This window comes from Sturnira hondurensis, unplaced genomic scaffold (assembly GCF_014824575.4).
Source record: "Sturnira hondurensis isolate 20B ecotype Veracruz unplaced genomic scaffold, ASM1482457v3 Scaffold0006496, whole genome shotgun sequence".
Lineage (NCBI taxonomy): Eukaryota > Metazoa > Chordata > Mammalia > Chiroptera > Phyllostomidae > Sturnira > Sturnira hondurensis.
Window position 1 is genome coordinate 18254628 of NW_028079127.1, and position 121811 is coordinate 18376438.

A 121811-nucleotide genomic window follows, 5' to 3' on the forward strand; every position below is an offset into this window, starting at 1 on the left:
CAGGGGACCATGGATAGTTGGGGGCTGGACGCTGGCGAGAGCCCAGGAGGGGCTGCCTCAGCCTGGGGGCTTGGGCAGGATCTCCGCAGGGCCCCTTGTCCTGAATCAGGAGAGGTGGCCCAGGGTGGGAAAACCAGGCAGAGGGACAGTGGCCACCTCCGAGGCCTGGGGGCCAGGACCCTTTTGGGGTTTTCGAGGTTCAGGGGTGTGCACCAACATGTGAAGGGGAGAAACGGAGGTGGGATGGTAAGCCCAGTGAACCCCATCAGCTATGGGAGGAATCTGGCATTGAACCTGAATGCAACTAGAGAACCCAGGACCGTTTTCTGCAGGGGAAGGAAGTGCTGTGACTCATGCTTTTTAAAAGTTCCCAGCCCTGGATGGTCTGGCTCCGTGGACTGAGTGCCGGCCTGTGAACCAGAAGGTCGCTGGTTTGATTCCGTCAGGGCACATGTCTGGGTTGCAGGCCGGGTCCCCACTAGGGGGCGTGCAAGAGGCAACCACAAATTGCTGTTTCTCCCTCTTTCCCCCTTCTTTCCCCTCTCTAGAAATAAATGAAATCTTTAAAAAGAAAAGGAAAGGAAAGCTCCCAGGTGCCACGTAAGGTTGAGGCTGGGGCAGCTGCCAGGAGGAAGGTGGGATGAGTGGATGGATGGTCGCCGTGGAGGAGATGGTAAGTGGCCTGACTCGAGGCGCGTCCTCTAGGTAGAACTTCCAGGACTGGCTAAGAACTCCGGGTGAGGGCCGACAGCTGACTCCCATCGAGAGGCCCGAGCGCTGGGCGGGTGGTGGCAGGGGAGCGGCCAACCAGCTGCACCTGCATGGCCCCAGGTGGTGTTCGGCAGACAGTGCCGTGAAGCTGGACTGCGGACCCAGTCTGGGCGCGGCCGCAGGGGAGTGAAGGAACGAGGAATCGATGCGAGGCAGCGGGAGCGCACAGGGAGAGCTGTGCAGAGGCTGAGGGCGGGCAGCTGACAGCACCGGCCGCAGGCAGGGTGTCTGTGTTTCCACAGGGGTCAGGGACCCACAGAGAGGGGCCGAGCAGCAGCCAGGAGGGGACCAAGGAGAGCTTTTTTTTCCTTTTTAAAGGCATTAGTGTTAATGGTAACGTTTTATGAATTTCTGGTGTACATAATACTGTGTAACACACTCCACTTTGTGCCCCACACCTGAGGTCTGGGCCCTCCTGTCACCCTTATTTGACCCCTCACCTTCACCCTCTTTGCCCACCCCTACCCCCTGCCCTCCAGTAACCACACTGTCATCTAGTTTCTGTTACTTTACTCCTTGTGTGAGCGAGGTCACAGTCGGCTTCTCTGACCTCACTGGCCCCAATGCACTCAAGGTCCACCTTGCTGCAAACAGCCCTCCTTTTTTGTGGCCAAGTCATACTCCACTGCATACATGTGCCCCATCTTCACCCACTCACGCATCAAAGGACACTTGGGCTTGGTTACTTTTGAGGCGAGTGACAGATCCTGCTGCAGGCCACCGGGGCACCAGTGGGGCACCAGTGATGGAGAAAGAACAGGCAGCAGGAACGTGCAAGTGGCGATGGGCCGGGACTTGGGGGAAGGAGCCAGGTGAGGAGCACACGCCCTCCTGCTGTCCTGTGAGGACACTGTGGCGGGGCAGGCACAGGTGGCCGGCGGCTCCACTCTTTCAGGGAAGTGTGAGGCTGAGGCAGCAGCTGGGAAGGAAAGGGAAGTGGGCAGCTGTGGCGTGGCCCGGCCCTGGGGGCGTCGTGGGCATGGTGGGGACTGCAGGCGAGAACGGCAAGTGAACCCGGCCTGGGCTGCAGCAGTGACTCCTGTCAGAGCTCGAGTGGCTCTGGTGGCTGCTCGCTCCCGGGTGCAGCCGGCGTCATCCCGGCAGAGCAGGAGGCCTGCCATCCCACAGGATTTGAAGCTGTTGCCCGAGGGCCATTTTCACACACTTTCTCCATCTGTGACACAGACCAAACGTAAAGGGATGAAGAGAAGGACTTTCTGGTTCGGCAGTGAAAAACTGGAGGACGCACCCCTTAAACAAGAGTTTTTTTGCAGAACCATGCTTTCACTATAGATTAAAATTTAATATAATTTAACCCCCAAAGACACTCCTGGAGACTGTGTGGATACAACAGGGTTGGGGACAAGCGGGTGGCCGAGGTCACGCACACTCAGGCCTGAGCAGAGACCAGCTTGCTCATGCCGGAGAAGAAGGCTCGCTCCCTCTCGCTCATGGCTTCGAAGTGCAGTGGCCTCCGGCAGAAGTTGCACTCGGCTGAGGAATGCGGCTTCAGCTGCAGCCCCACGCGCTTCCACGTGGCCAGCAGGTTCTCTGTGAAGGCGAAGCAGCAAGAGATTAAAGGGAAAGTACATCCAAGAGGAATGAAAACGTCCACCCCAAACCTTGACCATCATTTCCCTAACAGTAAAAAAGGGCATGTTCTCAGTGGCCTGCGAACTGAAAGGTCTCTGGTTCGACTCCTGGTCAGGGCACATGGCTAGGTTGTGAGCCAGGTCCCCAGTGGGGAGTACTCAAAAGGCAACCACACAGTGATGTTTTTCTCCTTCTTTTTCTCCTTCCCTTCCCCATCTCTAAAATTAAATAAAGTCCTAAAGGAATAAAAGTGGGAACCCCAACATCTACCCACTGACGGGCATCAGAGCTGAGGAAGACTGGCACTGAGGGAGAAAGCATGGGTCCTGCTACAGCCTAGGTGGCCCCGGAGAGCATGGCTGTGAGTACCGCCAGACATGGGCCACGAGCCACATGCCACAGTCCCATGTTTGGCATAGCCGAGTCCAGATGGGGCTGGGGCCGGGGCTGCTAGCGCTGGGGGAAGACTGGGAGGGGCTGCTGATGACTGTGGGGTTTCTCCCTGGGCTGACGGAATGTCTACAACCAGGCAGTGGAGATGGTGTAGGCCTGGCGGACAGCAGCCCCCCACCGGCAGTTCATTGCCTGTGGTCAGCCATGGCCTAAAAGTATTAAATGGGAAACTCCAGAAATGAACAACTCCTAGGTCTCAAACCACACGGCCTCCACACAGGGTGCAGAGATCCCCACCCCAGCAGAAGGGCCGGGTGGGAGGCTGGTTCAGGGACCGCACACGGCAGGGGGAGAGAGGAGAGTGAAGTTGCACTCTGAGGCCACCCTCTGCTCCCCGGAGCGGCTGTCCCCGTGCGACAAGGGGCATCGGTGCAGTGAGTGGCACAGTAGGCTCCCGCAGGGCTTCTCCAGTGACCCTGCAGCCTCTGACGGTGAAGCCGTCACCGTCACCGAAGCGGCATTGAGTTGTGCAACCGGAGAACACTCCTGGTGACGGGACGGCTCTGCGGGGGGCTGCGGGCACTCACCCAGGAAGTAGTCCATCATCTGGGGGGTGTGGTGCGGGGTGGGGGCAATTCGCAGCAGCTCCTCCCCCCGGGGCACCGTTGGGTAATTGATGGCTTGGACGTAGATGTTGTGTCTGCTCATGAGCTCGTCACAGATTTCTGTGTTTTTAGCAGCATCTGCCACCTGGGTTTGAGGATGACAGAAGGTCAGGCCAGAGAAGGACAGACCGCCTCTGAGCAGAGTCTGGTGGACTGCGCGGTGAGGGGAGGGGCAGCTCTGGCCAGAGTGCACCAGCCTGGGGACAGGGGAGGAGGCGCTGCCCGAGCAGACACGGAGCCTGAGCCAGGAGAGATTTCCGGGGTCAGCTGCCCAGGCTCATGTGGGCATCGCAGGGGCACAGGGGCCGCAGCTGACACCAGCCAGCCTGGAGCCACGGGGATGGGGGGGCTGTCTGGCCGCTGAGTGAGAGTGGGACTGCTCCAAAATGACCACGTAGGGAGCCACACATGGAAGCGGGCCACGCACCCGCTTCCTCAGCTCTCCAGACACAGGCTCTGGAGAGAGGCCCCACGGTAGCCCGCTGGGCTTCCCCCCTGCCCGCCCCGTGCCTGGCCCGCGCGGCGCTCACCCGGATGGGGATGATGTGACTGGGGCAGTGCACCACGGGGAGGCCGGCGTCCATGAGCATCTGCCTCAGGAGCTTGACGTTGCGCTGGTGCTGGCGGCGCAGCGCCCGCCCCTCGGCGCTCTTGAGGGTCCGCACGGACTCCAGGGCCCCAGCCAGCAGCATGGGGGGCAGGGAGGTGGTGAAGATGAAGCCGGCTGCGTAGGAGCGCACGGTGTCGACTAGCCCGCTGGTGCTGGCGATGTAGCCGCCCACGCAGCCGAAGGCTTTGCCTGGGAGCAGAGCAGGCAGCGGCTCAGGACACAGCAGCCACTGAGCCCCTGCAGTGCCCCAGGGGCTCGGGGCACCTCCTTCTCTCTGTCTCCTTAATCCACCCTAAGACTGAAGGCGAGGGACGTCCCCCCATCTTGGAAAGGGAAAGACTGAGGAAGTTTGTGCAACGGTCTCGCCCAGAGCCCACGTCGAGCGGGCGTCTGGTCCCAGGAGCCTGAGCACCAGCGGCAGCCTCCCCACTCGGCTTGCAGCCCCGCCAGCGGCCCTGGCCTGGCCCTGAGTGTGCTGCTGTGTGCTCCTGGGACCCGCCTCTCCCTGCGAGTGTCACCCTGGGGCCCAGACTGTCACCAAGGGAGCCACTTAACTGTTTGGTGGGGCCCATGCTGTTTCCGGCTCGAGTAAACACAGAACTCCGACGAGTAGCACTTGCCAGACAAGCGCGAAGCCTCAGAACCCACTCAGGGGGGTTCAGGGCCAGCCTCGCTTTTCAGTCCTTAAGCCCCTTTTCAAATCTGTATCTCAGGTGTCAGGGCCGGGGACTCCAGAGCCTCTGAGACCACAGCACTGTGCTGTCATTGACCTTGCCGGGCCTTGTGCAGGGCTGGCCGGGAAATTCCTCGCCAGCCTCCTCTGTCCCTGACGGCCGTGCGTTGTTAGGGCCCACGTCACGAGAGCTCGTTGCAAGAAGACAGCTGGTGAGGCCCAGACCCGTGGACGAGGGCTTCCTCCCGGCAGGGACCCCGGCCCGGGTCCCCGGCCCTCCGGTCCACCCGCCCCTCGCCGGTGCTGAAGAGCGCTCTCTCCCGCCTGCCCTTCCTTCAGCAGCTGCCACACGGGTCTCCGACTGCCTGCCTAACTTGAAATCCCAAATATGTACTCTCTACATCTTCATCTCTTTCGGGTCCCCTAAGTCGAGAGAACGTGGACAGGAGCTGTCTCCACGTGACTCCTCCACCCTCCACAAAAGTGGAGGATAGTGCTATTGTCACTGCCCCTACGGAGCCTGCGTGCGGCAGACCAGGGAGCGGCCAGCCCAAGGTCACGGGCAAGTGAGTGTGGCGGGCAGCGCGGGCCCGAGCCCAGCCTAGGAGACCCTGCCTCTCAGTGACAAGGAGCTGCAGAGACACAAAGTGGCCGAGTGAGGAGACTGGTTCCCACACAGCACCGTTGGGGATGGGCCCCGAGGGCCGCAGGTGGCACTGCTGTCATGGGGGCTGTGGGACTCGCTTTGATTCTGGGAACCAAGCCTCCGGGGCTGCAGGGATTCTGGTAGGCTGAGCCACCCCCTCCGAGAACACAAACCCTTGCCCCAAACAAGGCCTGGGCTTGCTGTACCCTCACCTGGCCCCAGCTGGCCCCGCGCGTGTGTGGCCACACTGGGGCAGTGGAGTGCGTGTCCAGTGTGGACCGTGCAGAGGACACATACCGAGTGTTCCAGAAATGATGTCCATCTTCGGCATGACTCCGTCCCGATCGCCAATCCCACCGCCTCGGGCCCCGTACAGCCCCACGGCATGGACCTCGTCCACGAAGGTGATGGCGCCGAACTCATGGGCCACGTCACACAGCTCCTCCAGCGGGCACACCGCCCCTGAGGAGAGACACGGCCGCTCTGGAGGGCTGGGCGCCTGGCCAGTTTCCGCTCCAGGGAAAGCTCAACAGAAGGACTGATGCTCCAAGCCTTATTTTTCCTACTGGAGGGAAAAATGAACTTCCCCCAGTTTCTAGATGATCTTGGAGTCTCAGAGCCAAGTAGAAGCCAGAGTAGAAAACCTACCTTCACCCAAATCTATCAATGTCCACCAACTACAAAATCCTAGCAGACAATTAAAAGAAACTGCAAAAGCAAGAACACATTAGTAAAGAGTCTAAGCCCAGTGCTTCATTCCAGCTTTCAGCTGGCCTCCATCTGGACTCACCATCCATCGAGTGGACGGTTTCAAAGGCCACGATCTTGGGGACCTCGGGGTCGGACCTCTGCAGCAGCTCCCTGAGGTGGCCGACGTCGTTGTGGCGGAAGATGTACTTCGGCACGCGGCTGTTCCGGATGCCCTGGATCATGGAGGCGTGGTTCCCGGAGTCGGAGTAGATCTCACAGCCTGGAACGACAGCAGTGGTGTTTGCTGCCCTCGCGCCTCAGACAACCTGCTTCCTAGACAGTCGGGGACAATGGCCTCCACTGCCTTTGCCCCGTCGGGAAGGCCACTGCACTCCAGTTCCCTCCTGGCGGGGTGACCAGCAAGCAGGCCTGGGCCCTGCAGCAGGCTCTCCATCTGCTCTCTCTCCGTTTTTTTTCAAAGATTTTATTTATTTATTTTCAGAAAGGGGGAGGGAGAAAAAGAGAAAGAGAAACATCCATGTGTGATTGCCTCTTGCACGCCCCCTGCTGAGGACCCAGCCCACAACCCAGTCATGTGCCCTGACTGGGAATCGAACCAGTGACCCTTTAGTTTGCAGGCTGGCACTTAGTCCACAGCGCCACACCAGCCAGGGCTCCATCTGCTCTCAAATCTGGCTGCCTCACTCCAACTCAGCCAAAAGGCAAGCACAGGCTGTGAGAGGAGCTCTCCGTGAGACTCTCGTAAAGTAGATAGCACACTGAAAGCCACTGGGGTGAAACTTCTGAAGCAACCCTTCTCCGGTGTCACATCCCACTGGGCCCGAGGACGAGCAGGCAGCATGCACGTGCAGTTCAAGAACAACTGCTTCTAGACACACCTCTACCCTCACCGAGTATTTCTGGCAAGCCCTCTTCGTTGTCACTGTTCCTCTTACGTCACCCCTGTTCTCCAAGGGGGACCTAGTCCAAGACCCCCAGTAGATGCCTGACACAACCGCGGACAGTGCTGACCCTGCAGAGCGTTCTTCCTGCACGTACCCACCCACGAGGGGGTGGATTCACAAATCACGCCACCCCCCAGATGGAAGAGCCTTTCCTGCTGGGGATCTCCGCCAGCTCAGCACACAACTGTTTTTCTTCCGTTCAGAACTTTCACTTAAAGGAAGTGCCTACGGCTTCTCTGCGGCCTAGCTCAGGGCCAGCACCCCGCCCCTGACGCATGGCGCCATCCTCAGTAAGGGTGACTCGAGCACGAGCACCGGGACGTCTGCACAGGTGATCCGGTAACCAGCACAGTGACTGAGTGACTGGCAGGACCACAGCGGGGACTCGGGACATGGGGATGCATCGTGTCCCGTGTGAGTCGAAGTGGGACTTGGGAGAGTTCATCCCACAACTCACAACAGCGTGCAATTCAAAATGTGAGTATTTATTTCTGGCATTTCCCGTGTGACGTTCCTGGACCGCGGCTGACCACGGGCAGGAGAAACCAGGGGCCGCTGTCCCAGGCCCCCGGCGCAGGCCCCTTACCTGGCATCATCCTGGCCAGAGTGAAGAGGGTAGAGTCGTTGGCCACGAAGCAGGAGGAGAACAGGAGGGCCGCGTCCTTCCCGTGGAGGTCGGCTAGCTCCCGCTCCAGGTCCACGTGGAACTTGCTGGTCCCAGAAATGTTTCTAGTGCCGCCGGCTCCGGCGCCGTGCTGCTTCAAAGTGTCCCTGAGGCAAAGGCGGAGAGAAGACAGGCCTCATGCATGGTGTGAACACTGTGCAAACCACATCGCTGCTCCAGGATCCGGGAGACCAAGACTTTTGTGGGCCCAGGGGCTCGCTCGCTGCACAGTCTGCAGCCAGAACTGCCAACCACCTTCACCTTCAGAGAAGGGAGGGGGTCGCAACACAGGCAACGATGCTGCCAGGGGACGTGAAGTGCTCGTGTAACAGTGACTAGAGCACTCAGTACTAGCTGAGTTAATGTGCTCAGGTTTCTTTCCTCCGGCAAACACCCTCTCCACTAACATGGCATCAGTCTCCGGAGGGGCACCCTGAGTGGTGGCCACCCGAAGCCTCTGCCAACGAGCCACAGGATGTTGGGACAGATGCATCACTAAACCCTAGGCAGGGACCCCTTCTTCTTCAAGCCTCCTTGGAGAGTCTGGTGCCCCCCCCGCCCCCAAAGGGCACGAAGGAGGTGCCCCCCCCGCCAGTGTCGTTCCAAAGCAGCCTTCCCCCGGTGCTGCCCGGCCTGCGTTCCTCCACCTGCAGCCACAGTCGAGGCTGCCTGGTGTGAAAGGCTCACTTGCTCGTGCCCGAGTGGCGGGAAGTGGACACACAGGCGTGCGATGCACCCACAAACTTGAACCTTGGACCACCCCCGACTGCTTGCACATTAGGTTTCTTTAAAAGTCACCTGCAGCCATCTTTCCAGACTACAGACAGGACTTTGCTCTGGCTGCAGACACCCCCCCTGCCCCCCCCACACACACAGATCCAGCCCCTGCCCGTCCCCAGCATCCTGCCCAAAACCGCAGCAGGGCCTGAAAGCCGGGGGCCACTTACATGACCGCCCCGCACACCCGTGGGTGGCGGCTCATCCCCAGGTAGTCGTTGCTGCACCAGACCGACACCTGCTTTTTGCTGATGAGCGAGTCTGAGTAGTCGTCCGCCATGGGGAACAGGTGCGCCCTGCGGTTCACGGTTTTGAACACTCGATAGGTATGGTCATTTTTTTTTTCATCAATTTTCTTCTCAAAGAAACGATCATACTGAAAAGTGGAAACAGCTGAAAATGAAACAAAACACAGTACAGCCGGATAGTTAAGAGGCACATCTGGGCTTTGGCGAGAGACCTGGGTTCCCATCCCAGCTCATTTGTTTAGCAACTGGGAGATTCTGGGCACAGTTCCCGCACGTCCTCATCCTGAGACCAAGGATGTCAAGAGGTCACCGCAGTGCCAGTGTCCGTGGCAGGTGTGAAGGGAGAGGAGGCAGGGACCTGGCAGGGCTTGGGTTCAGTCTGCCCGGAGCACCTGCTGGCACCGAGCAAGGGGCGTGCCCTTTAACCCACATCCCTCAGGCGACCCTAATCTGACACTTAGGTTCTAAACTCTCTTCTCATCAGGCGGACAGCGGTGGAACTTACACTTCGGCAAGTTGTCCTGGAGCAGATGGGACACTCTTTCTGGTCTCTGCTTCCGCATGATGTCCTGGAAGTTCTTCAGCAAACCACTTGGCTCTCCGCCCTCGGTCTTCACACTGATCACGCTGGGGTTCGCTGAGGTCTGGGCACCCTCTGCAACCACAAGTAACGAGAGACAAAGGGGACCAGCATTCCCCTCTGAGTTCACAGCACCTCCCAGGCTCAATGGCACAAATGCTGGCCAAGCCCACCTCAGGGCCTCAGTCAGCTGCGCCCGAGGGTAGGAAGCACCGCTTCTTCCCTCTCAGTTACCGGGCGGCCAGAGTCGGGGTCTCCGCCAGCTTTAATGAACACTGACGTCCGCAGCTCCCCAGCGGGTTGGCAAGCCTTCCGCAGCCCAGCCCATCTCACTCCCAATCCTAATCTCAGTTTTCAACACAGAAAACAATTCCAGCCAAAGGCACCATTTCTGCTAGTGACGTTTTCCAGGGCCCCGGGTGTCCAGGGGGACAGTTGCACCACTCCATGCACAGCTGGGGAGTCCCGAGACTGTCACTCAGTGCAGGATACTGCCTTCTCCCTTCTGCCCCACCAGATGACGGGAGGGGTACAAAGGGGAGCTGGGACTGGCCTGGGCCCGAAGGGTGTTTTCAGAAACCAGGTGGTTACTGGAAAAGCTGGTCACAGCCTACACTCACAGCAGAGAAAGTCCCCGTTGCGCAATGCAGTCCTCCAAATGTCTGACGACCTGCCTCCTTGGCTCTCAAAGAGGAAGCTATTTACACAAACGCTACCCTAGTAATAGCCTATAAATACTCTGGGGTCCACAAGAGCCAAGAGGAAGTCTTCCAGCCCCGGGGCCCGGGCCGGCCGTTACCTTTCCTCCCGGCGCGCATCTCCTGCACATCTTCCTGCAGCTCAAGGCTGGCTTTGCGGACCACGCTGCTGCCCCTCTGGCTCATCTGGGCTGCCAGGAACGGGCATTTGCTGGCGGCACCCTGGCCCGTGGCTGCGGATGGGTGCCCAGCAGGGTGCTGCGTGCCATCTGGAGCCTGCTGGGATCCACCCGGGGCTGCCTGAGCCTCAGCACTTGCCGTTTTGTCTTCTGTGGGGTAAAGGAAGAACTGAAGCGCCCAGACCTGGCAGCGCACTGCCCAGAAAACCACCTGTTTCTCTCTCTGAAGGCCCCCAACTTGATACTTACTCCACCCACCATCCAGGCACAAATTTATTCAAATTTATTTTCATCAGGTTCTGCTAATGAAGCGGTTTGCTCCCTGCCTCGAGGAGCAACTGGTACAGTCCAGCTGCCTTTTCAGCACCTGGTATTTTTCACCCCCACACACGGCAGGTGGCATTTTCTCACTGCGGACAGCCCGGGGGTTCCTGAGCCTTTCGGACAGCCCGGGGGTTCCTGAGCCTTGCGGACAGCCCGGGGGTTCCTGAGCCTTGCGGACAGCCCGGGGGTTCCTGAGCTGGGGTACTTCCGTCAACCTCCCCCGAGGAGGCATGTTTTGTGAGATCATACCCCTGGGGGTAGCAGGAAGCGCTCCCGCAAATTTCTCCTCTGCTAAGAGTGTCCAGATTCTCTTTTGGTTTGTGGGAGTTTTTTAGATTTCAGTGTATTTTTAGAGAGAGGAAAAGGGAGGGAGAGAGATATCCACTGTTGCCTCTTGCATGCACCCCAACCGGGGACTAAATCTGTAACCCAGGCATGTGCCTGGACTGGGAATCGAACCCACAATGCCTAACCATCTGAGCTATACCGGTCAGGGCTCTAAACAGATTCTTGGCAAAGAAGCTTGCTGTTTCTTAACACATACACTGTTGGTTTTCTTCTTAACAAAAGGAATTGGGCCAAGGGTAAGGTTGTTGGATTGTTGTCTGAGAAAGTCCAAGTTGTGAGTGCGTCACAGACGCAACCTCACCTGTCGGTACTTCCTCGTCTCCGTGCACCAAGCCCGCTGATGCACCCTGTGGGCTTCCCGTGACACTGACTCTCTCCCCGTGAGCAAACTCACTCCTTCCTTTTAGAGAAGTCTTTCTTTTCATTTTGGAGCGGTCCTGTGAGTCACAGGCCAGCCCCTCCTACAACCTGGGTAACATGTCGCAATACACTTAAATTCCTCTGTCCTGGCCGGGTGACTCAGCTGGCTGGAGTGTCCTCCAAACATCAAAAGGTTGTGCATTTGATCCCCCATCAGGGCACGTATGGGAGGCAACAAGTGAATGCACAAGAAAGTGCAAAAACAATCAATGTTTCTCTCTCTCTCTCTCTCTCTCTCTCTCTCTCTCTCGTCAATAAAACATACCCTCAGGTGAGGATTAAAAACATTAACAAAGAAAAATAAAAACTTTGCTTTGACATTCACTTCACTCATTATACATAATACTCAATGGAGGAAGTCTAGAAAAAGAAAGAGTTCCATGATTAGAAATACAACCATGTCAAGCCTTGACCCAGTAGAGCTCAGTTGGTTAGAGCATCGTCCCAATACGCCACGGTTGTGGGTTCAATCCTTGGTCAGGGCACATACCAGAAGCAACCGATGATTGCATGAATAAGCGGAATGATGTTTCTCTCTCTCTTCCCCTCCCTCTTCCTCTCCAAAATCAATTCAGAAAAACCTAACGATTGCATACATTTGGGAATGTTATCTTTTTCCCCTATGTGCAAGTTTAAAAAGCGTTTTTCTTATTCAGCCGATGCATTTGTTTTCACCATAAACATCCGCCTAAGCCAGTCAGGCCGTGAGCGCCGCCTGTGACGGACACACAGCAGCCTGACCAGCAGACAAACCGCCGGTTACACAACTACTCCTCCAGGGTGAGGGGCATGCTCGTACAAGAGGGGTTTGATTGTTCAGCTAAAAATAACTCCTGAACAAATGTTAAGATAAAAAAAATCCTACAAAGGACGAAATCCTTTGTAAAGAAAAAGACTTTGCCTGCTCACATACCCACGCCCTGAGCGTAGCCTGTGAGGAGCAGCATTCTCTAGGATTAAGTGAGGTCTGAAAGCCGCACCTCTCCCAGCAGAGCCAGGCCAAACCAGAATCCAACTCTGATCTCTTCTTCACCACAAACAAAATGTAAAAATTGCACACAAAATAAAGACACCCGTGTTAGACAAACCTACTCTAACAAATTCTGTGTGATTCCACTCACACGAGGCTCTGGAGCAGTTGGATCCACAGGGACAGAAAGCAGCGCGGAGCCTGCCGAGGCTGGGGAGGGAACAGGGAGTTCGCGTTTAAGGGGACAGAGTCTTGGTCTGTCCCAGCTTGAAAAGAGCTCTGGAGATGAGGTGTGGGCGGTTGGGCAACACTGTGAATTACCTACTGCCTCTGAGCTGTGCACTTAAAAATAACTGATAACAGAATAGTTTTTAAAAAACTAAGAAAAATAAAAAATAAAAAAAGAACTTAAAAAATTATTGAGATGGTAGGTTTTGTTACATACATTTTACCACAAAAAAAAATTTTTTTAGCCCTGGCCAGTGTGGTGTCAGTGGATTGAGCGCCGGCCTGCAAATCAAGAAGTCGCTAGTTCGATTCCCATTTAGGGCACATGCCTTGGTGGTGGGCTGGGTCCCCAGCTGGGGGCGGGCAGGAGCAACCGATCCACAGATCTCTAGATGGATCTCTAGGACATCCATGTTTCTCTCTCCCTATTTCTCCCTCCCTTCTCCTTTCTCTAAAAGTCAATAAAATCTATAAAAAACAATTTTAAAAGACAAAGCAGAAGAAAAATATCGCAACTGTTAAAACCCAAAAGCCTCCCCTCAATTTTGCTATGAACCTCAAACCACTCTAAAATAGTCTATAAAAAAAAAGCCAAAGGGCCGAACCCTTCATGAAGGACGGGCTGAAACAGAAGACACCCACTGCGCACCTCCAGGAACAAGGCACTGACCAGCGCTCCAACCCCGTCACATGGAACACCGGCCACCGTCCCGCCTTTCCAGGTGGGAAACCTCAAGGGCCTACCTTGTGAGGTTAGGGTGACAATTACGTGAAATAATCCACACCAAGAACTGAGCCCGGCACCGAGTCACCCCCTGGTTGGCGGGCCCCCCATTACCACTGTGGACCAGGGCTGCTTCCAGTCTAGGAAAGAACTTGAACCCTGCTTCCCTGCTAAGGACACTCACTCTCACTGGCCGGAGGGGTCTCCCGGACCTGCTGGCAGTGCACTGCTGAGGTGGACAGGGCCCGGGGGACTGGTTTGGCCCCGACTTCCATCATCTTGGGGCAGTTCTGCGCATAGATCAACAGAGATTTGCCTGCCTTCTGCAGAAAGGCCTGAGGCACTCGGGACAGGAACGGGCAGCGGCGAACAACAGTCTCCATGTCCGGGAGGTGCACTGATCCTGGAGAAAGAAGAGTATGATGTGACCACTTGTTAATAATCACACGTTACTGCACGGTCACTGGGTTCAGGCATCATCCGAAGTTCACAGCCAGGCTCCTCCAGGGTACCAGTCAGCCTCACCCACAGTTGTCTAAGCGCAGCACGGGCAGGGAACACAACTAAGGAGCGGTGGCCACACTCTGCCCGGGTCCCCAGTCTACCAAAGCACCTGCAAAGCAACTCTACCAAGTGGGGCAGGCACTGCTTAACACACAAGGGGTGGGACGATGAGGAACAACTCCGGAACAGGTTTGGGAGGTGAGAGGCTCTTTCAGGAAGAGGCACAGAGCAGACGGGACACCTCAGGTCACACCCAAGTGATGAAGGGAAGCTAGGGAAGAAGCCGCGGTCATCCACGCAGAATGAAAGGGCTCTTCAGGACTCCCCACTCTCCCAGACCTCGGGCGGCACCCAGCTGGCCCTGGGTCCCTGAGGCAGGCCTTCCCCAGGAGCTGGGCACCGCTGAGAAAAGACAAGGGGAGAGGGGACTCGCGGTCGGGGGCCTGGAGCGAGAAGTGGTCCAGGGCAGGGGGAGGTCAGAGGTTGCCCGAGGTCAAGGGCTCGGGAGTAGCCTGGTGGGGCGTATGAGAAGGGAATCCCGAAACTGTCGGTCACCGGGGAAGGTCGCCGGGGAAGGGACGCGGCTGAATAGGCCGAAGGTCTGGGAGAAGAACATTGAACCCAGGGCGGCAAGTGACCGGGGCGGTGGGGGAAGGGGCCCCAGGGATCCGGGGAGCGGGATCAGCGCGGGCCGGTAGGGCACGCGGGGCCCCAGAGCGCGGGCTCTCACCTGCGCCGGTCACTCTGAGGAAGCGGTGGAGGCGGTGGCGGCGAGTGTCCAAGCAGACGACTCGTATCAGACCGTTGCCCTTGTCCACAAGAACCGTCCGGCCCCGGGCGCTGTCGGACTAATATACAGCAGGAAGGGCCAGCTGCGCATGCCCCATGGGTGCCGGCTGCCGCCGCGCAGGCGCGCCGCTCAGCGGCTGGGGAGCCGATCGCCAAAGTGGCGTCTGTGGGTCAGGCCGGCCCCGGGTGCCCCGGGTGCCCCGGGTGCCCCCCCCCACCCGCCCCCCGGTCCCCAGGATCGTGAGCCGGAAGGAAGGGGGGCAGGGTGGAGGGCGGGTGACTTCCTCCCGCACGCCCTCGAGGCTTTCCCGGCGACTGCTCCAGGCTCCAGAGCCCTGCCCCCCACCGCCGGCCACAAAGGGGCAGGGTCGCAGGGCTGTGGGGGACTGGAGGGCTCTGCAGTCCCGGGACTGGGACTCAGGAGGCCGGGCCAACACGGGGGTCGGCACGGGAGTCTGCCCCAGCCAGCTTGCTTTCACTGCCGGCTGGCTTGCCCGAGGGCGGAGTGGTCCCGGGGCTGGAGAGGGTACCTCGCAGTGAGGAGGTCAAGGAGGAGGCGCAAAAGAGAAAAGGAGACCCAGAGGTGGTGCTTCCTGGACCGAGATGAAGGGGCTTAACCTGATGCAAGGAAGGAGCAGGGCTGGACAGAGCACGCACAGCCCACAGCTCTGAGCACCTCGGCTCATGGGGGGGGGGGGGGTGCGCAGGGGCGGGGAAGCACAGGGCCTGACACTGTTACAGTTGACACAGATTAGTTATTATTTTTGTTTTTCATTATGGTTGTCCAAAGTTGAGTGTCCCGGAGACCGCACCTGCAAGGCAGAGCTTGGCAAATCCCTCTCAGGAATGCCGCTTGCTGTGCTCCCTTCCCAGCTGAACCCAGGCTGGCTTGGTCTAGGCCTGTGCCAGGCTCAGGGCTGCCCTCCTCCACTCTCAGGGAGAGGGCTGTCCACGTTGCCCCTTCCTCAGCTAGGCATTAATAAGAGGAAAGGGTCCAGAGTGACAGCGACCAGGTTGTGCCCAGGCACGTTTCCCAATCCCTTCTCTGAGTCTCCAGCCAACGGTGAGTCTTTCAGAGAAGGCATCTGGGGCCAGTCCAGGAGCCCCAGTGAAGGCTTTGGCCTGGGAGTCCAAGGCCCAGTTCTGCCCTTTCCTGCTGAGGGGCTCTGGGCAGTGCCCATCAGCTGGAGGGGAACCAGAGAAAAGGTCTGCACTTAGACTCAGACCCAAGTACATGTAGAAGTGGAAACAGGGTAAAGATGGTGTTGAATGCTTTGCCCATCTCTGGGCCTCACCTTCCTTATCTGAACAATGGGATCACGACCCCCATCCTGCCTGCCTCGCAGGGCTGGTGACAGGATCCGAGGCAGATCAGCATAGAACTGGCCAGTGGAGCTGGACGTGACGAGGTCCCAGCCCAGCTCTGACTCTGGCTTGGCCTTGGCCAGGCTCCCGCCCTCGGAGGCTGGGTTTCCTCGCCATCAGGCTCTGCCAGCCCCGGCACTTGAGGTCGGCAGGAGGACCAGGTGAAGTCATGGATTTCAGAGGCTCATTGTTTGAACCAACAAGCCTCCAGCCCTCTGGGAGTTTCCTGTTTAATAGAGGGAAAGGTTGGGAAACAAAGCAGACTTGCAGGGAGGGTCAACAAAGTCGGATGTTGTAAGTAATTCCAGGTTGCGGAGGAGGCTGTTACTCCAACAGACACTGGAGGAGGGGACTCCAACTGCCAGGAAGGCTTCAGAGGGGAGGAGCAGTGGGAACGGGGTCCTGAAGCCTGCAGTGGGAAGGCCCCGGGTCTGTCCTTCGGGTAGTGCGCGTTATGAGTCAGCCCCAACAGCTGTGCTGCAGTGGGGACTTGGGGCCAGGAGGTCAGCTAGAAAGGCTGTAGAAGAGCCCCAGAGCTTCCCGGGGTCAGGGCTCAAGACCACCACTGGGGCGCAGGACAAAGTGCATACTTAAGGACCGGGCCACACCCCCTAGAGGCCGACCCAGGAGTCTGCATTTTCATCAGGCCGCTCTCCTGGTAACGTGGGGTGGATGGAGTGTCCTGGGGTTACGTTTTGAGAAAGTGGTTTCCACTTGGAGACCAAGAGGGTCGAGGACTAACCCTGCCTCGGCACCTCTCTGACCGGCGTGAGTTGCCCCGTGCCCTAGGCCTCTGTTTTTGCCTCTGCCTTGTTGCATCTGGGTGGCCCGATTCTGGCAGAGCTGTGATCATTGGCTGGCTTTACTCAGGCTGCCCTCTCCCCACTCCCCCTGCCTTCCTCCTTCCTTCCCTCCAGCCCTCCCCCCTCTTCTCCTCACTCCTGATTCATCTCCCCTTGGAAGCTGCAGTACACACCCATCTTATCACTGGCCCTGGGTCACGAAGGCCAAGCTGCTGAGGTCAGGCACCGCCAGGCCCCGTTCTGGGATGACTGTAGGCCTGACCTCCTCCCTCCCCACCCCCGCCCTGAGTCTGCGTCATGCACACCGTCAGAAGCTCCTGCACACGGCCCCAGCCCAGCGGTCAAGGCAGGAGGAAAACGTCAACCCCGGCCCCAGAACGCCACCCTCTCCCACTCTAGGACACAGGAGTTACTTTTAGCAGTGCCCCTCTCTGCAGGTCAGGTGGCTGAGGGACTGTGAGCAAGCTTACTGCTTTTCTCTGGGCCTCAGCTTCCACTCTGTCAGCCAGGCAAGAAGTCCTGCCGCTGTCCCCTCAAGGAGGCCTGAGGGGACATGGGAACGTTTTGAAGACGGACCAAACTTCCAGTGTGTGCTGCTGATGCTCCACGTGACTTTGGCCTTGGGCTACCTGAGTCCCAGCTGCTACCCATGATGTGACTCTCAACCAGGACGAGGGTCTTCACTTGTCCCTGGTCCTCGAGGCATTTTTAAAGGCCTGCCGTGCACCCCTCTGCCCAGAGAGGGAGCTGGAGCAGGGGGGAGGTGGGGAGAGAGAGTGCGCAAGACTTGGGGATTCGGTACAGGGTGGATGGGGCAAGAAGGAGGCAGCCAGGGAGGGCGGCACTACTGTGAGCAGTACGGCAGCAGTACCCACTCGGTCCAGATGCTTGGCCTGGCACTGTGTTATGTATGGAACCTTGGCTCTCGAAGCAGCAGGCCAGGGTGATGACTAGCCCGTGCGTGGGCCAGAGGTTCAGAACGATTAAGTAACTTGTCCAAGGGCGCACCGCCAGTGAGTGGAACATGGGGCTCACCTCTGCCTTCCAGTCCAGTGCGCCACCAGCAGCAATGAAGGCAGCTGGCAGAAGTGAGGCTGGGGCTGCTTCAGGGGGTTAAGGTCGCAGTGGAAGTCATCCTCCACTTTGAGGGGATGGGGCCGTGCCTGCCAAGGAGCCAGCCAGCCTGCCTTAGTGGAAATCACCCACTTTCAGGAACCCCCTGGGCAGCCAGCCAGGGCCTCAGGGGGGTCCTTGTGACCCCACATGCTGGTGGACACTGCTTCTCTCTGTCCTCTGCACCTGGGTTGGCGGAGGCCTCCTTCTACCCTTCTCTTTCTGTCCTTGGGAGCCCCTGAAAGGGAGGGGGGGCCCTGGGCACTGCCAGTTTCTGCCCTGCACTCTGGTGCAGAAACTTGCCCCCCCCCCCGGGGAGCAGGCCTTCTCTACCTCCTCCTCCAGTGCCTACAGCCCCGTTGCCCTTTCCCAGCATTGGGGCAGCCCCATAGCCACAGCCCCAGGCAGGGGCCAGACACTGGGGTGCTCTCTTATCGATCTCTCACTGCGCTGCGAAGTAGCTCTCCGCCTTGCGTTTGTGCTTGCCATGAGCAGTTGGCACAGCCTCTCTGAGCTCCACTTTCCTCTGGTACAAAAAAGGAGCAATTTCCCTTTCTGTGATGGGCACCTGCCGAGTGCCAACTCAGCAAGGCCACGGGGGATTGGGCGGGGTTCACCCTCGCTGGGCCAGACACCGGCTGTTGCCGTGTGGGAATTTAGTACGTGATTAGTGTCCACAGTCCACAGTTGGGAAGGAGCTTGTCCTCAGCAATGAGGGCAGCCCCATGCTACCAGCTGGCTGAAGGCCTTAAGGGCGAAGACAGTTTCCCCGGAGGGGCTTCGCCAGACACTGAGGCCCAGTTCTGCCCGAGGTCCCGGCCTCCAGGCCTTAGTTACCAGCCTCCCCAATCACATGAGCCAGTCCCTACAATAAGTCCGAAAAGTGGGTTCTGGTTCTCGGCAGAATGCTGACTGGCCACGTTGCGCTCAGGAGCTTGACGTGGGGATTCGCAGAGATGCTGTTTCTGTGCTTGGGGTAGGCACACAGTGTGGGGCTTCGGGTGTGGGGACCAAGGCTTGCAAGGGACTTGTCCCCAGATTCAGAGCTGCGTCAGGGTCCGAGCAGGCCTGCCCTCCCTCCCCTCTCACAGGTCCTCACCCTGCCACCCGCCTCCTTGACAAGACCCTCAGGTCTAGGTACCCAGGGGGCCACGGTGGCTCCCCTCTCCTGGTGACCCCTTTGGGTCTAAGGCCCTTAAGCCATAGTGGGCAGGGTTGGGGCGGTGAGGCCAGAAACACTGCTGAGGCCCCACTGGTATTGAGTTACCAGGTCCTTACGCAACACCAGCAGGCTGTGACACGCCCACATTCCCTAGAGCTATCAGGGTCCTGTAGGGTCTTCAGGGTCTTCATTGGTGCAGTCGTCCTGGGGCTCGGCTACACAGCCACTGCAGCCCTGGGGGGCTTCCTCCGCCCCCCCCCACTCTGCAGGCCTAGCAGGCTAGTCCCTGTGGCCTGGAGGCCCTCAGAGGCCAGAAGGGGAAGGGCAGTGGGTGCCCTGGGGCCGCTGGGCGGAGGCGTAGCCACATCTCAACTCCGGTCATTGTCACCCCCGGCAACACAGGCCCGTGCAGCCAGGCCTTCTTCCCATGTTTCAAGAAGAGCCACACAGCCAGGTTTTTGTGTGAGCACTTTGAATTCTTACTGGGTTGTTGTTTTTTTTAAGTAAGGAAAACATTGGTTTGAATAGATAATGTCTGTGCACAATTCAAGTGTGAGTGGTGTGTCTCCTGGGGCACGTAGAGCAGCTCCCGCAGCCAGGCCTTGGCCCGGACGGTTCGCGCCCGCCTGCTCACTCAGCACCTCCGTGGACCACCACCATGCGTCCCGCGCTGCTCTCAGAAAACACACCCCCCTTGTTTGCTCCTTGATCTTTGTACTTGATGCCAAAACATCGCACCCAGCACCAAGGAGGTCTTGGATGTGTCCATCATACTGCTAAAACGTGAGCGAGGTGGCCTTGGTGACAAGGTGGAGAAAGGGGACAGTACACAGAAGATGGGCTCTGGGCTCTCCAGGCCTTCAAGGACCCTGGGGAAGGGAGTGGGGAGGAGCCAGAAGCCCTCCAAGCCCTCTCTGAGGTCACAGAGGCTGGTGTAGCCGGTGGGAATGGGTGCGAAGGGCAGCACGGTGGTCTGGACGGAGCCGAGGGGCCCTGAGAGCCAGCCGAAATGGACCATGCTGTACAGTTTGGGATTGGGGGACAGCTCTGAAGCCTTGGGGCTCAGCCCCAGCTGAGGCCGACCCTGAGGTTCAGGCAGAGGGACTGTGCCAGACCCAGGCGGGGGAGGGGAGGCAGCCATGACATTTACGCCACCCCCCCAACCCCCCACCCCGCCCCGAGCCCATCTGCCTCTGTGCTGGTTGTGACAGCGGCCCGGAGCTTCCCTCCTGCTAACGGCCACCAGCCCACCCAGCCGCTGGGTTCCTCCTTTCTGAGGCACCCCTGTTGAGATCCGTTGGGGCCCTGCCCTCCTTGCTCTGCCTTGGGGGGCTGGGGGGTCAGCAGGGCTGGCAGCTCACCAGAGGTGCTCAGCGAGCGTTTGTGGAAGGAAGAGATGAAGGGACAAGTGAGCAGGTGCGAGCGAGCATGAATGAATGCGTGCATTTGGTAGGTGAATGCACGCGGGTGCTCTGGGCACTGCAAACGCATGCATGTCGGGGGTTCTCAGGCCGAGCGATGAGGCCGATTGTGGGAAGGTTATGTCAGTCGAGGGGTAGGTGTGGAAATGGGGAAGCAGTTGGCACACAGCCCAGAGCTGGGTAGGGAGTCCAAGCGAGGTCACTTGCTGGGCACCTGCTTGCCAGGGCCCCTGTGGGAACCTGCCCTGGGGAGATCTGTGAGCGCCCCTGTCCCCAGCCCCCTGCCATGGCCCCTCCCTTCATCCAGGTTCAGGCTCTCGTGGGCCCTCCCGGGGACCTGTACACCCTCCTCCATGCTTCTGTTCCTGCCTGCCCTGGGGCTGGCGTCTCCGATCCCGGGTCCAGCCTGTGGACTGTATGTGCGGCCAGGATCCCGCAGAGGCCTGTGGAGCGGAGCTGGGGTGGGGGCTGAAGGAAAGGCCACGGGGCAGGGGCGAGTCTTGCCTACCTGCCACCCCACGTGTGGCCAGCACCTGGGAAGACGATGGTGGCTGTGCAGCAGGAGGCCCTCACTCTGGATCTGGGTGACGACTCTTAGAAGAGTTTTCCCAGCCTTGCCCATGCCCTACAGAGCTGCTGGCAGCTCTGATGTGACAGCGAAGTCTTCTCAGGGCCTGGTTTCTGCCAGGGCAGCCTGCTGGCCACCATCATGGGTGCAGGCACTGGATGCATCTGGTCCCAGGCCTGTAGGTGCTGGAGTCACTACCTCACGCCCAGCCACTGTCATCAGAGGGACAGCGACACATACTAACAGCCACATGTAGCTGCCAAGTCACATCGTCACAGGCAGACACACAAGGACAGCCGCGTGCACCGTGGCTGTGGCATCGTCACATGTGGTGTCACAAGCACCACATGTATTGAGCAGTGCAGGGTCCCAGGATTGGGTACTCTGGATCATTCCTCACCCTTACTGCCCCCCCAAAAGTGCTCACTAGCACCCTGGGGAGAGGCCTCACCGTGCCTTTTCCCACCCGCATCCCTGAGAAGGTCAGGACTGGCAGGCGCCCTGCCTGCCCCTCCCTCAGGCGGCTGCTCTGTGGCCATCCTGCTCATGACTGACCCTGTGGCCCTGTATTCCTCGGGAAAACTACTCATGGACCAGCGGGGACCCAGGAAGCCCCTAGGGCACTGCAGTCAGCGAGTGACCTGACCGTCACACTCCCTTTTTTCAGGTCCTCAGATTTCCCACCTGTTTAATGAGGGGGCGGGGAGGAAATGGACCTGTGCCTCCAAGTCTCTCCTGGCACTCCTCATGGGGACAGCTAGAATCCCGCAGCCTGGCTGGCACTTCCTGGTTCCCAGACTCCTTGGAGCAGGGCCATTGGCCCGAGTCTCTGTTCCACCTCATGGCTGCGTGCCTCTTGCAAATGGATAGGCCCCAGGCAAGGTTTCCTTACAGGGGAGGGCAGCTCAGCTGTGCCCACGGCCTCCAAGGGGCCCCTGAGCCAGGCCTGATGCGTGGCCATCTGCTGCAGGGCCAGAGGAAGGGCTGCCCGGCATGGGGACAGGGACAGCGGGACTGACCGCCAGGGACCCACCGAAGCCTCCGAGCAAAAAGAGCCTCTGGAGGAGCTGCCTGTAACTCTGCCCCGGGCTCAGGCACGGTGGGCTCTCAGCACCAGAGGTGGTCAATATTTCAGGAAGAGCAAGGCTGGCCCTGCCTCCCCTTCCTGTTCCTGATCCTCCCAGACCCCTGGGGCTGGGGGTGGGGGGTGTCCCAAGGCAGCCAAGGAGGGGGGGGTGTCCACCCCAGAAACCCCAGGAAAGGTCAGTGGGTCTGCAGATCCCCCCAGTTTAGCCAGGGGCACCACTCCGTGCACTTAGAGATTTGTGCACTTGTCATTGGTCACTTCGTGCCGGGCGTAGTTTGGTGGGGGAGGGGCGGGGGGCTGGGGTGAAAGGAAGCAGCCAAAGTGCGACTGAAGTTTGTTGGTGCTCGGGGCGTGTGGCCAGTGTTCTCTGGGGAAAAAACGGTCCTGGAGTTGAGTAAGGAAAGCGCGTTATGTAACTGGGCTGGGCTGAGCAAAGGTGAGCCGGTGTCGAGTTCACGTTCGCGGGTTCTGGCGGAGCCTCCCGCAGGCCGCTGTGTGCTGCCAGAACACCAAGAGCAGGAGCCTCACTTCCCACACCCCCCGCCTACTTTCTCCTCCGAGCCCCTGGGAGTGGGAGCTTCCCACTGCACCCCAGCCCAGTGCTCCAGACTCCTCAGGGTGCCCGAGAACCTGCATTTCTCCATGTTCTCAGGGCTGCTGCCAGGATCACACTTGGCCAACCGCTCCTCTTATCCCCATGGCTGGCAGGGACTGTCTGAAGCAAGTGCCGCCTCTGCTCCCCACCCTTGCCCAAGTCTGCCAAGCCCACCCTCCTAGGCGACACCCCCCCCCCCCCCTCCGCCCCGCACTGGCTTTTTCTGTCCCTTAGGCACACCCAGCTCGGCCTTTGTGGTTGCTGCCCCCACTGTCCTGTGATGTCCTTGGCCCAGATCTTGTGGGCAAGCCCACCCTCCTGCCCCTTCGTTCCCCTCAACCCTATTCTGCCAGCCCTGCTCTTCCCAGAGGCCCTCCAGGACCCAGCCCTGTGTATCCGAGTGGAGGCCAGGGCCAGGCCACCTTGCTCATGGCTCTGCTCCTGGTGCTTGGCGAAGGTTGGGGAGGGAGTTTAGGGGTGCTTTAACTAAGGGGTTTCCAGCTCGGCCCGCAGGCTGTGTGTGGCGTGGGGTGGCTATGAGTGTGGCCCAACTCAAAATCGTAAATTTACTTTTAACTTTTTTTTTCTTTAGATTTTACTTACTTATTTTTAGAGAGAAAGGGAGGGAGGGAGAAAGAGATATATTGATTGATTGCTTCTCGCCCACCCCAACCTGGGGACCTGGCCCACAACCCAGGCATGTGCCCTGACTGGGGATCAAGCCGGCGACCTTTTGGTTCACAGGCTGGAACTCAATATCCTGAGCCACATGAGCCTGGGCTAATGTGTGTGTGTTTAATGTGTGGCCCAAGACAACTCTTCTTCTTCCAGTGTGGCCCAAAGATGCCAAAAGGTTGGACACACTTTTGAAATGAATGGAACAGCTCGGGGATCTCCAGCAGGGCTGAAGCCTGGGCCTCCCCAGCCAGCCGGGCCTGAGCCACTGGGGGCCTCACACAGGGGGTGCAGAATGGGGCTCTCTGATCTTATGCCAGGTCTGGCGCCCTGGGTGGGGCGGGGAGGAGGGGAGAGCTGCCCAGGTTGGGGTAGGGCCACAGCCCTGTGAGCTGCCTGGCTTTGGCGCTGGTCCCACAACCCTTATCAGTGCTTACCTAAATCCTGTCCCTGGAACGCACCATGTCCCTGATGCACAGCCCAGAGGTCACGGCAGTGCAGATGAACTCAGCTCAGCCAGCTGCCCACAGGGACCCCAGTGAGCTCACAGGGCATCCTGTGGCAGGGTCTGGCCTTGGGGTGACCTTACTGGGCAGCCAGTGGAAGGAGGGTTAGTCCAGGCCTGCCCATCTGACTGCCCGGGCAGAGGAGTCACAGGGCAGGGGAGAGTGACAGGCCCCTCTGGCCTCCCTCTCTGTGTGGCAGGGGGTGGCTGTCCAGAACCTCTGCTGGGGTCACCAGAACCTGATTCCGTGTCCTGCGTTCCCCCACAGAGGCTGTGCTGGCTGTGTTTGCCCACCCCCGATCCCCGCCATCAAGCCAAGGCCGTGGGTTTGGCAGCCTTGGGGGTGGGGACTGTCCTTGAATGTGCACTTGATGTCAGTGGTGACCTTGCCCAGGATTCCCAAGGAATTTTCTGATGAGCGAGGCTTTGAGTGGCACTTGCTTTGACTTGCTGCGCGGGAAGCTGACAAAAGGCCCCGGGTCTTGCTCTGGATGGCTCTGCCCGGCAGGTGGACTGCAGGCTGAGGTCCCATCAGACGCCTGTCGGGCGGTCCTGGGTATAACCGGCTGAGCAGGGTTTGCCTTCTGGTGTACTGGTATCGACACGGGTGAGCTTGTCCTCGGGTGCCTGCAGGAAGGGTCTGCCAGACCGAGCTCCCCAACCTGCCCCCTTCTGTTCTTTGTTTTTTCAAATCCTTGCCCAAGGACATGTTTGCCAATTTTGAGAGAGACACACACACACATCAATGTGTGGTTGACTCTTGTGCACTCCTTACTGGGCACCTGGACCACAACCCATACATAGCATAGATCAGTACGCCCCTGACAGAGGATCAAACTCCCAACCCAGGTATGTGCCCTGTTTGGGAATTGAACCCACAACATTTTGGTGTGAGGTGGCAACACTTCAACCAACTGAACCACCCGGCCAGGGCCTGCTGTTCTTCTTAAAGCTACAGTCTGTTGAGAGCTTACCATGCCCAGGCCTGTGGTTTAATCCTTACAACAACCCTGTGCCCCAGGGTTGCCTCCTCCCCCAAAAAGAGAGTGTGCGGCCCTGACTCCAGGTACCTGTGAATGCAACCTTATTCGGAAAGACGGTCTTTGCCAATGCAATCAAGTTAAAATGAGGTCTTGCTGGATTAGGCTGGGCCCCAACCCATGGCTGGGGTATAAAAAAGGAAAATCGGGGTTCAGGGGCACATCGAGAAGGTCACTGTGTGGAGCAAGCAGAGGCCAGAGCGATGTAGCCACAAGCCAAGGAACTCAGGGGCTGCCAGGAAAGGGGAATGGCCCCACCAACACCTTGACCTCTGACTGTTGGCCTCCGGCCCTGTGAGTGAGGAAACTCCTGTTGTGCACACATGTGAGCCACCCGTTTGTAGTGCCCTGGCACGGCAGCCCGGGGACTGACACATCTCGCTTCCGTCACGGCTTCCACATGATCTCCGTTTTACACGAGGAATTGGGGCTCTGAGCCCTCGTCCCCAGTTATGCAGCAAGTTAGTGTCGCACCTGAGATCAAAACCCAGGTCTGCACAAGGCCACCCCCTCCCCAGCAGACCCCCTCAACCTGCCGCCTTGGCTCCACCCCATGATCCCCTCCAGCACTCCCCGACGTGCACTCCCAGCCGAACAGGAGGCCCCCTCCTCTCCCTGCTGGGGGTCCACCAGTCTTCAGCTCTGTAGGGTGAGTGGAGGCAGTCTGGCTTCCTCGCCCAGGGGTCCGTCCGGGTAGCTAAGGGAAGCAATGTCCCATAGCCTTGGAGGGGCCTGACATCCAGTGTTCTCACAGCGTTGAGACTGGGTCCGATAAACTGTTCCCATAACATGAAGTTCCCATAACATAACATGGGCTCACATGCGCAGAATTATGTTATGTTATGTCACATTCTGGCAGTTTTCTGGCTTTGTTCCCCTCTAGTACTTAAACAGGTAGGGACTCCTGCCGGGGGCAATGACGATGAGAGACACACAAGGGAACAGGTGCCACAATGGGTGCCATGCTGGGGAGCAAGGGCCATGACTTGAGGTACGCAGATAGACACGCAGCTTGCAGCATGCGTGGCTTCCTCACCCGTGAATAACGGCATGCCAGGCCTCCCAACGGCTCTGTGAATATTTTTCTGTCTGCATGAATACCATGGACCTGCCTGGCCTTGAAGGGTGGTCACACAAGTTCCTAAAGACTCTTCCCCAAGGTCCGGCCTCACCTCCCTCCCACTCCCTGCACTGGAATGGTCCTTCCCCTCCTCTCCGATCAGCCTACACCCTACTCGTGTTCCCGAATTCAGATCTCTCTGTTCCCACGGAGAAGCTTTTCCTGGTTAATCCCTTCCCCTTCTCTCCCGCAGAGGACTAGTCCTGCCCATCAGATTCCACTGCAGCCTGCAAGTGATCTCGTCATGAGTCGTTTGTCTATACAGCAGATCTTTATTGTGCCCCTGCTCTGTCCAGACCCTGTCCCAGGTATACCGGCGTGGGCACATCTGCTCCCCAGAGCTGACATTCTCAGGGGAGAAGACAATGAACCAGTAGGTCCGGTGTGTCAGATGGTGATAAGTCGCCAATGGAAAATAAAGCAGGGAGCCCTGGCTGGTGTGGCTCAGTGGTAGGGCATCGTCCTACAAACTGAAAAGTCGCCGGTTCTTTCCTGGTCAGGGCACATGCCTGGGTTGTGGGTTCAGGCCCCAGTCAGGGCATGTTTGAGAAGTGGTGATTGATGTTTCTCTCTTGAATCAATGTTTATTAATTTTTAGAGGGAGGGGAAGAAAGGGAAAAAGAGAGGGAGAGAAACATTGACCTGCAAGATATACTTCCACTGGTTGTCTCTTGCATGTCCCTAACTGGGGACCTGGCCCACAACCCAGGCATATGCCCTGACTGGAAATCGAACCAGTGACCTTTCAATTCACAGGCTGTCACTGAGCCCATTGAGCCACACCAGCCAGGGCAAAAAATAAAATCTTTAAAACAAATGTAATACACCTTAAAAAAAAAAGAACAGAAAGCAGGGAAGGGGAAGGCAGATGGCACTTTCAGTAGGGGGTGGTCAGGGAGGGCTATGCTGAGAGGCCGGTGTCTCAGCCAAGTCCTGATGGCCGTAATGGGTGGAGCTGAGAGGACATTGGGCCAACAGCCAGTGCAGGAGTCCTGAGATGAGTGTTGAGCACATTCTGGCTCAAAGAACAGTGGGAAGGTTAATGTGGCTGCCGCAGAGACAGCCCAGGGGGGATGGGGGTGGGGGTGGGAGCAGAGGCAGAGAGGTGTGGGCCAGGTCTCAGAGCAGAGGATGTGTGTACTGTGGCAGCTCGGCCTCAGGCTCTGACCTGAGGTAACAGCTCATGAAATGCTCCCCCCCCCCCGCCCCCGGGGGCAGGATTATGATGATATGATCGCTTTACAGCTGAGGACTCAGAGACTCGGAGAAGTGGCGTGACTCCTACCTGATGGCCCAGCCCAGAGCAGACAGGGCCTGGACCTGCCTGCAGACCTGCCTGAGGCCCAGGCTGGGCTGGGCTCTGTGGGTGTGGTAATCCCTGCCTTTCTTCCTTCTCTCTCTGCCCCACCCTCTTGGTCCTTGGGTGGGTGGGGGGTCTGGGAGTGATGACAGGGAAGGGGACTCTCATAGCAGGTTCCGTCTGTGGGCTTTGGCCCAGGACAAAGACATCCTTGCCACAAAGGGGCTTGAAAAAGAAGCTGTCTTCCAGCCCCCCTTAACGTGGAGGTCCCCCCGACATTGAGGTACCTCCCACATTAGGCCCCCTCAACATGGAGGCCCTACTCAGAAATGGAGTTCAAGCTGATGGGGGGACGTGGGGTGGAGGCTGCTCGGTCAGAAAATGGAGGCACCGATCTTGGCTTAGGCAGGCTGTGCCCAAGGACCCTGGGTTGTCTTTGGGCAGTGTCGGCCTGTTGCTCCATTTCTTTGGAGAATAAATGAGCAAGAGAGGGTGAGGCAGCCCCACTCTCCCTCCCTGATGAGTAAGGAGAGAAGAGAGTGGGACCTGGAAAGAGTAGGGAAGATGAGTAAAATCTTCCAGTGCCTCTCACTGCAAGCAAACCTGACGCTGGAAAATCACTTGACAGAAGGGTTTCTCCAAATTCAGTTTTGTAAATTACAAGCTCCTGTGGGCAACCAGGGTTCCCTGGTTTGGACATCATCCTGTGAACAGTGTTGAACAATTTCAGGGTGTCAGTGATACTACACTCGTTTTAAGGAGCATTGCACAGTATCTAAGTTAAATGAGCCTGACCATTTCTAACATAAAGGAACCAATTCTATAGCAGATCACAGTGAAGACTGGACAAGATGTACCTCTGCTTCTTGCGTCCAGCCCTAGACCTTCGAGGCCCAATCCCCCACATTCCAGCTCCGTGAGCGAGTGTTTCTGAGCCTGTTGAATCAGGCTCTGGTTTGCAGATCCCATACTACATCTTAGGTCTCAGACGTAGTTAGAAACCCCAGGGCTGGGCTGTATTGTAATCAGTGTTGGGGTGGGGTCCAAGCCAGGCTGCCCAGGGGAGAGGATGGAGGTGTAAACAACAAAAGGGCTGTGTCATAAGCCCCACAAGCTCTCAGGGACCCCCCGGAAGTCCCCAACAAGTTCAATGACCACACAGGATGGTCTGATCATACATTCCTAAATGGGCCGTGGCAGGTAGTGACATCCCAGGCCTATAGCTTCCTGAGCAGGGTAAAGCTTGACCTTAGCGAGCCTGTCCATTTTCTTATGCATCCAGGGTAGCATCCCTTTAAAATGTCAAGTACTTTTCTGGACCTCTGGAAGGCACAAGTGCAGGTACCAGAACACAGGACCACCCTGTCATCTTGTTGCCTGAATACCACCTCTACTTATTGTGAAAGTTAGTTAACTATCCTGCACCCACCAACATGAAAGAAGTGTTTCTCCACCTTGCTTTGTATCCAGTCCTAGAGACGTCCCCACTTTGCTTTCTCCTGCTTCTTTAACCTACCACCAATGAATTTCGAGTAACGCTCCTTACTCCTCCTCTGATTCTAACAGATAAAATGAGCTGCAATACTGTCATTCTCCGAGCATTTTCTCAATCCTTTGGGATTTTGCTGCCAGACATGTCCTCAGAATTTTGGCTCAAATAAACTAAAAATAACCTTCCCTACAGGCTGGACATTCCTCCACTGAAGTTCGCTGAATCTTGCAACCTGCCCAGGTCAGTTAACAGATTGGCAAGACACCAGTAGAAAGGTCTGGAGAGGCTGGGCCTTCCCACTGCAGAGAGTGGGCAGCAGCGGCCTCTGGTGGCCAGGCCCCTGGCTTGTCTCCTTCCCCTGCCGGCATGTTACTGATTTACAAGGGCCTCGCAGGGCTGAATCAGGCTGCAGCACTCAAACGGGGAAACCGAGGCCCACAGAGCAAGGCTATTTTTCCCGGAAGTCACATACAAAGGAGAACTGAGAACGGCACCTAGGTCTCTCCACTCCACACTTGTAGTTCCAAGTGACTAGTGGTTTGTTTTGTTTTGTTTTGAAGATTTTTATTTTTAAACAAATCTTTAATTTTATTTTTAGAGAGGGGGAAGAAGGGGAAAGAGAGGAAAGAAACCATCGATATGGGAGGGAAACATCTTTCCGTTGCCTCTCGTAGGCAGCCGGACCCAGAACAAACCGGCAACCCAGGCCGTGTGTCCCGACCAGGAATGGAACCAGAGACCCCTCGCTTTGCTTGCGGGGGACGAAGCGCAATCAATTGAGCCACACCTATCAGGATGACTGGTGTTTTTAGAAATCGGCACTGTTTTAAGCGCGTTTGGAGGGACGAACCATTTAAAGAACTCCAGAAGGACGAACAATCAGCTCTTAATAAGGTACTGACCGGAAAAAAAAAACAAAACAGGCCTATCGAGCACTTTTGAAGGAAAATATACGACTCATTTCCGGGATTCTTAACACTTTCGCCGCCGTGGTTAATCCCCGGCTCTCAATTACTCCCTCAAGGTATCTTGGGAAATGTAGTTCCAGCTTCACCCAGACGCAAGGTGGCGCCCTTCTTGGAACTGCATTTCCCAGAGGGCTGTGCTCGTCGACTCTGTAATCGGGATACGGGAGGGTGGGACGAACCCCTCTTCCAGGGTTTTTTAAATTCTCAGGGAGGATGACTGACGGTGAAGAGGGTCTTTAGCTGCGCAATCCGTAGGCTGCGTGGCCTGGCAAAAGTGGAAGCGGACACCACGGAACCGGCCCTACAGCTCTGCTTCCAATCGCGGAGCGAATAGCTAAGTCGCAGCGTCCTCTTTAATGGCGGTGGGCGGGGCGCGGGGACGCGACGGGTGTTGCTATTGGCGGTGATTGGGGGCGCGGAAACTGAACGCGCTGTAACGGCAGCAGCCGCTGCCACCTCGGGCTCCTCCGGCGCCTTGGGCGTCCTGGGCCCCACCATGGCTGTGCCTTGTCCGGTAAGTGCTACCTTAGTCTCCCCACGGGACAATGCACACCTGGCCGCGGGTGGCGAGGCGGCGGGTGGGACTCTGGGTTCCGAACCCGACCTCTCGGCCCCAGTTTACCCTCTGTGCAAAGGGCGCTGGGTCGGGGACCCTAGTGGGCGCCCCGGGGAGCACTCCGCAGCCCTTGTTTTGAGAGGTGGTTTCCAACTTGGCTGGCTTTCTGCCTGGGTTGAGAGTCTGGGAGGCTGGGTGGTGACCTTTTGATCCCGGTAAGCATCTGAGCTGAGCCGCGGGCCCAAACTAGGACTAAAGCATTTTGACCCCTAATCTAGTGCTTTTCCCACAAGACACTCCCCGGGCCCCAATATATAAACCACTTTTGCGGGGGATGAACCGCAGAGCCCCTGGGATTGGGGCAGAGGGTGTTGGGAGATTTCAGGGTTGGACCTAAACTTGCCTCTGCCCACTGAGCCTAGAGGTGGGCACTATCTTACTCTTGTTCTTCCAAGAGACTCAGGTGAGGCAGTTGCTGCTCTGTTGGGGGCCGTCCCCCAGCTACCACTCCCTCTGGTTGCCAGGGAGTGTTAGGCAGGTGTGTTGGGGGTGGGGCTGGCCACTGGGCCATGGGGACCTTTGTTTTGGCTATATCTCTGTATAATGGCATTGGTGTTGGTGGGCTCCCCGGTGCACCCAAAATGCTTCTTTGAGGTTTCTGATATTTTGGGCAGGGGGAGGCGTTCGCATGCCGGGATCAAACTCAAGAGATAGGACAGGAGCTGCTGTTGGATGGAGAGTCTCTGGTGTATTAGCTCCTAAGGAGGGTCTTGACCTTGGGCTCCCAGCCGCTAGGCGGAGTGGAGATGGTGATGCTGCCACCAGGGGCCTCTCGGGGCTGACCTTTGGGTTCACTGGCTATTCCACAGTGGGGTTGAGCGTGTGAGATGTGGTTCCTGAGATGAGGGGTGCTGGAGCACCCCGATTTTCTTTCCTTCAGTTAAAAAATAACTTTTTTTTCTTTTTGTAGATTTTGTTTATTTATCTTCAGAGGGGAAGGGAAGGGGAGAGGGAGAGAAGTATCAATGTAGGGTTGCCTCTCGTGTGTCCCCTGCTGGGAACTGGCCTGTAACCCAGGCATGTGCCCCGACTGGGAATCAAACCGAGATACTCTGGTTCGCAGGCAGGCCCGCGCTCAATCCACTGAGCCACACCAGCCAGGGCCAGTTAAAAAATAACAATATTGAAACATTATTCACATACCATAAAATTCACCCCTCTAAGCATAACATTCAGTGCTTTTTAGTCACTTCACGGTGTTGCACAGCCATTGTCACTGTCTAATTCCAGAACAGTGTGTTACCCCAGAGAAACCCCCACATCCATGAGCGGTCACTGCCCTCTCTGTCTCCCTCGCTCGCCCAGTTCCTGGCAAACACTGATCTGTTTTCTGTGTCTATAGATTTGCCTGTTTGGGATGTTTTGTATAAATGGAATCAGAAAAAATGTGGCCTTTTGCACTGGCTTCTTTCACTAGGAGTGTGTTTTTGAGGTCCATCCATGTTGCAGCGTGTGCTTGCCAGAGCTTTGTGTCCTTCAGGGCTGAGAACGCCACGAGAAACCTGGGTGGACCCCATGTCATCGATCCGCTCACCCACGGAGGACGCCAGGCCCACCCACTTTCTGTCTTAGGCTGTGAACATCGTGCACCGGTTTTTGTCTGAACACATTTTCAGTTCTTTCAAGGGTTGGCTCTGAACTGCTGGGTCATTTGATAAAAACTGTTTAAAGTTTTTGAGGAACTGCCAAGCTGTTTTCTACAGGGACTGATTTTTCTTTTTTAAAAGGTTTTTAAAAAACAATTTTGTTTATTCTGTTCCACATTTTCACATGAGTTTTAGGATCAACTTGTCAATTTCCACACAAAAAAAGCATCTAGAATTTTCTTAGGGATTAGGTTGGTATGTAGAACAATTTGGAGAGTACTGTACCTTAAAAATACCCGTTTTTCAGACTAGGGATGCCTTTCCATTTAAGTAGTTCTTTCTAAATTTCTCTCAGTGATGTAGTTTTCACTGGGTACATTTTGTACTTCTTTTGTTAAGTTATATGTATGTTAAATTTAAAAAAATATATCATAAATGGAATCGTTACCTTACTTTTTTCAGATGGCTCATTGCTGGTGTATAAAATATTAAAACAGCCCTGGCTGGTGTGGCTCAGCGGACTGAGCGCGGGCCTGAGAACCAAAGGGTTGCTGGTTTGATTCCGAGTCAGGGCACATGCCTGGGTTGCCAGGCCAGGTTACCAGTTGGGGGCACATGAGAGGCGACTAATCGTTGTAGCTCTCACACACTGAGGTTTCTCCCCCTCTGTTTCTCCCTCCTTTCTCCTCTCTCTAAAAATAAATAAGATCTTTAAAAAGGCATCAAAATGGCCCTGGCTGGTGTAGCTCAGTGGATTGAGCGCGGGCCTGCAAACCACACGATCGGGGTTCGATTCCCAGTCAGGGCACATGCCTGGATTGCAGGCCAGTTCCCAGCAGGGGACTCACAAAGAGGCAACCAGACATTGATATTTCTCTCACTCTCTCCTTCCCTTCCCCTCTAAGATAAATACATAAAATCTTTTTAAAAAAGGCATCAAAATGATTGATTTTTGTATGTTGGCAACATACCCTACACCCTTGCTGAATTTGCGTACTAGTTCTAACAGTCCTTTAGGGGCCAGGCCGAGAGCGTTTTTAGGCCCTCCCAGTCGTCACAGGGCGAGGCTGGGCCCTGGGAAAACCTCTTCTCTTCCAGCTTTCACATGCTTGACCTCGTCTCCCCCAGGAGGACCCCTCGCTGGAGAGGCATTTTAAGGGACACCGAGATGGAGTTACCTGTGTGGACTTCAATCTCAACACGAAGCAGCTGGGTAAGAGGGCACGCCTTGTTCTAGGTGCTAGCTCCTTCTCTAGGAGCTGAGAAGGCCAGGTTCCCACCTGGGAGGGTGGCACAGGTGGGCGTGGGGTGCATGAGGACCTACGTGGTCTGCCTGGACCTGCCTCTTGCTTCCAGCTCCTGAGCTCCCTTCTACATGCAAGAAGGGTGGAGGCTCAGAGAGGTTGGGGGCTTCCAAAGTCTAGGGGCTTCACTGCCTCTCAGAGTGGGCCTGGGTTTGGGGTTCTCCCTGAACACCCAGCCAGCTCTTGGATCCTTTCCACGGGTCTCCATTGATTCCGTCGTCCACAGTAGTGTGGGCACGCCTAGTCGGAGATGCCTACCAGAGAAAAGGGTGTGGAGCAGGGCCCGCGTGCCCCTCCCGCACTGTCCTTGTGCCGTAGTTGTGCCCCCTGGTGCCCCTCGACTTGGCTGCTCGGCGGGGGCAGTCAGGGCTGCGCTTCCTGGTTTCTGTGGGCAGGATTCCCCCTTCATCTTACCGTCAAGGTCTCCTGCCAGGGGCTGCTGGCTTTGTGGTCACTTAAGGTTAACAGGAAACTGAAATCATTTTTGGTCCATGTTGGGGACCTCCTCTGGGCTCCAGAGTGGCAAACCCAGTGGGCTGGGCTCACGCCCCAGGGCTGCAGGGTGTGTTTGGGAGACCTGGGAGCCACCTGACGGGGGTCGGGTTTTCCCCGAGGCCCCCTGGGTTGCCGCTCAGGGCTGGCCACGAAGGGCGTCTCTTGGTCTGGTTCCCACGTGGGCCTGCTCCAAACTCCTGGTCAGCGTTCGCTGGCAGTGTGGCCCGTTCCCATGGGGAAAAGGGCTGCTGCTCCTCCCTCCATCGTCACCCCAAAGTTCCGGTGGAGCCCCGAGGCCTGCTAGGGCCAGCGTCACAGGGTTCCTGCTCCTCTCAGCCAGCGGCTCCATGGACTCGTGCCTCATGGTCTGGCACATGAAGCCCCAGTCACGTGCCTACCGCTTCACGGGCCACAAGGATGCCGTCACCTCCGTGAACTTCTCCCCTTCCGGACACCTGCTTGCCTCAGGTTCCCGTGACAAGACTGTCCGCATCTGGGTGCCCAATGTGTGAGTCACAGGCTGGGAGGGACCTGTCTGAGTCCGAGGCCCTGGTGCCAGCACTGTCTCCACCCTGGCTCTGGACTGGTCCTGGGGGGACATCTCCCCCTCCCGAGGAGGTGCCGGCAGAAGCTGAGGCTTCAGTTAGGGCCCTCCCATCGGGCTTGGGAGGGGAACTCGGGGTGGACCCCAGTCCTGTTGGGGGGGGCTGCCTGCTTTTGCCAGCACCTGGTGGCCGGGGCTCTGCTCCTGGGGGTCTCGGGCTGCTCAGGCCCAGGTAGGCGTGGGAGAGTGTTGCCGTGCTCGTGGCCCTCAGGTCACCAACTCTGGATGCCTGTCCGCACAGCAAAGGCGAGTCAACAGTGTTTCGTGCCCACACGGCCACTGTGAGGAGCGTCCACTTCTGCAGCGATGGCCAGTTCCTGGTGACGGCTTCCGATGACAAGACAGTCAAGGTGTGGTCAACTCATCGCCAGAAATTCCTGTTCTCCCTGAGCCAGCACATCAACTGGGTCCGCTGTGCCAGGTGAGCATCCCGCCCTAGGCCCCGGAAGGAGCCCGGGGTTCGGAGGAGCACAGAGGGCTGCCGGGTGCTGGCCTCAGGGCCCAGGCCCCGGAAGGAGCCCGGGGTTTGGGGGAGCCCAGAGGGCTGCCGGGTGCTGGCCTCAGGACCCAGGCCCCGGAAGGAGCCTGGGGTTTGGGGGAGCCCAGAGGGCTGCCGGGTGCTGGCCTCAGGACCCAGGCCCCGGAAGGAGCCCGGGGTTTGGGGGAGCCCAGAGGGCTGCCGGGTGCTGGCCTCAGGCCCCAGGCCCCGGATGGAGCCCGGGGTTTGGGGGAGCGCAGAGGGCTGCCGGGTGCTGGCCTCAGGACCCAGGGCGGATGGCTGCTCCTCCAGCTTCCTGAGCCGCACCCTCACCTGGCCGCTGGGAGCAGGGGTAGCTCTGATGCTGTGAGTGGTAAAGAAGCTTTGCTGAGCTGACGTATGACAGATCAGTTATCCTGTGGCCAGCCACGGTGACTGACATCTGGGCCAACTCAGCCCGAGGCGACAGGTCAGGGCCGCCAATGAACAGTGCCAGCCACACTCAGGTGATGTTGGCACCGCCTCCCTCCACTGCTTTCTGGTTCCACCTGGCAGTCCCATAAGCTGGGGAGTGGCACCCCGTCGTGGGGGTGAGCAGGCTGTAGCTCAGCATAGGGCAGGACCTTGCCCCTGGGCACACAGCGGGCAAGTGGCAGAGCAGGGGCTGAACCCGAGTCTCCGGCACGAGGCTTGCCTGCGGTCCTGGGGGTGTTCTGCCCGAGGTCACTATGGTTGCAGAGCTGTGGGAGGTGGCAGTGCTGTGGGACGGGCCAGCGCAGAGGGCCTCCCAGGTCCCAGAGTCGCAGATACGGGTCTGCCTGCTCCCACCTGTCTCTGTCCTCTCGACAGAGACCTCGCCTGTTGAGTCTCCAGTGGAAGAGTTTGGAGGAGTCTGGGGACACTGGACCCCATAGAATCTGGGGTCAGGGACTATGGCTGTGTTCTGGGGACCCCATACAAGTTACTTGTTCTCCAGAGCACCGGTCCCTTTGTCCTGGGAGGTCCCTGAGGGCTCTGAGAGGTCTCACCATCAGGCTTCTGAGAATGGGAGGGGCCAGGCCAACAGACAGGGGTCAAGCCTGCACTGTCCTTTGGTGGTGGCACCCCAAGACCCCCACTGTGCTAGTAGCTGTGTGCCGCTGACCCTCTCTGACTGCAATGCCAAGCAGCACCAGCGGTCAGTGTGAGTACCGCCATGTGCCGTGTGCGGTGGTGGGGGCCTGCTGTGTCTGCCACGTCTCAGAGGGTTGCCGGGTCAGAGCAGGGCATGTAGCCCCGGCGGTCCCTGGGCTCCGGTAGTGGGCACAGCAGGGAGGTGCTGTATGAGGCGGCATGTGGCGCCCGTGACATCTGCCAGCCTGTGGTGCAACTGGTGCCCTGCCCGACTCAGGTTCTCCCCCGATGGGAGGCTCATCGTGTCCGCCAGCGATGACAAGACTGTCAAGCTGTGGGACAAGACCAGTCGGGAGTGCGTCCACACATACTGCGAACATGGCGGGTGAGTCCCCAGACCCTCTGCCTGTGGGTGGCAGCGGTGGTGAGGCCAGCGACCATGGCTCTGCTGCTGCAGGTCCCCACCCTCTCCTGTGTGGCTGGAAGCCTCAACCTCCTCCCCGTCCTGGGCAGTGGGGGGAGCGCTTGGCCCCAAGGCATGTCATTCTTGGGGCACTTCTTTCCCTTCACTTTCTGGCTCTCAGGACTGTGACACGTCTGTCTGGAAGCAGTTGCACCCAGACCCCAAAAGGCACATGGGTGTGTCCTCTGTGGTGGGGGCTTTGTAAGTAGAAGGGTCCTCTTGGCCTTGGAGCAGACGGTGGCTGTTTGTGCTGCCCTGTCATCAGGAGGGGGAGAGGCCTGCATCTGTGCAGGGACTCACTGCCGTGCGTCGCTAGATGAGCCCCCGTCTCTGCCCCTGCTGTCAGGGCTCCGCCTGAGAGCTGGCCAGGATACCAGCCTGGAGGCCCCCACGGGGGTGGTGAGGGCCCCAGGGCCCCAAAAGCCTGAACAGCCAGCTGGCCCTCAGTCTAAAGACTGCTTTCCTTCCTTGTGTGTAGAAGGCGACGCTTTCTGGTGAGTCCAGCTCAGGTCGCTACAGCCACTGCTGGGTCCGCTCCTCCTTGCTCTCCTGCGGCCACCTGCTGCAGAGACAGGGGGGGAGGGAGCATTTGTGGACAGCGTGACCAGACGTGGGACGGGACGGTGCTGGCTGTTGGGCCTCTGCTCTGAGTCGGTGCAGAGTTCCTTAGCCCGCGGCACATTGTCTCTGCAGCTTTGTCACCTGCGTGGACTTCCACCCTAGCGGCACGTGTGTCGCTGCTGCCGGCATGGACAACACGGTGAAGCTATGGGACGTGCGGACTCACCGGCTGCTGCAGCATCACCAGTGTGAGTGTCCACGTGCAGGCGCCTGGACCCAGGCCACCAGTGTCTGGCTCGTCACTGGGGGCTTACAGGGGCCTGAGAACAGCCCTATGGGCGGGGAGGAGCCCCAGGTCGGGTGGGGTCTCCCGGGGTTGCATTCTGAGGCCTGGCTCTCCCTCGTGGAGCCTTGGTGCTACCCGGCACGCACCGTGCCCTTTGTGCCCATTTATGAGTCATGGCCCGGCCAGAGGTGGAGCCCTCGATGGGTCCCTGGCCAGGGCTCCTCTCGGGAGGCGCCTCTCCAGGGCTGCCTGTGCCCCTTGCCTCCCCCTGTAATGGAGGCTGTGCCCTCCAGGTCTGAGGTGACAACCCTTGACCCATGAAGGGGACAGGTCTGTCAAAAGAGGTCAGTGTTGGTGGGACATTGGCTGCCTGGGGTCCCCCACAGATGTGGGACCGTGAGCTGTATGGAGGGTCAGTTTAGCTTGGGTCCAGGTTCAGGAGCCAGCCCTGGGCTGTACCCCTTATTTAATTGTAGCCCTTGGAAGGCAGGGGGCCTCAGGCAGTTGGGGTGGGTGGGGGGTGGGGGCAGACCCGGTGTGATCTGGGTGTGGTAGCTGAAGGTGCTGGGTCTCGGTGCTTGTCTGAGCAGATGCGACCGGGCAGTACCTCGAGTCACTGGCTGTGGGCCCACTGCTGGTGGGCCTGTGGGCTTGGGGCCGAGGCCAGGAAGGGGCAGAGCTGGCTGCAGAGAACTGGGATCGGTGACTTGGGACTGAGTTCAAAGTTCATGGGCTCACTCCTAAAAATTGACACCTGAAAACGACAGACGCTGCTGAACAAAGGTGTGGGACCCGTGGTTCAGAGCTCTCCCCCAAACCCCCACAAGCCCTTCCTAGCCGGTTCTTAGGGGCTTGGGGGTAGCACTTTCTTGGGTCACCAGAGTGACAGGCCTCCCACGAAGGGGGAGCGATGGTCCTGAAAAGCTCGTGGCGGAGGGTGGGCACTGCAGCAGCTTCAGTTTCCAAGTGGGGCCCACTACCCCTCCGAGCTTCCTGGGACAGTGCCAGGGCTGCTTCGCAGGGGCGTGGGCAGGACACTGAGTGGTCCCTGTGGAGGACTCAGAGTGCCTGGCGCAAAGCGGGAAGCCAGGTGCACTGCAGGTGAGGCTGAGCTTTAGTCTGGAGTCAGGAGGTCTGGTGGTCCCTGCCAGGCCAGCCTGCAGTACCCTGAAGCCCCACCAGGTGGCAGAGGCCAGCCACAAGAGGCAGGCCTTTCCTCCAGGGTTGCCCTGGGGTCTGTCACTGACGTCTTTCAGAGACTTCTAGAACAGAGCTGCTGGGGTCTGTCTTCTGGTCAGAGATCATGTCTCTCCCTCCCCACCAGGCTTAGAGGCCTTTCTTCTGCCCCAGGCCTGGACTGGAGACTGGGGAAGGTGGGCAGGCATGGAGGCGTGTGGGCAGGTCGGGAGGAAGGGCTGGGACAGGTCGGGTTGACCCCTATCTGTGGAGGGATTGGTGACAGTGCCTTCTTTATGAGTTTTTGAGGCTCACAGTACAGTGTTGCGGGGGGGGGTGTGGTGAGAGGGGCCCGGTGCCCCTCTGCTGGGTCATGAACTTGGCCTGGTGTCGGCGGGACCCACTGGGGAGGGTGTTGGATGCCAAGCTCTGGCCCAGGGTTCCAAAGATGCAGGCAGGCTGGCTGTGCTGGGACTGGCCCATCNGGAGGAAGGGCTGGGACAGGTCGGGTTGACCCCTATCTGTGGAGGGATTGAGTTTATGAGTTTTTGAGGCTCACAGTACAGTGTTGCGGGGGGGGTGTGGTGAGAGGGGCCCGGTGCCCCTCTGCTGGGTCATGAACTTGGCCTGGTGTCGGCGGGACCCACTGGGGAGGGTGTTGGATGCCAAGCTCTGGCCCAGGGTTCCAAAGATGCAGGCAGGCTGGCTGTGCTGGGACTGGCCCATCGTCCGAGCAAAGGGACGGGGGCATATGAGGACAGCAGTGCCAGGAAGGAAGCCGAGAGCCTGCATGACTGGTGGGTGGGCTGTCTGTTCCTGGTGTCTAGGTGAGGGCTGAGCGTCCGGGTGGGGTGGTGCAGACCCAGGGACCTAGGGCATGAACAGGGGTGAGGCCCCATCCTGGGTCCCTGTGACTGAGGGGCCTTGGAGGAGAAGGTCTGGGGGGGGCAGGCCCCTCCCCCAGCATTGGAGGGCCAAGGGTGACAGTGGGGGTGAAGGATCGTGGGGTCTTGTGCAGAGGGTGGGCAGGAGGGAGTGGCGCAAGCACTCGAGGAGAGAGGGGGATGCTGCAGAGAAGTCCCTGGGGTTCCTGATTTCTCAGGCTGGGCAGTGGGTGTGGGGGTAGGTCCTGTCCCCACAGTAGAACCTGCTCCTGGAGATGCTGCCCCCCCCCTGTGGGGCTGGGTTCTGTTTGGAGGCTGAGCCCCTAAGAAAGGCTCTCAGGTCTCCAGCAGCAGACACCCGAGTGGTTTCCTGTCCTGGGTCCTCAGGCGAGCGTGTTTAAGGACACCGTGTCAGCCAGAGTGTCCCTGGTGACTCTGGGGAAGCACCATGCACCCCTGTGTAGGCTTTGGGGGTGTGAGGTTGTCGGGCTGTTTTGCGAGAACTTTGTCCACAGTACTGTGGTGTGTGGCCAGCCGCCCCGTGGCTGTGCTCCTGTGGAGGGCACTTGCTGGCCCGGGGTTGGGTGGTTGGAGTCACTTTGGGCTACGGTAGGCGGCCGGTGCCATTTGTCTCAGGCAGAGTTGGTTGGCTCTGGCCGATCACTGTGGGGAGCAGCTCTGATCTCCCAGTTGGGGGGAGGCAGGGGGCGGGTCTGCGGCGTCCCGAGCGCCCGTCCCTGCGGAGGAGGGTGAGGCTCCATGTGCTCTGAGCCCACATGAAGGCTGTTCAGACTGCTGAGCAGCAGTGCCGGTCCCAGAACCACAGCGTGCCGTACGGTGTCCGGGCACACACAGGTCTGTCGTCCAGGGACAGGCCTGGGTGATCAGCAGGACAGGGCTGCCCATCCCCCAAGTCACTGGGGGCCAGGGGTGCATAGACCGAGGCTCACCCATGGTCCCCTAGCAGGAAGCTATGCATCTGGGTCTCCAACTCAAGGCTCCCAAGTCTGGCGTCTGCCTGCATCCCACGCTGGGCTCCTTGCTGATTCTAGTCATTGACTCGCTCAGGCACCTGGAGGCCTTGGCCCTCCTCTGAAGCTGCAGCTGCAGGCCAGAGCCCCTGGGTCTCAGTCCACTGGCCCTCAGCAGACCCCCCACCCTGCCCCAGGGGTGGTCACAGGACTTAAACCAGCTGTGCAGCCCGCAGGGCAGGCTTTCGTCCTTTGTCACTTTGAGACCGAAAGGGGTGGTAAGAAGGCAGTGTGCCATCCACCTGATCTGGCCTCCTCTCTGGCCCTCTCCCACCAGCCTCGCATGGCACTGATGTGACTTCACGGGGAGGAGTTTTCAGTGTGTCCTGGGTGCTGGGGTCAGGGCCCCTTCCTTGCACAAATCCACAGCTCCATAAACACAGAGCTGCTAGGTCATGGGCAGTGCCAGCTGCTGACCCTGAGAGGTCACTCTGGGTGAGGTCAGCCCAGCCCTTGGTACTGGCATTGGGGGTGGGGCCTGTCTCAGAAAAGCACCTTCTGCTTGGGTACCTGGGGTTCCTCCGGGCCCCTTGGCTGGTTTGCAGCCCGACGGTCAGTGGGCCAGATTTGCAGACAGCCTCTGCGTGCTGGGTGGGCGGAGTGGAGTGTGGATGCCAGGTTTCCCCTTCAGCCGCTGCTGCCCACAAGCAGTGACCACTCCCCAGCATTTAGGGGCAGGGTCTGCCGTGGCCTCCGTCCCACCCTTCCAGGCCCCTGGCGACTTGCCAGATCCTGACGTCGGTGTACCTCTGACCCCGATTTGGGAGTCCCATCTTTGGGATAGAGGTGAGGATCAGGGGGGGGGGGTAATAGCCAGGAACCCACACTTGTCTCCAGATGGTCCCCATCTGTCGATTGTGACCACTGGTACCTGCCATGGAGCTGAGACCAGGGCCTGCCACTCTGGGCTTGTTGAAAATGGATTGTGTGTGGACAGTCACTGGTCGGGCTCATGACGGGCAACACGCCCCCTTGGGAGGTAGTCAAACCTCTGTGGGGCTGTTGTGTGGGCCTGATTCTCACTCCTGGCCTCCCTGGCTGGCCCACACCCTCCCTAGAGCTAGAGGGCGGCCCCAGGCTGGGGGGGGCCTGTGGAAGAGGCGGGAGGGCGCATGGGAAAAGCTGGTTGGCATCCCTCCTTGGGTGTCGTCCCCATGCCTGGCATGCCAGGCTGAGCTCTCTTCGGGAGCAGACGGTTCTGTGGGCCACCCCCCTCCCCAGCCAGCCAGGAGGCCTCTGGTACTCTTGCTGTTTGTGGTGGAGCCGGGCTTGTGCCTTTCCTCTGGGAGACGTCCCGCACTTGAGCAGCCTTGATCCAGGTGGGAGGCCCCAGTGTGGTGTTCATGCCCTGGTGGTGCTGGGGGCCCTAGGCTCCCCTGATCCAGTCTCCTGCCCGACTGCTCCTTTGCCAGCTTTGTCTCGGGTGGGCCTGGTATTGTGTTCTTCCTGGAGACCTGCCCCTTGCCCTGGGCAGAGGTGTGTCCTGGGAGTGGCATTTAAGGGAGCCCAGGGGTCCTGGGTGGGCAGGACTCTCACAGTGCTCTGCCCCCTCCTGCCCCACTGCACTGCCGCTGGGAACTGGCACTCTGGGGAGCCTAGCCTCCCTCGGGCATGGTCCTGGCTCTCAGCCTGCAGGTGGTGACCTGAGGGGCCCGAGGGACCAGCCCGGCCTGCCTGGGGTCTCCTGCCTCCCAGCACGAAGGACTCATGTCTCATCCTTCCTGCAGTTGTGCCGTCCTGGGAGCTCTTCCGGTGCCAAAAGTACTCTTGGGAGGTGTGCAGAGTGGAAATGAAAAGTCCCTCGACTGCTGTCCTCCCTCTCCGGGCCTGCACACGTGTGTGTGTGTCCCTCCATAGTGACTACTGACAGTCCCTGCCTGGGGTCGGCCTGTGCCTGTTCAGTCCCTGCCTGGGGTCGGCTGTGGCTCTATTTCTCTGCTCTCCCTGCCACCAGCTTTGTTAAACCCTCAGGGTATGGGCCCTTCCCCACAGCCCTGGGTTAGACAGTGTCCAGACGTGAATGCAAAGCCCTTGGGGGCTTTGGGGGGGCTGCCTCCCCCATGAGCTTGGGCCTGTGCCGTGGGCTGATTATGGTGGCTGTGTTCCCTGGCCCAGCAGGGGTCCCGCAGATGGCCTGGCAGTGCCAGAATGGGGTTGGTTTTGAATTTTCCATGAGACTGACAGTTCCAACTTCAAGGGCTCTTGGTCATCTTCGTTTCTCTGGTTTCCCTCCCCAGGCCCGGGGTGATGGGCACGAAGGCACTGGGTCTTTCTGAGAAGCTGTAATGAAGCTGCAATGTTGCTGGTCCACACGTCACTGTCCCCGTGTGGCCTTCCTGGGTCCCACTCACCCATCACTTTCTGAGCCCCACCCTGAGTCAGGCACTGAGCTGGGAGCTGAGGACCCAATGCAGCGCCTGCCTGGTAGAGGGTGTGGTCTCGGGCACCCGGTCTGAGTCCAGCAGCTGTTGTGAAGAGGGCACTGGCTGGAGACCAGCCAGGAGGTGGCCTGGACAGGGGGTCGAGGGAGGCTTGCCTGAGGTGGCGACTAAGCAAGGAACTTCAAGGCCAAGGGGAGAGGTGGGCAAGTCTCCCCCACCTGTGGAGAACAAGGAGTGAAAAGTCCCACAGCTGGGGAGCCGACAGGGCTGGGTGGCCAGGTCTTGGAGAGTGAGGGACACCAGGATGGCTGGTCAGGGGTGGGCTGGGAAAGTGGGAGAAGCAGGTTGTGGACAGGGTGGAGCTGCTGAGGGGGAAGACGGCAGGACCGGCATTTGCAGGGGATGTCTGGGGAAGTGGAGAGGGACATCAGGGGCCCACTCTGCAGCACTCCGCCAGGCCTGACCTGGTAGCGTCCCCACAGTGCTGCTAGCTCGTGGGCGCCGCGGTGGTGGACACAGGCTCAGAGTGTTGGGCGCTGGCTCAGGCCACAGGGTGGGCCGGTGTGGGGCCAGGCCGGAAACCCAGCCTGACCTGTCCACTCACTGCCCCCACACCCCTCCTGTAGGGGGGAGGCATCAGGGCATAGCCAGGGCCGCATGGGAGGCGGTGTCATGTTGCAATGCCCTGCTCTGCACTGTGTGGTGGCACAGGGTCGGGAGAGTCACTGTCCCTCTGCCCAGCCACACGCCTCCTCTGCCCTGGGCCTCCACTGCCTGCCCTATGCCCAGATGAGTCTCCTCTTGCCTATAGATGGCGGCACTGTCCTGGGCAACACTGCGGGGGTCCTCATAGCCCCTCTGAGCGATGACCACCCCAGCCTGGCCTTGGGTGGCCCCCCCTCAGGCTGCAGCAGCGCCCCCGGCCTCCCAGCCGTGCCTAACGGGTGTCCCTTCCCCAGTGCACAGTGCGGCGGTGAACGCCCTCTCTTTCCACCCGTCGGGAAACTACCTGGCCACCGCCTCCAGCGACTCTACCCTGAAGATCCTGGACCTCATGGAGGGCCGGCTGCTCTACACGCTCCACGGGCACCAGGTGAGGGCATTGGCCTGCGAGGCATGGAGGGGCGGGTCAAGGCCCAGGTGGTCTGGGTCCCTGGACTGCCCTCCCTCGGGGCCTGTGGAAGCTGTTCCCATGGCCCCTCCCTGCCTGGGCCATGGGGTGAGGTGCAGAGACAGGTCTGCCCTCTCCCGCCCCTGCCCCCACCCCCGCACCAGACCTGTGACCTGCGTTAGGGTGCTGGGCCTGGCCCTGCAGCTGAGAAGGGGCTGTGGGAGTTCAGTTGGGGGTGAGGGTGGAAGGCACCTGGACTCGGTTGTTGGACTGTCCCTGGGCTCAGTGCTAACTGTCCGCCCTTGACCTCAGGCATCCCTTGGTCCCACCTGAGTGAAGCTCTGGAACCCATGCTCTGACTTGCCTCTGCAGGGGTTCTGCAGCCACGTAGCCATGGAGACTCAGCAACACAAGCAGGAGGGGAGTCCCTGGGCTCCGGTGGGGGGTGGGGGGTCCCTCTGTTCTTTCCAGCAGCTCGCCTGGTGGTGGCCTTTAACCCCCCCACCCTGCTCACCCCAGCAGCTGTGGCTGAGCATCTGGCATCGGGATCACCCCACTCATGTGGGGCTTTCCGGTTTGCCCTTCCCCACCTGTGAGCAGGAAGAGGCAGGCAGAAGGGAGAGAGGGGACGGGCTCTCCCGAGGGCCAAGGGGGGCCAACAGCCAGGTATGAGGTGTAGCCCAGGACTCTCGGGATCCCACTGCCGTTGGGGTCAGGCACAGGGCCTTTGCCACAGCTGGGGTGGGCACGGGCCTTTCCTCCTGCTTCCGAGGCACCTGGAGGCTGCTTGCCACCCTCAGTCGTGGCCGGGGGCCCCTCATGCTCCGAGTCAGACTTGTTGGTGCTCAGGGCAGGGTAGCCAGAAGGTACAGCTGTAAATACAGCCACTGGGCTGGGCGGCGGAGGGTCCTGTCGGAAGCCACCTCAGCCAGCTCTTTGGCGAGTCAGTGACCTAGCCCCGAAACCCAGTTTTGGATCCGATAGCCAGGAGGGCACTGGGAACCAGCGCCTGCTGCAGCCTCGCCTGCTCCCCCCGAAAAGGGAAGGCAGCACGCAGCTGCAGCCCGCCCCTGGGGCGCCTTTTCCCCCCTGTGGGGGCTTTTCGTGCACTGGCCCGCCTGGTGGTCTGAGATCCTCGTCAGTCGTCCTCCTGGAGGTGCCACCGCACGGTTCTGTGTCTGCCATGGGACGTGGCGGGGCCCAGGCCGAGGGGCAGCTGGTGGCTTGGGGTGCAGAGAGTGCGAGGCGGCTTGCAGAGGCTCCTGGTCCCGGTGCCCAGAGGAGAGAAGAAGGGGACACGAGCTCACCTTCGTCCCCCTTGCCATCTGTTTGTTCCTCACCCAGTCCCAGCACCCGGGCCACAAAGCGGATGTCACCGTCCCACTCCCTGGGGTGCGTGGCCTGGGAGTCGGGGTTTCCCCGGGAGGTCAGCAGAGCCGTGACAGTGGAGCTGAGTTAGAACAAATGCAGCGGGCAGAGTCGTAGGCGGCACCTGATGGTTCAGTGAAGGCGGGTCGGGCTCCCCACCAGGTCGGCCAGCGAATGTGGGAGCCAGAGTGTGCAGCTCAGGCGTGTCTCTGCCCACCTCAGTGTCCCTGTCAAACACGGGCTGTGCGTCGCCATGCCATGGGTCTTCCCCTGGGCACCCATGACACCAGCCCCACTCTGGGGCACAGGGTTGGGAGCCCCCGGCCTCTTCCTAGAGGTCTGACTGTCCTGTCTCCCTCCTTCCTCCCCCCCCCCAACTCCTTCTCTCCCCCTAGACCTGCGGTGAGCCTGCTGGGCACTCCTGGCTGGTGGTGGCAGCCGGGTGTTGGGTCCCACAGGTGGCCACTTGAGCAGAACTGGCCGGCATCCTGTGCCCCCTCTGGCTGGAAAGGACATCCTTCCGGGCGTGTCCTAGTGGCAGGGGAGCGGCATCACGACCGAAGTGTCTGGTCTCTGGGCGGATATCAAGGCGTGAACATGCAGTATGGGGCTGCCCCAGCACAGCCCTCTTGCCCTCAGTGCCCGGGGTCTGTTCCGGCCCTGGGTTTGCGGGGACGCAGTCAGCCAACAGTGCCTTACTGAGGCAGGGCGGTGTGGCTGAGCAGCCTGGATTTGGGCAGTTTGTTAAAACAGAGCCCACCGGTCAGGGCCAGGGGGCTAAAGCAGGGCTGCTTTGCTGAACCCCGGGAGTCGGGGTGGGGGGGAGAATCTGTGGAGGCTGAGCCTGTGCTGTCCTCTGGCTCCTCCGCGACAGTCCTGACTTGAGGGTGTATGAGGTGCCGTCGGCCGGAGGGGCTCCGCTGCAGGCTGTAGTTCTGTGACACCTGCAGTGACTCCTTTGGGGCACGTGTCACCTCTGCGGAGTCCTGGGACAGAGCCTGGGGCGTCCCAGGATGGGAAGCTGAGGGCCAGGCTGGAGCCCTGCCCCAGCGTCTGTGCAGGTGTGGAGTCCTCCCGGGCTCCTGCTGTGATATCCGTTCCCTCTTCGTCTTCCTAGAAGGGCGAGAGTCTGGGCTCCGGGTCACTTGGGCTTTCCCATTCTGGCCCAGGAGGTGGCTGGTGTCTCATCGAGCACAGCTGTCCCCAGCCACTTCCTGAAGCTTGTGGCCTAGCAGCCCCAGGCCTCCCAGTTGGTCCCAGGTGCCCAGAGGTCTGTCACACAGATGAGGATGGAGCATCTGAAAGCACTCTCGATTCCAGGTGGGGACACAGAGGCTTGGAGGGTGGGCTGGACCTGCAGGGACTTGCACAGCCGAGGGGCACAGCCAAGGGGCACAGCCGGGAGGGAACCAGGCCTACCACACTCACTCGTCTCTCTCGTGGGGCTTTTGGTGTCCAGTGGTGATGGCTGCTTGTTTTCGGGTTACTGGCCTGTGCAGGAGGCCGGCCTGGGGCAGCATGTGTCCCAGGTCTGCTGCTGCGTTTCCCATTCTGGCCCAGCAGGAGGGGACCAACCCCGTGGCACCTTGGTTTTTAGACTAGGAGGACCACTTAGTGACAGTCCCCAGGCAGAGCCCTGAGTGGGCTGGGGGGCGGGGAGACTGTTGTGTTTTTCTTCCAGTGGAGCAGCAGCCCCCCGAGCTCCCTGTTCCCCACCTTGGAGAAGGGACAGCACAGGTGGGAGAGGAGTCAGAGGCTCAAGGTGAAGCCAGCACAGGGAGCAATGCTGGGGTGATACCTTGGCCAGGAGGGGGCGCTCTGTGCCCAGGAGTGTCCTGCCTGAGGTCAGGGCTGGGGGAGCACAGCAGCAGTGAGGGCAGGGAGGGAGAGTCCATCGGGGCAGTGCTGTTGGGCTGGCTCTCTTAGCTGGGTTGAGGCCAGAAGTGCCACGCAGTGGTCCCCTCAGGCCTGAGCTCCAGGGCAGAGGCACTTGCCCAGAGCAGGTCACCCAGCGCAGTCTTCGGGGCACGTGTCACCTCTGCTAAGTCCTGGGACAGAGCCTGGGGCGTCCCAGGAGGGGCAGCTGAGGGCCAGGCTGGAGCCCTGCCCCAGCGTGAGGCCTCATGGCAGCAGGGCAGCCCGGGAGTCTGACCAGGCCAGCAGTTTGGAGAGCATCTGGCATGTGATTGGCCCGTGAGCCTGGCTTGCTTTGTGGGGTGGGGTGGGCACGTGTTACGCGTGCGCGCGGGCCCGAGGAGGAGTTCTGGCACTTCCGACCAGCGGTCTTGGCTCTGGGGCGCTGAGCTGCAGAGGGCCGTCCCAGGTCGACAGGTCCTGCCTGTGGGCGCTGTACTGAGCTGCTGCTGAGGGCCCAGTGACTGGAAAGAGGCTTCCACAGGCTGAGCAGCACACAAGTTGATTTGTGTGGTGGACCAGGGAGTGGGGCCGGCCCTTTGCTGGCACCCACCAACGAGAGCTTTGGCCCCTCCACAGCCGGGCTACTCCAGCTGGGCGGGGCTTAGAGATGACCAGCCAGTGGGAGGTGGCAGGTATTCAAAGACAGCTCCAGCAGGCACAGAGCCTTTGCATGGTGGGGGTGGGACAGGCTGTGGGGCCTGTTGGAGGTGCCTCCCTACCTACCCTCTGCCTCCAGCCGCATCTGCCCACCAGTGGCCAGCGGATAGAGCAGGCTGGCCCTCTTGCCCCGCCTCCGATCCTGGAGCACAGCTCGGACTCCGGGTGGTGCCCGTGTTGAGGAGCCCGCACCAGGCGCCTTTGCCAGCTTCTTTGACTGAGGCCAGGTGCTGGGATGTGTTCGTTTGGGGAGGGGTTGCGTGGCCTTGTCTTGTCAGATGGGTGACTATGTGCAGCTTTCTAAGGAAACACCCCAGCGTTTTTAGGAACATACAGCTTGTGCCCCTGTTTCTGGGCTTCCCACTTTGTGCAACCGAGGAAGCCTGAGCTTCATTGTGGGGAGGCTTTGGGCCAGAGAAGAGGGCTAGGGTGCCAGGGTCAGGCCGTTCCCCGTTCCGGGGATGGGGAAGCCCAACAGCACTGCCCCCACTGACTCTCCCTCCTGTGCCCCTGGGACATGGACAAGCCCGTGGATTCGCCAGGTCTCCCCTCGTCTGTGGACGACCGCCGCTCCGGCCTCGCCCCAGGAGAGGCTGTGTGTTGCTGGGCACCTTGAGGCAGGTCCTCACAAATGTTGGCCTCCTCGTGCTTCCACTCCTGGAGCGCGACCTCCAGCTGCTGTGGGCGACAGCGCCTTGGAAGGCCACCCAGAGTCCTCGTGGTGGGCACAGTCCTGGCACCTGGGGGGCGGCTGGTGTTTTTTAGGAAACTGAGACTGTGGTGGGGTTGCAGATGCCTTAGTCTTGGTTGGTGGGCACAGGGACACAGCCACCGGCCTCCCCCTGTGGGCCGGGGCCCTTGTCCCCTTCTCCCACTCCCCCACAGAGTCCCTCAAAGTTTTATCTGGCTTATTATTTTGTTTAGGGTTCTCCTCATCTCCCCAAGATAGACCCTCTCCCTTGGGCTTCTCTGTTGTCACACAGCCCCTGAAATCCATCCCCAGATGGGTGGGCTGTGGGGGCTCCCTGACCCTTCCCCCTGCTGACCTGAGTGGGTGTGGCCTGCTGGCCCCTTGTTCTTCAGGTCTGTGTGCGGTGCCCTCAGCGGCCCCATCCATTGGGCCATCTTCTCCAGGGCCTGAGTCCCGGAGGCCAGGCCGGGTGTCCGAGGGTGCCGGGCTGGCTGGAGGCCGTGCCCTCTCTGAGGCGCTGCAAAGCCTTCCTCGTGAAGCAGGAGGGGAGGGAGTCCCTGCTGCCCGAAGGATCCGGCACAGATGGGGGCGGGGTGTGGGGTGTCTGGGCTGCACGGGAGCCTTGCTGCAGTGCAGTGGGGTGGGGGCGGAGGGGGAAGGCTTTCCCACCAGCCTCCGCCTCCTTCCCCTGAAACCTCGTGCCTGAGCAGAGCCCCATAGTTCTGCGGGGTGAGCGTGCAGGCAGTGTGCTAGAAATAGAGATTTGTTTTTCAGTATTTTCTGAAACATGTTAAGCCATGCTCACTTGATTTACGTCCCAGAGCTGCTTGGGAGAGGAGGGTGGGTGGGCTGGGGGCGGGAGCTAAATCTGGTGTTCGAGGCTGTGCAGTTTGTGTTCGTGTTGCAGTGGAGCGACTGAGTGGCGAGAGGCGGCATTTGCCCCCAGAGCCCCAGCCGCCCCAGGTGTGGGCAGGCAGCCAGCATGGGCTGCCCGGAGCCTGGGAGCTTGTTTCAGGCTGGGGCCTCTGCTGGGGCCAGGATGGAGGCCACAGGGGCCTCACCCGGTAGGGGCGGGGGCAGCAGTGAGCCAGGAACCTGCAGGCTGCTCTGGGGAAGGGAAGTCAGACCTCCTGGCTTGGATAATGGGGCACCTCCTGGGGAGGTGAGGGGACATCAAGCCTGGTGAAAGCACACTTGCCCCAACCTCAGTGACCCTGCTGGGTGCCTGGCCCCCTGACCCCTGCCTGCGGCCCCCAGTGGGAAGCTGGGAGCCTCTGCATCTCTGGGCAGCAGCCCCTCCCGCAGGCCCTCCTCACCCAGGGCCGCCCCCTGGGACATGCCAGCCCAAGAGACTCCCGGGGTTTGCGGGAGGAGCGGCCTGGGTGCGGGCAGAGGACCGGGACGCCCGCTCCAGAGGCCTCTCGGGCCTCGCTGGCGTGTGGCTGTTCTTCTACCTCTGACTTGGGCACCTGGGGTGACGTTCCTATTTGTTCAATGGCAGCCACTGAAAAACTTCAAAACCCTTCCAAGGTGGTGGTGGGTGGGGGTACCTTGCTGGGCTTTTGCCCGAGGAGCTATTGTGGGCACAGGGGTCAAAGTTCAGGCTTGCAAGGGAGTCAGAGGCGGGGGAGGGGGGGAGAGTGGAGAGGTCTGGAGGAGCTGTGAGATTTGAACAGCGTGGGCCCCTTTGGCTTGCCTTTTTAACATTTCCTCCATTGATGCTTTGTCACGAGAGAGGGAAGGAACTAGTTAGCATAGCCCCTCAGTCTGGAGGCTGGCATGGCAGAGGGGCCGTGTGGTGAAATGGTGGGGCGCCGCTCCCCCAAGCTCCAGGGCTGGTGGGGCAGGGTCAGGAGGGTGCAGGGGTGGAGCCAGGCTTCATCCAGTGCTTGCGATGATCAGGCAGGATCCTCTCACTGGGCAGGCAGTGGGGGGGTCTGGTGGGGGCCCAGAACTCCAGGCGGGTGAGCGCCTCCAGCAGTCGGGCAGGTGGGCGCCACGCTGCTGAGGGCCCAGCCTAGAGCTGCAGTGACACTCAAGTCACGGACGCACCAGCCGGTGGTCAGACCCATTGGCGGTGACTAACAGAAAGGAGGGAGCCACCAGAGGGCAGAACAGCTTCAGAGAGCGTGTGTTCTGTCTGACCACTGTCAGTGGTGGGAGAGACGCCCGGCCCCTGGGTTTGGAAACTGGACCGCCCGCCGCGGTCAGTGCTGGCCAAATGTGGGGAACCTCAGAGTGGGGGCTGGCCGCCCGAAGGGGAACGGCCTGGAAAGCATTGCGCATTGGGAACTTTTGGAATCTAGCTAAGATGATAATCAGAGCCAAATTTATAGCCTTAAATGAATTTATTTAAAACCAAGAAAGACCAAAAATAACTGGGCAAAGAGCTGAATTCAGGAGGCTCAGGAGGAAGGCGGAGGAGGAGAAGCCCCGGCAGGAGTCTGAGCAGCAGGTGGCCCGCGGGGCTCGGGGTGCTGGGGGGCGGGGGTGGGGTCCTGGGTGGTCACCCGAAGGCCGGCCAGGGGTTGGCACTGTGATGGTGCGAGCTGGCTTTGGCTCGCAGTGGAGCCCAGCACCCACTGTCCCCTGGGCCGTGTTCCGAGTGCCCCGACAGGGGCGCACATGGGTGGACAGCACCACCTGTGGAGGTGCCTCTTTCCAGCAACCCCGAGGCCCCTGGTGCACGGGCTCTGTGGCAGGGACTGCAGGCCTCATGCCTTGGGGTTCCCCTTGCAGCTTGCTGTCCAAGTCTCCCAGCAGGTGGACTTCGGGAAGAGGTCTAGTACTTCCTTCCAGCAAAGCTCCCAGCACCTGCCTTCTGCTCCTGAACGGCCTGCTGGGCCACGGGCTGCTGGCCGTTGCTGCCATCCTTGCTTGGTTTCCATCATCTTGTCCCCGGTTTGGCATCTGGGTGTTGGGTGATGACAGGAAAGGTGACTGTGACTTCTTGGAAGCCTGCCACTCCTCAGCTAGCTCTGGGCAGGCAAAGAGCCCAGCGTTTAGGGTGCTCTGTGTACTGGTTTCCTTCTCTTTTCTTTCTTCCTACTTTGTTTTTCCTCAAAATGAAAATAAGTTTTGTCATTTTGTTTTTATGTTAATGTAGCAACGCCACATGTTGTTAAAAGTTCAAAGTATGGGAATTACTTAGGTTTTCAGGAACCCAGTGAAAATCACCTGAAACGGGACACCCACATGCACCTCCATAGGTCTCGTTAACCTTGTAGCCCTCGGGCACTGTTACCTAAAGGGGTCTCCGAGTGATGCTCGACCCGCCCCAGCCCACACCCGGGCCCTGGTCGTGCAGCTTTGCCCTGGCATTTCACACTTGGCCAGACTGGCCTGGGGTCCCACTGGGAGCAATGGGTCCCCTTCCTTTGTCCTGTGGGTAGCTGTGCAAGACTGCCAGCTGCTGTGATTCCTGGCCCCAGTGACGGGCACAGTTGGAGGCAGTGTCGCTGTCCCTTAGGGAGGGTGAGCACACAAACCACCCCCAGGACTAGGGGTCAGTGCAGGTGAAGGGCTCCAAGCCAGGCCCAGAACTCGGGGTTAGCTGGCCTTGAACTTAGCTTCTCTCCAGCACCCCACTGTGGGCACTGTGGAGAGGAGCCATGGGTAGATTCCAGAAGTGTGGGTGGACAGCTTCCCTCCTGCCCAGTGTTCCTCTGAAAAGTTCGGTGGGGAGGAGATGGTGCGTGGTGGTGGGCTGAACACACTGTCTCCTTGGGCACCCCTCACGCATGTGGTGAAGAGCCCTCCTTCTTTACTGGGCCCCACCCTGGGCACTGCTCAGGCCTGGCATCACCCTTCAGACGGTCGTGGGACCCTCAGCACCTGGGAGGCCAGAACGGGCATGTCCCCTCCCTGGGAGGGGGGTCCTGTTGCTTCTTTGGTGACCCCTGCCCCAGCCTTTCTCCTGCCCTGGTCCTGGCCTCTGGGGTCGTCTGGGGCTCCCTGACTGCACGTGCAGCCTGGCTCATCGCTGGGGCTCTGCACTTGTCCCGACAGCTGCAGGGTGGTGTGGGCAGGGTGGGGCTTCGTTGGAGGGCCACAGCCTGGTCCCATCGCTAGGTCTGGGCGAGTTGGCGTGCCTCTCTGCCTGCTGGCCCCCTCGGGAAGTGGGGACAGTGGTGCCAGCCTGGCAGGGCTGCTCAGTTCCCTCTGCCCACCCACTGCCCCCCAGCCTGGCCTCGGTCCTGTTACTGGTGCTCAGGGCCTGTCCCAGGTCTCAGCGTGGTCAGCGTGGCCCACATTTATACCTGAGGTCCCGCAGGTCCCTCCAGGTTGGGGAGGACTGTGGGCTGAGGGAGGCCCTCTGTCCCGTGGTTGCGTCTACCAGCTCCAGGTCTCTCCCTGTGCCTTTCAGGGTTTATTTATTTATTTAATATTTTATTTATTTATCTTTAGAGGGGAAGGGAAGGAGAGAGGAAGAGAAACATCAATGTGTGGTTGCTTCTCGTGCATCCCCTGCTGGGAACTGGCCCCTGCAAAGAACTGGCCCGCAACCCAGGCATGTGCCCTGACTGGGAATCGAACCGCGATCGTTTGGTTCGCAGGCCCGTGCTCAATCCACCGAGCTATGCCAGCCAGGGCCCTGTCAGGATTTAGAGTGACCGTGGGTGTTTGTTCTGTCCCATTTGTCCTATAGGGTCCAGCCACCGCCATTGCCTTTTCGAGAACAGGGGAATATTTCGCCTCTGGAGGCTCCGATGAGCAAGTGAGTGAGGGTGGTCTAGGGGTCTCTGCCGATGCTGCCCAGGACTGGCAGGGGACCGGGAGGCTGCAGCCGGGTGGGGTGCTCAAACCTGGGGCCCTAGTCTCACCGGGGCAGGTCTCCTGTGGTGCCAACCTGGTGGCGGAGGCGTGAGCCTGCCCTGCCCACACCGTCAGGAGGAGGGAGTGGCTTGGGCTGCTGGTTACCAGACATGGACGGCAGGCCTCGTAGGGTGGGCAGTGTAGGGGCTCTGCCTCCATCCACACAGTAGCCCTGGGGGCAGGCCTCCCGTCACCCACCCCGTGGGGGAGGAAGCAGTTTCAGCCACTACCCTCTGCTCCCGGCCTGCCTATGTGCTGTTCGAGGGGCTGGCATGTCCCAATTCCATGGCTGCAGAGGGCACGTGTAAGGACGTCTGTTCTACTTTGTCATCCTGTGTGCTGAGGCCTTAGTGCCTCCTGCCCAGACGGTTAAGCACTGATGACCTGTTCCCCTGGTGGGCACTTTGGCCCTGGCATCTGGCTCAGAGCCTGTAATCTGCAGGCCTCAGGGTTTGAAGGTCCTGACCTGGTGGGCGTCCAGACCGTTCTCTCCTTGATGCCAGGTCTCAGAGCTGTGAGGCCCGGAGCCGGGTTGGAGCGGGATCCTTGCACCAGTGATCTGGGCCAGAGTTCATCCGTTGGCCACTCCTCACAGCGCGGCGGGCCCAGCTGTGGCCCTCGGGAGCTCTCGTTGTCGTGGGGAGATGTGACAAAGAAAAGGGACAGAGAAGCAGTACTCAGTGGCCCCAGTGCTTTGAAGGAGCTGTCGGGGTGCGGGCTGGGGAAGGCCCCTCTGAGAAGGTGGTGTCGATGTGGACGATTCGGCCTGGGGACCCAACTCCATGGGGCATGGGCTAGGGACAGTCCAGGCAGGAGGGCCCGCGAGTGCAGAAGCCTGCTTGGGGTTCGTCCAGACGAAAAGCCTGCTCTCTGGGGAGGAGGGGCAGGTCCCAGTGTTGGGTTGGGGTGTCGGGGGGAGGCCACTGCCCTGTTCTGGCCCATTTTCTCCATGAAGGACTGAGGGCTTCTCTCTAATTCTGGGCGTCGGTTGGTCTCGCAGGTGATGGTTTGGAAGAGCAACTTCGATGTCATGGATTACGGGAACATCCTGAAAGTGCAGAGGCCACCAGCCACGCTGGCCAGCTCCTCCAGGCATCTGGTGAGTAGCCTGGCTGGGCTGTCCAAGCCCGGGGGCCGATGGCTTGGGTCCCAGTGAACAGCACCAGGCTCGGGGACGGCGGGGATTAGGGGCTGAGGCTGGTCACAGGGAAGGGACCGTAGTAAGACCTCATCATCCAGCAAATGATGCTCTGTCCCTCGTGGTGCCACTTTCAAACTGGCAGTGAACAGGCAATAAGCACAGGGGCCAGCGAGGCAGGCAGTGCGCCCTCTGGGCCGAGGCCCGCCCGGTTCCTGGAGGGCTCGGTACTGAAGCCACAGCTGGCTGGGCGCAGGCTGCCCCCACACTCGCACTTCCTCTCCTTTTAACCATGGAGAGGAAGTTCCTTGGCCACAGACCATTTTTACTACTTTTGTTGGTAAGAGGGCATTCGGTGTTCCTGAACTCAAACAGTTAATGGTATTTCTGGCAAATACGTTGGGGGAAATAGGTAACTGATGAGGCCTCACTGAGTGAGATTGCACGGGGCTTTGGCGGAACTCACCATTAAAGCCGAGGCCGTGGAGCCCAAGGGTCTCAGGTCCCAGTGGCCACAGGCTCTGTAACCCGCCCTCCTGGCCTCAGAGGGAGCGGGGCCTCTCCCACACCCGGAAACAGCCCGGACAACAGGAAGCAGCTTGCCCCAGGCTCCCTTGAGCCAAGGCTGGCCGGGAATAGAACCAGGAAGCTGGAGTCCATCCAGCCTTCTGCTCCCGCAAAGGGACCCCTCCCCCCCACACTCCCACCCTCCCCCTCCCAGGGGAGGGTGCCACCTGAATCTTGGGAAGGTTGGTACCCACCAGCATGGGGGCCCTGTGCCCCTTTTCCAGAGTAATTAGGGAAGTTACTTGGGCAAGCTGCCTCTCCTCCCTTCGGTCCTGGCTCGGGGTGCAGGTGGGGCACCCTTTCTCTCCCGAGCTTTGGGGCCTCATCATCTAGGGAGAGGCCTGTGGGTGGGGAAGCCAGAGGGACAGGTCAGGGTGGGCATGGCGGGCAGGTGCTCAGAGGGTTGGGGACAACCATTTGTCCCCATGCTGCCTTCAGGCCACAGCCCAGCCCTGCGGGCATCTGCATGGCGAGGGTAGCACGTGGGCTCTGGGGTCTTGAGCCCTGACTGTGTGGTTCCAGGCAAAGCTACCCCCTTCCTAAGCCTGGGTTCCTGACACAGGCCCATTTTGTACAAACATTTGGTTTCTCAGACTTTGGAGTCTTCCGGAGGTGATACTAAATCACAGAAAAAGGGCCTGTAGAACTTGGCTTTGGTCACTCACATTGGAGAGTATGCTTGCCCTGCCCTCCTGTGGGCCTGCCTGGCACCCAGGTCATACCTAGTGAGCAGTCTGGAGGTGGGCCAGGGGCTCGCTTCTCCGAGAACCTGCGAGCGCCACCACTGTGCCCCACGAGCTCTGCAGCCTGGGACCTGCCCCCAGCTCTGTGCGCACACTGGGCCTTGACCCTGGCCTCAGAGCCCCATGTGTCGTGCCTGGGCATTTGAGGGCTGTAGGAAGACCGTTGGGCCAGGTGCTGGGCCTTGAATTCCTGACCATGTGCCTTTTAGAGTGTGGCAGTTAGAAGTCACAGGGCAGAGCAGGGCAGGGCAGCCCTGTGAACCTGTGACAGCCCCTCGCCCTGGAGACCCCTGCCCAGACCTGGCCCCACGTGTGGCGTGGAACCCTCTGTCTCAGAAGGAGGCTGCCCTCAAGCCCACTTTGAAGAGAGCTCCGTTCACTGCCAGAGAAAGCTATTTTCAATCGCTGGTTGAAATTCACAGCTTATTTTTAGGCACATTTCATGTTGAAAAGCAAAAGCCATTTCCCAGCCCTTCAGAATGAGAAAAGTGGGCTCCATTTTCTCTCCAGTCTTGGCTGAGTTGGGGTGAAGGGGTTTGGGGCTGTGGCTGGGCACTTCCCTGCTTGCAGGGCTGCAGGCGGGCAGAGGCTGCAGGGCTGAAGTGAGGTTGGAAGGGTCCGAGCAGACGGACACACGCTTCCCGGGGGCTCGTGTGGGGCCCCGCGGCTGTCTGCACAGTTTGTGTGGCGTTCAGCTCTGCTCCCCGGGTGTCCCTGGTCCCCTAGCACACGTCCTCACAGGCCTGCCGCTGAGGCGTAAGGATCACCATGTCTTGGCTGACCTTGGACTTGGCACCTGCCCCTCAAATCCCAGCTGCCCTGGGACTGATTCTGCCTCAACCACGGAAGCATTTTAAAACCACTTTGAGCAGCAGAGGTTCATTTATCTGATTTATTCTTGCCCTTCTAAATGTCTCTCTGAACCCATATGCAAGTGGGAAGGAAGGTCTTGCTGTGGGGGAGGGGAGAGTACAGAATTCTAGGTAATTCAGTAGAACTGAAAACCCACTTCCTGAGTTCCCTGGGCTGCCTGTCCTTCAGTGCAGGTGATAACCTTGACTCCTAGGGCCGAGCCTTTCTCTGCTCTACTCACAGGGGAGACACCAGGCCCTCCTTGCTGAGATTTCATGAAGGTGGCACAGGCCAACGGGAGCTTGGAACCATGCCTGGCACCTGGTGAGGACTCACCAGGCTTTAGCTGTTTTTAAGATGTTTCTTTTCCTTCCTCTGCTCGACGGAGAGCTAGATGAACCCCTGCCCCCAGTCAGGGTGACAGTGTTCAGAACCTGCGGCGTGGGGGCTGGCGGGCAGGCCCAGGCCATTCTGACCAGGGTCGTTTTCCCTGTGGGCTCTGCTCTGCACGCTGCCCTTGTGCAGCCCAGCGGGGGCGGCGCTTCCCCGTGGGAGGCCCAGGTGCCCAGGACCTTCGAGCCCATGTGCGAGGTGGCCGCGGTCACTGAGGGTCTCTGACCGGAGGCTCTGCCCTCCCTGAGGATGGCCTGTCCCCTCCTCTGGGCCCCTCTGGCTCAGAGGCAGAGGCCCAGCGGCTCCCGCACCCTTGCTTCAGGATGTCACCCAGGGCTGGGCCTGACTTAGGGCTTCTTGGGCCTGATCCCTGGCCCAGAGGGTCTTGGCCCTGAATCTTGCCGATGCTGAGGTTCTGGGGGTCCTGGGGGCCCTGGGGGTCCTGGGTGGTGGCTGCCAAAGACCTGAGTTCTCACCGAGGAGACTCCAAGCCTAAGGAGTTTTAGGGTCGAAGTCAGGGAAGGGGCCTGTTCCCACTGGCCTCATGGATTTGCTTTCTCTGTTGGGAACATAAAGGACATGAGTCTCTTACTGACAACACAAGTCTCTGGCTGGCATTTACTTTATGTAGCAAGGAGAAGTGTGGATTTGAGGGGTGCTTGGCAGACATGGGGTGGACGTTCAGGACTTGGAGTGGACCTCGGCCTGACAGGTCTGGGAGCCTCTCTCCTCTGCCCTGACCCCAGCCCTGGCTCTGAGTCTTCTGGGCTGCTCACGAGGCAGCAGGGGAGTCAGAGGGTGCCTTGTGCCTGGTCTCGGGGTGCCTGTGAGGCTGAGAGGTGCCTCTTGATGTGCCGGGGGCCCGGGCTGAAGAGCCGGTCATGTCTGCAGCCCGCTTCGTTGCTGCAAGGGCCAGCGTGGCCCTCGGCCACACGAGTGGGGGCCTGGCCTCACGAGGCGCAGCGCTCCAGGAACCCCAGCAGCTCATCCGGGGCCTCTGTGCCCAGCTGTCTCCCTGCCTGCCTACAGGATAGCCCTCGGGCACTTTTCATTCCCCGGCTCCTCTGCAGAGGACCGCTGCGGTGCGGCTGCCAGGGCAGCCACGGTGTTCCGGGTGACTGAGGCCCTCTGGCAGGGTGCTGCACTTCGGCCAACTTGCACGGCCCCTCCCCCTGCATGGCAGTCATGCGGGGGTGCTCTGGGTTTCTTTGCTTCTGGGGGGGAACAGAGGAGACTAGAGTTAGAGCAGATTCGATATTTGTTACCAAACTGTATGATTTTTAGAAAGCTTTTTGCTTGAAACAGCACCTCCCTGGACAGTGGTTGAGGGGAGCATGGCTGTGCAAAGTTTAGGAGCCCCAGAGACTCCAGCACCCCTGGCCAGGGTCGGGGCTGGCCCTCCCCTCAGGGTGCCACCTGTCGTGTCCACTCCTGGGAAGCAGGCAGGACTGCCTCCTCTCCTTCTCCTTCCAGAGGCTACAGCTGGGTTGGGACGGGGCTAGGCCGCTCCCAGGCAGGTGGTGGAACACTGCCGTGTGTGCCTGAGCGGGGCCTCGGACAGGATGAGGCCGCAGTTGGCAGTGGCGCAGCCGTTCAGTGGGCCTGCGGGCAGTGTGGTGAGGAGGCGGACCTGCCCACGCTGGACACAACTGCCAGAGGCCGCTTGCTCGTGGCGGCTCCCTGAGTCACCCCATGGCTGGTTCGGACACGGCCTGCCCCACCCTGGTGTCGAGTTCAGGACGGGTTTGCATTTCTGACACTCTTCGTTTCTGATGGGTTTGCGTTTCTCGGCAATGCTGCTGCCCCGGTCCCCGGTCTGTCAGAAGACCCACTGCCCGTGTGACTGTGGCATCCTGGGCGGGGACGGCGGGGAAGGGTCTGTCCATGGAGGGGAGATTCTGTGGCCCCGGGGGCCGCAGCTTAGGAGGCACTTGGAGAGCTGCCGGCGGACTCTTCCCGGAAAGCGGCAGGTCCTGGGTCCCACTCCCCGTGCAGTGTGGAAAGAAAACCTCGGCAACGCCCCACAGGCTCTTCAATCCCAGAGGCACCTCCTGGGCTCTGTTCACCTCTAGGCAGGTGGGGTGTGGCCCCTGCTGGCCCGCTGCCCCGTCCCAGTCCTGTCCTGTCCTGTCCGCTAGTGCTGTGCATCCACCCAGTCACCTAGTCTTGAGTCCTCAGGCCACCTGCCTCCTGCCCTTGGCCTTGCGGGTGGGGTGCCTCAGTCAGCTCCCCTCCTCCAGAGCACGGAGGACTTTGGGGAAGCTGGCAGGTGACAGTGCCTGACACCTGGCCTTGAGGTGGCCTGGCTGCTGTGGCTCTACATTTAACTCACCAGGGGAGGGTCCTCTCTGTAGAGCCTTTTGGGGAAGTGCCTCTAGATAGGGAGAGAAGGACCAAGCCCTGGGACAGCAATGACCGATGACTGCAGAGGGCACAGGGGGTAGGTTCTGTGCTGCCCCCTCAAGGGGCTGATGGGAGCTTCCTGCCACTGGAGAGTCCCGTCCATTCTGCAGGCAAGTGGGTCCCTGACCGGAGGACAGTGGCCTGCTTCTCAGGAAGAAGGCCTAGTTAGTGACTTAAGCCACCAGGAGACAATCACAGAAATCCAGGGCAGGCATTCTGAGATAGTAACAGTGTCGTGAAGATAGACGAACCTGACTCTGGAGTCCCAGCGAAGCCTGGTGGCTCTGCATCCGGCTCTGGGTGCTTCGCAAAACACCTGGTATGCACACCTGGGCACGCACGTATACCTTTGAGAGCTCCGTTCTCTCCCTCAAGAGTCTTAGGACTGCTTAGGATTTTCTTTCCCCCAACAGCCAAAAGTTGGGTTCGAGGCCAGTGGGGATTCCACAGCTGCACTGAAGAAGTGAGCCTGAGCCACGGGGCAGCGGGCAGGAGGTCCCGGCGTGCGGCTCTCTTCGAGGCACGTGCCCCAGGCAGGGCCGGGCTCTTCCCTGGAGCACTTCTGTTTGGCCCCAGGGCCACTGCAGCCTGGTGCCGCACAAGCCCCGTGCTGACAAGTCCTCTCTCTGTAGGAGAGCCCACAGAGGTCGTAGGTGCGAGGCAGAGCAGAGAGGGTGGGCAGGAGCTAAGACCACTGGTCTCTGAGCATCCCTCCCTCCCTGTGTCTCCCTGCCTTCTCCACGCTGCTTTTTCAAACCTGTCACTGGAAAGGGGAAGAAGCGACCCCCAAGAGGCAATAGACCCCGTTGCTCAAGCCTGACTGCGATGCTTTGGGCCGTCCTCCCTGCCTCGGCAGAGCTACACTCAGCTTTGCAGATGGCACCCCCTCCAGGCAGTCCTCCCAGGATGGACAGCAGGTTGTGCTTGCTGGGGAAGCCCTCCCTGCCTGGAGTCAGTTCCTCACAGTCCTCACTCATGTGCCAGAGGGCTGGGTCCTTGGTCACCTGAGGTGCCCAGCACGTGTCTGGAAGGGGTCTCTCAGGACATGAGTCTGTGGGAAGCGTGGGTGCAGCATTCGAGCCTGGGGACAGGCCCTGGCTCTTGCCTTCTGGCAGTTTTAAGGGTCCCATATGGAGGAGGCCACTTTCTGGCCTGGTGTGGCAGCCTGGCCAGAGGCAGGGGGCATGGGGTGGTCTGGCAGCGGCTGGGTGAAGGAGGGGGCTAGAACCTGCAGGTCCAGGCTAGAGGTTGCAGCACTTCTTGCTTTCAGTAGAAAAAAGCCCTTTGTAGCTTGTATCTCCCGGACCGGACAGCAGTCTTGCCCGTGTGGTGTGAGAGTGTTGGGTTATACTGTGTTTATGTTCTCACTGGTTACCATGGGAAAGTCAGAATGGAGGGTTTCCATGGAGACTATCTTAGAATTAGTTTCTTTGAAGGTCCAGGCATTGCTGCAGGTGCACTGGATGCTGCGGGTGCCCTCGGGGGCTTTCTCGGTGGCAGTGCCAACAGACCTGCCTCTTGGGCTGGAGAAGGCTGGGGCGCCGAGCAGGGTGACCCTGTGCCCCACTTTCTCTCGGGGTCCTGCTCACCTGGCCTCAGTCAGCTCTATAGCTCGTTCTGGTGGCCCAGGAGCTTTCTTATTATCATTGAAACAAAACAAAAAATCTTTGTGTTGTGGGCATTTTTGAGTAGCATACAAGGTAGGGGGAATGGCGTGGCGAACCCCACTGACCCATCACCGAGCTTCAGCACTCGCCCGTGTTACTCTGTTGGTCTCCGCATGTTTCTAGGAGAGTTGGGGTGTTTTCACTTGGCCCCGGACATGTTTCACGCCAAGTAAAGGCGGTTTCCGGTTACACAACTGCAATGCTCTCATCACATTCCACGAAGCGAACAATTCCCTAGTGTCAGACGCCTGGTCCCCAGTCACGTGTTTCCCCATGGTGTGGAGACTGGCATTCGGTGCTCCCTGTCGGCACAGAAGGACGTAGAATGAGGATGTGAGACTTGGAGAAAACCCACGTCCCCCTTTCCCCCGTGGGCTGGTGGTGCAGCGGCTGCAGAGCCTTGGTCCAGAGCCCGAGTTGGGCTGGGGGAGCTTCTGCGCCCCACCTGCCTCCACCCTCAGGGACATGTGTCTGTGAGCCCCGGAACATCTTTGTCCCAGCCCAGAGGCGTGTCCTGCAGGTAGGCTGGCTACGGCCAGCATCCTGTCCACAGGGGGTACTGTCCCTCTCCATAGCCTGCATGGAGGGAGGGAGGTGACGTCACTGGGCCCCACACAGCTGTGTGCGGGCTGTTTTCTAGGACAGGGAGGCTGGGGCCCTGGAGTGCCCTCGGGGCATCGGGGGCTGAGGGCTTGGCTCACCCGAGGCCGGCACACTCTGCTGGGGAGGCAGGCTTTGCTCCTGCCCGAGATGCGGCACAAACTGAATTGCCCAGACTGGGAGCGGTGCCCAGGTGTGGTTGGGGCCTCTCACGCTCTCTATTGAGCTAAGTGCAAGCAGAGTTTAAAATAGCCAGCCTTTGTTCCCAAAGTTCCAAAAATCCAACTCCAGTAGTTACAATGAGCTGTCTTCAAGTGGATCTATAAATAGACGGCTACTGTCCCTCTTTGTCACTGAGAGCCTCCGCGCCTTCCCGACCCGTCGCTCTGCCGCTCCTCGTCACGGGAGGCCTCTCATCTGTGGGGCAGCTGCAGCCACCAGCAAGCTGGGCTGACGCGCAAGAGTTGTAATGACAGCCACACGTTTCCTTTTAAAAGCCACTGTCCTCCGAGATGAACCACACAGGGAGCACTGTGACTCAGCCCTGGGGAAACCGGGTGGAGAGGTCCATGCTGCCGGTCAGGGGTCAGCACCACCACCAACCGGTCCTGTTCCCATGAGCCCCACAACGTTCTTGTCAAAAAATGCATAACCTCGCTCTGATCACAAGAAAATACCAGACCCAAATCGAGGGGCATTTGACCATATAACTGATCAGTGCTCTTCCAAAGGGTCAAGGTCGCAAAAGACAGGAAACCGAGGGGCTGGCTCCACTGCAGGAGACGAAGGAGAAGGAACTAAGTGCGGCGGGAGGTCCTGGGTCGAGTTCTGCGACATCAGGATCCAGGGACGTCAGTAGAAGAACGGGGGGTGCCCAGTGGGGCCCTTGGTGTGGCTGATGGCACTGGCCCGTGTTGATTGCCTGGGCGGTCGCTGTCCTCGAAGCGATGTGAGATGACAGCAGCCGGAGGGGCCTGGGAGAAGAATAGATGGAGACTCTCTGCTGTTTTGCAACCTTTTTGTAAGTCTAAAGTTAGTTCAAAGCAGTTCAATTAGAAAAAAGAAACGTACAATCAACACATGGGCTTTATCAGTTGCCTTGATCTCCCTCCCTCGGCAGCCTTGGTCTCGGTGTGGGGTGCTTCTGTCTCCCAGCTGGGAGCTGGCAGCCTGGAGTGGGCGCTCAGTGGCCTTTGTGGAACTGACCTGAGTGACGGCCGGCCCTCCCAGAACAGGTGGTGTTCAGCGGGAAAGCTCTTCCCAGGCCTCAGCCACAGACGCAGGCACCTTGTACACTCGTGCACACTCATACACCCACACCCCAGGGCAGCAGCTATCACCAAAGGCCAGGCTCACTCGGCTGGCTGGAGAGAACATTGGCAAGATTGCCAAACAGTGGGATGGTTTTGAGAAACCAGAACTCCCTCGGGTTCTGGGCTCTGTTCAGAACCAGCAGCTTCCTCTCGTTGGACTGCAGGACGGAACTCGGAGTTATCAGGCGAAGGAGGCTGTCACACGTCTAGTCCACGAGTGTGTGTGGGGAAGGTACTGCTCGTTTCCTGTTGAGCCCAGAGTTGAGAAAACAGCCATGCTTCTCTCCCCTGGGGATGCTGGTGATGGGGGTGAGCAGTGAGCTCCGTCTCTCCCTTCTCTCTCTGCCAGGCCCCGGGTTAGGAAACAGGGAGGCCGCCTGCCAGGGACACCGGCGGACTTTCCATGGAGACTGATTGGCAAAGAGGCACAGGCCTGCGGGGCAGGCTGAGAGGGGCCGGTGGCCGGGACCGGCACCCTCTCAGCAGAATGCGGGTGAGCAGCCCGGTGAAAGGTTCCATTGAAAAGGCTTCATCCTGGCGGGGTGGGGTGGGGGTGGTGGTCAGCATCTAGATCTTTCTGCTCTGCACTCAGCCCTACTTTGGAAGCAGTGACGTGCTTTTGTGATTTAAGTGGGCAGTGGCCAGACAGGTTCCCTGCCTGGGTCTCTACAAGGAGGTAGGACCGGTGAGACACCCAGACCAGTGAGACACTTAGGCCTGGGTCACCTCTCTGTCCTCTTTCTGCCCCAGCTGCAAGCCGTGGACCAGTTCCTGGATGTTTTTGTCTGTTTCAGAGCCTGTTTCTGGAGCAGGGAGGGAAGGGCCAGGGGCAGGGTCCAGTGTTGGAGACTGGGGGGCAAAGAGTAACCTCTGCTTTGAGCAGGGGTTAATAATTGACCACCCACCCACTCGAGGGGTCGCTCTGCGGAGTCAGCTGGTGGTGTTGTTGTGGGAAAACTGCAGCCACTTCTGGCGGCCGGCCTGATGTCTACAGACAGAACAGCCGCGGCCTGGGAAACCCCGCCTGGGGACAGACAGGTGCTGGCTGCCGGGGGTGACCGAGGCTTTGGGAACTGGAAGCACCGAGCTATCATACTGGCTTTCTGCACTTGGAAACTGATGCCAGACCAGCAGGGAACCTCACAGGCCACCCCGGGCACCTGCAGCCTGGGCTTGGCCCGTTGGGTGCCCTTGGAGGGGTGGTGACTTGCACCCTGGGAGCAGAGCAGCAGTGATGGGTCGTGCCATGGTCACTGCTGTGTTGAGGTGGGGGGGTCCCAGGGCATCTCAGTTGTAGCGGCCTTTATAAAGAGTCGGGCTTTGTGACACGTGAGTGTAATGTTCGCCATGTAAAGGAGTGAAGCGTTCTCTGAGTTTTGACAGACAGTCACGTAATCGCTGCTGTGATCGAGGTGGAGAGTGACTCCGTCGTTCCCTCAAGTTGCCTCACGCCTCTTTGTAGTCAATCCACCCTCCTCCCCAGCCCCAGGGTGCGGTTTCCAGAAGTTGCTGGAAGTAGAATTGCACAATGATGTAGTCTTCGGTCTGGTTTCCCTCACCCCACCTAGTCATTGGGAGATCCGCCTGTGCGGTCACACTCCTTTTACTGCTGGGGGTGCACCGTCAAGTTGTTTGTCCGCTTGTTAGTGCAGATTGGCTTGTTCACAGTCTTCGGCTCTTACAGACGAAGCTGCTGTCAGCTCTCATGCACACATCCTTCCGCGTACCTGTCTCCCCACTTTTCTTGGGTGAGTGCCTAGGAGTTGGACGGCTGGGGCATGTGTGTGTGTGTCATTTGGGGAGACCGCCGAACTGCTTCCCAGCATGCTCGTCCCATCTCACCTTCTCCCTGGCTGTGTGAGGTAGGTCGCGTCTCTCTGCCTCCTTGCTGGCACTAGGCGCGGCCAGTCTGTCTAACTTTAGCCTCTCTGATCGATGTGTGGCGCTGTCTCACTGTGATTTTAACTTTCATTTTTCTGATGACTAATGACATAGAGCACCTTTTTTCCTTTTCATTCTAGAGAGAGGAAGGGGGAGAGGAAAAAAAACATAGGTTTGCTGTTCCAAACTGACACATCATTGGTTGGTTCTTGTCTGTGCCCTGACCGGGGATCGAACCCACGTCCATGCTGTTTCAGGACGGTCCTCTAACCAACTGAGCTACCCGGCCAGAGCTATAGAACATCATCTTAGGTGTTTGTTTGCCGTCATGTATTTTCTTTGCTGGAGTGTCTGTTCAAATCTTTTGCCTATTTTTTTAAATTAGATTGTTTATGTCTTCTCACTGAGTTTTGCAGGTTTTGTAGATTCTGGATCTGAGTCTTCTGCCTGTTACGTGACTCGCAGGTGTTTTCTCCCAGTTTGTGCTTTGTGTTTTCATCTTAACAGTGTCTTTCAAGAAGCAAATGTTTTGAGTTTTGATGCAGTTCATCTTTAAACTTTTTCTTTTGTGGATCCTGCTTTGGGTGTCATATCTAAGAAATCTTTGTGACCTAACCCAAGGTCACAAAGATGTTTTCCCTATATTTTAGAAGAGAAACATGTGCCAACATTATAGTTCCAGGTTTTACATTTAGTCTACGATCCATCTTGAGTTACTTTTTTTAAAAAAATTTATCTTTAGAGGGAAGGGAAGGAGAGAGGGAGAGAAACATCAGTGTATGGCTGCCTCTCATGCATTCCCTGCTGGGAACTGGCCTGCAACCCAGGCATGTGCCCTGACTGGGAATCGAACTGCAATCCCTTGGTTTGCAGGCCCACACTCTATCCACTGAGCTACACCAGCCAGGGCTTGAGTTACTTTTTAACATGGTACAAGATACAGGTTATGTACCAAAGTTCGTTTTTTTGCATGTGGAGATTCTGTTGTTCCAGCAGTTGCTAAAAATACTCTTTCCTGTACTAAGTTCTTTGTGTGCCTTTTTAAAAAATTAATTGGCCTGGCCCTGAGTGGTGTGGCTCAGTGGACTGAGTGCCATGCTGGCCTGTGAACCAAAGGGTCGAGAGTTCGGTTCCCAGTCAGGGCACATGCCTGGGTTGCGGGCCAGGTCCCCATTGGGGGCGCACAAGAGGCACCCACACGTTGATGTTTCTTTCCCTTTCTCCTTCCCTTCCCCTCTCTCTAGAAACAAACAAATAAAATCTTTTTAAAAAGTAATGGGCCTGGTATCGTGGGTCTGCCTCTGGTTCCTGTCCGTTTTGTTGCTCTGTGTGTGTGTTCACCCGAAGCACGCTGTCTGGGCTGCAGCTTTAGCCTGAGTGTCAGAGTCACTTAGAGGTGGGTCCTCTAATGTTCTTTTTTTCAAAAATGGTTTTGGCTCTTCTCCTTCCTTTACCTGTTCCTGTAAGTTTTAGAATCAGCTTTTTCATTCGGGCAGGTGGCCTGGGGGAGAATGGACATCTTAAACCAGTTAAGCCTGCAGTGCCGGAACGCGGTGCCTTTCTCCATTGACATTAGTCTCCTTCGGTGTCCTCGCTGCAATGTCACACCGCTGAGGTCAGCAAACAGACATTGCGTCTGTGGGGTTCAATGTGTATCTCAGCATTCCGCAGCAGGTCGAGCGGTCACCCTGCCCTGAAAACGTATGTCTGCCCTTAACGCCCAGAACCTGTGAATGTGACCTTGTTTGGGGAGGGTCTTTGTTGTTGTGATGAAGTTGAGGGTCTCCAGATGAGCGCATCCTGGATGGCTGGGTGGGCCGGAAAGCCGGCAGTGGGCGACACAGAGGAGAGACCCCGGTGAAGACCAGGGCAGAGACTGGAGTGCGTGGCCCCACACCAAGGGCCCCACAGCCCTGGGATGCTGAAGAGGCGCGAAAGGACTCTCCTCCTGTCTCCAGAGGGACTGGGGCCCTGACGACACCTTCACTTCAGACTCTGAAAATAAATTTCTATTGTCTTAAGCCACCAAGTGACAATTTTTTAGAGCAGCCCTAGGAAACAAGCAACACATTTTGGGTTTTGGTGCTGTTGAAAAGATAACAGCCAGGGGTCTTTTAAAAACAATGAAAGGCATCAAACCACAGATCCAAGAAGCTCGGAGAAATGACAGGAGAGCTGAAGAAGAACACAAAATAAAACCCGGCACAAATTACACTGAAGCTTCTGAAAAACAAAAAAGCTTGAAGGCAGAGGGGGAGAGGAGACGCCTGCACACGGGTCGGAGGTTGGAGTCACAGTCATTCTCACGTGAAATCGCACAAGTCAGGAGGCACTTAAGTAACCTCTGCAAAGTATTCAAAAGTATCTTTTAGAAACGGAGAAATAAAGACTTTCTTCAGATAAACCAGCAAACTTTCTTAAAAGAAGTCTCTCTTTTCTTCTCCTTCAAGCCAATACATGTTTGCAGGCGGTGGTAGGGGAACCTGAGACCCCAGGCAAGCTCTCTGCAGGGTCACACAGGGTCCTCTACTTCGAGTCGAACCTGTTTTTCTGTTTTGATGTGAAGATGTTTTGATGTTAAGATTTGGCAACAATGAAAGTGGTCAACTGCCCTGGCTGGTGTGGCTCAGTGGTTTGAGTGTCTTGCGAACCAAAGGGTTGCCAGTTCGATTCCCAGTTGAGGCACGTGCCTGGGTTGTGGGCCAGGTCCCCAGTAGGGGGTGTGCGAGAGGCAACCACACACTGATGTTTCTCTCCCTCTCTTTCTCATTCCCTTGCCCTCTCTCAAAAAACAAATACAATCTTTTTTTTTAATAGCTGTAAATAGAGTACCAAAACACTTTTTTAAAAGGAAGGAAGGAAGTTAGTTGTGAACTTGGTGCAGCCCCACAGATGTGTGTGGGGGTAAATGTGAGGCACCCGAGAGCCACCAGGCAGGCCCCTGGAACCCTTCGATGTTCGGCAAAGCGCTGATATGGTTTTCCCTTTAAATGCTGCTCTGCGCATCCTGCCACCGTTACTGCTCCCAGCCCTGGTGCGCGTGTCTTCCCAGTCTTGCCCGTCACCTCACTTCCGCTTTATCCCTTACTTGCCCAGCTCTCGGAGAAATACCACATCTCCAGAGAGCCCTGGAGTGCTGGTGAGGGGCTGCAGAATGCGGTGGGCTGGGGCTGCTGGCCCCGGTCCTGGGAAGGTGTCACTGCACAGGGATGTCGCCATGGTGGGGCTGGCTCTTCACGGCATCCGTTGTTTGCAGAGGGCCTGTTCCGTGTTCAGCTCTGTGCCAGGCGGGCATTCCAGGGCAAGAGGGCAGGGGGAATGGCCCAGAAAGTGTCAGACTGAGGGGCTGGGGGCGTAAGGGCAGCTGGGCCCGTGGAGGCAAAACCACAGGTGGCGGGCCCTGCCAGAGGCTGCCCTGCGCCCGGGAACTGCCTGTCCTGGGTGACTCAGAGTGAGCCACCTGACCTCCATGAGCCTGCCTCCTGTGCACAAAGCAGGTTAATGGTGCCTGCTGTGAAGGACCGTGGGTAGAGGGGAACAGAGTGACACATCCACATCGCTGGCACCCAGGTGATAAGTTCACGGCGGTGAGTGCCGTTTCTCTGTGCTGTGCCATCTGCTGAGGAGAGTGCACAGGGAATGGGGGCGCTGTGTCCTGGTGAAGGCGACCTGGAGACTGTGTGGCCAGCTAGAGGCGCAGCCCAGAGGCAGGGCCCTGCCCTTGGGATTGGGGCTTGAGGCCTGCGCCTCCCCACAGTCCCTGGAGGAGGTGGGAACACGCAGCAGCCCCTCGGACTGCCTCCCCACCACTCCCAGCCCCCCGCCCCACTCTACCTCTAGAGCCCCTGTGCGGTTTCTGGGCCGTTGTGCAGAAACACTCCGAGCCTCCATCACCCCCTTCCTGCGCAGCAGGCAGCAGGGTCTGCCCACTGCTGGAGGGTGTCGACTGTCAGGGTGCAGGGTGCCTGGCTCCCACCCTTCCTCTGGGGGCCTTTCCTGAGGGAGCTGAGAGGACAGGGTCTGGAATTGGGGTCCTTGGGCCTAGTGGGCACAGAACTGTGAACGTGTGTCTTCTGCAGAAAGGCCTGCTGGTGGCCTCAGACAAGCACTTCCCCAGCCCAGCTGCTTGAAGGGCGGGGGTCATCACCCCCACTTCACAGAGGAGGGGTGGAGGTCGCTCAGCCAGTCAGTGCTGGGGCTCGGCGTGGGCCAGGCTGCCACTCTCGCCTCTGCACTCTGCAGCCTCGCGAGAGAGCTTCCGGGCCTGAGGGCCGTGGCTGGGAGGTGCAGGCCTGGGAGGCCCCCTCTGAAACGCTCCCCTTTGGGCTGGGCCTCTGGTGTTCACAGCTGAAGCGCACTGACCCCCAAGAACACGGAGAGCCCCCGCACTGTGGGCGGGGTCTCACAGAGGGGCCCTGCACCACAGCTCGTGTCCTGGTGGCGGTGAGGCTCTGTTTCCAGGAATCCCTTCCGGCTGTGTCTCACATTTAAGGTCTCTTGAACCACCAGGGCCTACGTTTTTCCGAGTTCAAATTGACATACACTCAAGAGGTTGTTATCTAGGAGATTAGAACACTTTCCTGATCTAGGGAAACATGCAGGCCGCCGCCCTTCTGTGGTGTGGGTAGCTGGCAGGCTTCGAGCCCAGGCCTCTCCTGGGTTCAGAGGCAGAGGGGTGATGAGTGTAAGCGAGAGACAGGGAGAGGGACAGGGGCACGGACACGGGTGGGTGGTGGGCCTGCCCAGGTCCTGAGATGCAGTGGCTGGAGGACCACTGCGGGGTGGGGATGGGCGCCTTCCCAGTGCAGAGGCGGGAGGGCGGGCCGGAGCAGGGTGCCCGGTCAGGGGCTGGCGTCTGCTTCGGGGGTGGAGGGCCTGGGGGCCTGGTGGAGCCGAGCTTGATGCGGCAGCATTTGGAAGGCCCCTGGGCCAAGGGCGCCACCGTGGTGGGCTGCAGGGCTCCGGGGCCAGCCGAGAGCTCGAGCCTCGCCCAGAACGTCACTCCCACAGGGAACGAGTCCACAGGGGGGTTGTGGGGCCCCAGACCAAACTGGGGCACCTGCGGCTGTGCCCGCGGGAGCCGGTGGCTTGGGAAGACAAGGACTTCCCAGGTCAGGAGAGGCCTCGTCTGCGCGCAGAGTGGTGCCCGACTTGGGGGACACCTGTGGGGCCAGCATGAGCTCCCTTATGAAGTCACGGTCCTTGGTGGTAGGGGTCTGGGGGGCTGGCTTCCACATTTGGAGACCGGAGGGTTTCTGGCAGGAACCCCAAGCCTCGTTGAAAGCAGCCGGGGCCTCTAGCCCACGGCTGAGGGTGCTCTCCGGGCCCCTTGCCCCCCAGCCCCAACTGCTGGGTGCTTGATCCCCCTCACTCTTGGCCTCTGCTCTGAGGGGAAGGCCTGGAAGAGGGTGTGCAGGCCTGGACTGGGGGTCCCTGCTGGGGCCTTTTCTCCCGACTGGTGGAGCCTTCGTTCTCCCCCGTGCTGCTGGTTTTCCGCCCAGCCCCTTAGAGGGGCTGCTCCCGCCAGTGCCCCCTCGAGCCCTCGCTCAGGCCTGAGGCCCCCTTTCCTCTCGTTGTCTTTAGCCAGAAGTGGATTTCCCTGTCCCCTCGGGCGAAGGTAGGAGCCAGGAGTCAGTGCGGAGCCCACCACCAGAGCCTAGCAGCGTGCCGCAGGCACTGACCAGCACGCTGGAGCACATCGTGGGCCAGCTGGACATCCTCACCCAGGTAGGCCACACACAACCCCACCTGCCGTCCACACTCAGAACCGTGACGATGACGGGCCCGTTTCCAGCCCAAGTGAATGAATTGGCAGGGCCTGCCTGGGACCCTGGCTCTCAGAGCCGCCTGAGTCCTGACAAGCCACTGGACCCCCAAATCACCAGTGCCAGATCCTGCCAGGGTGTGCCCACCCAGGGCTGCCCTAGGCCAGCTGAGCTTGCAAGTAACACTGTCCATCCATCCTCTCCTCTGGGTGGACACCCGGGTATAGGAATTCAGGCGTCTGGGAGCCAGGCTCTGGGTTCGAGCTGGCGTGCTCCTTGCCTGTGGAGTGACAGTGGAGCGGGTCTGGGGGCGTGTTGGCCTACGTCCGGCCCCAGGGAGCTGTGGCGCTGACCCTCATTAGCAGGATAGATGTGGGCCTGCCCTGTGGAATGTGCGTGGGTCCGAAGTGCACAGCAGACATCGGTGGCAGTATCTGGGTAAAAAGCCCTGACAGGAGGTGGTGCCAGCCTGGCAGGCGTGTCGGGGGCATCTCATCGGGCAGAGGGCTGTTCTGGCTGAGGTGCAGCTGCCTGTAGGCCAAGGGGGGTCCTGGGCACATCTAGGTCGGGGGCAGTGGCAAGATGGGGGGGCGGACAAGGCAGGATGTAAAGGTCCTCAGGCCCCCTCCTTCCTTGACTTTGGCAGGCCGACAGCCGTCTCCCGGTCCAGCTCATGGGGAGAGCGAGGGTGTAGGGGGGATGCAAAGAAGCCCTGAGTCTGTGACAGCAGTGGACACGGCGTGGCGTTCTTTCCTCACCTCTGGGTTTGGGCTGAGTGGGAGAAGCCTGTGATGTCACGCGGCTCACAGCAAGTCCTAGTGTCCCAGTTGGGGTGCACGCTTGGCCCACTGAAAGCAGGGCCCTTGTGGGCAGGTCTTGTGTCTGTGCCTGGGGGCCAGCTGGACTGTGGCGCATTGTGCAGACGTTTCTGAAGGTTGGTCACCTGGTCCCCCTGGAGCAGGCGCATGCTGAGAGAGAGGAGCAATGTGCTAAGACTTAAAAAGTCCCCCTCGGCCCTGGCAGGAGCGGCCGCACCTGCCCCGTGTTCTTCACCGGCTCACCCCGGGGGACGTCAGGTGGGACCCATGAGGACCCCATGGGGTAAAATTGAAAAGTAAGTCTGAGAAGACGGTTAAAAGTAGTGCCCTTGGGTCCAGAAGAGTGTAACACAAAATATTTCCTGTCCCTGTTTGGGATTCTCATGGAAGTTTATGTGTTAGCAGCTGGGGAAGAAACTGGCACCACGGAGTAAGTGAAGGCTCTCCAGCGGCCTGACCTGTGGCTGGGGTCTGGATGCCTCTGTGGCCCTCTGTCCCCTGCCACCCACCCCAGGGGCGCTCCCTCAGGAAGCTCACCCTGCAGACCAGACCTCGCCTCCCAGGGGATCTTGTGTGGCACTCGGGGATCACGGCCAGCAAGCCAGGCCCCCGAGGCGGTGTCCGGAGCACACCCTTTGCCCCGGCCCTTCTGTATACGGGTGTAGCCCCACCTGACCCTGTGAGGCTGCAGGCGGGGGCGTCCCTGGGCTGAGCCCTGGGACGCTGGTCCCAGCTCAGCAGCATGTTCCGAGCAGCCGGGATTTGGTCGGCCCTTGTGTCCCTGGCAGCTGTGGGGAGCAGGAGTCCCCTTTTGGGTTTCAGGCTGCACTGCTCAGCCCAGTGAGCCCCCTCTGGAGGGAGCCTGGGCACAGCTGCCCTCCTGGATTTGAGGGCCAAGTTCACGATTCACGGCCTGGGCAGCTGACGTCGTCCCCAGAGACTCGGTTTCCTCCATGGTAGGGTGGGACAGTGGGCCTGCCCGGTGGCTGGAGTGTGCTGGACGGGTGCCGGCTGTTCGGAAGCAGAGCAGCGAGTCCATGTCCCCCGAGGAGTGGCGTGGCCAGGGACCTGGCAGTGGCAGGAGCGGGTGCCCCACTAACCCTGTAAGTGCTGGGCTTGAGTCCCAGGGCCACAGTGAGCCGCCAGCAAGGTGCTAGTGTCCAGCTGGCGGTGGTCGTAGGGGCGAGAAGGAGGCGGCCCCCACGTCCAGGAAAGAGTCTGGCCCAGGAGGTGACGGGGGGGACGGGAGTCCGTGGGGGACTGTTGAATATTGGGGATGGGTCATGGCCCCGTTGGATGGGAGCCGTGAACCCAGACCCAGGTGTCAGGCCAAGACAGGAGCCCTCCAAGGAGACGTGCTTGCTGTGGCCACCGTCCTCTGGCTGGCGTTGCTGGGGAGCCCTGTTCTCTGCCGGTGGAGTCCAGGTTCTCCTTGGGGAGACTTTCTGTTCCTCACAGCCCTTTGGGCTGTTCTCGGGAGTTCCTGGGGTGGGGGCCGTGCATCATGGGTGCACCCCCTGCTCCCTCTCGAAGCCTGCCTGAAGCCTGAGTCCCCTCCCCACCAGAGAGAACGCACACTGTGCTGTGGTCCCCGGATCCCTGACCTGCTGGTCCTGCCCCCGCCCTCTTCCTGTGCAAGGTGGTCGACCCCCGAGGCTCACAGGGACCAGGAGTCAGAAGCCTCGGCTGCTCTGGCCTGACCTTGTCTCCTCCCGCCCGCATGGACCTCGGCCCAGCTGGGTGTCCTCTACAGAGGGGAGGCCTGATTGACAGCCCACCTGTCTGTCCCACAGTGGGGGCTGGGAATCCCTTCGGGCCTTCTTCCCTCGAGCTTCCTCTCCCACCCACCCGAGGCCCCTGTGACTGCCAGGCCTGTCTGCTTGGTGATGAGCATTCAGTGGGTACCCAGACAGGCCCCAACATTTCCCTTCGTGTTCTTGTGGGGATGTTGCTGAGTGCCACGCGGGTCCCTTTGCCGGAAGCTAGAAAACCCACCAGTGATCAGGGAGGGGCTGTCTCCCGCAGCGGCAGTCCTCCTGCCCGGCTCCCTCCTCTGCCTCCAGACCCCTGAGGTACAGAGGTTCGGGCGGTCGAGGAGGCCCTGGGTCTTCATACGGCCCGGCCAGGGCGTGGGATGGGGATGGGGCCCGGGAGCGGGGCAGGCTGCCGTCAGGGCCTGGGCCGCCAAAGCAGCTGGGTAGTTTGGCCTCGGAAATCTACAGCAGAATCACTTCTGGCTCCAATTTCACGTCTTGCTGCTTTTTCTGAAGAGCGAGCTGTGGTATTCCTGCTCCCACTGGTTTTTACGGCCCCACGGCTCGGGCGGTCGCAGTACTGCTGTGTTGTCATATTCAGGTTCCATGATTCGTGGGGGGCCGCTGGGCTCCAGACCCTCGGTGTGCCGAGTGGGGGGTGGGCGGCCCCCCCAGCCCTGCCGGCACCGGTCGTCCTCACAGGTTGTAGTGACTGTGCCACCCACTCAGCGAGGCTGAGGGGTTTCTCCTGTTTGCTGCGGGGGGTCGGAGAAGATGGCTCGTCTTATTTGAGACGCCCTGCCGCCCCCCATGCAGGGTCCTGCCGGGTCCCTGTCTGATGGGCTGCTCCGGTGAGGCGTGTAGTTCCACGCTGGTGGGGAAGGGGCACCGAGCTGCCTGGCCACCCTGGGGGTTCGCGGTGCCTCTCCCCGGGCATCCTCCCAGGGGTGCCTGGCTCTCAGTTGAGGGGAAGCTGCAAGTGAGTCACCGGCGTGCCCCACCCCCCAGATCAGCACATGCAGCCGCTCAGCCTGCCTCGTCCCAGTGGGTTTGGCTGTCCTCTCTCTCGAGTCGTGGACAGTGAGGGGCTGCCCTTGGGGCCGAGTCGAGCTCAGGACAGCCCGATCTCCTGCCGTGGGGCTGGGTGATGAGAGACTTGTTTCTTCTGTTGAGAGGCGGCCTCCTGGGGGGCAGGGATGCAACTCCCTCTGGTCTGTGCCAGAGACACTGGGCCTTGGCCCTTCCCCTGGCCTGCCGCTCTTCTGGGCAGTCCACCACCCCCCAGCTCCCCAGGGCCTGCACACACGGGGCATGGGCGGGCTGTGTCTCCCCAGGGCCGGGCTGGGGCCGGGCTGGGGCCGGGCCAGCTCGTGTGTGTCCCTGCATCGGGGCCAACGGAATCCTGGTCTTCCATCCGTCTGTGGCTACGCCAGAAAGTGCCCCCTCCCAGAGAAACTGCAGTTGGAAGGCCTCGTCGGCCAGATGGGCTCCGGGCGACTGTGGTTTCCTCTGGGGCCTGGGAGCGGGGGGAGGGGAGCAGGGCCTCACTCTGAGAGGAGGGATGAAGGGGACTCAGGAGGTTTGTTCTTGCTCTTCTGGGGACCCAAGCACTCTCCAAGGAAGAGTCAAGCCCAGACCATAAGGAAGGGCCCGTGTGAGTATTGTGGCCGGGCCGGGCAGCTCCCAACAGGCCTGTGCGGCTCTGCCGGTGACCACGGCGCAGCCGGCCTGTGGCCCTTGGCACCCTTGCAGAGGAGGCACTGCTAGAGGAGGGCTGGGCCAGCTGCCCTCTGCGAGAGCTGTCTCGGCCCAGACTGCGGTCAAGGCCGGGTGGAGAAAGGGCAGAATGGAGCTTTGAACTCAGCAGGACTTGTCGTCTGGGGAGCTGTCTGGGCCCAGCTGGTGGACCAGTGAGCCCGGACACTGGCCATGATGAGAGGCATGTGCTCCCCAGGGCAGGGGTCCCATGAGCCCGTCTTGTCCCTGAGTGGGTCCTAGCAGTGGGGCAGCAACCCAAGGTCGCCCAGGCCTCCAGTGAGCTAGGGAGCCGCCCCTCTGGCTTGGGGCTGCTGTGTGTCGTCAGGCCTTGGTAGGTCAGTTCCTTCACACGGGTTGTCGGACAAGTCAACCTCTGCCGAAATGGGGCACAGAAGGGGGCCAAGGTCCCGGTTCCCTCCCTGGGGTCAGAGCACAGCAGGGTCTGTGGCTGAGTGGTGACCAGCCCTCAGCACCTGTGGCCTGTCCCTGTCAGGCATCGGCTTCCGCGGGCCCTGCCTGGGGCCGGCAAAGAGAAGAGTTTGGACGCAGGCCAGTGTCGGTGGGGTGTGTTGCTCAAACCACCCCCAGTCTGGTGGGGGGTTCGTGCCCCATGGGTCCCAGGAGCATCCGGTTTTCTGGGCGGTGGCGAGAGAACTCACTTTTTATTGCTTCTCCTTTGGGGGTATTGTGGAAAAGCCCATGTTTACGTAAAAGGAGTTGCTGCAAAACCACAAGGAGAGCAAATCAGGACCAGGGTTCCTCAGTCATGCAGCTAACCCAGCGATGGGAAACCGTGCTTCACGTGCTGCCCGCAGGGAGCGGGCCCTCAGCGGGGCGGGGCGGGCTGTTGGGTCATTGTGGAGCCAGAGAGACCGGGCGGCGCTGCTCCAGAAACTCGGTCTGTGTGTGCCTCAGCCGTGTGCGCAGTCCTGGGCCGGTTAGTGAGGCAGATGCCCGCACAGGGGGGCATCTCCGCCCTTCCCCTCGGAAGTTGAGGACACGGAGCTTTTGGTGCTCATCACATCAGGATGAAAGGTGGGAGGGGGTACACCCCCACTTCCCGCCGAGGCCCGGAGGTCTCCTCCCTCCACAGCCATCTGGCAGGGCCCCTCCAGCCTGCCCACCCTTGCCTCCCTCCCCTCTGTCCCCTCAAGTTCGCCAGATCCAAGGGCCAGGCCGGGGGGGAGCATTGCAAACGAGGGCTGCCTTTAGGAGTCGGGCTGGCTGGCACAGGCCTACGCTCTGCTTCCCCAATGCTCACAGCACGTGTCCCTTCGGCACCCAGCATGCTCCTCTCACAAGCCAGGGGCCGGGCCCAGAAGCAGGAGGCGAAACCCTGTCCCCATGCAGCATCGGACCCGTGCAGCATCAGACCCATGCAATGTCGGACCCGTGCAGCGTCGAAACGCTACTCTGAGGGCTGGTGCTCTCCCCAGGCTGGAGCCATCAGTGTAGAGGCAGGCTGGGGCCGACGCAGGGCCTCGGTGCGGGAAGGCCAGCTGGCACATGCAGACGGCGAGGGACAGAGAAGGAGCTGGCAGGAGACAGGGCGGAGCCGGCAGGCGCTGGTCCCCGCAGCCCCTCTGCTCTGACAGCGCCCCAGGCCCCACAGCAGAGAGCCCCTTCGGTCACATCTGTTTTAGATCTTTAGAGTCTGAGTGAAGTCAGACCACGCTACAGGGGAGATTGATTCCACATTTTTCCATCTTTGCAATGAAGCCAAAGGCAAGTCCGACGCCCTGTGTGGCACAGACGAGGCGGGCACCGAGCCGGTGGCCAACCCCAGGAGGTTGCCCGCCACCTGGTGCTGGTGCCCCAGTGACCTTGCTGGGTGACTGTGCCCTCTCCTTGAAGCCCAGGGCAGCTGGGACCCTCTGTGCCCCAGTAATCTGGCTCCTGTGTTAATCTGGCTGCTGAGGCACCCCAGCCCCTGGGGAATCTGCATGGGGGAGCCCACCCCAACCGCAGGCTGGGAGGGAGTAGACGGAGCGCTTCTGTCACGGGAGGAGCAGCCAGACTGCCACCTGCCCCAGCGGCTCAGACTCCCTGGGCCTGACCCCAGGCTGGCTTGTTCAGGGCCTCATCAAGCACCCCCCACCCAGTGCCCAGGGCTACCCCAAAAGCCCAGCTCAGACCTGGCCCCCATGAAGGTAAGAGCGGGGGGAGCCATGTTGCCAGCAGTCCGCCCCTGTGCCCAGCCGGGCACAGAACAACAGTACAGGCCATGAATACAGTATTGCAGCACCGCTACGAGAGATGCCGTGTACAAGTGAGGGATCTGAAGCCCCGCATCAGATAACTTGTCCAAGTCTGTCAGCAGGTCAGTGGTCAAGTTCAGATTTGAACCCAGGCTGTGCAGCTCTGGAACCTGTGGTTTACCATACTTGACAAAGGCGGGAATGAGGAGACAGGGTGACAGCATTTTCCAAGGACCCACACTTGTGCTCCAGCCGTGATATGCTGGGAGGCAGGGCAGGTTCCTGAGCACAGGGGCTGGGGCTGGGGTTACTTCTTGGGGGATGAGGGCATGAGTAAAGCTTTAGGGGAGTGGGGCTTGGGAAGATAGAGCATCACCAGAGGCCTTGTGCATCGTGTGAGTGCCCGAGCCCTGGTTTTGTCGTCCAGGACAGGGGCCTGGCAGAGGCGTTGCGGAGGGGCCCCGGCATCACCGGGAAGGCAAAGCACAAGGACGGGGATGGAGAGAACAGCACCCGAGGCCGGAGGAGCACGCCGGGGCAGTGTGGCCTGCCCAGGTCTGTGCGGAGACGCCTCAGGCAGTGCCCTGGCTGGCCTGGCACAGTGGCTGGGGGTCTTGGGTGCAGATCTGACCACAGTGATTGTCTGCTGTGCCCTGGCAGCCCCTGCTGTGCTCCCTGTCCCCCTGCCCAGGGGCCACCTCTGCCAGACATGCTTCTCTGGGCTGGAGTTTCAGCCTCCTGCTCGGGCAGCACCCCCCAAACATCCGGGCCTTCGTGTCCCACTCCCGATCTTCTTCATTCAGACACTGGCCTCCCGGCAGGCTGCCAGGCCACCAGGCCACCATCCAGGGCAGTTTTAGGTCCCCTTGCTGCTGCGCCCCAGCCCAGGCAGGGTGCTTGGTGAGGGGGCAGGTGGCCGGAAAGAGGCCCGCTGCCTCCGTCATCAGTGTGCCTCAGTGCTGCCCACCTTCGGTGTCCAGAGAGGCCCGGGAGGGACTTCTGTCCACAGAACCAACACCGCCTGAGTGGGGCCCTGACGGGAGCAGGCCATGGGCCTGGAGTGGGGTGGGGTGGGGAGAGTGCTGGGGGAAGACCTGTGCCTGCGGAGTGTTTTGTGAGTGACTGGCCAGACACCTGAGGGGTGCAGCTAGAGTGGCTGGCTGCTCACCCTCATTCTCTCTTTCCTCCAAAACGCTGTTTTCTGTCAGTCTTGGAGGACAGGACCGAAGCCAGTGCAGACGGGACCAGCTGTGGGCCTTGTCAGTGCTTGGAAGCCCCTAAGGGCCAGTCTCTCCTTTGCTGCACGAGGCAGGCACCTGAGCAACCGTGGGAGTGGACGACGTCGGGAGGGCCGTGGCTGTGCTCTGGCCCCTCGGGCTTGGTAGAAACTATGGCTCCGGTTTCTCCACTACATCGGCTCCTAGGGCACATGTGGGAGGCAGGGCCGCACATGTGGGAGGGACCTGGCTTGGAGGGCGGCGGTGGTTTGCTCAGAAGCGCCAGTCCCTCCCTTCCGTTCACTGCCAAAGGGAGGACGGGCAGCCACGGGCAGCCCCAGGCCAAGCCTCTGCTCCCGGGCCTGAGAAGCGGCCCCCGCCCTGCAGGAGCACCCCCTTCCCGGCCCTGCCTGCTCGGACCTGGGAGTCTGGCAAGGCGGTGCCAGGGGCATGAGGCTTCCCTGTCCCTCTCTTTTTGGCCAAGGGCCCCGAGCCCCTCTTCCACCCCCTTTGTGGCCAGCACACTCTCTTCCCTGCTCTACTGCCCCACACCGGCCTTTCTGGCCACCTGGCACTTCGAAGAGTGTGCCGTGTTCTTCTGTGCCTCAGGGCCAGGGCCTGCTGTAGCTTGTACTCGGAACGCATTTCCCTGGCCCATCTTGCGTTGTCTTCTCTTCTCTTATTTGTTTGTTTGTTTATTTATTTATTTTAGAGGAGAAAGAGTGGGAAAGAAACACCAATGTGTGGCTGCCTCTCATGGGTCCCCCACTGGGGACCTGGCCTGCAACCCAGGCATGTGCCCCAACTGGGAATCGAACCGGCGACCCTCTGCTTCACAGGCCCGCACTCAATCCACTGAGCCACACCAGCCAGGGCTCTTTTTTTAATTTAACTTACCATTTGCATTCTCTTTAAAAGCACTTTTTAAAATTATTTATTTATTTATTTATTTTTAGAGAGAGGGGAGGGGAAGGAGAAAGAGTAGGAGAGAAACATCGATGTGTGGTGGCCTCTCAAGTGCCCTGACTGGGAATCGAACCAGCGACCCTTTGCCTCACAGGCCCATGCTCAGTACACTGAGCTACACCAGCCAGGGCTTATTTAAAAGCATTTTTAAAAATTTACTAGCACCAGAAACAAATTTGATGCCATTTTTTTTAAAAAACCTTAGAAAAATATTAATGAAACATTGTGAGCAAGGACCTCTGCCCCCCGCCCCCCCATTGGAGCGCTCCTCCCAGGCCTGCCAGTGGGCACCGGCCCTGGAGTGGGTGGGCCACGCTGACATCCTGTCCCCAAATACAGAGTGAGAGGGGACAAGGAAGGGGCCTGAAAAGGAGGCAGAGGTGAGACCCAGGGGGAAGGCCATGAGAAGATGCAAGACAAGCCCCCCTCCAGGGGAGACCGGGCCGGGAACGAGGACTGTGGGTGTACAAGGGGGGCCGGGCCGTGAGGATGCAGGGAGGAGGGGCCTGGAAATGGTGCCAGAGGAGAGGCCAACTGATGCCCAAGGCCGGGCCGTGGGGGCCGGGGCCTGCTCCAGTGGGGCCGCCTTCATCCTGTCGCACCCCTTCTCGGGGGACTCCTCACCCCAGGGAGCGCCCGACTCTGCCTGCCTGTGCAAGCTCTGCCCTGGACCCACACAGACCTCAGAGAGGGTTTCGGCCCAGGCCATGCTGCTGGGACCCTCACAGCTGTGGGCCCTGCAGCCCCACGTGAGCCCCATAGCACCACAGACGCCGGAGTCCCTGCCACACATGCCCCACACGTGCAACAGTCCTTGTCGCACACGTCAGGAGTGGGGGCCAATGGAGATGCACATGCCCAGCCTCTGCCCATGCAGGGCACCCAGAGTGGCCAGTCTGGGCCGCTGGTGGCCACAGGAGAGTGCGGGAGCAGGGTTGCCCGTCCCAGGCCCCATAGGCCTGTAGCTGGCCTTCTGAAAATCGCTGGGAATTCCAACACAGTCACCATGTGTCAGCCCTGGCTCCTTCCCCGGCCACCTCGTGCCTGACCCTCTTAGAAGGGCCTCGCACTGAGACTGCCCTGTCTGGAGCCTGTGCCGGCCTGGCCCGGCCTGGCCCATCCTGGCGTGGGGTGCGGGGGCAGGCCAGTTTCCTGGGGTTGCATGGCCAGAGCGAGTGATGGCAAGGCAGTCGCCAGGCATGTCCTTACATGTGCTCAGTGGGGACAAGGAGGCACAGGATTGCCACACTCTGAAGCTGGGCCACTGGAGTTCGTGGCTCATGTTCGTCACCTGTAAGCAGTGTGACTTCAGACAAGTTGCTCAATGTCCCTGTGCCTTGGTTTCCACCCTGAAATGGGGGTGATGGAGGCCCCCATTTCATGAGGGGTGCTCGCGTGTTGGGAGCAGCCCCTGGAGCAGAGCCATAGGGCGCCCCCCAGAGACTGGCCCTGGGTCGTCCTGCTGGTCTGCCCTCAAGCCCAGGCCCCACTGCCCGGTATGAGGACACCCAGGCCTGGCTGCTGGAAGACAGCTGAGCAAGTGGCCCTGGCCCAGCAGCCAGGAGGCACTGGGGACGGCCCTTTTGCCTGGCCACCTTGCCCAGACAGGTCTGCACTATAGCCAGGACCCTGGACTTGGCAGCCCACGTCAGGCAGAGCCGTTTCCTTTATTGGCACCTGTCACCAGCCTGCCCCTCCTTGGGGCCTTCCTGAGAGGCTGGGGCCTCTGAACAGGGTGAGGTGAGAGGTTGTATGGGTCGGGGCTGCTGGGAAGGTCGCTTCTCCGGTGCCCTCGAGTAGGGGGAAGGCGAGCCAGCTGGCAGGCCATATGGGCTTAGGTCTGCGGGGTGTTGTCTCCATAGTGCTCCTCACCCTCCTTCCTGCCGCCCAGCGTTCCCTGGCAGGCTGAAGCCACAGGTCACTGCACCAGGCACGTGGGGTGGACTGTGGCTCTGAGCCGACCAGCGAAGGTCCCACTGTGAACAAGGCCACAAGACGCTACTGGGGGTGCCCGATGGCCCGAACCCCTCCCGGATGCTCTCCTTTCCCCCCTGGCCCCCGCAGCCGGGCAGTGCGGTGGCATGGTGGTGGCCTGGGCACCAGCGGCCCTGAGCCTGTCCAGCCCTGGGGATATTCTCTCCCTGGTGGAGAGAAGGCACGTTGATCTGCAGACTCACAGCCTAGCGTTTCCAGGACTTGCTTCGCACCATTCTCCATAAGGCTGGGGCTGGAGTGGGGTTGCTAAGGGCAGTTCTGGCCCTGGGCGGTGCAGCTTGGCTGATTGGAGCATTGTCCCATAGGCCGGAGTCGTGGGTTTGAGTCCCAGCAGGGCACATACGCAGATTGCAAGTTTGATTCCCCTGTCCAGGTGCCTCAAAAAGGCAACTGATTGGTGTTTCTTTCACTCTCTTTCCCACCCCCTTCCTCTCTCTCTAAAAAGCAATGAAAAAAATGTCCTTGAGTGGGGTTTAAAATACTAAAAAAGAACAATTGTGAAGCAGAGGATGCAGCACTAACACAGAAATCCTAACGCATCCGCCTCTCCCTGCCCCGTCGTCCAGCCTGCGGGGGAGCCTGGTGGACAGGATCCCCGGGTGGTGGCTGCCAGAGTAGGCTGGGGCAGAGGGGGGTGGAGCGGTGGAACCCAAACCCAGCCTGGCTGGGAGGGGTGGAGCCTGAGGGCGGCAGGGAGAGGGGCTGCAGGGCTGAGAGGTGCCGGACTCTTTAAACCTGTTTGTCTATAACGTGCTGTGAAGGACCCCCAAACCTCCTGAAGAAAGGGCCCCCGACTGGGCTGGCATGCTTGGTTCGGGGACTGGATGGGAAGTAGGCAGTGTTTTTCTGTTTCAAAAAATTCAATATTGACAAATGTCATGGCCATGTTTCCACTGCGACGGAGTGTGGGGCCCATGGAACTAAGGGGGAGCCTCCGGAAACGTGTGGTGCCCCTGCTGCTGGTGTGGCCCCGCACCCACAGGCTCTGCATGTGGAGAGTGGGTCCCTGGGGAAAGTTTAGGAGGAGGCAGGAAAGGAAAACGCTCCCTCGCCGTGGCCTGGTGTCCAGGGCCATGGGAACAAGTCTGGTGCAGAATGCTGTTGGCTCCGTGCGAGCGTCTCAGCAGCCAGTGAAAACTTCCAGGAATGCCGCTGTGGGCCGGCCTGGGGCTGTTTCCGCTTTCACGAGATGCAGACCCCTTCCCGGCCAGCAGCCAGTGCAGGGGGGCTGGGACCGTCTTGGCCCAGCTCTGCCCCTCAGGGTACAGTTCCTAGTCCACAGGCAGGGACTCCTCAGCCTGTGCTGTGGCCCCGCCGGCTCAGTCAGAGGGCCTGGCCACCAGGGCGGGCAGCCTCCACAGGTGGCCGGTGTTGTGTGGGACTAGCAGCCCTAGTGGAAACTCCCGCCCTGGGACTTCAGTGTTCCACTCAGTGTGTGAAAGGGAAGGTGCCCATCCCCTGGCCCAAGGCCAGGAGCCTCCCGGGAACCCTCGGGGGAGGTGGCGAAACCTCCCGGGAAAAGCCCCAGGCAAATGGGGAGAGTTAGGAGATTTGTTTCTCAGCTGACCCATTTCCAAGGCCTGTCTGTCCCCAGGGGACTCACCCAGTGCCCGGTGTGGGCCTGGCACACATAGGCGCTCAGCCAGCCCTTGCCAAGGGGAGCAAATGGTGAGCCCAGCTGTCCACCAGCAAGGGGCAGGGTGGGCGGGACAGGTGGGGCAGGCCCGTGGGGAGAGGGCTTGGGGGCCGCGGGCTAGCCCCTCTGGGGAACAAGGCCTTGGGCCCCCAGAAGTCACCGTGATGACAGGCGTCAGTGGCCCCCACGGGTCAGCAGAGCAGCTGGGCCTGTGCTCAGCCCCCTCCTGGTCTCCAGGGGAGCTGTGAGCTCAGCGGTGCCCTTCCCGTTCCCAAGGGGCACATGGGCTCAGAGATGGGGAGTTGGGGCCTGACCCCAGGTGGCACATTTCTGTAGGGGTCCTCGCTGGACTGGGAGGGGCAGAGGCCCTGAGGACCCAGGTGGGGTGCCTTCCTCAGAGGGCGAAGTGCTCTCTCCTTTGGAATGACCATGGCTGGTGGTGTCTGGTTATTCATGGGCAGCCTGGCCCTGGGGCAGAGGTGGTTCCGCCACAGAACTCCAGTCCACACGCCAGACCGCCAGGCCTAGGGACTCCAGCCTCGGCTGTGTTGGGGGGTTACCAACCCAGAGCAGGGACCAGAGGTGTGGGGCAGGGAGGACCCTGGGCAGGAAGAGCCGACAGCTGGTCTCGGGAGTGCAGGCAGAGCAGGACCGGCAGAGGGGATCCCCAGGGTGGCTGGCGGCGGGTGGCCCCTGCCCCTCCTGAGCCTGTGCACCTGCTGTTTTTCAGACGGTCTCCATCCTGGAGCAGCGGCTGACGCTGACAGAGGACAAGCTGAAGCAGTGCCTGGAGAACCAGCAGCTAATCATGCAGAGAACAACACCGTGATCAGGGGGGCAGGAATCAGGAACTTGATTTGGGGGGCAGGCAGGTGGGGGTTGGTACTGCGGGACTCGGGTGAATAAACGAAGGGAACTCGGCACCGTGGGAATGGTGTGCATGCGGAGCTGGGGGCTGTGCCATTCTGCCTGCCCTGTGGCCTGCACGGCCCACCTGTGCACAAAGCCACTTGAAAATGTTTGCCACCTCGGAGTTCTAAGGAGCCCTGGGACTCTAGCTCCCCCAGGGGAGGGAGCCCCAAGCCGCCTTCATTCACTCGCCACGAAGCCAAGACACGGCCTGCTCCTAGAAAGCTGCACTGGGACCTTTCTGACCCCCACGTGGGCCTGGGGCCTCCATGAGGCTAGCACTCTGGCTTCGCAGTGGCTGTGACTTCGGCTCTACGCGGGACCTGCTGGCTTCCTCTGCTGCACAGGGGTGAATGAATCTCAACATTAAAACGCATCTTATGGAAGCTGTCAGAAATGGTCCCTGAGTGCGGCCTAATCAGCCCCCTTCCCCAGGGCCCACAAAGCAAAAATGAAAATGGCCACTTGGGAGGCCCCTGCCGGGATCCCCTCTGAGGCCCAGAACACCCTTGTGGGTGTCAGGGGACAAGGACAGCCACAGCTGTTGCATCCCACCTCCCGCTCCATGGCTCCCACGGGGACCAGCCAGTGCCTGCATTTGCATCAGCTCCCCCCTCTGCACCTGTGTGGGAAGGCCAGGCGAGTGTTTTCCACATGTCTGGGTGTCCAAGCCTTCGGCGTTTGGCCCTGGGCCTGGGCAGCCCAGGGGAGGGTTCTGTTCTCCCACACACCTGCCGGGGCTGGGGGCATTTGGACTTCCCAGGAGCTGTCAGTGCCACTCACTGACGAGGTTTGTGGCCTCTGTGGCTTCCAGGTGGGAGCAGGGCCGAACGCCTGTGCCGGGTCCTGATGAGTGACCAGAGATGCCACTGCCTCTCCCAGTTGGGTGGGGAGAAGGCTACAGGCGAGATCAGGGGTCAGGTGCTGCCTTTGTCTCTCCGTGTGGTCTCCACTGGTGATGTGGCCTCTGGTTCTTGTGAGTGGTGGTGGTAAGACCCCTCCAGGTGATTACAAGCCAGGTGCTGCACCAGGCCCCGTACCATCCACCACCTGTCCCACTAAGACAGCGGGGCCTGCTGCAGGTGACCCGCTCCCTGTGTGCTGCAGGTGAGGACAAGGCTGCGGGCTCAGGCAGTTCTGGAGGCCCCAGGGCCCTGCTCCAGTCCTCGATGCAGCCCTGCTGGTGTGCGCATGAGCCAGCAGACCTCTGAATTGGTAGGTGAGGCCTTCGGCAGCCATGGCTGGTCACGGTCCCCTATCCCTGGGGGCCCCAAGTCTGCTCAGAGGGGACACAGCTTGAGGGGCCACCCTTGGTATCCCACCCCATGCTAGCTCTCCGGACTCCAGAACCCTAGGCCAGCCTGTGGTGGCACCGGCCTTGGGCTGGAGCTCCCCGGAGTTGGGGCTCCAGTGATGGGATCCAGCGGCCCAGGGAGAGCCCATGGACTCCGGGAAGGGGCTGGGCAGCAGCGGTTGTGCCTGGAACCCCCTCCGGTTACCCGGTGTGAACTCTCCTGAGGGGCGCCCCCACCACACGCCAGCCGCCTTGTCTTGTGGGTCCCCTTCCTGGAACTTGGCCCCTGTGCCAATGGGGATGGGGGCTGGTGGTCTGAGGGCCCCTTGGCTGGGAGATTTGAGGTGGCCAGTTATAGCCACTGGACCCCTTGGTCCCAGCCATGGGCATCCTGAGGTGAGGAGGGGTTGAGCCTGTAGGCGGGGGCTCAGGACAGCCCCCCCCCCCCCGCACCAGAAGGAGCAAGTGTTCCAAGCCCACCTCTTCTCAGCGAGGCTGCCGTGAGCTTGGGGTGGGGGTGTGATGGCCCGGAACCCCGGAAACCCTGCCCAGTGAGTCATCCTGGCCCTGTTGTCCCAGCTCCCTGTCATTAACCTCCTCGTCCCAGATGACTTGCTTGGGATGGCCCCTAATGACTCCCGCTTTAATTGGTGTGTGATCATTCAATGGGACAAAACCCCCAGGGGTTCTTGCCAAGCACCCCTGCCCCCACAAGGGAGAACCACCTCACCAAGATGGCAGAGACAGGCTGGTGGTGTCTCAGGGCATCATCCCGCTTCCTGGGAGCATTGCAGCCCACACAGGGCCCCCGTCCCGTTGCCTGGCAGGCCTACCCCAGCCAACCGGCCAGCAGTACCCACAGAGAGCAAGGCTGGGGTGCTCCCACTTTGTGCGAGGCTGCCTCTGGCCGGCCACCCACACCCCTTTCCCGGGCAAGGAACCTGGGCAGGACTGGACCTCACAGCCTCCTGGGGCCTCCCTTCTCGGCCCTAAGCTTCTCTCAGGCACAAGTGTGTGTGCCCGAAAGGGAATCCTGCCACCATTTGTGGGCACCTACTGGGCAGAGCCCTGGCCAATGCTGTGTGTGTCTCAGGCCCTGTCCATCACCATCCTTCCCCAGCTGGGCACCTGCACTCAGCCTGGGGATGGAGACTGACTTGAGAGCCATGGACGCCCCTGAGCACCTTGGCCCACATCAACCTAGTCCCTGTTACTCTGGTCTCAGGCCTGGCTGAGGGCACAGGCCCTCTGCTCAGTTGGCCTCCGGCCCTCTGTCCTCCCCTGGCCAGCCTCCACCCAGGGCTAGGACCTCGCCTTGACCCAGTGGATCTCTCTAGAACGCTGGGGACAAACACAAGGCCCTCCACCTTGTTTTACCCGGCCTGGCAGCAGCACCAAGCTCCTTGCCCCTAGTTAAGGTGAAGTTACATTTATACGGTCCTTAAATCACATTTGGTCCTTTGAAGGTGACCATGAGGCTGTGGCCCCTGGTGAAAACGAGTTCGACACCCCTGTGGGTAGTTCTAGGGTCCAGAACCATCCAGCTTTCCCAGGAGCAGCTTCGGTGCCCCACCCTGCCTCTGCCTTTAGCCCCTCAAATTCTGACCCTGGCCAGAGGCCCTGCAAAGCCAGGCCCTGGTACCCAGGGTCAGAGTGGAAGCGCTTCACATGCTCCCCAGGGCAGTGTGTCCGCCACCCCCAGCCAGCTCAGCGCCCAGCCTCTCCCTGCCATGACAGCTGCTCCTGCCCCACGGGAGCCCCTGAAACCCCTGCAGAAGCAGTGTCATAGGCCCTCTGGCAGCAGCACACTGCTGCTCACTGAGAACGAGGCAGGCGCCTCCTGCTGAGGGCCTGGGCCAGCCTCTGTCCTCGCCCCTGTCCCCATGCTGCCGGGGGTGGCTTCTTGGCTGGAGCCGTGATGCTGGCCTCTGCCCCCAGGGCTGCCCTGGCCCTGGAATGGGCTCCAGCTCCCCAGCAGTTGGCGTGTGCTCTGAAATAGGGCCATTTGTGAGGCCACCCATACCCTTTGAGATGTCCTGAGCCCTCCTGCTGGGGACGCATGCCTCTGGCTTGGAGACCCTCAACCCTGCTGGCTCCCCTAGTCAGGGAAGAGAGCCTCAGGCTGGGTCAGGTGTAGGCCCTTCCAACATCCCCCAGGGGCTCGGGCCCGCCCCCACAAGGAGCCAGGGCTCCTCAGCACCTGGCCCCTGCGTGGCCCTGGGCCCACCCCATCTGTTCTCCACTGCAGCCTGGGTCTGTAAGATTAAAGCAAACGATAAAAAGAAAACTTGGAAGACAGCTTATATCATCCCTGCTCCTCACCTCCCTGTGGCTCCCAAGCCTCCTCCCAGTACAGGCCACAGCGCCCACCATAGCTGTGTCACCCTCTTCCTGGATCCTATCTGTCCCCACCCTCATTTCCTGTCACCTGCCACTCTCCTGTCATTCCCCTCCAGCCACATCAGCCACCTCATCGCTCCTTGGATATACCAGGCAAATTCTGGCCCCAGGGCCATTGCATCAGCCATTCCCGCTGACAGGGATTCTCTGACTTCCCCCTTCCTCGTGCCTCAGCCTCCTGACCCATAACATGGAGTGAAAGCAGGAGTGGCCTCGTGGGGCTGTAGGGGAAACTCAATCAGACACATCACACGTGAACCGAAGGGCAGGCTCTGTCCCCGCTGGGTTCCAATGCATGACCTGGGAGGTGGGGCACAGGGGTGGGCCCCCAGCACCAGAGCCCTGATGGCTCCAAGGCCCACCCCAGGCTCAGTGGGTGCTCCTGGGAGGGGCCCTGGGTGCCCTGTGAAACCCTCAGGCTCTGCTCCCCGACTGAGCGCACCCCTCCCCCCCACTTGGCATCAGGGCTCCCCACACAGCCTTCCCTAGTGGGGCTTCCAGCTGCCCGGCCAACCTCAGTGCCCATGCACAGCCCCCACTGGACAGGGAGGGAGGGTGGGGTAGCCAACCGCATGCCAGGCCTCCCTGCCCACCTGCTAGCTGAGGGGGCAAAGGTGAGGGTGTGGGCTGGCCAGGTGAGTGGCCTCTCGGCCTCACCGTGCCCAGGGATCTCTGGTGGGGTGGGGGAAGTGGGGCTGGACCTAAACAAGCATGTCACTGCTGGCTGGCTGACTGGCTGTGGTGGGGCTTCCTCAGCCACGGCCCCTCCCACCGGCCTGGCTCCATCCTGCCCCGCTGGCTCTGAACCCCAGCTGAGCGGGGCCAGGGATTTGGGGCTTTTCTGTCTGAAGCAGAAGACGGGGCCTTCTAAGGGGTCTCTCCCACCACCACCACCACCTGCCCTACGGACCACTGGCCTGGGGTCTTCTGCAGGGGCCTGGGAGCCTGGAATCAACCTTGCAGGGGAGGGGTGGTGCCAGGACCTGGGGGGATAAAGTCTTCCCCAGCTCTTGGCTCTTCTGCCCTCCCCCTCCCTTCCTTCTCCCCGGCTTCCTCCAGAACACGTGTTTCTAATCCCCACTCAGCCCCTCTTCCCTCCCCAGCCCCGTTTCCTCTCCAAGCCATCCATCCCTGCATGTGGAACTCATTAGGAGACCCTCAGGGCTTGTAACCCAACTCCGGCCTGAGCACGGGGAGGGGTCCCCTCCACAGCCCCCGTTTAGAGGGCGGTGCGGGGGTGGGGGCACCCTGTGTGGCCCTGTGCGGCCGCATGCTGGAGAACAGGAGTCGAGCATGGCCGAGAGCTGGCTGAGGCCGGCGGGCGGCCGGCTCGCCTCCCTCCTCCCCAGCCTGCTCCCTGGCATCCACCCCGCCACAGAAGCCTCCCTGGGGGCCAGACTGGGAACGCTGTGGATCCCACAGGGCGGCACAGCAGACCTCAGGGCACCTGGGGTGCCTCAGAGGGGCTCTGAGCTGCGGCCTTGACGGCCGCCAGCTTCCCACCTGAAACCGAGAAGCAGAGAAGACAATGTGGTGTGGGTGGCTACTGGGCAACATGAGGCCATCTTTTCCCTAGAAGGCCATGCCGAGGGCACGGTCCCATGAGCTGGTTGTGGAGGTCACGTGAGGAACTGATGCCCTGGTCCCAGAGTCTGGGAAGGGCCAGGTTAACAAAGCGAAGCCAGCAGTGTGCCCGCAGGCCTTGTCAGGGCCTTGAATGCAGTCCCGTGCAGGGCAGCTGGGGCTGCAGACTTCACCGACCTTCCCAGGCATCTGGCCACACAGGAGCCTTTTCCTGGAGGTGCGCCTGGTGGGCTCTCCAGAGCCCACTTTGGACAGCGAGATCCCCGAGGAGGCAGGAGGCCTGGGCCCAAACGGCCTCCTGGGAAAGGACCGCCGAGGTTGGAGCAAGCACTGTTCTGACTGGGTCTGAGGAGAGTGTGGGCACTGAAGGGGTGACACGACTAAGGAAGGGTGAGCAGGAGGCAGCAGGAGCCGAGAGGCGGAGCCGTGCCCGAGCCGCACCAGGGCGTTGGCACCTGATTTCCTCCCAGCCCTTCCTCGTGGGAGGGCAGGTGGGTGGGTGGCCAGGTGTGGGCACAGAGGCAGAGCCTTGCCCACAGGATGGGACCTGCATGGGCAGGCCCTGGGTGTCGGGAGAGTCCACATCACTGCCCCCACCACGAGATCCTCAGGACAGGGCCGCCACCTGCTCTAGGTTAAAAAATGCAACTGTCTCCTGTCTCCATCCCCCACACTCCATGGCTTTCCCATGGGGTGGGGGTCACCGCCTGCCCCCAGGGCCTTCTCCCCACTGTCCAGGCACAAGGGGTGTTTCCTCTCGCCTCACAGCAGCAGTCTTGCACGATACACTGCTCCCACTTTATCATAAGTGGAAACCAAGCCCCCGAGAGGGGAGGCTGGTGGTTGAGTCAATATTAGAGTCAGGTCTCCGGGTCAAGCTGCCCAATCTCCACCCCACTGCCCCCACATCTTACCCATACCCTGCCTGTCCCAACATGTGGGGGAAACTTTGCCCCACATGTCCCCGCAAGTCCCCCTGTCCGCCATGGATGAAAATAATACTACCAAGAGCCCTTTCCTCAAGGGCTTTTATTAAGTTCATAACACCAGGAATACAGGTAAAGCTCATCAATCAATGTCAGGTGGCAAGGATCGAACAGTAGATAACATTTCAAAGAAATCTGAGGGCTTAGTCTGAGTCAGTGTCTGTCAGGTAAGGGGGTTGCAGAAACTTTGGGAGACATACTCATTTCCTTCTCAGACCCTTATCATATGAATGAAAGCACTCTTAGCAGAGCAGGCTTCACAGGACTTTGTGAATTCTTTCTTATGCCAGATCACCCCGGATCCCGCTCTAGCTGGCAAAGAACTGCACCGCCTTCCCCATCAAAGGTTTTTAGGCTTAAGTGGATTAGAACCAGGAAGCACTTCTCCCAGACAGAAATGGGGACTCAGGCTATGTCAGAATAGCCAGGCGGGGCAAGGGTCCATCACCCCCTCTTTGCTGCAGCCCCCCGAGTGCTTCCTTGAGCGCCTCCCAAGTGATCATGTCTGGCTTAGGCTGCCCCCCCTCTGAGGAGTCTTACCTGTCACTGACTAACCGACCAAGCGTTGGGGGCAAAGATGGATGAAGCAGAAGCAGCGCTGCTGCCAGGGAGATAAGCTTTGTCCCCTTAGTGGCTCACTCAGCCTTATCCATGAGGGGCGGTTACAACTCCTGAAACCAGGCAGAGCGCTTCCCAACACCAACACACATGGCATGCCCACACCTTGGGCATCTGAGGGCTGCGCTGCAGCGGATTATCCCGCTGTACCCAGGTCAGCACCCAGCAGGTGGTCAGCACTTGGCCTTGAGCCAGGCCAAGCAGCGCATGGTGGTTGGGGCCCCATGCCTGGCACCTTAGGCCAAAGAGCTCCTCCCCCTTCTAGTTCCAGCGTAGACCCTGCCGGCTGCCCTGCACCCAGGGAGTTCCGCGGGCAGAAGGTGTTGCCCCACTCTGTGAATGGGGAGTCTGAAGCACCTCCAGGGGCCACCTGGTTCCGCAGCAGGCAGCAGACTGTGTCCCCACTCTGCTGGGGCTCCACTTCCTGTGGTGCCATGGCCGGGGACTCCAGCCGGTGCCCCAGCCCGTGTTGGTGGTCCAGGCCTGGTGCTTCTGGGGAAGCTGTGGAGGCTCCTGGGAAGATTTCTAGGGAGGGCTCTGGCACACCTCACCCCCACCAGCCCCAGGCTCGGCACCGCCCCTTGGGCGCAGGCCAGAGGCTGTCCCATGTGGAGTTGGGGGTCAGGACAGAGCTGTCTCCTGATGGGAGAATGCAGAAGCCATGGCTGGGGTGGGAGGAAGGGGCGGGGACCTCAGGCAGAGCTGGCCCCTGGTGCACCCAATCCCCACCTCAGGGGGCTGCTGGAAGCCCTGAGACTCAGAGGCCGTTGGAGCCCCTCTCTCTCCCAGGAGACCCTTCTCTTTGTGGGAACGAGTGTCCAAGGTCTTGGGGCATGTGCCTCTACGGCAGGAATAGGGCTGGGCGGGGCCAGGCCAGGAAGGAGAATCCCCAGACTGTTTCCTGCCACCTACCTGGGAACTGAAACACCACCCATCCAGTACAGGGCAGGTCTGAACAGCTGAGCCTGTGTAGGCTGGCCCTGAGCCCACCACCTGCAGTGGGGCTGGGCACTGAGGCCTCAATCTAGCAACCTCGTGCCTAGACCAGGCCAGCTAGCTCCCAGGACACTTCCCCAGCCTCATCGTGGTCACATCATTACTGTCACTGTCACCATCAGTGCCTCGTAGGAGGGATTCCTGAAAGACAGGGCTGTGTGGGCCGATGGGGAAAGGATCAGACAGGCCTGGGCAGCAGGCAGAAGCTAATGAGGCAATTAGGCCTGGCAGCTACAGAGAGACTTACCAGCACCCGCCTCTCGGCACCCCCGCAGCAGTGCCAACCCAGGCCTCTGGCACATCCTCCCGCCAGGCGCCCCGGGAATTCCCAGCCTTCTTCTTCCACCCGCCCAGCCTCACAGGTCAGACCGGCTGTGCAGTTCAGAGCCTGCCGCCGCTGGCCCCCTAACTCCCAACCTGTAGGCTGGTTGGGCAAAGACAGACCTGGGGTCCCCTTCTCCCGACCCCACCACAGCTCTTTACCTCTTCTCTGGTGGGGCAGGCCTGCCTGGGATGCCCTCCTGCGTCCCACCCCTGCCCCAACCACCAAGCCTCCAGGCCCTTCCTGGCAGAGGTGGCCTCAGAAGGATCAGAAGCTGGAAGCAGGAGGCCAAGGGTGATCTGGTGGCCAGATGGGCAGGCAGCTAAGGACATCCGCTCCCCTCCCAAAGCCCTGCCTCGGTCCCTCAGAGCCCCATGTGGGCTCCTGGGGTGCTTCCTAGAAGGCCTGCCGTGTCCTGAGAGGGATGGGACAAGACCCAGATAAATATTCTGGGGAGGCGATATGAGCAAAGGGCTCTGGCCCTCACCTGTGGCTTGGGGGCAGGGAACTGGCCCACCTGCACTTATCTGGATCCTTCCCGCCTTCACTCCACCTTCCTCTGAGCCCCACAGAAATCTCCTAGGAGCTGTTGATCAGCCTCTCCTGGCCCTCCAAGGCCTCAGTGCCAGCAAAAGGGGCTCCCAGGCGAGTCAGGGCCCCCCACCCAGTGCAGGCCCCGCCCAGGGGGGAGGTGTGCAGGCCTGGGGCCCAGACTTGCTTGGGCCTCCAGGGACCCTGAGGATCAGTGGCTCCTGGACAGGGGGAGAGAGCCCTTGCTGAACCAGAAGCTGTGGCCTACCTACTGTGTGAGGCCGGGCCGCGGCACGAGGGGAGCCCTCTGGCAAGAGCGAACCTGGCTGCTGGAGAGGGCAGGCCATGCAGGGTTGGCAAGGCCCAGGTGGGGAACGCAGTGAGAGGCTGCCGGCACCACCCCTGAGGCAGGGAGAGCCCATGGAGGTGTAAGTCACACGCTGGCCACATGCTGACTACAGGAGTCTAGAAGGAGGCCAGTTCCGGTCTGGCTGGGCCACTTCCAGGTGCCTGCTCTGGCTCTGGGGGTCGGCGTGTTTGGGGGAAGGACAAAGAGGCAGAGGAGAGAGCTGGGAAAGGAAGATGCCAGAAGAGGAGCCAGTGTGTGTGAAGATCCTGAAGAGACAGCAGGAAGGGTGGGGTTGGGGGACCACTCAGGGGAGGAACAGGGCCAGGTCACCAAGAGCCACACTGGCCACAGAGGGGGACTCCATGCCGGAAACGGAACCGGAACCAGAACCGTGGGAGGCTCTGGCGCAGGGGAGGGGCAGGCCCCATTCACATTCTCACAGATCCCCGGGGCTGCTGTTGGGGGCGGGGGACTGTTGGATGGAGTGGTGAGCTGAAAGGAGGCCGGGGAGATGGTTGGGGAGCAGGGGAGAGGGCCTGGCCTGGTCAGGAGGCAGAGAGAGGATGGACTGAAACCGGGTCCTGCGAAGGGTCAGGTGAATGGGTGCAGAAAGGGCATTCGACAGTGCCTAAGCTGGGCACAAGTGGTCCCTCGTGTGGGGGGAGTGGCTGCCCGTGCCGTGTGTTCCCCTGCATTGGTGGCCCCCGCTGTCCCAGGGGGAGACAGCAGCTCCCTGGGGTTCCCTGTGGACTGTGCTTGGGCCTCCTCCTGCAGGGCTCTGGGCCCCAGCCCCCTGCCACAGCTTGATTTGTAACCATGAGCCTCAGTTTCCTGTTCATCCAATGGGTTGACAGCCCTCCCGGGGCTGATGGGAAGCCCTGATGGGGCCAGAAGGGAACGTGAACTGAGCCTGGGCAGTCCAGAGCCTCTGGTGGGAAGTTCACGGCGGGCAGCCCCAGGCAGGGCTGTCCACCCTCCCCTAGACCACTCCTCCCACTCGTTCGTGTTTATGTTTCCTTCCCATCACCTGGGCCACCATGACTCAGCCCAGCCCAGTGGGTAAGTGAGTAACTGACTGGGGCTGGAGCCAGGCCCTCGGAACAGACATTTCCCTTCCCAGGCCTCAGCTTTCCCATCTGTGGAGCAGACAAGCCGTGCTCTGCTCACCTCACTGGGGAAATGGGGCGAAGGCGGGGCTGAGCATGTGAAACGGCAGCGCAGGGCGTGACCCTTGTGCCAGGACTTGAGCCAGGCCTGCTTGCTCTCAGTCCCAAGCCAGCCCTGAGCAGAGCTGGGCAGGCGTGCTGGTCCTGGGCGACCAACCCAGCAGACTCCCATCCCTCCCATCCCTCCTATTTACTTATTATCTTTTAAATTCCTGTTTTTTTAATTTATTGATTTAGAAGAGGGAAACATGGATTTGCCGTTCCACTTATTGATGCATTCATTAGTTGATTCTTGTATGTGCCCTGACTGGGGATCGAACCGGAGACCTTGGCGTAGTGGTACGATGCCCCTACCAACTGAACTATCCGGCCAGGGCTCCCCCAGCCCTCCTAGGGGAACCTGTATCAGCAGGACTATGGAACAGAGGGAGAGTGGGGTGGTAAGGAAGGCCTGGTTGACCCACCCCAGACTCCTGCAGGCTGAACTGCCCTGAGGTGGGCAGAGGGGTCACCTGGGGCCCCACAGGGGAGGATTAGGAGAAGGAGCGACTCAACTGAGGTCAGGCAGGGCAGTCTTTCTGGAGTGGGAGAAGCTGGTTTCAGAGGGTAGGGGCAGGGAATCAGGAAGTGCTGTGTCTGGGGTGAGGAGGAGGGAGCAGGAGAAGGTCCTGGTACAGTGAGCTGGGGGTGGGGGTGAAGGGGCCACAGCTGGTCTGGCTATGAACTGAGGCCATAGGAAACAGGTCTGAGGTCTGAGGTCCCAGGTCCCTTGTCTACCACAGCCAGTCACTGGTCAGGCCTGCTTCGAAGGGTTTTGAAGCCAGGACTTGGCTCAGTGAGAAAGTGCTGTGATTGACTAGTAATGTCTGCCAGGGACAAAGCATCGCAGACTAGTGAGCATTAGCCCTGTTTTCCATGTTCTATTTTCTATTTTTAGGCTGGTCCCAGTGGCTGGGTATGTGGCTGGGAGAGTGGCTGTAGGGACCCATGAGGGGAGGTTGGCCAAGTGCCTGCTGCCACCGCAAGGTGGGGAGCTGGGGGAAGGAGGAATTACGTAGGCCCTCTAAGGTCCCACTCACTGCCCTACACGTTCCCTGGCCTGGGGCACGTGCTCGGGAAAGGCCTGAACACCAGCGGAGGGAGGCTGTCTTCCTCTCCCTCAACCTTCTCTGGTACCTGTGGAGAGTTCCCAGATCTCCCAGGCCCTGGCTGCCGTCTTTCCAGGGTTTGTTCTCTGATGTTTCTGGGTGTGACCCTATCTGCCACTTGCTCCTCAGGACCCCATCTTCCTGCCCTTTTGCCCTGTGCACCTGGGCAGCGCATGGAGAGGATGAATAGGCACATGGCTCCCTGGCACCCAAGCTGGCAAAAGCTTCCCCATGCCATACTGTCACTCCCCAGAGCCTGGCAGCCCTGCTGCGTTTTACCCAGAGCTTTTCACCCTGAGACCCCCAAACCAGCTAATAGGGCAGGGTGAGCCCAGGAGGGCTGGAGAAGGGGAGCATGGCTTCCGCCTGTCAATAACCACCCTCTGTGGACACCCCTCCAGAGAGAGCAGCAAGTGCCCAGACACACGGGGTCTATGTGTGCATGCGTATAACGGTGTGTGTGCACCTATGTGCTGTGCACTTCCACCCTCGAGCACAGCTCTGTGTCTGTGTGTGTCTGTCTACCCACATGTGTCTGCAAGCACCTACAGAGAGACAGGTAGGTCTATATATTGCATGTGTCCTCACATGTGTGTATGGCTGTGTATAGCCAGGGCTCCTGTTCAGGACAGAGGACTCATCAGGCCTTCCACAGTCCACCTGGCCTTCCTCAGACATCACCTGTTCTAACTGCAACCCAGGCAGGCACCTCACCAAAGGCAGGGAAGAAGCTGTCCCAAGGTTCAGGAGCAAGGGGAGTGACCTCTGGTCTGGGCCTCAAACAGGGCTCTGATGACACTCCCCCCCAGCAAGGTGCAGCTGCCCTGGGCAGAGGCTGGCACCATAGGCTGCAGGGCTCGGCCTGCCCCAGCCCCTGCTCTGCACTCATGGTGGGATGGGAAATAGACTCCTACTAGACTCCTGCCTTCCTGGAAGCTGACACCCTAAGTCTGTGCTAGTCTCTCAGCACAGAAGGGCAGGGAACTGACTGACCCTCCTCCTCTCCTCTTCCTTGGGCACCGCCACTCAAAACATGGTGGCCCATCTCTAAGTCCCCAGACACCAGTGGGAAAAGGAAAGTCTGTTTCTATTCTTGTGACAGCTGCTGGGTCACTAAACCATGTAGACAGGTGCATGGGGGTGCAGCCCATTCACATCTGCTGGGTTCACATCAAACATCCCACCATCACGGCCACGCCTTGCCCTGAAGGGACAGCCCCTTCTGGTGGTTCCAGGGCTGGATGTGTGCAGACAGGGAGGGACAATCCTAACAGGCCTCTGGGTTTAGGCCTGGCTCCTGGGTGAGCAGGGAGGAAACAGAGATGGCAGGACAGGGAAGGGGCCTGTGAGCAGGTACCTCTCCTAGTGGCTGCAGGTGAGAAAAGGTCTGAACCCCAGGCAGGCAAGACCACATTCCAGAAAAGGGGGCATGTCTTTGACCCCCAAGGCCCCATGGGGCCCCAGATTCCCTCATCCAGCATCCTGGAGGGAGGCTCACCATTGCAGGGCAAGGCCCTGGGCAGGAACAGCTCTAGCCTCTTGCTGTCTGACCACGGGCAAGTTCCTGCGGTGCTCTAGGCCATGTAAGTCAGAGGGTTCTTGTTCCCGCCCCGAACCCCAGGCCCCACACACCTAAGGGTGGCTCTCCACGGTCCATTTTACTCATTGTGTCTAGCTGTTTAAGGCTGCAGGAAGAGCTTCACTTGGGACCACAGGCGATGGGGGCTGGGCTGAGTGCAGAGTGGAGACCAGGGAGCCACCCAACTCACTCGAGGGTGGCAGGGAATCCTTTCCCTTCTCAGGGTGTGTGGTTCTTCCTATGTGTGGGGGAGGGGACTGTGGGGGTGCAGGGGAGATTCCAGTTCAGTTGTGCCCCAGCTAGTGAGAGCAGGGACCAGCTCCTGAGGAAGGATTCCCTGGCCAGCAGGCTGTCTCCCCTGGGGAGGGGGGACGGTGGTGGGGGTGCTGCTCATGCCTCTTCTGAGTGCTGCCTCCCTCCCTAACAACCAGCCCCTGGGCTGCCAGCCAAGGGTCTGGCCTCGGGGAGGTCCCCTCCTAAACGGCAAGGTTCGTAATGGATTGGCTGGGGGCTGTCCAGGCCAGCACTCTCCTACACCTGGGCCACCGACGCCCAGAGAGGTGAGGACCACAGAGCGCGACAGAAAGTGGCAGTGCAGACCCTGGGTCTGGGCCCCTCAGCCCTGCAAGCTCTTTCCGCGGGTCCCAGGACTCCAGGGACCTAGGTTCTGCCCAGCGACGCCAGGACAGCCATGGGCGATGAGCCCCCTCTTCGACTGCGATGCTGTGGTCTTTCTGGGGCTGCGACGGCGGGAGGGACTCCCGCTTCTTTGCGATCCAGCCCTGTGGCCCGGGATGGAACGCTTCAGGTAGACTTCTCGCGGGAAACACAGCCAGGAGCGGAACTCCTCCGGGGCCGCCCTTCTCTGTCCCTTCGGGTCCGCAGAAAGCTCAAGCCGCCCGTGTTGCAGGAACCCCATTCCCTCCAGAGGGAGGTGGAGGTGAGGTGTCGGTGAGCCGACTAGCCTTGGGCAGAGTGGGAGGGGCAAGCCCGAAGGAGGTGGGGGCTCTCTGTCGGGCAGGGGACGGACCAGACCAACCACCAGGTCCACCTGCTGCCTTCCAGACTCCGCAGGAAAAGCGCGGCAGGCTCTGCGCACGCGCGCCGCTCTAGTCGAGCTGCTTTGTTCCAGAGCTACCTGAGGCTCCATTCACCTCCTCTGCCCCGCCCGCCAGCGAGCAGCTACCGAGACCCCGCCCATTCCCGCGCTGGGTGGAACCGGAGGCGAGCCCCGCCCCCTCCCTCGCACTCTTCTTCGGCCATAATTGGCCATCTGTGCGGCGCGCTCCCGCCTACCGCGAAAGCTGATTGGTGCTTTGGGAAGGAGGTAGGAGAAAGAGAGCTGACTGTAAAGGGCGCTCCTCTGCTCTCCCTCCCCTGTGGAAAAGTCACGTGGCGCTTCACTCCGCGTCTGTCACCACCCAGCTTGGAAAGCTTTCTTAAAGAGCTCCCTCTCTCCTCCCAGGGCTGGTCCTTTCCAGGATTTCTCCACCCCTACCCACTGTGGGTGGCACGAGCCCGGGCCGTCCTACTCCGCCAGTCGCCCAGATGCTGATTGCCGATCAGGCTAGGTGGGGTGAAACCTCTCGCAGGTCTCGGAGCCCATAAGCCATCACAAGCACTCTGCAGTCACCTGAAATAGTGACCTGCTAAACACAGTGCTTGGCACGTAGTAGCGGTCAATTTCCTTTTGTTGAATGAACACGCTGAGAAAATGAATGAATGGGGTTGACAGGTAGGAAGAGGGGAGGTGGGCTCAGCGTGACCGCCCAGCCCTCGTGGAACTCTGCTTTTGTTATGAATGTGGCGAGGGGAGGTCAGGTTCAGAACGCTCCCTGTAGTGCCGTTAGAGTCGAGCGAACAGGTTATAGGAGACCCGGGAGGGTGTCTTGGCCCGGCCCTCTAGGCGGGTCGTAGCCAGTTCCAGGCGAGGCGAGACCGCGGCGGCGCTGACTCGGGGCGAGGGCCCGGGCAAACGGGGTCGGGAGCGCGCCCTCGTTTCCCGTGGGAAGGGGCGGCGGAGGCGCGGCTCCTTTAAGCCCGGGCGCCGGCCCCGCAGCCCCGCCCCTTGGAGGACGCCTCAGCGCGCGGCCGCCCGAGCCGCCGTTTAATTGGGGCTGTCAGGCCGCGGCGCGCGCGGAGGGCCGGGCGGGACGGAGGCCGGGAGGCCGGGAGGCCGGGGCGGCGGGTACGCAGCTCGGCGGGAGGCGGGCGCCCGGAGACGCGGCTGGGGCCCGCGCGGCCGGGGCGCTGTCCCTGGACAGGGCTGCCCGGCCCCGGCCCCGGGCCACCCGCACCCCCCATGAAAAACCAGCTCCGCGGCCCCCCAGCGCGGGCGCACATGTCGGCCTCGGGGACGTCGGCGGCTGGGGACACCGGGGCGGGGTCCGAGCCCGGTGCGGGGTCTGGCGCGGGCTCCGGGACAGGCGCAACGACGGGTGCGGGGGCCATGCCGTGCAAGAGCGCCGAGTGGCTGCAGGAGGAGCTGGAGGCGCGGGGCGGCGCGTCTCTGCTGCTGCTTGACTGCCGGCCGCACGAGCTCTTCGAGTCGTCGCACATCGAGACGGCCATCAACCTGGCCATCCCGGGCCTCATGCTGCGTCGCCTGCGCAAGGGCAACCTGCCCATCCGCTCCATCATCCCTAACCACGCCGACAAGGAGCGCTTCGCCACGCGCTGCAAGGCGGCCACCGTGCTGCTCTACGACGAGGCCACGGCCGAGTGGCAACCAGAGCCCGGCGCTCCCGCCTCGGTGCTTGGCCTGCTCCTGCAAAAGCTGCGTGACGACGGCTGCCAGGCCTACTACCTCCAAGGTGAGGGCAGCACCGAGACCCCATCCTGGATTGGGGATCCTCTGCGGCTCCCGACGCCTCTGCGAGAGGCCGCTTTCTGTCCGCGCGCCCAGCCTGTCCCTTAGGCGCCACGTCGCCCCCGGCCCACATCCGCCTCTCCCGGGAGCCCTGCCCCGGCGGTTTATCCTGGTCGGGGGGGGGCCCTCTGCATCCCTTTCCGGGTACTATTCCCGAGGGCTGAACAAACTTCTCCCCTTCTGGACTTTCCTTTTTAACTGTTGCTGGCGCCATGGCAGCTCAGTTTCCAGCTGAGCCCCTCAGAGGAGGGAGGGGCCCCTCCTAGGACACCACCCCCCAAAGGCGACAGGGCACCCAAGGCCAGCTCCTCCGGCCTAGAATGCAGGTCCCTGAAAGTCCAGGCAGACAGGATCCTTTCTCAGCATCACCCCCAGGGCATAGGGACTGTTTGGGGTGGGGGACTCAGAGCGTTCCCGCATGTATCTCCCTGGTTGGGGATCACCGCCTTTTGGAGGCATCTGGGCTGGGGCTGTGAGTAGTATCCTTTGCTCCAGCCCTGGTTTCCCGGGGCCCTGTCCCCAGCCTACTGCCGAGAGCTTGCAAAAGGGGGAGGCAACACTGCGGGGGGGGGGGCGGGGGGCAAGTGGCTGCAGCCGGTGTTTCCAATTAACATTCCAAAATGGCCTCTCGCTGGCAGCGGGGCGGGCAGGGAGGGGAGGGGCGGGGAGGGGAGGCTTGCGGCACCCTCGGGCCCATGCTTTGCTGCAAGGCATTCCCCACTTCTTGTCCCTGTAAAGCCCCCAGTGGCCCTCCTACTCCGTGAGTCCAAGGCTTGGGGGGGAGTCTTGAGTTCTAAGTGGGGGGGATTCTGTGAAGCTGGGACCTCTTATGAACCTGTTCCTGCTCGCTGGGGGAAAGGACCAGTCTACCAGTCTACTCTCACTCTACTCTTCCTGACTGTGGTTGGGGGTGGGGGACAATCTCTGGACTCCTGGTCAGGAGGCCAGGCCCTCTCTGCCTCTGACCCAGACACACCTCTGGCCTCTGCAGTCTCATCTGTAACAGGTTTTCGAACCCACAGGTGCTGGCCTGCGGTGGGATTGTCTGCTTTCCTTTATTACTGAGCCATTATTGGGCACCCGTGGTTGCCAGCTGCACAGAGGAGCCTCGGCAGAGGGATAAGCTGGAGCCTGCCCTCAAGTGCCCTAAGGGTGGTGCTGTGGCTGGGGCCCTGGAGCCTCCTGAGTAATGGCCTGGAGCTCAGGCAGGTGACGTCACCTCCTGGGGCCTCAGCTTTCACATCTGTGAAGTGGGTCACTGGATAGATGGGGAGAAAATGGAGAAGGTGCACGCATAGTGTACGTGATGTGGCCCGTGTTGACTGTTATGGTGCTTGACACTCGGACCCATGGCCACCGTCAGTCTATAGCAGCCCGTTTGGGCCGGGGGCATGGGCCAGTGGCATCAGCAGCCCCTCACCCAGGCCCTGTCTTGCCGCGGCCACAGGTGGTTTCAACAAGTTCCAGACAGAGTACTCGGAGCACTGCGAGACCAACGTGGACAGCTCGTCCTCGCCGAGCAGCTCACCGCCCACTTCCGTGCTGGGCCTGGGGGGCCTGCGCATCAGCTCCGACTGCTCAGATGGCGAGTCCGACCGAGAGCTGCCCAGCAGTGCCACCGAGTCTGACGGCAGCCCCGTGCCATCCAGCCAGCCGGCCTTCCCCGTCCAGATCCTGCCCTACCTCTACCTCGGCTGCGCCAAGGACTCCACCAACCTGGACGTGCTCGGCAAGTACGGCATCAAGTATATCCTCAATGTCACGCCGAACTTGCCCAACGCCTTTGAGCATGGTGGCGAGTTCACCTACAAGCAGATCCCCATCTCTGACCACTGGAGCCAGAACCTCTCCCAGTTCTTCCCTGAGGCCATCAGCTTCATCGGTAGGTGTTGCTGTGCTCAGGGTGGGGTGGCTGGGCGTGTCCAGGTGTGTGCGGGACTCTGAGTGTTGTCCACGCTTGACTGGGTACCTCTGGGCCTGCCGAGGCCTGTGTGCACCCTGCATGTGCCAGCATGTGCCCATGGGTGTACCCGTGCCTGCTGTGAGTCACCCAGGCCCTTGGGGTTGAGCAGTCAGCCCCCTGAGTCCTGGGCACGTCGTAGCCTCTACTGTCCAGCTTGGGTTTTCCCAGCTCTGTTGTTTGGGGCTGAGCAACCTGGAACATCACAGCTCCCAGACCTCCCACGGGTCTCGCTGGCTCTGCATCACGCCGCAGCACACGTGTCTCTCCAGGATAGGGCTGTCACGGAGCCCATTTGGGCTTTACAGTGTACCTGAGGGGGCTGAAGTGTGGCCTGGAGCCAAAGGCCTACTCAAAACAGGCAGCTGTCGGAATGAGGGGCCCCAGAGTGCCTGGTGGGGCCCCAGATGGTCCCCCGCAGCCAGTGGCGCTTGTTTGGAGTGTAGGGGGTGCAGAGAGGATGTGGGAGGAGGCTGAGGAAGCCCTCCCCTGGAGCAGCGTGTTCTGCTCTCTGGCTTAGAGCCCTCTGAGCCCCTCCAGCCCTGCCTCAGCTGACTCCAGCTTATCTCTGACCCCCCACCCTGCTTCCTCCTCAGCCAGCTGGAGGCTCTTGGGCTACACGACATCTACCCTGGACTCCCCTTTCACCCAGACGACAGGGAAGGGACACAGGGTGAATGGAGACCGTGGGTTCTTAGAGCCTGGTGTTTCTGCTCAGCCTCCGACGGCAGGGAGGCAGTGGCCAGGGCAGAGTCTCCTGCTGGCGGCCCTGTTCTGTGGAGGGCGTTTTGGTGTCAGCTGGGCTGGGCTAGCTTTAATAACAGGAAGTGGGAGGCTTCACTGCCTCATCCGCTTACTGGGAACCAAAACTAGGTGCCTGGCTGGGAGGAAGGAAGGAAGCCGGGGGCTTGGGGGAGGGGCTGGGGCTGGGGCTGGGGCTGCTGGAAGCTTCCCAGTCCTGAGCAGGAGGACCTGGCCCCTGAGGCTGTGGCCCTGCCTCAGTACTGTCCTCCCCACAGTGAGGGAGAGAAGTGGAGGGGGATCCCGGATCCCCCAGGGCTGAACCTGGCTTGTGGATGTCTTTATCCTTCTTGAAGACACCTCTACACCTGGGATGGGGACAGAACAGGGTGTAAGGGCAGGGGGAACATTAGTCCCCAGTTGGCAAGTGAAGGACTTGAGGCCCACACATCATAGCACTCAGTGGGCCCAGACCCAACACCAGCCCCCCACTGCTCAGCCACACCCTGAGAGAACTAAAAATAAAGCCAGCGGAAGCGGTTTCGCTTTGGATCACATGGGAGTGGGTTTGGGGGCCAGGCGTTGCTGTATCCTGATGTGTCACCACTGGGGGCTCGTCTCCACCACCCGCTTCTGCCCCAGGTCTCAAGGTCACACCACACAGTTCCACTTGAAGCCACAACATCTGCCTTCCCCTGTTGGTCTCTCCCCGCTCGTCCCTGAGTCTGGTTAAGCACCTACTGCATGCTAAGTCCTGGGGACCCTCCAGTGGGGACACAGAGAGGAGGCTCGGCCCGGCGCAGGCGTGAGCACCAGAGGAGGGACCATCTGAGAACCCATGGGTCTCTGTGTAGGAGTGCACCAATTGAGTGCCAGCTGTATGCTTGGCTCCCAGGGGGCTCACAGGCAGGGAGGTGGGGACCTGGAGGGCCCAAGGCCACCTCTTGTTAGTCTGTGTCCCTCTTGCAGCTGTGGCACAGAGGGAAGGAGAGATGACAAGATGGAGGTGTTTAGTGGCTCGGCCAGAGCTGTTGAGCTCTGCTGTGTGCGAGGCGGAAGTCTGGGGAGCCAGGCGAGGCAGGGTCGGGCAAACGGAGTGGGCCTCTGGGCCTGCTGGGGGGACTAGGAAGTGTGGGGGTGGGCCCACTTAGGCACACCCCACTCGTGACAGCCCTCGTGTGGCCCTCGTCCCAGGGCCCGGCTGCTCAGGAACAGGACTGACTGCTGGGCAGGCCTGGCCATGCCGCCTTTGGGAGGGAGTGCCCATGGGGGTCCCAGGAGGATGAGCTCAGCCCCCACCCCCACGTCATGAGCTGGCTGTGGTGGGTGCCATGACTTAGGACTCTGTGTCCCTTTCCTCATTTATAAAATCAGCTTACTAGTTGTGCCTGAGACCTGGGACACTCTCAGCTCTCAGGCACACACCACCATAGCAGCGTTAGGACTAGCAGTGGTCACAGCTGTCACTCGGGTCCCTACAAGACCTCTGCGAATAGAGGGCCCATTCTGTAGATGAGCAAGTGGAAGCACAAGGACGTCCAATGACAGCACTAATGTGTGGTCTCCACAGTCATACCCTTGCTCTTCACCCCAGGGTGCTGTCCCACCCCCGTGGGGGACTTCACCAGGTCTCTCAGGAGTCAGGCAGCACCAGCCAGGGACCCGCCCCCATCTTCGTCCTGTGTGGTTCTTTAGAGGCGGCACGGCGCCTCCCTGACCTGTGCCTGTGTGTTCCAGACGAGGCACGCTCCAAGAAGTGCGGCGTCCTGGTGCACTGCCTGGCGGGCATCAGCCGCTCGGTGACCGTCACGGTGGCCTACTTGATGCAGAAGATGAACCTGTCACTCAATGATGCCTACGACTTTGTCAAGAGGAAAAAGTCCAACATCTCACCCAACTTCAACTTCATGGGGCAACTGCTGGACTTCGAGCGGACGCTGGGGCTGAGCAGCCCGTGTGACAACCACACTCCCAGCGAGCAGCTCTACTTCTCCACGCCCACCAACCACAACCTGTTCCCACTCAACACCCTGGAGTCCACGTGAGGCCAGGGGCACGGTGGGCAGGGGGCCGGGCCCTCGCAGGGGGCCTGAGGAACCCGGACATCGCCTGTGCCCAGGGGCCCAGGCTGACAGGCGGCTGGGCCGCCCCACCGTCCCAGGGCGGGCAGGCAGAGCCCACAGCCGGCCGCCGTGTGCGGGGCTCTGGAGAGGCAGATCCGGGGCTGTGGGGGTCGGATGGCTCATCCCACCCCCAGGACTCTCCTTCCTGCTGACGCCTGGCCAGTTTGGCGGTTTTTTAAAGACATTTACGGACCCGAGTTTACTTGTTCCTTTTGGCAGGTGAATCCAAGCTCCCTGGAGCACAGACAGTGGTCACGGGCTTCTCAATTTTTTTTTTTTTTAAATGAAAAGTGTTATTTTCAGGTGACATGCAACAGTGGATTGTATAAACCAGTATTTCATCCCTTTCTTGATCCTGCGACAGAGAGAAGTGTTCTCAGTTCTGTTTTTCAAAAAGCAATTACTGTTGGGTTTTTTTTGTTTGTTTCCTCTTTTTAATGGAAAAGACAAACCCGGTGTTGATCTTGACCAAATGCGTTTTGCACATGTGTGAAGCCTCTGTGTCTGCAGCAGGCCCTTCTCGGAGGGGTGGCCTGCGCCGTCTCCTCGTGGGACCCCGTTGTGCCCAGTCTCTTGGCCCAGCACCAGTGTGTCCTGCAGCGGCCTGTGGTGACATCTGCAGGTTGTACCAGGCAGGCTAGACGGGTGGACTTTGCATTCTCTGCCCTGCCCGGCCCCTCCAGTGGCCCCTGCAGACCCCCTGCAGCGGGAGTCGGGGCCCTCGCTATCCTGTCCAGCAGCAGCACTGGCCTTCTGGGCTCGGGCCCTTCTCCATACGAACCCACTACTTCCGTCTCTTCCTCTCTGTTTGTGACTGAGAGTGGAGACGCAGTGTCGGGGAGCTCCAGGGGTGGGGGGCCAGCCCTGCCTCCCAAGTGTCTGTCCCTCGCCCTGGCTGTTTCTTTGGTTCTGCTGCCACTCCCGGCCCCCTCGTCCCAGTGGAAGCCTGCCCAGCCCTCCTGTCATCCATGCCTTCTGCCAGCAGGACCCTCGTCCCCATGCAGGCCCAGGGCAGGCGCAGAGGGCGAAAATGGACCGGCGAGAGGGTGTGAGGCTCTGTCCCCCACAGCCCACCGCCAGCACCTACAGAACAAAGCCACGGATTCCGTTACCCCCCTCCAGTTGTGTTCCTTCTCCAGCCCCAGTTCTGCTGGGTGTCAGGACTGCGGGGCCGGTGCGGGTGCGGCCGGCCAGGCCCCTGAGCGAGCCGGCGCTTGGCACCGCTGCATCTTACCTCACGGGGTTGTTTTCAGGGATTCTTCCAGGCAGCGGGTCCACATCTTGCCACATTCGAGAAACTGACAAAAGCTTCCGTGCTGTACGTGGTTCTCTTTCTCTCTCTTTTTTACTTTCAAAAAGAAAAACCTGGAAAGATGCATCCGCTTTGTGTAAATGAGAGTATGCCAAGAGGGGGGCCAGTTTTGCTTTGTGATGTGTTATGAAGGAAAATTTGTGACCCTGCTTATGTGTACACACACACACACACATATATATATATATCCCGGACTGGCAACGGGACTTTGTTTATATTGCAAATAAATATTATTTTTTCTTTAAAGCGAGTTGTGGTGTCGGCCAGGGGCTGGGGCCCTAGGGCCCGCACCCCAGCACCCGTTCTGTGTGAGGCAGTGCCAAGGGCCTGCCAGGCGCCTGCTTTGAGTGGCCACAGGTGCCCACCACCAGAGGAGCTGCCACCCTTCTTGGTGAAGCTGGATGTGGGCGTTCCTCCGGCCCCCAGGCATACCCGGCCGGGCCATCGGCTTTCTCTGTGGGCTTTGCTGATCGGTGGACAGAAGGAGCTCGGAGAGATTTCGTGGACCGAGGTCCCAAGGACGAGCCCCTGCTCACCAGAGGCACCGGAGGCTGGCTGCTTAGATGTCGCCCGACTCGGGGCCAGACTGCTGCAGCAGCACCGTCCCCCACAGCCCCCGGGACCTGACCTTCCGCTGCTCCTGGGCACGGGTAGGGGTGCACAGTCATCACCCTCTTCCCCCACCCCTGCAGCCTCTGGGACACCAGTGGGACATGAAACCTGGTCTGGGACAGGTCAGCCTGCTTTGCTCCTTTGGAGCGAGGTGGCCTCCAACAGGCCCCCAGCCTGAGCCCGTTTCCGTCTGTTGAGTGGGGCCAGTCGCACACGCCTGCCCAGTGCTTTCCATGTTCACTTTCCGGTTGGCCTGGGCCTCCTGGGGGGAGCTGGCGCCCAAGCGGCCCCTCTGGGGCCTCCTTGCCAGCCCTGGGAGGAGCAGGGAAGGGCCTAGGGGTGTGAGGCCCCCAGGGGCTGGCATCCCTGTGTCACAGACGGACTGGGAGGCTCCTACATCTGTAGTTGGAATGAGTGACCCCAGTCAGGGACTGAGAGGCGTAGGTAGTCTCCCCGTCTCTGCCTCTCGCGTGACTTGATCCTTTCCTCGTGGCCAGCACCAGACTGGCCCCTGAGCGGCAGGTGAGTCAGTAGGCAGGGCTGGAAGGGTTAGACTCGCCTGTGGAGCTGCCCAGGCTCTACCTTCTCTGTCCCTGCCCCTCTCTGCCTGGAGCTACCAGACCAGACCAGCCACACCTCTGAACACAGGAGGCCCGGAGAGGGCAGGCGCAGTGAGCAAAGGGGCCCGGGTCTGAGTTCCAGCCGTGTGGTTGCCAGCCCCTTGCCCCTCCCGCTCAGAAGGGGGGGCCTGCTGTGTAGCCAACAGGCCTGGGGGAGGAGGGGGTGCTTGCAGTGTTGGCAAAAGGGCCAGGGCTACTTTTGCTCTTGCGCTTCCTGAGGGCCCTGGTCCTTCTGTGCCAGGGGCGGGCAAGGGGGCGGGGGTCTGGGCAGGCAGAGACTGGGCCTTTGTTCCCTCTCACTGCCCTGGGCCAGGGCTGGGGAAGCCCTCTGGCGCCGGCCGGGGCTGAGCCTGGGCGGGCTGAGTAAGTGCCTGGCAGTGCCAGCGTGCCCCAGCACAGGATGGAGGGAGGCAGCCCTCAGGAGTGAGGCCACCTTCACAGGGGCCTTGCCAGGCCGGGTGGCCTCTCTGACCCTCGGTGTCCTCACTGTAGAAACCTGCACCTCAGCCCTGTGCCTTGCTCCGGCTCTGGTCGGATGAGAACAGAGGGCCAGGTCATGGCTGGGGCTCACTGGGACCTGGGGCTAGGCCATGCCTATTCTGGACTGCTGTTCTCTCCCTGGGGCCAGCTTCTCACTTCTCTGGGGTCCCTCTGGTCTGGCTCATGGTCCTCTCGGAGCTTGTGCCCCACTCCTTCTGGCTCTGCTGTCCCACCATGGGCCCTGTGGAGCCCAGGACACCTCTGGCTGAGGCCACAGCCATTTCCGGTGCTGGCTGGGCTGGCCCAGGAGTGGGCGCATGCCCGAGGGAAGCTCAGTGATGTCATGCTGGGGGGCAGGGTGGCGGGGCCCTCCCTTGTCCTCTGATAAATGAATCAGGTGCCACAGCAGCGGTGACTAAGCTGGGCACAAGAAGGGGCTTGCAGCACCGTGGACCAGTCACCTTGCAGGAGGTGACGAGGAGACCACAAAAGATGGGAACATTTCCTTAGGGCGGGCCTGCTTGGAGCCTGTGGGGCAGCCCTTATGAGAGCCGCCACCCCCCGCGGTCACTCCCAGAGCGCAAACACAGCCATCTCCCGGGAAGGGGCAGGTGGGGGCGGGCAGCGGCAGCAAGCCCAAGATGGCCCGGCCTCTCCCTGTCTGCTGCCACTGCCTGGCACACTCAGGCCTGCCCTGACCCTGTCTGCGCTGGGCTGTGTTCCGAGTCTAAGCAGGTGTGCTGGCAACAGCAGCCCCCGCACACAGCCCTTCACCAAAGCCAGAGAGCCTGATGGGGACCCAGGTGTGTCTGGAGGGAGGATGCCAACGTAACCTCTGGGCACCCCAGGAGCCTGGGTAGCATGGGGGAGCGGGGTCTGGTCTGACCTTTGACATGTTTACCTTTCTTGTTCTTTGCCTCAGCTGGGCACAGCACTCTCATTGCCCCCTAGAGGCTGCCGGGTCACCCCACCCGGCTCCCAGTGCCCAGCAGACCTGAGTCCAGGAGGTGGTCAGAATCCTCCTGCTCCCTCAGCCCGTAGACTGGAAGAATGGGGCCCAGGGGGGTGTCACAGGGTGAGACTGCGTAGAGTGAGGCCTCTCCACATCCTGCCTCCTCCATCGGGGGGGGGGCCTGCCTCAGTCCTGGGAAGGACTAGAGACACATGTGTGGCCATGCACTGCATCCACCCACACAGCACCCTCATTTCTGAGACAGAACAAGCCCACCCAGGTCTCCCAGGGGTGGAGGAGCCACCTACCTCTGACTCCAGCCTCCTACCAGGGCGCGGCCTGAGTGAGGTCACCCCCTCCCTGGCATGGGCGTGAAAGACCCTCACCACCACGCTCCCTAGGGAAGATGGGCCCTCAGTCCCATTGTCTTCGGCTGGGCCAGGTGAGCCCCTACAGGCCACATGGAATGTCGGCCACTGCTGGAAATTTGCCCAGGCTCAGGCAGCCAGCCCTTCCCTGGAGTTGCCCGCTGCACACCTGCCCATCCCCCTCGCCCCTCCATGCCCACACCCTGTCCTCTGACCCGGATCCTGCCTCCCCTGCTGCAGGCAAAGGGGCAGCTGAAGCCCCTTCTCTGGGGCTGGACAGTCCAGGGAGAGCTGGGTCGTGGTCTAGGGCACATGGTTGGCTGGGTCTGACTGTCACTAGAAAGATCCCCTGCTGCGACGTGGAGAACAGACTGAGGTTCAAGTGTGCAGGACAAGGGACAGTGAGGAGGCCAGGATGGTCCCTTCAGGTGGATGGCGGGCACTGGCCTCTGGGCCAGGAGAGATGAGGACCAGCAGGGCCGGAGCTTCTGGGGGGCAGGGCTTGTGGTGCGAGCAGAGGGCCCCAGCTTGCCTGACTCCCCGTCCGGCTGCCTGCGTGCTTCGCCAGCCCATCACCCCCCTGGTCTGCGACTCCAGGTGGAGCGTTCTTTGCAGGTCTGGCCCTTGTGCCCAGAGGTGGCGTTTCTGGGGCAAACATCTGGGCTCTATTTTCCCAGGTAGTTACCAAGAAGCAGGACCCTTGGTCTTTCTGTTTGGCTGTCACTGTAGGGGGTATGGAGTCGCCCCTCATGGCTGCCCTGCCTGGGAGTGTGGCTGACGTGTCCGATCCTCTGGCAACTCTGACTGCAGTAAGAGTGAGGATAACACACGCGCACATGCCACAGTGATAGCACACACACATGAGAGTAATAGAGCACGTGCACACATGTAACAGTAATAACACAAGAGTAATAATAGCACGTGCACACACGTAACAGTAATAATAATACACACAGAAGAGTAATAATCACACACACGGCCCTAGCTCGGGGCCGCGAGTCCTGCTGGCCTGACATGATAAGCTCACGTCACCCTCCCAGCAGCCCTTGGAGCAGGAGCTGGATTACCCCGACCAGCAGACAGGGAGCAGCAAGCCAGGAAGGGGCAGGGCTGGGACCTGGCCGGGGCTGGCTGACTCCGGAGCCCCTGCTTACAGCTCACTGCCCGGCCTGAGAGGCTGATGGAGGGCGTCTCTGAGCCCTGGAGCCCATGACTCCGCCCAGTCCTGACACCCCCGGGGCTCCCTCCCCAGGAAAGCAGCGTCTGAGAGAGGGAGTTACAGCCCCCTTTTTTGGAGGGATTGGGCTGCACCGCTGGACCAGACAGGGAGGCAGAGAGCTGGCAGCCTCCCTCAGGTGGCCAGGTGGTGAGGTGGTGGGGGTGGCTTGGGAGGGGATGTCGGGTCAAGGCTGTCCTGGAGTGCACAGGCCAGAGAGACTCAGGGTCACTTGTCCCAACAGGTAGGGGGCTCTGGGAGGCCTCCCAGAGGAAGGGGCATCTTTCAGGGAAGAACCCCTGCCGTTCCTGCCTCCAGGCCTTCGCATAAGCAATTTCCTCCTCCAGGAACTCTGCTTCTGCACTTCACCTACCGCTCCTGCTAATGGCTACCTCTGTCTAGCTCAGGGGTGTCAGACTCATTTTCACCGGGGGCCACATCAGCCCCGAGGTTGCCTTTAAAGAGCCGAATGTAATTTTAGGACTGTATAAACGTAACTACTCCTTAACATTTAAGCGAGAGCTCGGGGCTGCCACCAGGTAGAAGCAAGGTGCCGGTCCAGATAAAACAATGTAGAGGGCCGGATTCGGTCTGCGGGCCTTGTGTTTACCCTGTGTGGTCTAGCTTAAATGCTTCTTCCTCTAGGAAGTCTTCCCATCCTCCTCCCCCAGCCAGGGCTCAGGTGCCTTCTCTGCACGGCCCCACCCCCGAGGAGTCCCTGCTGGCCAGGGTGCTGGGTCCAGCTGGGTATCATCAACCCCTGGCCACTGCCTGGGCCACCTCTGGGCCCTTGCCCAGCTCTGGATGTCAGGCCTGTGACCAGTTCCCATGGAGGTGTTGAATGTGTCCTCACATGCCCAGGTGTTGCTGGTTCTGCACCTGCTCAGGCCTGGGTGGTGCCCAGGAGGGGGCACCGGCCACCCTGCCCACTGCCTCTGTGCCCACTGTGACTGCCTGCCTGCCCCCTGGGTTCCAGAGAAGGGCCTGGCAGGTCCTGTTTATAAATATCTGCCACTGCCACTGCTAAGTGGAGGGGTCTGGAGGCCACGCTAATTGATTAATTAAGCCCTCTCGGTTAATTAGCTCTATCCCTTGGGGGGGGAAAAAGCTGGAGCTGGAGCCAGAGCCTCCTCGGGGCTGGGGGAGGGTTTAATTAGCCTGGGTCAGGCTGAGCCTGGTGCCAGGTGTAGGGAGGGGGGATGGGGAGCGTGGAGGGGTGTGGTGGGGTGTGGAGAACAGTTGTAGGCGCCAGAGCCATCCGGGCCACCAGGTGGGGAGGAGAGGGCGCAGGGTGTGCGGGAGCAAAGGAGTGGAGACCAAACCCGGGAAGGCGGAGCAGTCTTCACTGGGGAGACCTCAGATGGCTAGGACCTCAAACGGCAGGGGGCACAGAGCTCAGGCTTCTTCCCGGACGTGGGAGGCCACAGCAAGTCTGAGGTCGAGGAGGGACCTAATCAGGTTTGGGCTTTGGAAAGGTCTCAGGGGGCAGCTGCTCAGGGCAGGATATTTTGGAGCGGGGAAGTGGTGCAGGATCAGGGTAGGAGCTGGTCAGGAGGGGGCTTCGGGTGTCTAGAGAGAACCGAGGTCCATTTGGTGAGGGGGCTTGTGGGAGGGGCTGTCTAGCCTGGGAATCGACAGGCCTGCAGTGCTGTGTGGCCTGGGCCCACGCACTTCCCCACTCTGGGCCTCTCTCCGCTCATCTGCAAGGTGGGGGAAGCTTCCTGAGGCTCCAGGCTCCAGAGGGGAATGTTGCCATGTCACCCCCTGCCCCCCTACTTGTTTCCTTGCTCCAGGACAAAGCACCTGCTTTACCCCCAAACTCCCCATTCGAAGGCACTGGGCCTCTGAGGTTCACACGGGTGTACAGAGCAGAGCCTGGCCCCAACACGGGGCTCCCCATTTGGGCTCTGTGATACCCTGAGGCTGGACTGGAGACAGGGGAGCTCCGGGGGAAACAGGGCACCACGGTGGGCGGATCCCTGGGCTCAGGCTGTCCCAGGAAGGGGGCACTGGCTGTGGGCGGGAGCTGGGAACGCAGGCCACTCTGACCACCATGGGCGGCAGGCAGGGCCAAAGCCATGGCATGAAGCCTGCCCTGGGCTGGTCCTCCAGCTCCTGAGTGGCTGCCCAAGTGGAAACAAGGACCCTTTCATGTCACGCCTCCTTCAGTCACAGCAACTTTGGCGCCGCAGGACAAAGGGGCCGTTTCATCGTTGTCGGGTTGGATCAACAGCCGCCTGCCGGCCAGAGCCCCGGGCCCCCTCCCAGCCCAGCCTGGGCACAGAGGCCGCCCGCCGGCCCGCCCACCCCCACCAGAGCCCAGCAACTCTCCCCATCTAGACAGCCCATGTTTGTCCCAGAGACCCTCCTGGCCTTCCTCACCTTCCCCGCTGGGCTAGCTGAAACTGGGTCCACCATGAGGATGCGAGCTCTGCCCCCCTCCCCATCCTTCCCTCCCAGTCTCAGTCTCCCCATCTGAGGGGAGGGGCCAGGCAGGGTGGCCTCCCTGGCTCCACTCCTGGCCACAACCCTGAGGAGGAAGGCTTTCCACTTGGGCTCTTGCTCCCAGCTGTGGCTGGCCCCCATGAGAGCAGAGGTTGAGGGGGGCCTGGCCCAAGGGGCGGGAGAAGCAGAGGAGGCCCCTTAGCCCAGTCCTCCCCTGGCCCCTGCCCCTGCTCCCCATGGTGTGAGCCAGCTCAAGGCCCTCTGTGCTCCTCCTGGGGGGAGCCTCAGTCCTCCATGGGCGCTTGGCTGCCCAGAGGCTGGTAGGGCAGGGCTCTGCCCAGACTGCTGCCCCCCACCCCACGGCCCACCTCCACCACCTTCATTAGAAAAGCTGGCGGCAGGGGCCCTGAGCCCCATGTTTCTTCCATTGGCCATTTGGCAAGGGTACACTGGAGCTTTCCAAGAGGGAGAGGGTGGCTCCTGTCTAGGGTCCAAGGTAGAAGCTGCACCTCCTACCCCCTTGGGCAGAGCTGGGTCAGGGAGAAACCTGGGGATGTGGGTGTCAGGGCACAGGAAGCAGAGGCTGCGGGCGGGGTGGGAACCTGGTGGCGGATGTCCACAGCTGTGGCCTGTGGGCAGCCATGGGGTTGATGAGTCACCACCTGGTAGAGGGCAGGTGGCTCGACTGACTGGGCCCCTCCCAGAGAGCTAGGCCAAGGGCCTGGGGGGGTTGCCGCTGGGCACAGCCGTGCAGTGAACAGTCCATGCAGCCAGCTCAGGAGGGCACTGCCCTCTGGGCCTGGGTCAGTACTTCTGCTTGAGGATGGCAGAAGTTCTGCCCTGTTGGGCTCTCTTTTCTGGACCCCAAGAAGGGCCAAATGGGGAGGGTAGGCTCCTGACGTTGGGGTGGGGGAAAGCCAGGGGCAGGTGGGTCCCACAGTTTTTCTGCTTTGCATGTGACAACCCCGAGGCGCACAGGGTGAGGTGGCCAGTTGAAGATGCCCAGCAGGCGAGCAGCAGGGTGGAGACAGAGCAGTGGGCAGGAGGAAGCCGGAGGCTGGAACTGTCATCATTGGGACCTGCACTCAGGGCGAGCGCCTCGGCTGGCTGTCATGTGTGGCTTCAGGGGACCGCTCCCTGTGTCCTGCTGTCGCCCGTCCTCCCAGCCCTGCCAGCCCAGAGGCGCCTCACTCGCACTTCCCACTGTCCCTGCCCCACTTCCTCTGACTCAGACCAAAGAACTGCCCTTCAGGGGACCGAACGAAGCCTGGCACCATCGGTAGGAAACACCCGGCCCGGGGCTCCCCTGAGCCTGCCGGCCTTGCTTCCCCTTGTCTGGGCTCCCAGTAGCCTGGGGTGGGGTGGGGCGCTGGCCAGGTTGGGGGCAGTTATTGGGTTAGGTGGCTGGGGCAGGTGCAGGCGCTCTCAGATACCCTTCAGTGCCCTGCTGGCCCTGGGCTGTGGGGGTTCCAAGGGCCCCCACCCCCGGGGTGGGCCCTGGGATGTGTCAGGCACTGTCCAAGCAGCCACACTGCTGAGTGCGCCCCCAGCTGGAGGACCGAGGGGAGCAAAGGCAGCCTTGACTGTGGGGACCCAGTCTGGTGACCCTGCATGTGGGTAAAGGATCCGGGTTCTGATCCCATGCACCCTGGGGACAGATCTGAGGGGACAGGGGGCAGGGAGAGAGAGGAAGGGTCAAGCCCTCAAGGACAGTGGTCTCGGGCACCTCTCCTTGGAAGGCAGGGCCCCATGTGCTGTGATCTGGGCCTGGACTCTGGGTGGGGGGTCCCTGGGGCCTCGGCCACGCTCTACTCCCGGAGGATCCTGCCTCCTGGGTGCCAGGGACTGGCAGCGGCCACTCAAAGCCGAGCCCTTTGCACGCGCTCTCCAGCCTCCTCTACCAGGTTCGAGTTGTACTGTGTGGGGGGACTGAGGCTACCCCGGGTTGGGTGAGGGGGGCCCCATCCCTCGTCTAGGCAGGAGAGATGCCTGGTATGGGGGTGCTTCTTCCCCGGCCAGGCACAGCTCCAGAAAGGCTGAGGGACAAGCTTCCCCAAGGCTCCCCACTGACTCTGCCTTCTGTCCCCAGCCAGCTGCCTCCTCCTCTGGCCACCACTGTCCTTCCAGCAAGCCATCCTCGTCCAAGCCATGCCCCCACCCCGCTCATCAGGGTTTCGAGGGCTCCCCAGGAGACTGGGAGGGCAGGGCTGGCATGCACACTGCTGTGTCCCCACGGGGGGATGGGCAGGGTGAGGCCTGTGCAGGTGAGTCCTTTTCCCCTGGGGAGCCCAGGCTGTCTTGTCGGGGACCCAGATACCCCAGCACTTCCAGAGTGGGGGTGGGACGGCTCCCCCATAACTGTCTCACACCCCACCGAGGGCGTGGGACCCAGAGAGGCTTTCTGGAGGCCATTTGGCAACTTGAGTCAAAAGACCTAAAAATATGGGTAACCTTTAACCCTGCAGTCCCGTCCCTGGAAATCTGCCCTCAGAAAATCACCCCTTGAAGGAAAGTAGACGGGTCAGCCAGGCCTGAGGGGGAGGCACAGCTGGCTGGGGTTCTGAGGGGAGTGACTCCAGTCTCCCAGTCCGTCCACCTGGCCTTTGCCCCGCCTCTGTCCCACGTGCCACCCTCGGCAACCGCGGCCACCTGGTCACAGGATCTCCCAGTGGCCTGAATCCCGTCTCCTAACGCGCCCCATGACCTCTCCCAGTGGAGCAGAATGCTCTAGTTTCAGGATGGTCCCTCCGGTGCCCTCCAGCTAGGGTGAGTGCGGGGTCTAGGAACATTTGGGGACACGGCAGATGACGCCCTCTTCGGGGCTGTAGGTGGGTGGGGCGCCGCAGGTCTGCCAGGAGCAGAAAACTGCCCTTCCAGAAGCTGTCCTGCTTGTGCTCAGGGTGGGGGTGTCAGGGGGTGCTGAGGGCCCCAGGGGCCTCCACGTGGGTTCAGGGCAGGCCCTCATGGTGGAGCGGTGTCCCAAGGTACAGGACAGCCGGGCCCAGCCCCAGCTCTGCCACCCACAGCTGTGTGACCTTGGGCATGGGGCTAACCATGCAAAGCCCAATTCCTCTCCGGAGAAATGGGGGATGTCAGAGCAGGGCCTCAGAGGGTCAGAGGGGCAGTGCAGGCTGGCTGGTGCCGGGAACAGCCCCTTCCGTGCGGCTTTGCTCTCCACGGCCCTGCGGCGAGCGCTCTGTCCGCCTGTCCCACTGCACGCTTGTCGGGCTCCTGCCCTATAGGGAAGACACTGAGGCCCCGCAGGGCCGACACTCCCTGTTCTCTGGCAGAGTGACAGCAGCAGGGACGTGGGGCAGTGCTGCCCCGAGTGGCAGGGAGGAGACGTGGGGGCCGGGGCCTGTCCAGGCTCTGGAACCTCCACCAGGAAAAGGAGGACAATGCAGTGTCTGGGCTGCAGGGAGAGAGGACAGCACCGCAGCCTCGCAGGCATGGCTGGGCCTGGCACTGCGGCTCCAAGCAGCTTTCCCCTCCCACCCTGGGTGGGGTGGGATGGGGTGGGGGGCAAGGGCAGGATCAGGATCTGGTGCTCCCCTGGGCCTCAGTTTCCCCATCGGTAATGGTGAGGCAGAATCACAAAGGCTTCCAGGGGCATCCAACCTTTCAGCATCTCTGGGCCACACTGGAAGATGAAGAGTTGTCTTGGGCCACGCACTGAATACATTGGGACACATTGTGACAAAAAAATCTAATAATGTTTTACATAAATTTACGACTTTGTATTGGGCCACATTCACAGCTATCCTGGGCTGCAGGCCGGACACCCCTGGGAGGCGCCAGCCTTATCGTTCCAGAGACCGCCAGGTTTCTGTGAGATGAAACACCTGAGGTCAGCAGGGGTTGGGCAGGATGTCCCAGCAGGGTCTGGGGCAGGGCCTGGGGGGCCCAAGGTGGGGACAGGAGCCCTCTGCGCTGTTGCTCCCGAGTGACCGGAGGTTGTCTCTGGCAGACAGCTCCTTCCGCCAGCCCTGCCCTCTGGCCACTGCTTATCTCCCTGATAAATGGCCCACTGTCCTGACAGAGGAAGAGCTGAGTGTCCTTCAGAGCCCGCCCTGCCAGCAGGGCACAGCCGGCTGAGGACGCGGGCCTCCTCATGTTGGCCAGGTTGCTGCCCTGAGTCTGGCCGGGTAGGCAGAGAGGTCTGGGCCCAGGGCAGCCAGCTGGCTCACTGTCGGACATCCTCCTGCTTCAGGCCCTTGGGGCTCTGGCCCTGTCTCGGGGAGCCTGAGGGTAGGGCAAGAACTTGTTCTCACAGAATGCTCATCGTCTTCTCCCAGAGCCCTCACCCCTGCCCACCCCCACCCGCACACACACCCACACCAGGGCACGCTGGGCCTTGGCCTGGCAGCAGGGAGGGGCTGCTGTGAGCTGTGACCTGCACAGAGCCTGGCAGGGGGCTGGATTTCACAGTTGCAGTGGGTGGGCTAGGTGTGGCAGAGCAGGCGGCGAGCCTGTCCCTTCCCAGCTCTAACAGCAGCTTGAACACTGGCCCCAGAGCCAGAGTGACTGGCCCGAGTGCCCAGCAGAAGGCAGGAGCCTCCAGGGCCTCAGAGGCCAGGTTCGGCCCAGGCCTCTGTGGAGAGGGGCTGCACTCGGAGGCCTGGCATCACACATCGCCCAGGATGTGGTGTCTTCCCCTCCCTTTAGGTCAAGGCCAGGGGTGGCGTCAGTTTTCAGTCTGTTGATCGTGCTTTCCTCCCTGTCTTAGCCTGACCACAGGCAGTCCGTCTGTCCTGACGCCAATATGGGCACCATCTGTCCGTCTGTCCACAGTCAGCTCCTCAGTGACTCGGCCACTCCTGGCTCGTAGTGGGCACTAAAGGTATGTCTGCTGATGAATGAATCTCGGCTCCCCATGTGTCTTTGATACCCTAGATTTCCGATCCAAATAGGTTTCATAGTTTGGTGCCGAGGTGGCTCCCAACACACGGGCCGTGTTGGGGCTGTTGCTGTCACCTTGAGGAGCAGCATGGGAGGCTGAAGACACAGGGACCAGAGTCCGGCACAGTCTGGAGGCTGGGAAAACGGATTCGAAGACTGAGCAGGAGTTAGCAAGTGGAAGGGAAGAGGTCAGTTTCCAGGCAGAGAGGACGTTAGAGCCTGAGAGTGCTCAGTGCAGGCCAGTGGGGGGAGTTGAGGTCTGGAGGGGCTGGGGGACTGGGGGCTGGCAACAGGCAGCCAGGTGGGTCGAGCATCAGGAGCAGGGCCCACAGGGAACTCAAGTGGGCCTCCGCCAAGGCCAGGTAGAAGGTGGATCGTGTAGGATTTTGCTCCCAAAATCTGGAGCTAAGTTTGTGGGGACAGCCAAGGATCCAGGGACTTTTGTTCTCCATTGTCATCCCTGTGCCCATTCAGACCACAGGCAGACCACAGGCTAATCAGGTCTGTGTCTTATTCATTTCTGAGGGCCCAGTGGCCACCACAGGGCCAGACCCATGGCAGGGGCTGCGCTGAAATCTGCCAAGCACAGGGGCACCCTAATTCAGAGGGCCAGCCACCCACGCATCGATGCCCAAGGAACGACCTGTTGGCCCTGCTCACTGGCTCACGTCCTCAGCCAGGCCAGGCCATGTGGGACATTCTGGACAGCAGGCCAGGTGTCCAGGAAGCAGGTGGGTCTGTTACCGAACAAGGGTCCAAGGGGGACAATATTTGGTCCACCGAGGGATGCCCAAAACTGTTACAGAAAACAGGGGCCCCTCCCTTGGACTGTGTACTAATACCTACGGGGCTCATCTGTCTACTGCCAATTGGAAAAATATCTCTCAATGCCAGAAATTTGTGAAAAGGAAACAAAATGTTTATTTAATGCTACTCAGGCCTAATGCCTTCACTGAAATGTCAAAGTCCTTTAGGGTGTACACCTACACACACAGCGCTCCCTTCTCCCCCTGTCCTAACTCTGGGTACCATAAACCAAGAAAGGAGCACACGTCTGTTTTTCCAGGCCACTGGTATCATCGGCTGTGTTGATGTCCAGGCAGGATCTCCAGTTAATCCAAAGTCATGCGGCACCTTCCACTGGCAAGAGTTCTAGCCCTGGCTGCTGTAGCTCAGTGGATTGAGTGCGGGCCTGCGAACCAGACGATTGCGTTCGATTCCCAGTCAGGGCACATGCCTAGGTTGCAGGCCATTTCCCAGCAGGGGCCAGTTCCTAGCAAGGGATGCAGGAGAAGCAACCATACATTGATGTTTCTCTTCCTCTCTCCTTCCCTTCCCCTCTAAAGATAAATAAATAAAATTTAAAAAAAAAAGAGTTCTTTGTACCAAGTCCCAGTCAAAGTCTCTCCTGCTTTCCAGGCCACTCGGCCAAAGGTAGCACCCCCAAAGCCTCGTGGGCCTCTTCTACCAAAGCTGCAGGGGTCTGCACTCCACCAAAAGCGCATGTCTTTCTTCTTCACCTGGCCGCAGGGATCTCCATTCTGGCAAAGCTGCGTGGTGTTCCCTTTCACCTCGCCAAGAGGGGGTCCTCACTCTGCCTAAAACCGCATGGCTCTTTCCTTCACCTGGCCAAGAGGGGATCCTTACTCTGCTGAAACCATGTGGCTCTCCCCCAATGGCTGCCGTGTCTGGGTTTAATTCCCTGGGTCAATCTTCCTCTGTACCCCTCTGTACTCCTCCCACGATCAGTCACACCTGCCAGCATTCCTGTATTATTCCGAGTTTACCGGGCTGCCATCGTGAGTGTGGGCAGGTACGGCCCCATGTCCTGGAGCCAGTCTTCTCCAAGTTCCCATGCAGGCTCTATAACTCGGGGGACCTGCCCCCAGTTACATCTTGGGGGGGAGTGACTTCATCCCCCTGGCTCCAAGCCTGGCCACAGCCATTTACATGTCCAAGTGACCTGCCAAAGGCTATAGATATGTTAAATGACCAGGCCATGGATTAGCTGCAAGGCTGTGGCTGTACAAAACAGCCCTGCATGTTCCTGCTCCATGTGTCCCTTCCCCCGACTCACACCTGTGGGGGCGAGGACATCTCATATGTCTCTCCAATATGCCTATACACTCTGAGTTCTGGACCCCATTCCAAATCTTTTTTGCCCCCCCCCCTTAGCTGCACCCTGTATCAGGTCCTCTTGTCACACTCCCATGCTGGCCCCCAGCTGGAGCATGTCTGCCCCTCTCCGCCGTCAGGCACGGACTGTCAGCTGCTACCCATGTGGGACAGGTCAGCCCCAGGGCCCTGCCCAGCGGAGTCCACCCCGGCCCTAGCCTCACCTCAGGCAGAGGAAGTAAAGAAAAGCAGTCGAGGGCAGAGTAGGGATTACCATGCAGAGACCCCAGGGGTGGGTAGGGCTGGAGGACAGCAGCGACTCCCCCTTTCCAGGAAGGGCTGCCCAGCAGCGGGACTGCACAGACTCACCACAGACAGCAGGGAAGGAGGGGGCTCTCTGTGTCAGGAGTGTGCAAGCAAGACCAGAAACGGGAGGAGCTCCAGGGTCCTCTCCTCCACCGGCTGCAAAACCCCCCACCCAGCACCCCTTGCTCCCCTGAGCCCCCAAAGCCACCTGCTCCTGTTCCTGGGCTGTGTCATCCACCCACCAAACGCAGTGCCTCATCTGTGACACGGACTGGTTGAACTCAGGAACTAAAGCTTGCGTGTCATTCTCTGCACTCAGCACCGCACAATGATTGTGTTTATTCTCAACATCTACAGTAATTTTCTTCAAAAACAAAAACACAAAAAGTCCCAAGCCAATTAGCAAAAGAGCCTGGGAAGTCACCTTGGTTCCAGGACACACAGAAACATCAGCACGCCCCCACGTTTTCCTCGAGGGAAGCTGGGTGATTTCTCCAGAGGCCTGAGGCCATTGGGAAGGGGGCCCCCCCTCTGCACACCCCCTACATTTTTTTTAGGTACCAGGAACCCTCAGGTAGGGCTATGGGCCCAGCTCTGCTTCTGCACATGCACCCCACCCTCCCCCCTGCCCTGCCCTCCACCCCCTGTGCCCCCGAGGAAGTCGAGTTCCCTCCACCTGCTCCCCAGGCCCCAGGTCTGAAGGAACCAGCACCCCACCCCCTTCTTGAAGCCCACCCCTCGCTCTCTGCTCCTGGCCTTTGCGCCTGCTCTCCTTTCCTCCTGGAACAGTGTTCCCCTCTCTTCCCTAGTTAAGGGCACCTTCATCCTTTGGGAGCCCTTACTGACCTTACCAGGGGCTCCCGCAGACCCTTGTGCACCCCTGCCACCAGCCTGCCCACTCTTTCCTGCCCCTGCGGGGTCACATGTCTGTCACCTCCATTCCTGACACACCTTAGTGACACACCATAGCAACGCCTGGCACAGATCATGTGCCTAGAAAGTGTTTGTCGAGTGAGTGAATGACCCCCAAAATGCCCTCAGAACTCTGGGCTGGCCTAGACTGGACCTTCTGGTTCCAAGCTCATTGTCAAACCCCAGGAGGGTACAACCGTAAGCCTGGATTCTGGTCTGGAGCCTGGAACCAGGGGATCCCTGCACCCCGGGGCAGGAGAATGTCTGTGCCCAGAGTCCTTTCTGAATACGGTCCTGTGGTTTGGGGACAGCCCCACCAGAAGCCCTCGTGAGCAGGAAGCAAGGAGAGGAGCTGGGCCTCCACCCTCCCTCCAGGTCCCCAGGAAGGACAGGAAGGACAGGAAGGGAGGACAGGAAGGGAGGACAGGAAGCCTGTAGTTTGGGAGGCTAGTTTGGTCTGGGGTTGGGAGGGGGCTCCGTGCGCTGAACGATGCCACACTCTCATGGGAGGAAGTGTCCTCTCCCTGGAGACCTGGAGCCTCCGCTCTCAGCACAGGCCACACTGCTCCAGGGTAACCCCTCAGGCCTGGCCTGGGGTCCCTAGGGAACATGGGGGCTAGCCCATACCAGGGGAGAGGGGGTAGGGACAAGTCTGGGGTCCAGCTTCCTTGGTACTGATTGTCAGATGGACATGACCTTGGGTCAGTAGAACCCAGACAGCACAAAAAACTGGTGTGGGCCCCCAAGCACCAGGGCCACATGGCGAACTGTTCCCCAGGGTACCCCTGCCAGCAAGCCTTGCCCTTCCAGCTGTTTGGGAGAAACCCTGGAGAAATGCATGCGTGCTGTCACGACCTCCCCAGCAGTTTCACTCCCCAGCCCCCTGACCTCCACCCCAGTGCCTGCTGCTGCCTGCGCCCAGCCCCAGCAGGATGGGCCATCAGGCCTTTCCAGCCTCTGGTCACCTTTCACCTGCTCCCCTGTGAAGCCCTGTGTGACCACCAGGCTGGACAAAGAGCTGCTTCTGTGTCCCACATCCCATGCCTCCCGCTTTGTGACACCCACACTAGGGCGTGAGAGTGGAGCCTGCTCACGGTAACCTCGGTGGCCCGGCGCCCTGCCCAG

At 60.4% G+C, this 121811-nt stretch overlaps 3 protein-coding genes across 4 annotated transcripts; 2 read left to right on the forward strand and 1 right to left on the reverse strand.

Annotated features, from left to right (window-relative positions):
- Positions 1 to 2058: 2058 nt before the first annotated feature.
- On the reverse strand, positions 2059 to 14534 carry ALAS1 (5'-aminolevulinate synthase 1). The gene is made up of 11 exons (XM_037049564.1): positions 14401 to 14534; positions 13351 to 13569; positions 10075 to 10302; positions 9201 to 9350; positions 8618 to 8840; positions 7593 to 7777; positions 6142 to 6321; positions 5649 to 5813; positions 3953 to 4221; positions 3345 to 3507; positions 2059 to 2322 (listed from the first exon to the last, which is right to left on the reverse strand). The coding sequence occupies exons 2-11, from the start codon at positions 13547 to 13549 to the stop codon at positions 2162 to 2164; spliced, it is 1923 nt and encodes a 640-aa protein (XP_036905459.1). The 5' UTR covers positions 13550 to 13569; positions 14401 to 14534; the 3' UTR covers positions 2059 to 2161.
- A 15223-nt stretch (positions 14535 to 29757) lies between these two features.
- POC1A (POC1 centriolar protein A) lies at positions 29758 to 84176 on the forward strand. 2 transcript variants are annotated; one of them, XM_037049566.1, is made up of 11 exons: positions 29758 to 30187; positions 32974 to 33088; positions 34011 to 34182; positions 34520 to 34699; positions 36147 to 36254; positions 37026 to 37141; positions 43611 to 43744; positions 53044 to 53112; positions 54211 to 54309; positions 70351 to 70494; positions 83605 to 84176. In XM_037049566.1, the coding sequence occupies exons 3-11, from the start codon at positions 34022 to 34024 to the stop codon at positions 83701 to 83703; spliced, it is 1110 nt and encodes a 369-aa protein (XP_036905461.1). In that variant the 5' UTR covers positions 29758 to 30187; positions 32974 to 33088; positions 34011 to 34021; the 3' UTR covers positions 83704 to 84176. The 2 variants fall into 2 exon arrangements, with proteins under 2 accessions (XP_036905461.1, XP_036905460.1); XM_037049565.1 differs by having other exon boundaries at positions 33004 to 33088.
- A 14738-nt stretch (positions 84177 to 98914) lies between these two features.
- On the forward strand, positions 98915 to 104535 carry DUSP7 (dual specificity phosphatase 7). Its single transcript, XM_037049567.1, has 3 exons — positions 98915 to 99569; positions 101073 to 101507; positions 104064 to 104535. The coding sequence occupies exons 1-3, from the start codon at positions 99059 to 99061 to the stop codon at positions 104369 to 104371; spliced, it is 1254 nt and encodes a 417-aa protein (XP_036905462.1). The 5' UTR covers positions 98915 to 99058; the 3' UTR covers positions 104372 to 104535.
- The last annotated feature ends 17276 nt before the right edge of the window (positions 104536 to 121811 follow it).

Bases quoted from the DNA above. Each gene is read 5' to 3' on its own strand.
- ALAS1 (XM_037049564.1), bottom strand. From the start codon at position 13,549: ATGGAGACTGTTGTTCGCCGCTGCCCGTTCCTGTCCCGAGTGCCTCAG. The intron at 6,322-7,592 runs GTAAGGGGCCTG...CTGTCGTTCCAG, and splicing joins TCTGGCCAGGATGATGCCAG to GCTGTGAGATCTACTCCGAC. The intron at 3,508-3,952 runs GTGAGCGCCGCG...CCTCAAACCCAG, and splicing joins GTCACATCATCCCCATCCGG to GTGGCAGATGCTGCTAAAAA.
- POC1A (XM_037049565.1), top strand. The intron at 34,183-34,519 runs GTGAGTCACAGG...CTGTCCGCACAG, and splicing joins CGCATCTGGGTGCCCAATGT to CAAAGGCGAGTCAACAGTGT. The intron at 43,745-53,043 runs GTGAGGGCATTG...TTTGTCCTATAG, and splicing joins ACACGCTCCACGGGCACCAG to GGTCCAGCCACCGCCATTGC.
- DUSP7 (XM_037049567.1), top strand. From the start codon at position 99,059: ATGAAAAACCAGCTCCGCGGCCCCCCAGCGCGGGCGCACATGTCGGCC. The intron at 99,570-101,072 runs GTGAGGGCAGCA...CCGCGGCCACAG, and splicing joins CCAGGCCTACTACCTCCAAG to GTGGTTTCAACAAGTTCCAG. The intron at 101,508-104,063 runs GTAGGTGTTGCT...TGTGTGTTCCAG, and splicing joins TGAGGCCATCAGCTTCATCG to ACGAGGCACGCTCCAAGAAG.